The 144,179-nt window shown below is 36.0% G+C and overlaps 3 protein-coding genes across 4 annotated transcripts; 2 read left to right on the top strand and 1 right to left on the bottom strand.

Moving 5' to 3' along the window:
* Nucleotides 1-8,700: 8,700 nt before the first annotated feature.
* Nucleotides 8,701-15,615, top strand: LOC126968447 (uncharacterized). The gene is made up of 2 exons (XM_050813470.1): nt 8,701-8,962; nt 12,538-15,615. The coding sequence occupies exons 1-2, from the start codon at nt 8,910-8,912 to the stop codon at nt 14,093-14,095; spliced, it is 1,611 nt and encodes a 536-aa protein (XP_050669427.1). The 5' UTR covers nt 8,701-8,909; the 3' UTR covers nt 14,096-15,615.
* Nucleotides 15,616-43,739: 28,124 nt separating this feature from the next.
* On the bottom strand, nt 43,740-67,239 carry LOC126968499 (AP-3 complex subunit sigma-2). Its single transcript, XM_050813576.1, has 6 exons — nt 67,004-67,239; nt 58,598-58,689; nt 50,853-50,964; nt 50,130-50,309; nt 46,831-46,938; nt 43,740-46,133 (listed from the first exon to the last, which is right to left on the bottom strand). The coding sequence occupies exons 1-6, from the start codon at nt 67,070-67,072 to the stop codon at nt 46,119-46,121; spliced, it is 576 nt and encodes a 191-aa protein (XP_050669533.1). The 5' UTR covers nt 67,073-67,239; the 3' UTR covers nt 43,740-46,118.
* A 4,023-nt stretch (nt 67,240-71,262) lies between these two features.
* LOC126968462 (zinc transporter foi) lies at nt 71,263-120,708 on the top strand. Of its 2 annotated transcripts, none has more exons than XM_050813512.1 (7): nt 71,263-71,464; nt 109,289-109,720; nt 110,175-111,244; nt 111,755-111,891; nt 112,255-112,335; nt 117,001-117,188; nt 117,649-120,708. In XM_050813512.1, exons 2-7 carry the CDS (start codon nt 109,334-109,336, stop codon nt 117,787-117,789), a joined length of 2,004 nt encoding a protein of 667 aa, XP_050669469.1. In that variant the 5' UTR covers nt 71,263-71,464; nt 109,289-109,333; the 3' UTR covers nt 117,790-120,708. The 2 variants fall into 2 exon arrangements, with proteins under 2 accessions (XP_050669469.1, XP_050669468.1); XM_050813511.1 differs by lacking the exon at nt 71,263-71,464 and adding an exon at nt 87,696-87,874.
* The last annotated feature ends 23,471 nt before the right edge of the window (nt 120,709-144,179 follow it).

The following is a 144,179-nucleotide window of genomic DNA, read 5'->3' as shown; positions in this document are numbered from 1 at the left end:
TAAACATAAATACAAAAGACTTAACAAGAAACTCAACTCAGCATGTTTGCATATATCCGTTGTGATTGCAGTTATCAGATTTATAAGCCAACCTTGCTAGGGTACCGAAAATAGCCGATTAAATCACTACTTTTAAAAAGCTGCTTCGTATTTTAGAGACTGTGCGTTTGGAGATTAAATAAAACAACTGCTTGACTGAAATATGTGGAAGATGATATATTTTACTTCAGTTACATGATATATATACAAAATCCTTAAAACTAGTTAACCAATTACAATTGTTACTTAAAAATATTTACAAGTTCATAAAATACTCACCAATACTAAAGCTTACATTTTGACCAATAGTAAAACGTTTCATTCAATAAGAATTGAGAATAATATTATGTGTTCTATCTCGCTCTAATGAAATGAAATGATTTATTTGTATGTAAAACGAATGCTATCGCAGAAAACCGGCCAGCGAGCGCGTGCTTGTGTAAACTCGCGTTGAACCTCGATCATCCGATGTCAATGAGCATTTAGCACCCACTCTGTCGCTCATTGATTAAAATTGAATGAATAGTGATCGACGCCGCGACGCTTCAGTCGAGTACGCTCGGCCTTGCTGTGACGTTGTGTAACGCGGAGCATATGACTGATCACGTGAGTATATCTGCGGTCTTCGAGAGAACGTGACGATGCTTGTACTTCGATGAGATGACTACTGGTGATCTGCATGATTCTATGACTTGATGTACAGCATTATAAAATGGTTCTTATAAGAGCTAATATTACGGTATATAAAATAAAATGTTCTTTTCACAACGAATCTTTCGGCATACGCTTATTACAGTTAAAATGCACGATTTATATTTCTACGATCTATAATGCTACGAGTAATACCTTCGTTTTGCAAGGTTGCAAGTTAGATATTAGACATTTGTATTAATTGATATTATTGGTTGTAGGTACAGCTACAGTATGATGCTCTGAATTAAATTGTTATTTAACATTGTTTTATTAACATAAGGTAGTTATTTATTTGTATTATTTACAGGTAAGCTATGTTTTGTTTTTCCATTGTAACTGGACTAACCATGTAATCCTGTTTCACTTTTTTGAATTTTAGATGGGCATGTTATATAGCTGTATCTAGTTATGATTTAGATAATATATTGAATCCTCTTTTCTATTTCTTACTTTAATGTGTTGGAATTTTAAATTAATGTATAAGTTAAAATTGTTAAACATCATATTACATTAAATTATAGATACGTGTATTTATTTATTTATTGCACCAACAAAGTATACACTAATTCATGCAAAAAATATATATATATAATAATATGTCATTTATTTCAGGTATTTTAAACCCATTACAGTAAATTGAATAAGATGTACTTAAAAATAAAATTGTATACATCACAGTACTTAATAATTAAATAACTTAAAACTAAGATTGCCCCAAAGGGGGGTTCGTACAAAAAGTAATGAACTGATAATACTATTTCCGGTTAATGTCAAAGCCAGTAATGGAGTATAGGATTCTCTGGGTGCTCAGAGCATACACTGAGAATTTCGTTTTCGGATTCGCGAATGCGAGACCAAAAAGCAGCAACTCGTGATCTTATCACTGCGAAATAATCGGGGACTCTGGCGTCGGCAAACATGCCCGACGCACTGCAATATTTGGGCAGTCTCATCAGAATACGGTATGCATTATTATACTGCACTCTGATGCTGCTTCGTGCAGTTGACCCAAAGCATTGACAATATGCTCTAAATAGTGTCAGCTTCGCCTCAGGACTGCACCGTGCAAACCGGCGTGCGAGCATATTGCATCGAACAGCCAGAGCCCTCCGCTCGCGTTCTATATCTTCGCTATCACACAAATTCTCAGTTAGGATATGCCCCAAGTACCTGAATCGGTCCACTCTATCTATGGAAACACCGTCTAAAAAGACCATCGGAATTCTCTCCAGACCTTTCTTAGCCGGAAACACCATCATTTGTGTTTTTTTTACATTATATTTTAGGCCATGCTGCCCTGCATATTTTTCACAGATAGCCAGCAGTTTCCTGAGGCCTCTGATTGAGGGACTTAAAAGCACCATATCGTCAGCGTAGCTGAAGTTATTCACGCACGTTTTCCCTATATGACAGCCAACTCCGGCATTCCTAAGTTCCACAATCAGATCATTGACATAAAGGCTAAAGAGGTCCGGAGAGGTTAACCCTCCTTGACGCACGCCGCACTCTAATCTAAAGTCATTAGAGATGGCGTCGCCCCATTTTACATAATTTGTTTAGTTTTCGTACCAGTATCTCAACAGATCTACAGTTTTTTGCGGTACATTCGACCAGGTGAGTTTTTGCCATAGTAATTGGTAGTTTACCAGATCAAAAGCTCGGCTCAGATCTAAGAAGCATGCGTATACAGCGGTGTCCCTACGTGTGTAGCTACTACACTGTCGATTTGAGAGCAAATATAGCAGAATCCGTTGAGAGACCGGGACGAAAACCAAACTGCGCATCATCAATCCTTAAATTACGGTTTACATCCGGGTAAATTAATCTCTCCAGTATTTTTCCTATAATTGTACCTAACGAAATTGGCCTATAGTTTTTGAGACTGGAGAGATCGCCAGTTTTAATTTTAGGGATAGGAACCACCACAGTTCTCATGAGGTTTTTGGCAAGTAACCTGTATTTATGCAAATGGTAAAGAGCTCCGCCAATTTACTATAAATTTTATCACCTGCATAAAGTATATGTTCCAGGCTCAATCCATCAAAACCTGGAGCCTTTCCCCTTTTCATTTTAGTTGTAACACTGGCTATATGGTCCGATGAATAACGAAGAGGTTTACATTCAGTACTACTATCATTACCAGGCGATGAGGCATATTCTGCTTTACGAGTAGACAATGGGTCCACTTTGAATTGGTGCGAAAATAAGTCGGCAATGAGTTCTGGTTCATGCTCTTTATCAACGCTCGCAGGTAAATTTGATCTATAGTTCAGACGTTTCGTGGCCGTCCAGAATTTTACGAAGTTTTTATCTGCCTGATGCGAGGCTAGAATATCCATCTTTATCTGGTCCTCGTTATTTTGGCACCACTTCAATTTATTTTTAAAAATCTTACGACCGTCCGCCATTTTATCGAAAATCGCACCAGTTTGCGGTTTACCACAGCATAGCCAGTATTTGAAATAATATCTCGCTTTTTGGTGACTCTCACGAACGTGGTAGTTCCATCCCAAAACTTTCTTATGTCTTACGGGTGCATCGTGACACACACTCTTTTTGGCAGCGTCTTATAAAACCTTAACAATACTGTCATAATAGCGGTCTAATAAAAATAAATGGGCATAAAATACATGGGCAGCTTAAAAAATTACTAGATAAATTAATATCACTCAGGTTATCACAACAATGGATATTATACCTATTGGTTTCGTTCACGTCTCTGTTACCCCAGTGAACTCCAGATAGTGTCTTATTTTCTATAGATATTGTTATTTTTTGAGGAAGTATATCCATTTCAGACTTAATAAAAAGGGGAAAATGGTCAGACCAGTACACTCCAAGATCCACAAAAATGGAAATTACTGTTTCACGCGCTGCAGCCGTCACCACGCAGTGATCTATCATTAATATGTGTAAACGTGTCCGTAGCCAGAACCTCAGTGTCAACGCACACGAGTGAATAGTCTGTGCAGAAAGGAAGCAGCTCGTTACCGAATCTAGTACCACAATGTGCGTTGAAGTCACCGAGCACATAGATAGCTTCAATATCACTGTCACTGATCACGGCTTCAATACTTCCCAAACAAGCTATGAAGTCTGCCAGACAATCTTCATTACCATCATCAAATGGTAGATAGACAGTCATTACAAGGATATGGCGTCCGCCCAAATCAATTTGCACGGCCGCCAATCTGTCACTGGTACAGTCTATGATAGATACACTCGGAAACAGTGACTTACGCCACATCAGTGCAAGTCCCCCATACGGTCGGCCCTTAAGAATTCCTGTAGAGGTATCCACAGCTGATTTAGCAATACAACTGAAGTGCTGACTGAGTCCGTTCACAAATCCTAAATCATGTGGGAGGAGCCAAGTCTCCTGCAAGGCCAGAATGTCAACGTTCTCTGATAGCTTCTTTATTTGTTCTGCAGATCTTTTTATAGAACGGCAGTTAAACGTAGCTAATGTTATATTGGTTGGCTTACTATTCATATTATTTATTATTACTTAAAGCAGTATATAACTGTCGTTCCTTATAACGTCCAAAAATGTATTAATCTTACTTGCATGTATCTTAACTTTAAATGGGTTGAAAGAGGTCTCCCTATTTTGAGTAAGACGTTCAACACTAATACACTCCTCCCCCATATCGTTAATGTGTTCCTTGATGTCAGTTTCGGAAACAGTTTTTAATGCGCGGGAGATATATATGCAGCATACTGGATCTACGACCTGAATTTTACACTGAGCCACAGATGTTCCCCTCATATTTGCAATTTTAGATTTACGTTTCTTGTATTCAACAATTTTAAATGAAGTATCGTTTGCGGGTGACTCATTAGATTTCGTCGCCGCGTCGCTTACAAGCGTGCAGTCCGCCGCTACGCCGATTACGCCCGAACTAGTATTACGCGTACGGGTCCTTTTTGCTTGGCGCGAGCCTTCCTTGTTGTACACGATGTCTCGGTAGGTCGGTGCATACGAGCTCCGCGTGATTACTTCGTGTACACCTGTAGGTTGCGGTGCAGTCACAAGCGGTAGCGGATTCGGAGATGTTAAATATTTCGCCTTTTCTGGGGTCGTCATTATCGGAGGTGTATTGACACCTCGCTCTTTATGCGAGTCTAAAGAAATCCGTAAATTCGCAAGCTCATGGCTGAACTTTGTCTTAAAATCTGTCATTTCAGCTTTCATTAAGGACATGTCCTTAAGTAAGCGAGTTACGTCTACATGATCGAACGACACTGGTGGCAGGCGACTTAGATTCCTCGCGACAAAAGTTGGTTGAGCATCGGGGTCAACTTCCTTTAAAAGTTTTATAACATCTTTTATGTTTTTCTTTTTTCTATCTTCGCCTTTCCGTTAAATATTTCTGACGCCGTCACCACATGCGTTATATAGTGCACTTTTACCACTCTCTACTTCAGAATCCGTGAAATTTGTAGCACAGATCTGAACGATGCTTAACTCATCTAAAACATCTATCTTGTTTTGCACAAACGTCAAAAACTCGTTAATAATAACACCCGCCATGTTCTTTTTACTTAGACCACACACCACATATTTTGTTTTAACTTTTAACGCATAGTGCGCGAAACACGTCCGTCCGCTACGGCGATGCGAGCGATTGTCTATGATATATATATAGACCAAAATACAAATTGAGTGCTACCTCAATTATAGGCACAAATAACATTCTTATATAAAAAGCAAGTACATTACAAAATAAAAATTTCTGTTTTAAAAATTAAATCACGATTATGTCTTAGATTAAAAATTAAATCACTATTAAATTAAATTATAATACATACATAATTAAATTATTAATTTTATAGTAATAATATAATAATTAAATGAATCTACAGTTTTTACTTATAACAGGTTACAAAAAAAAACTATTTACTAACAATAGAATAAATAAAATTAAGCTCATTACATTTATTATAGCAAATAATAATTCAAATTAATACAACAAACAAAAACAAATAATTATTAAAAATTAAATAATTCTATTAAATTCATATTTTACATATTTCAATTAACTACCTACTAACTAAGATGATTTTTTATAGTCTCATCCGCCAATTTCTTAAATTGTGTTATAGAATTTGAGAAAATGTCTATCTCTAAGCTTTCCTTAGTTCTGCCTTTCTTGGTTGCTATACCAACAGGGACTATGTTATGAATCGAATTGTAACTTTTCATGCATCGGTATAGTGGAGCGCTTTGTCCCAAATTCGATTTAGTTCCGTTTATATTGAAAGGAGGTTTCTTTAATCTTTGTAATTTCCTAGGAATATTAATAGTTATTTTAGATAAAAGATCGGGGCTATCTTTATAGATAGCCCCTTAGATAACTTATTAATGGAATTATTTCCATTAATAAGTTTGTACAGAAACATGGTGTCAAGCATTTCTCTACGATGTCGAAGTGATTTGAGACGAAAATGTAGCAGACGATCTTTATAATGTAATGATCTGTATGATGTACACAGAACACTTTTACTCTAACGAGTTACGAGAACGAGATGATGATGTCATATTATTATATCCATAGTAAATATTATTTATTTTTTTGGTTAGTTACACTTGAGCAGAGATTATATTAATTAATACTATTAACACTAATAGTTATATTAATTTGCTTAATATTAGTAGAGTCGGTAGAAAACCTCACATTTCATTAAGAAATTGCAATAAATTAAACAAAGAGAATTTAAACACTACGTTCAAGAGACGGGAGTCCGGAGTACCATACAAAATATTGAGAAATGTCGCTTGCAGGGGTGGGACAGACGCCTTAAAGTGACGTTTTCAGAAGACTGTAGTGTCATCTGTTAGTCGGCCCGAAAATGAAAGCTTTGTCAGATGTCACTCGCTTTGAAACCTTTCAACTTTTCTTTAGTTGTGTCACTGCCCACTGGTCATAATCATAAAATGGCGCTTCTTCTAGCGTTTGCGCATGTTCTCTCGTGTTCCATTTTGCATATTTGCACTACTAAATCCAGCCTTTATGTTCTATGTTGTGACAAAATTAAATATCTAACTCTACGCGCAATTTCAACATGTTAAAAAATTGCAATACCTACATTAAAAAGTAGAGTTAGTTAATTGCGTCACAACATTAAAAATGAATTTTATAATTTGGAGCTTATTTATAGTTATTTTCGGGGCCTATCTCCAGATGGCACTAGTTTTCAAATAGACAGCTCATAATGCGTACAGAGGGCTCTCTTTTCCCTATATATTATTTTACTCTTTGGTCAATTGTTTTGGTATTGCACTAAATCTTGATATCAACATAATCAACTAATGACGTTATATCAGAGCTGCCAATATAATAAATATATAGGGTTAGAATCAATCCATAATTTTTATCGATAATTAACTAATAATATAAATATTTATATATATAAATTAATATAAATAATGTATAATTTAAGGTTCTCTTTTGTTTGTTGTAATATGGAACTAAGCTTTTAGTTTTCTCAAAGAAAAAAACAATTAACATAATTAATATTTTATGAATAGTTTTGTTTTGCGTTGTAGTTTCAGTTAAGACAGTCCTTGGTATTCCTTTTTCAGATGTTGCAATAAAGTCGTAGGCGTGGGTCCTGAATCTGAAATTATAACAGAATACATATTAACAGAACCCAAATTTTTAGGCTTTAAATATTTTTTTCACATCATGACCACAATATTATATAATGAAAAGGATTTTAAAGGTTAATAAACTTATAAACTATTTTAAGATCAATAAACTTATTTATCAAAAATATAGATACCATAAAAATGAAATAAATAAAAATAAATTTAATAATAGTTTAAAATAAAATATCGACAATCGATGAAAAAGTGTCAAACGCTACAGATAGATTATAATATTATAATTTTTACTCTAGATGAATTATACCAATACTCTATCACTTTTAATCACTTTAAGCATTCTTTATTGGCTTATTATTTGTTCATACGTGCTTACATTTATGAATTTAGCCATGAAAATTCTCTTACTCCCATTTGACCAGCCAGATTTTAAACCACATATTTTACACAATTTTTATTACATGGTATAGCTTAGAAAGTGATACACATTTATTATATAAATAATTAAGCACATTACCCTGAATAATATACGAATAAAGTAAAAGAAAACGAAAATTCGTAACAAAAATTGTTAACAGTCACTCATATTTTGAATGAATGACATGTCACATGACACTCAAACCAAAACAAACAAAAGAGTCGAATATATGTTAGAGCGAGACAGCGTTTGCCGCTATTATTTTTAGTGCAGTGCCATACATATTCGAGTTTATTAGAGAGTTGCGCCAGGCTGGCATTGAACACAATTATTGTAATCTTTGATTGCTTCATTGTAATGTTTGAATTGCTTGATTTCAACCCACAGAACACTTTTAATCTAACGAGTTTCAACCTGTATTCCACAGAACACTTTTACTCTAACGAGAGTCTATATTCAGTGTTTATATTATCTTTGCTTTAATGATAATTGAACCTACCATTACGTAACAAAGGGGACTGGGCACAGAACTGGGGAGTGGGGAGCCGTCAGTGTCAAGTCCAAGATGGCAAGGCCCAAGTGTAGATATGGTGTAGACTGTAGTGAGCTGTAATAGTATTCTGTGGTAGTGAGTAGTCAGTAGACTGTAGATTCAAGATTACGAGGTTACCAAACTGGAAATACATGAGGGTAAATAATATATATCTAATAAGAATAGTGGTGAAATGATTGTGAAATGAATGTCTTACTCTGAATTTTTTTATATAACACTGCTGCTGTCATTGTCTTCAATTAAAATCTAAGACCTTATTATTGATACTGGTAACCCTCTAAATCAAGAAATGGCAGGCCAATGAGCTTGCATCTCGTGCCATAAAATAAATTAAAAAAAAAAGAATTGGCAGGTAGCAGCCCTACATTTGTAAACAATAAACAAATCGATCCTATATTTCTGCGAGTTGTGATTGTGGTTTTGACTTGTGATTCAGTGATCAGTACAAACTACCCACTGAGTATTCGACTACCTATTCGGATTTCAGTATCCTTCGTGTCGATAGACTAAAATTATTCTTGGCTAGTTGTAAGATACCTACTGTACAATTTAAAGACGAGTTTATATATTTTTAAAACAGCAGTGAAGGTGATCCTACCATGTCCACAAACGTTTTTTCTGAATCATCATCTATCTTTAAAGATAAGGACAGGTAATTAGTTTTGTACTTTTGTTTATATTAAGTAAGAGTAAGTTATCAATCGTCCTCCCGTCGCGTCGGCCGGTCATTGCGATTTATGTCAACTGTCACTTTTCACTTGTCAGAAACTGCTAAACAATCTTGGGATGGGAATAAAGGCTTATAGCCGTAAACTATTTACTTATAGTCATAGATACGGTGCGACTAGTATACTTTAGTTATTTTCATAGTATTATGTCGTATAGTATATTGTTATGAGGCAGTGCAGCCGATATTAATCCCATCTTTGTGCTGCAGAAGAGCTATTTGCGCTATTTATAACCTAGGTCCTAAAAATTCATTAAGAGAATAATTTTAAGAAATATACATTTTGACTGTTGCTTCTCAATATATTCTTGGTTCAATATGTTCATAAGCACATTGAGGGATTTGCTAGAAACTGTGACAATCATAATATTAACACGAAGAACTCGGTAAAGTTGAGTTAGTAAGCCTTTTATTGGCCGATGTATATGCTTTGACAATAAGATCCCAGAAAATGCACAAAACAAATGTGTTACGGAATTCTAAAGAATTGTTAAAAAATAGTTGTGTGGGAAAGGTTATTATAACATAAACGATTTTCTTAATGATACCACAGACTGGGAATGAAGCGGACACCCTCAGGTTCTTAAATTATAAATGTTTCTTGTATTACAATGTAATCAATATGTTTATTAAAAAAATAGCCCGCTGAGTTTCTTGCGCCCGTTCTTCTCAAGTCTGAGGCAGCCTATTTTGAATGGGTTTTGACGTCCAATAAGTGATTTTGAATAAAAATACTTAAATTTTAATAAACAATAGGCTTAAAATTACAAAAAAATAGAACTCTTCCAATATTATTGAGTACCAGTATGAATTCCAATCCTTTGTCATATGTTTTATGATTTGGCAAGGAGTATATTGCGGCGTGAATATCGTCTGTGTCAGGTCAGTATGCATTAACATGAAAAAATTGTCCAATGCAAGGATGATGTACATACTACCAAAAACCTAGGTACCCGAAAATGTTAAGAAAATGAAAAACGGCTTAATGTAGAAAGTTGCCAATACTTGTATTGTTTTTCGAAGTAATCTCCGTCCCTCTCTACACATCGTCGCATTACGGAACCACTGAGAAAAGCAGTGGGCCCTTTCTTCCTTAGGGGTCTCTTCTATGGCGAACGCTTTCACCGCTTCTTCAGGGCTCGTAAAGCGAATACTTCGAATTTTATCTTTAGTTCTTGGGAATAAATAAAAGTCGCAGGGCTTCAGGTCAGGACTGTATGGCGGATGACTCATTATCTCGACACCTGCCATAGTCAAATATTCAACAGTCCGTTTTGCGGAGTGCGCTGAAGCATTGTCGTGGTGAAGGAGGATCCTGCTTCGAGGGTGCTGCTGTTGAATTTTTTCCAAGACAACAGGCAAACAGCGATTGACATACCAGTCTGCAGTAACTGTCCTTCCATCTTCTAGCACACCTGTCGCGAAAAACTTGACCTTTCCGACCAAAGAATGAGGCAATCATCTTCTTTCCTTGACTTCTTCCTTTCTTAACCTTAGTTGGTCGATCCTCGAAAGGAAACACCCACTGAGCTGATTGTCTTTTGGTTTCGGGTTCGTAGCAATATATCCAGCTTTCATTACCTGTGACAATGTTAAATACAGCATTTGAGTCACCGCCGTTGAACTCATCTAACATTTGGCGACACCAGTCCATGCAAAGGTGTTTCTGGTCGTCGGTTTAAGGATGGGGAATCCATGTGGTACAAAGCTTCCTGATGCCTAAATGTTCGTGTAATATTTTTTGAACTTGACTCATACCAATGCCTAGGCTTGCCGTCTGCTGATAGGTCACTCTCTTATCTTCCTCTATCATGCGTCGCACAGCACTGATGCTATCTTCAGTAGTCGCTGTGAAAGGACGTCCCTCACACGGATCATCATTGAGATTGCTACGTCCACGCTTAAACTCGTTAACCAATTGGAAATAGTGGCACAAGATGGGGCTTCATTAAGAAATGCTAATAGCAACCTATCATAGCTTTGTTGATGAGTAAGCCCACAACGAAAGTCATAATAAATCATTGACCGAAAAATTTTCTCGTGTTAGGTTCATTTTCACGTGTGACCAGAGTTTTAGATTTGCCGCCAATTCACAAAAACAAATGAATGCAATATACTACGTAAGGTTACCAAAGAGTTCTAAAATTGAAATTCAAAAAAAGTTCTCATTAGCAATGTTTCTAACTTGCCAGTTCTAAACATTTTCAGAGTAACCCACGGCGGGACTGCCTAAGTAAAAATTGAAATTTAGTTAAGCATGAAACGTGCAGCAAAGTAGTTTGACATTAATTTGATATAATAATAACTACAGCATGGCGAAGTATGATCCGGCTGAGTTAGAAAGCGAACAGTAGCCGTCATCTGTTTATCTATCAATGTCGATCGAGTGAATGGCTTTTTTTAGAGTTTCGCTAGGCTGGTGCAATGATTTTTTTTATGACGTTATGATACACTATGATATGTTTTAATGATGGAGCCTCATCTCGTGCCACTATTTACAACAGGTTTAATGAGTTTAAACGTGGCAGTACGATTCTCAACGTCGATCTGCGTGAGGGATGGCCTCAATATCATCAATAAGATTTGTGCGGCGTGTAATAGACACTGATAAAATATTGACCTATCAGTAGATTCTGACAAGCTTAAGCATTGGTATAAGTATGGTAACCTCCGTGAAAATTTTGTGATCAGAAAGCTTTGTGCCGGGTGGACACATCATAATATGAGTGAGGCCCAATAATTACGACATATTGATTGGTGCCGTGCAATGGTTGAAAAACTTAACAGGGGTGATCCAAATGATGTGTTCGACATGCTTAAGATTGACGAAAGCTGGTGTTATGATTTAGAGCATCCAAAACAGTTACTGTAGAGTGCTACACTAACAATTGTTTGCCACTTGTCTTGGAAAAAGTTCGGGAGAACAACGTCGCAATAGGATCTTTCTTCACCATGACTAGGCCTCGTCGCACTCTGCCAGGCGAACGATAGACTATTTGGCGACGTTACATGTGGAATTACTGGGTCACCTGCCCTATACCCCCATCCTTACCTTACGATCCCACCTTACGATTTCTATTTATTCCCCAAAATAAAAGATAACTGCAAAATGCTTTTATCAGTGGTTCCATCAAATTCAGCGATGTATTGACGTGAATGGACACATATTGAAAATGTATAATAAAACCAATAACTCACTAGTTCTATTTTGTGAAGTTATTACCCCTATTCTAAGTGAAATTACAGCTGAAATTTTGACAGTTTAATTGTGCTAAAAATAAAGATGTTTTCTTCCAAAATTACCATAAAAGTTTAAAAAAAGAAGTTCTTTAAATGTAACGGGCACAGTTTTAAATCATGTACGATTTTATTTTATTGTTTCTAAAATATTACATTATAACAGATAAGCTTTTTTTTTAAATTTAACTGTACGAGCAAGAGGTAAGAGTTAAATACGAGTAGTTGTTGTTTTATGTTCAATAATATTTTTTTCTATAAAGATACGGTAAGGCGTGGAGTGCTTCGTCATCATCGGAAGAATCGGACTCGGATTCTGAGGTTGATCTTGGCGAGTTGAACTACCGGGAACAAGAATGTGCAGAATGGAAGACGTCGGGCACCCTCAATAAGTTTCCTTTTACCAGTGTTGGTCAATTTAATATTGGCAAAGCAGAAAATCCTATAGATTTTTTTGAAATTATGTTTAACCCATTATTTATAACTACTCTCGTGGATAGTATTAATACAAACGCGACGAGTGTTTTGGCAGCCTGCAACCAACCCCACAGCAGAATAAACAGTTGGAAACACACAACAGTAAAAGAAATACGAATTTTTATAGCGTTACTTTTTCATATGGGACATATACGCTTGGACAAACTTAATGATTATTGGAAAACAGATATTTTATTTGATTTACCTTTCAAGAACTTTATGTCCCGTGATCGTTTTCTTATACTCTATCAAAACTTATGTTTCACAGATTCAAATACATATACGTCAGATTACAGTCGATTTACTACACCTGTTATAAACTATTTTAACAGTTTAATGAAAAATTTAGTTGCACCCCCTAAAAATTTAACAATTAGCGAAATTTTAAACAGAAAATTAACTATTAGGGAGAACGGTCACAGATATGGAGTAAAATTATATGTCTTAACGGACACTTATGGTATAACTCACAAAATGTATTTGTATAGTGGCACCCATGACACTGATCTTCGAGGAAAGGGTCATTCTGAAAAAATAGTTTTGTTTCTTATGCAAGATTTATTTAATATGGGACATTCACTATATACAGACAAATATTACAACAGTGTGTCATTAGCTGAAAAACTTTTAGAGAAGCGTACTTATTTGACAGGCACGCTTAAGAATAACAAAGTAAGGAATTCATCAATAGCGCGGGTGAAATTAAATAAAGGTACATTCCTTTCATGGTATAATTCAAGGGGAGTCTGTATCACTAATTATAAAAATGTAAGGAATGTACTAATGATTTCTACCGAGCACCATGCTACTATAATTGAATGTACTAATAAACATGGGGGATTACGAAAAGCACCCAAAGTTTTTGCCGAATACAAGAAAAGCATGATGGGTGGTGATAGAGAGAATCAAATCTTGTCATATTACCCGCCATCTAAAAAAACAGCCTTTAAAAATATTGTCATACACGTAATGCAAACCATGGCATTAAATGCTTTCGAAATGTTCAATGAACAAGCAAAAGCATTTGGTGATAACGGCATATCGTATTTAGATTTCCGTATAGAAGTAATAAAGAATTTACTAAACATAAACGTTAATACATTATCTGTTAGTAATAACATTTCGCCACACCCCACAGAAAGTAGAATTGAAGTCTCAAGCGAAGCAAATATACATTTGCCGGAATGTTTACCCAAAAATGATAAAGGAAAAAGTAAAAGGAAAGATTGCAGAAATTGTTTAAAGAAACGAAATGTCCGTAAGGCCACAATATTTCACTGTCCCCTGTGCATAAAAAAGCCTGGTTTGTGTTTAAAATGCTTTCGGGAATATCATAATTACTAATAATGTCTTTTTCAATTAAAATAGATTACTTAGCGCACTCCTTAAACGCATCGGCTCAAGAAGCGTGATTAGATTTTGCAGAATTCTGCTACTTAACAGAATCTATTGAAAACTTAATAGACTTTAAATTAGTTTAACATCACGCTAAGGTAATTTAGTTTTATAAACTGATTTTTTTTTTTTGAAAAAAAATAACCTTTTTAAATACGAGTAGCTAGTAAAACTAGCTTGTTCTTTTTTATGGAAGAGGAGTACAAACGAGCGTACGGGTCACCTGATGATAAGTGATCGCTCCCGACTGTGATTCCCGAGGAATTACAGGAGCGCTGCCTTATTAAACAATATGGACACAATGTTTTAATATATTTGTGTGCTTCTGTTCAATGGGTTTTATCTCACAATGATGATTTCGGCACAGACATTATAAAGAGTAGCAGACCAAACATACGCTAAAAATGGCGGAGCCAAAATACGCATATAGGGAGTGTTGCCGCTACAGGGCCGCACTAGAACCGCTTATCACTTATTGTATAAAGATCTTAGATAAAGATTGTAGACGTATAAATCTAAGCATAATATCTCCTATAAAATTATAAGGTATATCGTAATATATCTTTCAACTTTAATCCACGGCGGCGCAATGGGTTGTACCAATGTGTTTTCGGTTATCGAATTCATAATAAAAAATAAAGTATGTTCGTAGCTATGAGGTAGGCAACGCCTTTGTGATTCCTCTGGTGTTACAAGAGAGGCTTCGGTGATCATACCATCATCACATATTTGGTTTGATAAATGTTTATTGAGTTTGAGATCAATTAAATATTCTTTTTAGTTCTGCAAAGTTAGAACTCCTTCTATATTGTTTGATTAATATAATATAATCTTACTCTTTTAAAAAACTTTTTTTTTTCTGGTAAAACTAACTTTGTGTTTAAATATTTTGACAGTTTAAATTTATGATTTTATGGTTACCATAGTAAATATTGTTCTTGTAGAAAAAACAAGACGTAGCAGCTTGCCAGATGAAACTGAGGATTTCGACTTTACCAGGAACTTCAAATGTATTGTTGCTTACCATATTATCATGTTTTCTTGCCGAACATCGATTTTCTTTATTTCGATCTGACTCTCCCTGACTCTGATAGACGATCAGCGCAAAGCGAGTGAAGTTGACCCTAACATCGAATCCCTATGTATTTTGATGGTAGGGAAAAAATTCGATCTCTAGCAAGAAAAACGTGATGAATGGTTAAGTTATAATATATTTGAAGCTATTATTATTAATAGTCATAATAGGTATAATAGAAGTTGCATAACTGTAAATATCTTCAAATACAATTGTGAAAAATTGTTAATGAACGGTGTTTTGTTAATTTGTTTTAAGTTATTTTTGAATCGTTACAGTAAAGTGATTTATCTATGTATATGAATATAAAAAGATATTTGGGCTATGAATGTGTTTTTATTTATATAATGTACGGTGGTTGATAGCGTTAAAAAAGTACATGCAAGTGTTTTAAAAGCAAAGGGTAATTACAATCTGTGAATCTACTTTATTATTAGCTAGAGGTTCGGCACTTTATTATTAGCCGAGTTCGAATCCCGGTAGTTGCAATCATTTATATGATGAATATGTATGTTTGTTGTGAATATGTATGTAATTGTCGAGTCATGGATTATATGTATGTTTAAGTAAGTATATTGTATTAAATATATCGTTGTCTTGTACCCATAGTACAGGCTATGCTTAGGGCAAGGTTTTTAAGAATTTGTGTAAAAAGTGTGTCACTATTATTATTATTATTTAGCATATACCTAATACTTTATCGATTATATAAAACTATAATTGCCTCCATATTTACGGGTTGGCTGAAATACTCTGTTCTATACAATATTATTAGGTCAAAAATAATAATAAACTGACATGGACACCGCACGCCTAATTTATTTTCAGTATTTATTTATTATAATGCAATATGCCAATAATAATACGATTCTGTGCTGCACAAGAGGGCGCACTTTTATTATTTTATATTAGCGTTATTTCTAAAGCGGGGTTTTCACTGTATGATATCGGTAACGAGTATACTCGGACAATTTGTTATGTATATAAAATGATAACCCTCATTTCTGGGATTAATTACACAAATAAACAATCCCAGAAGTGAGGGTTATCACATTAAAGACAACAAAATGTTTAGATTTGCAAGAGCGACTTCTCAAGTCAATTTCAAGTAGAGCAGAACCTGTACATGAAGCCACAACCTGAGAGTTGATTTATTTATTTATTAAGATTTTATAAACGTTACGTCACTCGAACGGTTGGCTCAGTGGAAAGAGCGCTCGCACGGAACGCGAGAGGTTCGCGGCTTCGAGTCGCATCGTTCATAAAATTTTGTTTTCAGTTTTATATGTATACCCGGACAATGTATACCCCCCTTAACTTAGATCCTAAAGAAAAAGATTTAGAGAAAAACTTTTAGATTAACACAATATTGACTGTTGCCTCTTAATATATTCTTGACAACGTAATATAGCTACTAAGCTATAACGCACACTAGCATGAATTTTCTAAAAATCGTTACTGTAATGTTAACAGCAGGAATAATTAATAAGAGAAGACGTCTCTCCTTCTTTCTAACACAAGTACTGACCAACTATTGTCAACTCAACGCTAAGCGTTTTGTACTTTGTATTAATAACATGTGTTTTAGATACTGTATTAATAACTCTCAAAACGTTTAGTTAAGGAGTGACGTTACACCACTAAGTCCAACATAATATTATTATACGTGGGGCACACTAAAAGTTTTGCACTTCTAGCGAATCGGAACTAAGTATTTGAATTTCGAATGTTATATATTTTTTGAAACGTTGCAACCTTCTTAGTAATAAAAAAACAACAATTGGCGGGAAAGCATTTGTCAATTGTTTTTAATCACACGAAAAGGTTTAGAATTGAAAAGATTTTAGAGTGATGATTTTTTACGATTTTAAAAGTTCACTCTCTCCGCAAGACTGTGCCGCTCGTCTTCAAAATGCTTTTGGGAGAGAAGGACCTTGGTTGAGCACCGTGAGGCGATGGTTTGCTGAATTTGAGAGAGGTCGGGTTTCTTTACATGACGAGTTTCGTGAAGGGCGGCCTTCAACTGCCGTCAGAGAAAATAATGTGGCTACTGTTAAGCGGCTTATTGAAGAAAACCCGCGGTATCCCTATGAGACAATGCGAGCACTATTGGGGATTGGTATGAGCCAAATTCAGAACATGTTACACGAAGATTTGAAAGTTCGGAAAATTTGTAGTCGTTGGATCCCTCATGAACTGACAGTGGAGCAGAAGCGGGCTCGCGTGGAATGGTGCTCAAAGATGCTAATGAAGTACGGCCACGGACATTCTAATGCTGTTCACCGGAGACGAAACGTGGATTTATTGTTTTGAACCCGAAAAAAAACATCAATCTTGTGGATGGGTGTTTGAAAATGAGAACAGGCCAGCAGGCAGGCAGATTGCATTTTTTGCATCTGCACAATTCCACTTGAAGATCAAAAGAGTGTTAATGCCGAGAGGTATTCTACCATTTGTTTACCGAGGGTGTTAAAAAAATTTCGCGAAAGACGACCAAAAAGCCGCGTTCTCCTACATCATGACATCGCTTCTTCACACACGGCCAACAAAACTAAAACATTTTATGCTTCCGAAAAAGTACAACTCGTCGCCCATCCTGCAAACAGCGCCGACCTAGCACCCTGTGATTTCTGTATTTTAATTCCCAAAATCGAAGATTTTATGAGAGGTTTCACTTTTACCAATTCCGAAGAGGCAGTGGTAGCGTTGAATCAGCAAGTAGAAAACATGTCTTCAGCAGTGCAATTCTCTAAAGTAACCATTCGTGGCTGTACTCGACGGCGATCTCGACGTCGAGCTAGCCTTGAATTCGACGTCGAGCCTAGCGCTGTTGAAATTCGTATTCACAAACGCATGTCATCTCGACGTCGAACTGGAGGCTGTGCCGTTCATCGCTGTTCTCTAAGGCGAGTTAGGGATTGACTAAACTTATTAGAAATTTACAGAAACAGGAGTTTTAAAAAAATGGTCCGATTGCATGAAAAACTGTTTAAAATGTAAAGGAGAGTATTTTGAAAAGCAATAAACATAATATTTTGGTCATATATGTTGTTTTTTTAAGTAACGCAAAACTTGTAGTGTGACCTACGTATTATAATATGTAAAACGCACATACTCGTAATTTGGTGACTCTCAAATGCTTTAAAAAAAGAAGCTTAATAAACCCTTTGGCTAAGATCAACTAATATAATATGTTTACTCCTATTACTTATTGTAAAATTCAAATACTTTGTTTCGTATTGTTATGTATATATTAGATTTATTATTAGCATTAAATAAGACTTACGTTCCAGATCTCATAGAAATGTAAAAAATAAATAAATTGTCTTTATATGAGTTTTTTATTTTGTTTTTTTTTTTTTATAAAGTTTATTACAAATACAAATTTAAGACCTATGTCTTACTTTTACAAAAATTATAATTAATTGCGTATCGGGGCGGGAATCATTGGTAGTTCGTATTAACTCTAAATCATTTTGAGATAATTAATGTCGGATTATCCTATTTCCTGATATTTTTAAGTCAGCGAGCAAAATTATAGCGCTACTTGAGGGAAGGTGTAGTCAATGTTATGTATCCCAGTGAGATGTCCATGTGAGTCGTTCGACTGTCCAGAGAACTTGGCAACGATATCAAGAGGAATTAACAAGGCCACTTCTCGGAATGAAGTTTTCACCAAATTCATTTTGCAATAAATTGATGGTCAAGCCCGTATGGCAAGTTGCCCCTTCTTGTTGGAACCAAATGTCGTCCATGTGCAACTCATTAACTTTTGGAAACAAAAAATCAGTCAGGATGGAACCTTCCTCTTTTCAAAAGAAATAAGGGTCGATGATGCCCCCAGCGTGGACTTTTAATATGATAAAAGTCCGTTAAATTGTGTACAAATTACAACAAAGAAAATAGGATGTTCGCATAAAGAATTAACGAAATAACGGAAAAAGAGCGCGGGGACTTCAGTCTTTATTGCCTGCCGACGTGATAGTGAAGTGCGTAGAATTTCTGTTTTTATTTTTGAAGTTTTACCCAATACTTGGTAAGTAGCGTCAATAGCGTCCTTTCAAATTTAGTTAGGTCTTTGTAGCATCGTTTCCGTTGTTTGTTTTTTATTGTTTATTTATTTTGCAATATATGTTGAAATATGTTTACTTTAGGACTTGAAAAATTATCGTAAAATATATTTGAGTAGTTATTTTGTCCCAATATAAATGTAACATTGCACATTTTACATCATACAGTACAGTCACATTACACAAGCGGTCTCGCACTTCAAGGTCGATCAAGGTCAAGGGATTCTTCTTAGTCTTTCGGAATGCATATCTCGAATTATTATTATGAAAGCATGTATATTTTAGAAAGAACATTAAAGTTGATTATAAGACAATAAACACTAATAAATAAAACCAACTATTTTCATTGAAAATACTCATTTATGCTTAAACTTATCGGTTTTTCAACTTTGTGTCGTGTGTATAAAATAAAACACAATATGAATAGTTTATGCATTTTCTTATAGCTTGTTTCGATAGCTTTCATATATATAGATACATTCACTGAAATTATCTTAACTAGTATTCATTTGCTACAAGTAAAATAATACGCATAGTCTAGATAAACATTCACGCCTCAAAATCGCTTGAATTGAATCTTCGAATCGGATCGCGTAGGGTCCTATTTCATCAGTAGTATCATTATACACGAAAAACTATTATGGATATTATACAATATAATAAAGTATACGAGAATATGTGAGTTACAACTTTATGAGGGGTCGGCATCCCGATTGCGACTCTCAAATTAAAATGTTATAATATCGAATGATGCACATTTCACATAATCCCCTCAGTGCTATTCTGATCGAAACTAAAAATTTACCCTCGATTTTTTAGTGTCGGAGATTTATTTTAAAATTGTAGTATTAAAAAAAACAACTACGGTCACAAATCGATTAGTAATCGATTTCAGACCGTCATCGCAACTCCCTCGCAACATGACATGACTGACATACCCAAGAATAACTAAAAGTACTCTGTGGACCAACCCGAGTACAGTGTCACCAACTTATCTGTAAACTGATGGGGGTCGCCATCGTCGTTTCAGTGTTGCTAATTAATTCCAATGTGCACAAAAGTCGGGGCATATTTATTGATTTACTAATAATCGAACAGCTTTATATACCATTATAATAGACTTACAAATAATTTTACGAATATGCCAATTTAGGATTAAGAATAATAGTTACAAAACTTTAATAGGTATACATCTGTTATTTAATGGTAATATTATTACATAGGTACGTTAATAATAATATTATTTAAGAGGTGTGTGTGTATAGTGTAGGTGAGTGAGGGTGTAGGTGATTGAGTGTTTTCGTGTTTATGTTATACAATTTTATTTTCGTGTGTTTTAAGTATTGAGATTTCGTGTAAAAAGCGTTGCTTAGACGTCGCAAAAATGTCAGTACCTGCGTACTCGGTATTATATAAGTATGTTATACGTTTTAAAATATTGTTCTGGGCATAATTTGTAGTTACTTGGGGGACGTGAAACAAGGAAGTGTGACGGGTTCTGTAGTCCGGTACGCTTAGATATATAGATTCTAATAATTCCGAACAGTCTATAAGGTTATTCCATAACATATGGAGTAACAGTATATCGCTTTTTTTCCGCCGTATAAACAGAGGTTCCATTCTAAAGCGTACACAGACATCGTCATAGGTGTCGAAATGAGAGTAATCCTTGAAGCACAAGAGTCTGACAAACTTCTTCTGTATGGACTCAATTTTGTTTATATGTACTGCATAGTGAGGTGACCAAATGCTTAATAAAAACATGATGCATAATCAAGGATACTCCTTACGTATGTTGAGTACAGAGTTTTTATGCATGTTATATTTGTAAAATATCTACATGTACGTTTGATAAATCCGAGTCGTTATTTAACGCTTAAAATTCAGAAGTATCGCAATAAAACACACGGAACACTCGAAAGTAGTGGACACTGAGAGTCGAATGACATTTCGACATGGCGACCGTAGTTACTATTTTTGCCACTTCACAGATAAGTTGTTATTACTATACCTTAAGTGTTCTGCGCCAGCGCCAGTCTGGTTAGAATATAGTTACAGTTTGTTTGTGTTGTGTCGATCGGGTTTTTACCCTCTACTCAACCTTTTTAATTGTATTACAGTATTAGAGTGAACACGTAGGTACCTTGGTTTGTGCTGAACTACTTACAGTTAAACGTATTTACTTACGAACGGTCTTATTTGCATAATATAGGTAACGGTAAGTTAGGATAGGATGTTTTATTTTAATTTAGTTTGTGTAGTTTTGCTCTGTACTATACCAAAGAATAAGTATGTAATAGACACTATCATATTTTAGTGTAAATACGATGAATAAAATCAAATGTTCAAATTCTTAGCTTTACTTACTACCTGGGTAACCCAAAACATTTTTTGTCCTAAAAAACGCGTTTTTATTCATGTGGGTACTTAGATCTATTTGCACATAAAAATGTATTTGATTTAAAATAATATTATTATTTTTATTACCTCTATGTTTTATTCCACGGTGTTATAGTTAATTTGTATTTACACGAGGAAAGTCTAATAAGTACCTAGGTACATATTATGTAATTAGGCCGTCTTCCGTTTGGTAGCTCCAGTAGGTAAGTGCTTATCGAAATGTACATTATAATTTAATGAAAATCTTTTAATATTTTATAGGATCAGTTATGTCACCATAATATCATTGTACATAAACTAGTAATTACCTGGAATTCATACGAATCGCTTTGATTTTGATGTTATGTTATATGTTATCAAATAAAAGACATAAAAGGCATTTATTTTCTCAAAATATATAAAATAATCAAAACCGGGTTTTGATTTAAAAATCAAACCGTCCAAAAGAACTCCGATTTTGACGCAATTCTAGGCGGCAGTCCATACACTCCTTTATAATTGAAAATTTTTATTTCAATCCATAGAACAGTCCCAGAGACGGAGTCCACGGCTCACGTTCGTACACGATGACACGAGATTTTTTATATATATGTTGCGGACAAACAATAGACTTGGTCGAAAAATGTGGCAGACCATTTCATGCTATTAAAAACACCAGCATATTTCAAGATTTTTTTAATTGAGTAGGTATGTAATCTGTTGGCCCGGTTTTCTGTTGTAATGGTCAGTTTTAGCTGGCCATGTCATGAAATACAACCACATCATGAAGTGATCAATTCCAAGGTCTGTCCACGACATATGTATATAGACATGTATTGAGGTTTACCTTACGCTTACTTCTTCAGTTACAGCATAAACTTCCTCTCACGACGTCATAAACAACATAATCCGACCATCGTTTTGTCGTGTGGCAATTAACGCACTCGTCAAAACGATAGCCCGGTCATTTTGTTTTGCTGATCCGAATCTTCTGTAGCACACAGTGGAGCGTCGATAAAAGCGTGGCGTAGCCTGTATCTAAGACTGCCATCTTGTCAAACGTCACTTCTGGTAGTTTTGATAAATCGTGATACATATCCGGGGCACTAGACCATTACAAAATTATGTATTTTATTTTACCTATATATAATAATAAATCTAACATCACTATATTATCTAGGTTTACGCATGCGTATCACGGAAAAGCACATAATTTATATCGTAGTGTTCCTTCCTTTGGCGCGTTTGGAAAAAATGATTAAGGTGAATTTTTTCTTTACACACGCACATCGACATCTTAAAATAACAGGATGAAGTTGGTTTCTAAATATCCTGAAGTCTTAAATTATACAAATATTTATGAATCTCATTTTAAAAACGGGTTGTATATTAATGGAGATAATAAATAAAATCATAAGTAATTAAACACGTAAGTATTTGTGTTTTTTCTATTATAATTGGACGTGAAAGATATTATGGTATTATGAATGTTCGTGATAAAGTGATTCACCTGTTATAAACTTTCGTTTTTATTTTTTAAATTTAAAGTGTATTTACATATTTGAGTAATTGTCGGTTATTACTATTTTTCTTTGCTTAAATCATACATTTTATTCGGAACTTGTTTATTACTGACTGATTCTTATAATTTTTGATATTTCTTTTTACCTACTGTATAAAAATAAAATATATTCTTCGGTGGGTTTATCGTTTATACCACTTTAAATGTATTTTTTACTTATATCCAAATAACACGTATACGTATATAAGTATACACACAGTTATTTTTTTACTGTGTAACTAAATAGTATCATGAATTGCATCTGGCTGCTCTCGAAGAACCGAACTTTGAGCGTTCCCGAACACGTCGTAGTCCTGTTTGTGAATGTTCTGGTATTTGTCGTTTTGCGGGTAGATCGATGTAAATATGTTGGTTGCTATGGTAACTGGCGTGGCAGAATACGCCTGCTGCATTGGTCAGAATTCCAGATCATGCATAGAATGATAGGGAAGGAATGAGCAATCAGGTTTGAGTATTCAACTAAAAGCAAGCAGCATTTATGAAAGTGAAAGATGTCACAGTATGTTGTATGTATGTAATGTTAACTGTATATGGCATGTAAATAGCTGGCCTTATTATGAAGTGATCAATTCCAAGGTGTGTCCACGACATAAATATAGATATGTATTGAGTGGCAACTTACGCTTACTTCTTCAGACACAGCATAATCTTCCTTAAACGACGTCATAAACAACGTAGTCCGACCATCGTTTTGTCGTGTGGCAATTAACGCACTCGTCAAAATGATAGCCCGGCCATATTGTTTTGCTCATCCGAATCTTTGGTAGAGTTGTAGCAAACAGCCTGCAGAGCGTCGATAAAAGCGTGGCGGAATTCATAACTAAGGCCGCCATCTTGTCAGATGTCACTTATGGTAGTGTTGATAAATCGTGTTAAATTTTGCTGTGACACTGGACCATTTAATTGATGTACTTAGGTAACTAAAAAGTTAATCAATCTAATATACAACTAAAAAAAAGTAAAAATACATTATGTAAAGTCATAAATTCCAAGGTGTGTCCACGACATAAATATAGATATGTATTGAGTGACAACTTACGCTTACTTCTTCAGACACAGCACAATCTTCCTTAAACGACGTCATAAACAACATAATCCGACCATCGTTTTGTCGTGTGGCAATTAACGCACTCGTCAAAACGATAGCCCGGTCATTTTGTTTTGCTGATCCGAATCTTCTGTAGCACACAGTGGAGCGTCGATAAAAGCGTGGCGTAGCCTCTATCTAAGGCTGCCATCTTGTCAAACGTCACTTCTAGTAGTTTTGATAAATCGTGTTACATATCCGGGGCACCAGATCATTACAAAATTATGTACTTTATTTTACCTATATATGATAATAAATCTAACATCACTATATTATCTAGGTTTATGCATGCGTATCACGGAAAAGCATATAATTTATATCGTAGTGTTCCTTCCTTTAGCGCGGTTGGAAAAAATGATTAGTGTGAATTTTTTCTTTACACACGCACATCGACATCTTAAAATAACAGGATGAAGTTGGTTTCTAAATATCCTGAAGTCTTAAATTATACAAATACTTATGAATCTCTTTTTAAAAACGGGTTGTATATTAATGGAGATAATAAATAAAATCATAAGTAATTAAACACGTAAGTATTTGTGTTTTTTCTATTATAATTGGACGTGAAAGATATTATGGTATTATGAATGTTCGTGATAAAGTGATTCATCTGTTATAAACTTTCGTTTTAATTTTTTAAATTTAAAGTGTATTTACATATTTGAGTAATTGTCGGTAATTACTATTTTTATTTGCTTAAATCATACATTTTATTCGGAACTTGTTTATTACTGACTGATTCTTATAATTTTTTATATTTCTTTTTACCTACTGTATAAAAATAAAAAATATTCTTCGGTGAGTTTATCGTTAATGCCACTTTAAATGTTTGGATATAATAATTTTTCTTATTATATCCAATACCTAAAAGAAGTATAACTTCGGACGCGTGTACATATTAAGTATTAACACGTATACGTATATAAGTCTACACACAATCATTTTTTACTATGTAATTAAATAGGATCATGAATTGCATCTGGCTGCTCTAGAAAAACCGAACTTTGAGCGTTCCAGATCCGAACACCTCGTAGTCCTGTTTGTGAATGTTCTGGTATTTGTCGTTTTGCGGGTAGATCGATGTAAATATGTTGGTTGCTATGGTAACTGGCGTGACAGAATACGCCTGCTGCATTGGTCAGAATTCCAGATCATGCATAGAATGATAGGGAAGGAATGAGCAATCAGGTTTGAGTATTCAACTAAAAGCAAGCAGCATTTATGAAAGTGAAAGATGTCACAGTATGTTGTATGTATGTAATGTTAACTGTATATGGCATGTAAATAGCTGGCCTTATTATGAAGTGATCAATTCCAAGGTGTGTCCACGACATAAATATAGATATGTATTGAGTGGCAACTTACGCTTACTTCTTCAGACACAGCATAATCTTCCTTAAACGACGTCATAAACAACGTAGTCCGACCATCGTTTTGTCGTGTGGCAATTAACGCACTCGTCAAAATGATAGCCCGGCCATATTGTTTTGCTCATCCGAATCTTTGGTAGAGTTGTAGCAAACAGCCTGCAGAGCGTCGATAAAAGCGTGGCGGAATTCATAACTAAGGCCGCCATCTTGTCAGATGTCACTTATGGTAGTGTTGATAAATCGTGTTAAATTTTGCTGTGACACTGGACCATTTAATTGATGTACTTAGGTAACTAAAAAGTTAATCAATCTAATATACAACTAAAAAAAAGTAAAAATACATTATGTAAAGTCATAAATTCCAAGGTGTGTCCACGACATAAATATAGATATGTATTGAGTGACAACTTACGCTTACTTCTTCAGACACAGCACAATCTTCCTTAAACGACGTCATAAACAACATAATCCGACTATCGTTTTGTCGTGTGGCAATTAACGCACTCGTCAAAACGATAGCCCGGTCATTTTGTTTTGCTGATCCGAATCTTCTGTAGCACACAGTGGAGCGTCGATAAAAGCGTGGCGTAGCCTCTATCTAAGGCTGCCATCTTGTCAAACGTCACTTCTAGTAGTTTTGATAAATCGTGTTACATATCCGGGGCACCAGATCATTACAAAATTATGTACTTTATTTTACCTATATATGATAATAAATCTAACATCACTATATTATCTAGGTTTATGCATGCGTATCACGGAAAAGCATATAATTTATATCGTAGTGTTCCTTCCTTTAGCGCGGTTGGAAAAAATGATTAGTGTGAATTTTTTCTTTACACACGCACATCGACATCTTAAAATAACAGGATGAAGTTGGTTTCTAAATATCCTGAAGTCTTAAATTATACAAATACTTATGAATCTCTTTTTAAAAACGGGTTGTATATTAATGGAGATAATAAATAAAATCATAAGTAATTAAACACGTAAGTATTTGTGTTTTTTCTATTATAATTGGACGTGAAAGATATTATGGTATTATGAATGTTCGTGATAAAGTGATTCATCTGTTATAAACTTTCGTTTTAATTTTTTAAATTTAAAGTGTATTTACATATTTGAGTAATTGTCGGTAATTACTATTTTTATTTGCTTAAATCATACATTTTATTCGGAACTTGTTTATTACTGACTGATTCTTATAATTTTTTATATTTCTTTTTACCTACTGTATAAAAATAAAAAATATTCTTCGGTGAGTTTATCGTTAATGCCACTTTAAATGTTTGGATATAATAATTTTTCTTATTATATCCAATACCTAAAAGAAGTATAACTTCGGACGCGTGTACATATTAAGTATTAACACGTATACGTATATAAGTCTACACACAATCATTTTTTACTATGTAATTAGATAGGATCATGAATTGCATCTGGCTGCTCTAGAAAAACCGAACTTTGAGCGTTCCAGATCCGAACACCTCGTAGTCCTGTTTGTGAATGTTCTGGTATTTGTCGTTTTGCGGGTAGATCGATGTAAATATGTTGGTTGCTATGGTAACTGGCGTGGCAGAATACGCCTGCTGCATTGGTCAGAATTCCAGATCATGCATAGAATGATAGGGAAGGAATGAGCAATCAGGTTTGAGTATTCAACTAAAAGCAAGCAGCATTTATGAAAGTGAAAGATGTCACAGTATGTTGTATGTATGTAATGTTAACTGTATATGGCATGTAAATAGCTGGCCTTATTATGAAGTGATCAATTCCAAGGTGTGTCCACGACATAAATATAGATATGTATTGAGTGGCAACTTACGCTTACTTCTTCAGACACAGCATAATCTTCCTTAAACGACGTCATAAACAACGTAGTCCGACCATCGTTTTGTCGTGTGGCAATTAACGCACTCGTCAAAATGATAGCCCGGCCATATTGTTTTGCTCATCCGAATCTTTGGTAGAGTTGTAGCAAACAGCCTGCAGAGCGTCGATAAAAGCGTGGCGGAATTCATAACTAAGGCCGCCATCTTGTCAGATGTCACTTATGGTAGTGTTGATAAATCGTGTTAAATTTTGCTGTGACACTGGACCATTTAATTGATGTACTTAGGTAACTAAAAAGTTAATCAATCTAATATACAACTAAAAAAAAGTAAAAATACATTATGTAAAGTCATAAATTCCAAGGTGTGTCCACGACATAAATATAGATATGTATTGAGTGACAACTTACGCTTACTTCTTCAGACACAGCACAATCTTCCTTAAACGACGTCATAAACAACATAATCCGACCATCGTTTTGTCGTGTGGCAATTAACGCACTCGTCAAAACGATAGCCCGGTCATTTTGTTTTGCTGATCCGAATCTTCTGTAGCACACAGTGGAGCGTCGATAAAAGCGTGGCGTAGCCTCTATCTAAGGCTGCCATCTTGTCAAACGTCACTTCTAGTAGTTTTGATAAATCGTGTTACATATCCGGGGCACCAGATCATTACAAAATTATGTACTTTATTTTACCTATATATGATAATAAATCTAACATCACTATATTATCTAGGTTTATGCATGCGTATCACGGAAAAGCACATAATTTATATCGTAGTGTTCCTTCCTTTAGCGCGGTTGGAAAAAATGATTAGTGTGAATTTTTTCTTTACACACGCACATCGACATCTTAAAATAACAGGATGAAGTTGGTTTCTAAATATCCTGAAGTCTTAAATTATACAAATACTTATGAATCTCTTTTTAAAAACGGGTTGTATATTAATGGAGATAATAAATAAAATCATAAGTAATTAAACACGTAAGTATTTGTGTTTTTTCTATTATAATTGGACGTGAAAGATATTATGGTATTATGAATGTTCGTGATAAAGTGATTCATCTGTTATAAACTTTCGTTTTAATTTTTTAAATTTAAAGTGTATTTACATATTTGAGTAATTGTCGGTTATTACTATTTTTATTTGCTTAAATCATACATTTTATTCGGAACTTGTTTATTACTGTCTGATTCTTATAATTTTTTATATTTCTTTTTACCTACTGTATAAAAATAAAATATATTCTTCGGTGGGTTTATCGTTTATACCACTTTAAATGTATTTTTTACTTATATCCAAATAACACGTATACGTATATAAGTATACACACAGTTATTTTTTACTATGTAACTAAATAGGATCATGAATTGCATCTGGCTGCTCTCGAAGAACCGAACTTTGAGCGTGGCAGAATACGCCTGCTGTATTGGTCAGAATTCCAGGTCGTGCGAATGATAGGGAAGGAGTGAGAAATCAGGTTTGAGTATTCAACCAAAAGCAAGCGGCATTTGTTATGAAAGTGAAAGATGTCACAGTATGTTGTATGTATGTAATGTAAACTGTATATGGTATGTAAATAGCTGGCCTTATTATGAAGTGATCAATTCCAAGGTGTGTCCACGACATAAATATATATATGTATTGAGTGGCAACTTACGCTTACTTCTTCAGACACAGCATAATCTTCCTTAAACGACGTCATAAACAACGTAGTCCGACCATCGTTTTGTCGTGTGGCAATTAACGCACTCGTCAAAATGATAGCCCGGCCATATTGTTTTGCTCATCCGAATCTTTGGTAGAGTTGTAGCAAACAGCCTGCAGAGCGTCGATAAAAGCGTGGCGGAATTCATAACTAAGGCCGCCATCTTGTCAGATGTCACTTATGGTAGTGTTGATAAATCGTGTTAAATTTTGCTGTGACACTGGACCATTTAATTGATGTACTTAGGTAACTAAAAAGTTAATCAATCTAATATACAACTAAAAAAAGTAAAAATACATTATGTAAAGTCACAAATTCCAAGGTGTGTCCACGACATAAATATAGATATGTATTGAGTGACAACTTACGCTTACTTCTTCAGTTACAGCATAAACTTCCTCTCACGACGTCATAAACAACATAATCCGACCATCGTTTTGTCGTGTGGCAATTAACGCACTCGTCAAAACGATAGCGCGGTCATTTTGTTTTGCTGATCCGAATCTTCTGTAGCACACAGTGGAGCGTCGATAAAAGCGTGGCGTAGCCTCTAAGTCTGCCATCTTGTCAAACGTCACTTCTAGTAGTTTTGATGAATCGTGTTACATTTCCGGGGCACTAGATCATTACAAAATTATGTACTTTATTTTACCTATATATGATAATAAATCTAACATCACGATATTATTACCTAGGTTTACGCATGCGTATCACAGAAAAGCACATAATTTATACCGTAGTTATTCCTTCCTTTGGCGCGTTTGGAAAAAAATGATTATGGTGATTTTTTTCTTTACACACGCACATCGACATCTTAAAATAACAGGATGAAGTTGGTTTCTAAATATCCTGAAGTCTTAAATTATGCAAAATATTAATGAATCGCTTTTTAATAAGGGGTTGTATATTAAACACGTAAGTATTTGTTTTTTCTATTATAATTAAAGATATTATGATATTATGAATGTTCGTGATAAAGTGATTCATCTGTTATAAACTTTTGTTTTTATTTTTTAAATTTAAAGTGTATTTACATATTTGAGTAATTGTCGGTTATTACTATTTTTATTTGCTTAAATGATACATTTTATTCGGAACTTGTTTATTACAGATTGATTCTTATAATTTTTTATATTTCTTTTTACCTACTGTATAAAAATAAAATATATTCTTCGGTGGGTTTATCGTTTATACCACTTTAAATGTATTTTTTACTTATATCCAAATAACACGTATACGTATATAAGTATACACACAGTTATTTTTTTACTATGTAACTAAATAGGATCATGAATTGCATCTGGCTGCTCTCGAAAAACCGAACTTTGAGCGTTCCAGATCCGAACACCTCGTAGTCCTGTTTGTGAATGTTCTGGTATTTGTCGTTTTGCGGGTAGATCGATGTAAATATGTTCGTTTCTTTGGTAACCGGCGTGGCAGAATACGCCTGCTGCATTGGTCAGAATTCCAGGTCATGCAAATGATAGGGAAGGAGTGAGCAATCAGGTTTGAGTATTCAACCAAAAGCAAGCGGCATTTGTTATGAAAGTGAAAGATGTCACAGTATGTCGTATGTATGTAATGTAAACTGTATATGGTATGTAAATAGCTGGCCTTATTATGAAGTGATCAATTCCAAGGTGTGTCCACGACATAAATATCGATATGTATTGAGTGGCAACTTACGCTTACTTCTTCAGACAAAGCACAATCTTCCTTAAACGACGTCATAAACAACATAATCCGACCATCGTTTTGTCGTGTGGCAATTAACGCACTCGTCAAAACGATAGCCCGGTCATTTTGTTTTGCTGATCCGAATCTTCTGTAGCACACAGTGGAGCGTCGATAAAAGCGTGGCGTAGCCTGTATCTAAGACTGCCATCTTGTCAAACGTCACTTCTGGTAGTTTTGATAAATCGTGATACATATCCGGGGCACTAGACCATTAAAAAATTATGTATTTTATTTTACCTATATATAATAATAAATCTAACATCACTATATTATCTAGGTTTACGCATGCGTATCACGGAAAAGCACATAATTTATATCGTAGTGTTCCTTCCTTTGGCGCGTTTGGAAAAAATGATAAAGGTGAATTTTTTCTTTACACACGCACATCGACATCTTAAAATAAAAGGATGAAGTTTGTTTCTTAATATCCTGAAGTCATAAATTATACAAATATTTATGAATCTCTTCTTAAAAACGGGTATTAATGGAGATAATAAATAAAATCATGCGTAATTAAACACGTAAGTATTTGTGTTTTTACTATTATAATTGGACGTGAAAGATAATGTGAATGTTCGTGATAAAGTGATTCATCTGTTATAAACTCTCTTTTTTATTTTTTTAATTTATAGTGTATTTACATATTTGAGTAATTGTCGGTAATTACTATTTTTATTTGCTTAAATCATACATTTTATTCGGAACTTGTTTATTACTGACTGATTCTCATAATTTTTTATATTTCTTTTTACCTACTGTATAAAAATAAAATATATTCTTCGGTGAGTTTATCGTTTATGCCACTATAAATGTATTTTTCTACTTATATCCAATACCTAAAAGTAAATTTAATAACTTCCGACGCTTGTACATATTAAGTATTAACACGTATACGTATATAAGTCTACACACAATTATTTTTTACTATGTAATTAAATAGGATCATGAATTGCATCTGGCTGCTCTAGAAAAACCGAACTTTGAGCGTTCCAGAACCGAACACCTCGTAGTCCTGTTTGTGAATGTTCTGGTATTTGTCGTTTTGCGGGTAGATCGATGTAAATATGTTCGTTGCTATGGTAACCGGCGTGGCAGAATACGCCTGCTGTATTGGTCAGAATTCCAGGTCATGCGAATGATAGGGAAGGAGTGAGAAATCAGGTTTGAGTATTCAACCAAAAGCAAGCGGCATTTGTTATGAAAGTGAAAGATGTCACAGTATGTTGTATGTATGTAATGTAAACTGTATATGGTATGTAAATAGCTGGCCTTATTATGAAGTGATCAATTCCAAGGTGTGTCCACGACATAAATATAGATATGTATTGAGTGACAACTTACGCTTACTTCTTCAGACACAGCACAATCTTCCTTAAACGACGTCATAAACAACATAATCCGACCATCGTTTTGTCGTGTGGCAATTAACGCACTCGTCAAAACGATAGCCCGGTCATTTTGTTTTGCTGATCCGAATCTTCTGTAGCACACAGTGGAGCGTCGATAAAAGCGTGGCGTAGCCTCTATCTAAGGCTGCCATCTTGTCAAACGTCACTTCTAGTAGTTTTGATAAATCGTGTTACATATCCGGGGCACCAGATCATTACAAAATTATGTACTTTATTTTACCTATATATGATAATAAATCTAACATCACTATATTATCTAGGTTTATGCATGCGTATCACGGAAAAGCATATAATTTATATCGTAGTGTTCCTTCCTTTAGCGCGGTTGGAAAAAATGATTAGTGTGAATTTTTTCTTTACACACGCACATCGACATCTTAAAATAACAGGATGAAGTTGGTTTCTAAATATCCTGAAGTCTTAAATTATACAAATACTTATGAATCTCTTTTTAAAAACGGGTTGTATATTAATGGAGATAATAAATAAAATCATAAGTAATTAAACACGTAAGTATTTGTGTTTTTTCTATTATAATTGGACGTGAAAGATATTATGGTATTATGAATGTTCGTGATAAAGTGATTCATCTGTTATAAACTTTCGTTTTAATTTTTTAAATTTAAAGTGTATTTACATATTTGAGTAATTGTCGGTAATTACTATTTTTATTTGCTTAAATCATACATTTTATTCGGAACTTGTTTATTACTGACTGATTCTCATAATTTTTTATATTTCTTTTTACCTACTGTATAAAAATAAAATATATTCTTCGGTGAGTTTATCGTTTATGCCACTATAAATGTATTTTTCTACTTATATCCAATACCTAAAAGTAAATTTAATAACTTCCGACGCTTGTACATATTAAGTATTAACACGTATACGTATATAAGTCTACACACAATTATTTTTTACTATGTAATTAAATAGGATCATGAATTGCATCTGGCTGCTCTAGAAAAACCGAACTTTGAGCGTTCCAGAACCGAACACCTCGTAGTCCTGTTTGTGAATGTTCTGGTATTTGTCGTTTTGCGGGTAGATCGATGTAAATATGTTCGTTGCTATGGTAACCGGCGTGGCAGAATACGCCTGCTGTATTGGTCAGAATTCCAGGTCATGCGAATGATAGGGAAGGAGTGAGAAATCAGGTTTGAGTATTCAACCAAAAGCAAGCGGCATTTGTTATGAAAGTGAAAGATGTCACAGTATGTTGTATGTATGTAATGTAAACTGTATATGGTATGTAAATAGCTGGCCTTATTATGAAGTGATCAATTCCAAGGTGTGTCCACGACATAAATATAGATATGTATTGAGTGGCAACTTACGCTTACTTCTTCAGTCACAGCATAAACTTCTTCTCACGACGTCATAAACAATATAATCCGACCATCGTTTTGTCGTGTGGCAATTAACGCACTCGTCAAAATGATAGCCCGGCCCTATTTTTTGCTCATCCGAATCTTTTGTAGAGCTGTAGCAAACAGCCTGTAGAGCGTCGATAAAAGCGTGGCGGAATTCGTAACTAAGGCCGCCATCTTGTCAGATGTCACTTATGTTAATGTTGATAAATCGTGTTAAATTTTGCTGTGACACTGGACCATTTAATTGATGTACTTAGGTAACTAAAAAGTTAATCAATCTGATATAAACTAAAACTAACTGAAAAAAAGTAAAGATACATTATGTATAGTCATAAAGTAATTAAATACATAACATCACCATATTTCGTGTAATTACACATGACGTGACATGTGTAACACAGAGACGCACAAAAATAATTCTCTCTTGAATTTATATTTTTTTAACAGCTATGTTCAGGATTCAGCTATGTATAAACTGGTAATTAAATCTCTTTCGCTGTACTATTTACATCTTGCTGGTTGACAATGACACTTCTTGCTCGATGACAGGAAAACGACTACATGTCAAAGAAAGAAACGAATTAGTAAAATGTTGTTTCCAGCCATTCTTAAAATTGTTTATTTTTTGTCAATATGGATGAATACAATTAAGAAATTATCTTAATTTGTTAATAAAATAAATGACATAATACTCTGAAAATATCTATAACAGTAAATATCATTTGACATAAATTTAAAAAAAAATGTTTAACAATACAAATTATATTTGTTAAAACTTATTTAATATAGCTTTGTAAGATGGCGCTAATCCAGTAATTACAAGCACGGACTAGTAAAAAAAAAAAAGGCCTCCGCGCCGTGATATTAGCAAGTGAAGCACCTTTATGCTAGTGTGTGTGCGGTTACGGGGTATACCAGTTACACAATTTTTTCTCCCTTAAATAATCATATATTCACAAATACTTTTATATTATTGTTTTTACATTTTTTCACAACGCTCAACGGCATTTTTAAAATATTTTATTGCGACGCAAACTGATCTGTCACAGACGATGGCTAATCTTATAATGGCGGCCGATCGGCTTGTATTATTGCAAGTGTATGCGTGGGGCTATGTATTTACACGTTTCCCGGCTTGTTTTGGTGCCTCACTGTTATGTAAGGTGACACGGAGTTCTTAGTTTTTTACTCGTCCGTGATAACAAGCGGGGTTTTTACTATCCCAGTACACTTAGACCAAGTGCAATCGTACGAGTTAGAAGTAGTCATCCGAATGCCTTCACGTGTTTACACTAAAGAAGAAGCGTCTGAGTGTACTCGGACAGTGAATGTGAAAAAGTAGTTTAATAAATAACATACTTGCACTTTTAGATATAATAAAAATGGTCTATATTATCATTTTCTTTAATTATTTTTGATAGATGTTGGAGAATGTCACCGTAACCTTGCTTCTTATCTTAGAAATATTAAGGTCTTGCGGAGGTCTACGTCTAACCTTTACGTCTAACCGTTAGGGCTATGGGCAAAAAATATTCTTGATGTAGAACAAGAATTTTTGGTTGCCCATAAACCGAGCGGAGGTTTTTCTTGTAAATAGTCGTAATAATTTAAAAACGGTCCTTGTTAACAATGTTCTAAATAAATAAAACTTACTAAAACCAAACGCTTGTTCTTTACAAACTAAAAAAATCTTTATTTGGCCCGTCCGTTCACTCTTTCTTTTGTATTGTGTATTACATTATAAAATCTGTTTTATAGTTAAAAGAAACTAAAACCCGTGCTAAACGAAAGTATTTAATCATTTTATTTATTAATTTTTAACGTTGCGGGTTTGGTTACATTTATGTCGTATTCATTTTAATAGAATAACAAAAATTCGATTTATTTGAGCAAAGATGTCATGATAAATTATTCCTAGCCAATCCCAGTAAAATTGTCAGATATGTTTGATTGGTACAAGTTACTGGTACCCTTTGGTCACGCTCGTACCGTTTATGCTAGAAATCATACTAGAGCAGCATGGCAGGAAGTTGCAACTATTTTTAATAGTGAGGGCAATGGCTGCATTAAGCACGCGCTGCACCACTACCAGTACGACGCCTAGCTATATTTTGCTGACTGACCTTTTTTTGAGGGCAGATTTTTATCTTTCCACTGAAATTAAGTGCTCGGAAATATATCTTTAGCTACCATGTATAAAATACCTTTAAAATCTCAACTGACTTTAGCCCATTGCTGCCAAGTCTAAAAGCCTAAACACATGATCGGAATTAGCACGGCCGAAAGTTCATGAAATATAACCACATCATGAAGTGGTCGTTGCCAAGGTCTATCCACGACATATACAGACATGAATTGAGTTCTTAGAATAACCCAATAGAAGGTAAGTACGCACCCGAAAACTGGGGCAAGTAAAACTGCGCTTGATAAAGCTCAAGGAAAACAGCTTGTGCAAATTTGTCAAAAATGACTAATTGTAGTGTCAAATATTGCTACCACGAAACAGCAAAATGTAAAAGATCATAAAATCCGCAATTTTTTTAAAAATCTCATTTCAGTGCCCAGTGACAATTTCGTCATCAATACAAATCTAATGACATATGAGTTATCAAAATCGATTAAGCAGGTTACAGGTCAAAGACATTATCCTTCTTTGGGTTTCGCTGACATACATACATACAGGTCAAAGACATTATCCTTCTTTGGGCTTCGCTGCAGTCGGAAACTAACGTGGTGCATTAATTTTATTTTATTACGTCTGCATATTTTTACTGCCATCTACTTAAATATGTTTAAATAAAATTATTATTACCATGATCATTATTTATACTGTTTTGTCCAAACTATCAATACTTATCACTAAAATACATGCGGATGAAGTCGCGTGTATCATCTAGTATTCCCATGTTTGTCTTAATTTGATCGAATAGCAAAGCATTCGTTTTTCCATATTCTGTGGTTAAACTCCGGGTAATGGTATCACTCAAATCAATATGTATGGGTGTGTAGCGAGAGTAGGTACATGCAGCTCAAACTAAGAAAATGACGTCACCATACTTTTACGCTCGCGTTTTTTGCTAGAGTTTACCCGGCTGATTGAGTTATACCTTACGCTTACTCCTTCAGCCACAGCACAAACTTCTACTCACGACGTCACAAACAACACAACCCGACCATCGTTTTGTCGTGTGGCAATTAAACGCACTCGTCAAAATGATAGCCCGGCCATTTTGTTTTGCTGATCCGAATCTTCTATAGCACACAGCAGAGCGTCGATATAAGCGTGTCCGAATTTGTAACTAATAATAATGAATGCTATGATGCGGATATTTCGCAGCGTATGAATTATTTAACTAATATTCTTATATTAATATGTTTTTTTTAATTAATTTATTCTAGTAGCCTTTACAAATTTGATAAGTACAGTCTGCCAAACTACGTAAGTAGTTTGTCGGCAGCAGCTCTCGTGGAAAGACAATACTACTTACAATAAAACTATATCTACAGCATTAACCTAAAACTACTATTAAACCTAATGTACAGCATTAAACTTATTTCGTATTTATAAATTAACACGGCATATTAAAGTTAAAATTATAATGTCACCAACTTAGCGGCTTTTACAGATCATATATTATGTGCAATGAACGACAACTGTCAGGTAGACACCATATACACAGATTTTGAAAATGCCTTCGATTGTGTTGACCACCAAATCTTACTTATAAAGTTAGAATCTTTTGGCATACACGGTGACCTTCTCCGATGGTTCAGCTCATATATATCCAATAGAAATCAAGCTGTGGTTCTGAATGGATTAAGATCAAATTTTGTTGCGATACCTTCTGGGGTACCACAAAGATCCTTGCTTGCACCTTTATAACATGTTGCATATATCTATGACATTGCGGACTGCTTTCAAAATGCAATGTTTCTACTTTATGTTGACGATAAAAAAATCTATATGACAATCAAGACAGTTGAGGATTGCAGATTGCTGCAGGATGACCTATATATACTTGCAAAATATTACAGGGATAATAGAATTACTATTTACATAACAAAATGCAACCAAACCACATTTTCGAGAAAATACAATACAATTAAATATAACTATAAGCTTAACAACTCTGTTTTTCACAGGGCAGACACTATTAAAGATCTAGGGATACTCCTTGATACTAAACTGGCATACATATAACACATAAATGCTTCAGTCAACAAGGCGTATAAGAGTCTTGGTTTTGTCATCCGTACAAGACAGCCATTTTCAGATATAGCATGCATCAAACTATTATATAACGCATATGTTCGCAGTCACCATGAGTACTGTTGTTCAATTTGGAACCCGCATTTTGTAGTATACCGGAAAAATGTCGAACGAATACAAGAAAAATTCATATATCACCTTGAATATTGCTCGCAGTATAAAGGTAAAGACTACTCAAGCTCGTGTAGGCATTTCAAACTATCAACTCTTAAAGATAGAAGGATAATATCAGACATGTCCTTACTATCCGATATCTGTCACGGCACCATAGATAGTCCTGAACTATTAAATATTATCCTCAAACTAAGAGCGCCAACACGGCGCACCCGCCGTACGCCGATGTTTTTTGTACCACACTGTCACTCGAGATACTCTCAAAAATCTAACGAGCCGCATTCCCTACGTCATTCCCAGGCTTAGATATTTTCTACCTTAACAAAAATAAATTTATTTTGAATGTTAAAAATATATTATTAAACAAAGATAACATCAGTCAAATCACCATAAATTATTAAAAAAAAACACTCATAATAACAACACACTCACCCAAACACATACACACAGAAAACATGATATTATGCGTACATTTTTTTCCTTTCTCGCTTTGCTATATTTATTTTATCTCGAGTAGATTATTTATGAATTTATGGTTATTTTTTAGTGTTTTGCCTACATAATATAAAATCACTGATGGCCAATGATCAGTACTTTATTACCTAGCTATGCCTAGCTTATAAGAGATGTATGTAGTAGTAGTAGTGTAGATTTTATGAAATAAATAAATGAATTGTATATTAAATATTTAATCCATTTCATGGGCATAGTGAGAGATAATGTTTTGTGAGAATGTGCTTAAGGTGATTTTTACAGGAAACATCTTTTAGCAAATCCTGTGGCAGTTCGTTTATGACACTATCAAGCGTTTTTCCCTTTTCCTATAGTTGTTTTTAATTATGGGTGGGTGTGTCCGGTGATTTGACGGATTTAGTGATATTCTTTATTGTAATGTGATTCGCTGATAATTACAGATCTTCAGCGGTCACAGTAGCCCGTGTCACGTTTACAGCACGGTCATCGTATGTCACGATCAAATAAGATGGCAAGATGGCAGTCAATCAAGCGTCCCAAACAAAATGTAAAAATTATCATTCTATAGAATACTTGCTGTGTACACATTATACCAAATCCAAAAAAGTACTTAATTTATCTGCCCAGAACCATACTTGGTTTCTACTTCTGTTACTCCATAAAACAAGTTATATTTCTGTTACTTCCTTCGTCCTTTAAAATCGGACCAGCTGCTATCTAAATCATTAGAACTAAATTGCAAATCATACTTTTAAAAAGTTATTTAATAGCTAAGGTAAGCTCGACTGAAGCGCGGATGCATCTATTCGGGATTGACAAAACTGGAAAAACATATCAAGTACATATAAGTTAATACGGATTAACATGACTTTTTTTATATAATATTCAAGAAAGACAACTTTGATGGGTAAAAAATATAGTTTAATGTTAAGTGGCATCATCTAATTACGTGAACTTATCCCTAAAGACATATCTGAAAAAGACTCACCTTGATTGCCTGTGGAAGGTCGGGCAGCTGCATATCCTTCAGTTGCTGCGGCAAGTCGGTGCTCATCACTGTTGACACAGCACGAGCAGGTGCGGCGCTCCTCTCATTGGCTTAGCTCGAGTCATCACTTTGTGTGGTTAACGCTTGTGTCGAAGACGCGTAATGTCGCCATTTGTGCACAAATCAAAGAATCCAAGCCAGTGATTTGCTTTGCTATAATAATCCACAGCTCGAGAGTTGAACAAACATACCACTAAGTGATCCAAGCGCTGGGGTTTATCCAGAGAGGCGTGGGTTCGAATACCGCATTATCCAAAAATTTTGCTATGTAAATTAAAATTATACATTTATTTAGTCGTGAAAACGCTGAGCCATTGTGAACTATGAGTAAAAGGACCCATAAGCGGGGTGAGCGCGTTCACCGAGGGCGTTGTTGTTATACGTTAAGTTGTGATTAGAATATAGTTTTGTAAATGAATAACCCTTTTAGTATATAAGTACAATTTTATTGCATGTTCATAATATTTTAAAAAATGGCGCCAATTTTTGATGGTACTTGGCGAATTCAAGATGTTTTAAAAATGTTGAATTCATAGTTCGGCAAAAAGTGTTAATTCTAAGAAAATTTAGGGAAATGGTATTATTATTTTTTATTGTGATTAAAGATTATGGTGACATGTTTGAAATGGACAAAAATAAAAAACATCAACCATAATAACCAAAAAATGGAAGAAATCTGTTTTTTTTGTTTAGTGCCCATAATTTAAAAGGATCGTCGGATGGATTTTTTCTGATGATGTTTACGATCTAGCCTATCATCCTGTTTCCGCTTGGCGTTGAACTTTGGGCACCCTGCATATGTTGCGGACAAACAATAGAGTTGGTCGACAAATGATGTGACAGACCATTTCATAATAAGAAAGTATGTGGTCTGGCCCGAATGAAAAATTACCGTTTGACGTCATGTCGTAGAAATGCACTGATATCGTTTTTGTAGTGGTGGCGAAAAAATATTGCGCCAATTTAATACTAATTCCGTTACAACACAAAGGCTACCTACTACATAAAGTTTATTACATGAAAGTCAATCATTAATCAGCGAAATGTATGACCGATTGAAATAAATCAATAATAAATTTTAATTAGCCGAGCTAGCTGCGGTACCTATATGGCCAGTTGTAGCTGGCCATATCATGAAATACAACCACATCATGAAGTGATCAATTCCAAGGTCTGTCCACGACATAATATATAGAGATGAATTGAGTTGTACCTTACGCTTACTTCTTTAGTCACGCCACAAACTTCTTCTCACGACGTCATAAACAACACAACCCGACCATCGTTTTGTCGTGTGGCAATTAACGCACTCGTCAAAATGATGGCCCGGTCATTTTGTTTTGCTGATCCGAATCTTCTGTAGCACACAGCAGAGCGTCGATAAAAGCGTGGCAAACGTCACTTTTGGTAGTTTTGATAAATCATGTTACTAACCGTGGCACTGGACCGTCACAAATTGACGTACTTTAATATAGGTACCGAAAAAGTTATAAATCTAATATAAAATATCTAGCTGACCCAGCAAAGGTCGTATTGCCATATAATATATTTAAAAATATCAATTATTAAAATTTTGATGCAACCGATTCTCAGAGCTACCAAATATATCGTACTACAATTATTGTATTCGATTGCCATCTTGCAACCCTATATCGGTTTGGTGGATCGAACAGAAAAATATAAAAATTGTGATACAAAAATAGTTGTAGATCGTAGAAGGGCGAAAATTTAAATTTGTATGTATTTTTAACGCAGTATCATAAAAAAATAAAAACAAAAATTACTTCCAAAAAATAAAAATGGGGGGGGGGACCACCCTTAACATTTAGGGGGATGAAAAATAGATAGTAGGAGATTCCCAGACCTACTGAATATGCATATAAAATTTGGTAAATCAGTTAAGCCGTTTCGGGGGAGTAAGGTAACTAACATTGTGACACGATATTATAGATAGGTATATAATCGTTATATTACCTTGTTTGTAATAAAATACATGTCCCGTTTTTGTTCAGAGTGTGGTTTTTTTTGCGGTCTCTAAACAAAACCAAACTGCGATGCCCTATGAAACATTAAATTAAGAAGTCTAAAAAAGCTAAATCAATAATTTGAAACACCTGCGTTTTTGTTAAATTAAATATCAAAGTTTTTTTTATAACAGCAACATTACAAAGCAAAAATATTACAGGCCAATGGACCTGCATCCCGAGCCACTCAATAATTGAAAAAAAAAATATTATGTTAATACTAGCCGTCAACATGGTATTTATGTTATCTGCCTTTAACTGTCAACGCCAAAATGATAGCAAAACCCGTAGATAAAAGAGTGTTCATCTCTTTCTACGGTTCACATTTTTGACTGACACTTGCAAGATACAGCTTTAGAAATAAAAAATAAAAGTCTGTGACTGTCTTGCTCGCATGTACCACAGATTACTTTTAGTTATACTGCATGTACAAATGCGTTCCAAATACAATACAAATACACAAATGATGATGTTCAATTATTTTAAAATGAAAAAAAAACATTAACATAAATGGTAAATCATACCAGTTAATGTTATTTTTTCAATTAAATAATAAATTCTTCGAATACCGTACGTACATAAATAATCATAAAATAACTTAGAGTTTAAATGTCAGTGATAGTGATTAACAAATTCATTTTGTGAACACCAGGTTAAAAATTATTTAAATCATCAAATAAAGCAAGATTGGATTGAACATTAACGTTGTGCATTTTGAATATTTTGGAATGGTTAGGGAATAATTTCGCACGAATTGCTCTATTTATCAGTATAAAGGTTCTCGCATTTATGTGGTTAAATACAATATTCCTTTATTCCACTATAAAACACAAAAATGACAATCAAAATTATTTACATAAATTTAGCACACCAGAACTATTACAATTATTTTACATTAATAAGGTGTAAACCGTCATCATGTATTATCCAGCTATTTTTCAATTGTTTTCTTTTTGTTAAGATGAGCAAATATTATGTAGAAATTATCAGGCTTTCATCTTAAATTGATAATAACATTTGCAAGTTCTGATGTGCTAATATTTACTTCTGATATATTATTCTAGATGTAATTCTGACACAAATAAGCCATCACTCTTTTTTTAGGAGCTTAAATGTTTTAAAACTTTCTAGTAGTCTACAAGACTAGTCTAGAGTCTAGAAGTAGTTTAGTAATAGGTACCTAGAGCCCCAACAGAAACTCAAAATTTGTTTGTTATTTCATTAAATTCAGAACATAACATTCCCTGAAATAGCTTCCATTTGATTCAAATATAAGAAACTGAGTTCAAATTCAAACTCAAATATTTGAAACAAAAATATTTGAGTTTGAAAATGTCAAAATCTACTTCGATAATATTTACCACAGATCTGAGAACAATGGGGGCTCTGATTAATTATAATAAAATAATATAAATTTAAAAAAAAATATTTATTTTTAGCTTGAGGGTGGGCGCACCATTCCCAATCTGTGGTATCATTAAGAAAATACTTAAATAAGTTAAAAGAACTTTTAAAAGATAAACATCTATAAACAATTCTTTTGAATTTCATAACACATTATCTTTTCTGCATTATCTGGTATCATATTGTTTAAGCATATGCTCTGCTGACTAACCAAGTAGTAGGCATATCAACATTATGTTTGTTCCTAGTGCTAACATTATGATTATAAGTTTCTAGAAAATTCCTTATCATCAAAATTATATTGAGATGCAACAGTTAATATATTCATTTCTTTTAATGATTCTTTAGGGTCTCGATTATCAATAGAGTGAACACTCTTCTGCAGCACAAAGATTTATTTTGGGCTGCATTGCCCCATACCAATTTATAATACGACGTTATATTATTTAAAAAAAAGGAATTGAGTGGTTTTATGAAAGTTTTTCTCACAACATAACCAGAGAAAAAAAAAACAAATTTATATATTATGCTTTACATATTCAAAAATAAAAATATAATGTAATATAAAAGCCTTTGTCGGGTGTGGGGTTCGCATGCGTTAGATGGGCGAAATAATTAAAAATAAAACAAATATTCAACAATACAAATTATATTTCTTAAAACATAAGAGAATAATATACATACTAATATGAATTATTACATATTATACAATAAAACATCAATCACTCTCGAACTTATGATGGAGCTGCTTTTACTGTCATTTAAGTTTAGAATTCGCTTATTATTCGATACTCTCCATAGTTTTGCAATATAAGCTTTTTAGAGGTGTTTACTGTCCCAGTACACTACGGCTGAGAGCGAACATTGACTCGATCAGACTTAGAGAGTTGAGTGCGCGCTAAGCACTTAGCTTCCATTAACCGCCGTTCCCAATGTTCAGTCTATCTCTTACTTGAGGTTTTAATCGTAACTGTCGTTGACTTTTCTGTCCCAATAAACTTATCGACGGTGACTCACCTTATCCATAGACGCTGTCTGTCAATGGGCCAACAATAGAAGTTTGTATGGGAATTGCGATTCACGGGTCCCAATATAAAGCGATAAGAATGACTTATCGGGTATATTGGTACAGCTTCAGATTATTGACAGCTAATTACTGACAGTAGAAGGTAATAATTTATCTCTATCTCTAGATAGATTGGGAACGGCCGTTCACCATAACGACGACTTATGAAAAACGACTGTAAGCCGAACGAAAAGGAGTTCAACAATTCCTTCTATCGTCACAACAGCTGTCGTTCGACGTTTTAAAATTCCAACACTGTCTGCTGTCACCCATAGATGTCACGCATCTCAAAATGCGTTCCGTTTCTCATAACAAAGAAGTTATCAAGTCCGCATTTCGCATAAATCAATTTTTGTTTTTTTTTTTTAAATACTGCTATAATTTAGTTCTTTACTTTTTATAGCAGTATGTATTTTCTTACTTTCTATTTTAAGAGTTTGTTTAATAATATTCCATCTAATAGGCTCCGTTAAATTGCTTAATCTTTTAAAGTGGATTGTGTTAAATTTTATAATAAACTCTCAAATGATATTAAAATATTACCTTTTAAATAATTTAAATGTATCGTAAAAAATAAATTAACATCTATGGCCTATTAAGTATTATGTGAAAGATTATTTGAATGATAAAGATAGTTGGAATTAATGTTCTAAATTTTGTTAATGAATATTATACCTATTTGAATGCTATTGTAACATTTGTACTTCATCCTGACTTGCACTAAATAACTTATAAAGATTTACAGTGAATAAAGATTTTTTGACTTTGACTTAATAATCTACAATTTTGTTTATCGACAGTGTACTGTGTATAATCGGATGCTTGATCTTTCTATTGGGCTATTTTAGCTTACGTTCAGCATAATCTCAGATGTCAAATGACTTAGATGAGACTTTACTTACGTAAAACACAACTACGCACTATAGACAAGTGCACTCAGCCTAAGACCGAGTGCACTTGTATGAGTCCGAGTCATCCGAATGCCTTCACGTGTTTACCTACACGAGCGACTAAGTGTACTCGGACAGTGAATACCCCATTTTACCTATACGCAATTTACGATACTATTCTACGTTATATTTGTCATTATTCCGCCATTTTTACCTATACTGCATACCAATGTTGCATTTCTTAAAGATAATAAATATTAATATTCTAATAATAATAATCATGCTTTGAGCTTGTTACACATTTTATTTAAATCTTAACAAAAATATCAAACTTAAAAACATAATTATTATATATTATCTTAAAAAACTGATACTGCCACAGAGCCATGCAAGGGCGCATAAAGGTGTCTACCCACTGCATAGCATCATATTATGATCGTGCTAGGATGATATGGGGAAAAAATATACTTACTTTACATTGAAAAGATACATGAGACAGCTTAATTTATTACAGCTTAATTAGATAGCTGTATAGTGTGTGTGTGTTTCAAGCCGTGACATATTCAAATAAATGTTCTTATATTGATAAGTATTCAGTGATATTCTCTATTGAAATATAAATTGCTTGTATTACAAATTTACAGTGAATTCAGTAGACCGTGTCTTGTTTTTATCCGTACCTGTTACGTTCATAGCACGGTCATGGTATGGCACGATGTAGTGGACAGACTCCTTTATATTAACAACATCCAATAGTTCGACCAATTAACGCTTACTCTTTTTCTTCTTCCGTTTCACGCGACCACTCGCAACCGTTCCACTCAAGTCCTGATAGCCCTGGGCACTACTGCTCTCATAATTCGGGAAGTTGACGCCGTCCGTTTGCTGATAGTTCTCAGAAAAGCTCTCGGAGAACCGAGCGCTGAGCGTCTCAGATCCGAACAGCTTGAAGTCCTGTTTGTGAATGTTCTGGTATTTGTCGTTTTGCGGATAGATCGATGTAAATAGGTTCGTTGCTATGGCAACCGGCGTGGCAGAATACGCCTGCTGCATTGGTCAGAATTTCAGGTCCTGCGAACCATTGGGAAGGAGTAAGAATTGAACCAAACAAAAACAGCATAGGTTTAAAACAAGATTATAAAACAAAAAACTGTCAAAAAAAATCAAATATTGCAAAATTAGCATTTAACTGACTTTCTATTGTTTGCCCCGTGATCATGATTGGAAAGTCAATGAAACGTCTAACTAATTAACTAATCATACAAATGCAGTATATACACTGTGTTAAAAAAGCCCTGTGCGACATTTGACACGGGTATGCAATAAAATGCGGACACACCACAATAAAATTAAAAATCAAATCCTTTAGATTAAGTGCTGCAGCAAAAAGAAAGTTTCCTATTAAATGTTTTCAAAAATCTTGTGAACCCCTGACTATTGCGGATAGCTAACATCAGCTGAGCGACGACTCAAACTTTTAACTAGTTAGGCATCCGGATAGCCCACAGACCTAACACCGCTATTTCACGTGGGTTGTAAGTGGGATATTGGTATTTCTCCGGGCATTCCGACCTAATTCGATTATGTCCCTCAAAACGCAACATGGCACACAAATCAATCGAAATGCGCAAGTACCTATTGGGATACTAATTATAACAAAACTGAAGATATTCAAGACTACTAGGTGGTGATGGGTAAATGATATAGCGCAGTTGGCATCTCATTGGGTGAATTTATGCCTAAAAATAAATGTCTAGAAAAGACTCACCTTGATGGCCTGCGGGATGTCGGGCAGTTTCATGTCTCTCAGTTGCTGCGGCAGGTTGATACTCTTCACTGCTGACACGGCACGAGCAGGTGCGGCCGAAAGCCCCGCCTGACACCATGTATAAATTAAAAGCACGCTTCTCACATTTGCCGAGCGCAAATCATCGCATGGCTATCAGTTTGTGATAATGTCGCCATTTGTGCACACATCAAATAATTCAGGCCAGTAATTTTATTCGCTCTGCTACAATTATCCACAACTCAACAGATGAACAAACAAACAAAGAATGTGTCATTCAGACGGTTCGCAAAGTGGTCGAAGCGCCTGGGGCTTGTGCTGCGTATAATAAAGATTGATTTAAGAGTGACCAATGAGCAGATTCGGACAAGGATAGGCTAAGGTGTCAAGTGCACAAAAACTCCTCCATGAACATTTAGCGGTCAGGAAGCTTTGATACCTCAGAATTTGACCGAGGCCCAAAAAGTCGTCGAACAAACTTCGTTTTGATTGGTGCCGTGAAATGGTTGAAAGATTTAAAGGGTGACCAAAGTTGGATTGACTGTTATGGTCCCGAAGTGAAAAGACAGTCTGCTCCGTGTGTGTTTTCTTTTCCTTCAAGTAGTTAACCAACTAAAGTGAAGAAAGGTGAACCGAAACGAACGAACCATGGGAAAAAAGATTGTGGCACGTTCTTTCGAAGGATAATTTATTACGCGACGACTGTTTTAGAGGATCGAAAAAAATTAACTGCAGAGTGGCAAACTATCAATTGTTTGTCTAGTAAAAATCCTTGAAAAAACTTGGAAAAATTCAGGACAAACCACATCGAATCCTTCTTCACCACGATAACGCGTCGTTGCACACCGAACACAGCCGAACGATCAACTATTTGGCGATGTCACACGTGAAATTACTTGGTAACCCGCCGTATAGCTCTGACCTCGCACCTTCGATTTTTATCCCCTTCGAAAACTTCGAGGATCAATGTACAATCAGCGTTTGGCATCATAGTTTCATCCCACCGTTGGTGACAATGATATTATTTTGTATTTTTGATTGCGCCGGACAAATTAATGGCCCCAATTGAAGAAAAATATCGTTACAATAAAAAGGTTATCTACTGCCTAAAGTACAATTCATGAAAGTAAGTCAAAAATCAGCGAAAATGCAATGCAAAACGCCTTTTTGTTCGGAATGTGTTACACAGGTTTGAATAACTCAATAATAAATGTATGTATATATATATCATAGATATGTTTTACCTTACGCTTACTTCTTCAGTACAATCTTCTTTTAATGACGTCACAAACAAAACAACCGGACCATCGTTTTGTCGTGTGACAACTAACGCACACGTCAAAATGATAGCCCGGCCGATTTTGTTTTGCTGATCCGAATCTTCTGTAGCAAACTGCAGAGCGTCGATAAAACCGCGGCGGAGTTTGTCACTTAGAACCTTTTCTGGCTTGTCGGCGCAGCAGCGGTAAGAATAAGCATGCTGGGATGCCGAAAACATGTCGCACCGCCAGCACCTATGCACATGTCGGTAAAAAATTATGCGGTCGCGAAGGATTCGAGTTCGAGTGGAGATTCTCTAGCTTATTACATTTATGTATAATCGTTGAAATGAAAAAAGAAACATATCGACAGCTTGAATAGTATTGCCCCAGCAATAACACAACAAAACACAAGGTTAAGGGATTGTGAAGGTCCCGCTCGGTAAAATGTAGAGCGGCCACTGGACGAGCATGCCGAGACGCGGTAAGCCCGATCTGTGCCGCTACGCCGCCGCGCCTGCAGAGCCAATCAGGAACGCTCCATTGAAAAAGGCGCTCGGTAAGCTTACAGTACCGCGTATACCGAGCGTTCAGATGTCTTACCGCTGCTGCACTGATAAGCCAGAAAAGGGCCTAAGGCTGCCATTTTGTCCAAACGTCACTTTTGATAGTTTTGATATATCGTGTTACATATCCGTGCACCATTACAAAATTATGTAAATACTTTAATATACCTAAATTAGTTAATGAATATAACATAAAACTAAAATCGCAATTTTTTATTATTATATATTATTTGTACTATGTAGCCTAACAGGATCATAAAATAATAAGTGCGGGGAAAAGTGCGTTTCTAGAAAATATAAGTATACCAAAAGAAATCAAATAAAAATCACTTTATTCATGTAGGTCACGGAAATGACACTTATGAATGTCAAAAAAATATTTTTTCTTATTGAATCTACCGCTACTTGGTAAAGGGTTGAGCTAATGAGAAGAAGAGGAGAGAAGAAGAAACTCATTGCCACTCTTTTATATCAAGATTTACATTTCCATCGATTTACAAATCATTTCAATTACAATATAATATGTAAAATGATGCAACAAACATACTCAAACGTCAAATAGTCAATGCCTAACACGAGTAAGTCTAAAAAGTAAATATAAGTTATTACAAAAGTTATTGAGTACAGTAGCTGCATCATCCACACAGACCGTAAATAAATAAAGGTATTTAAGCATTTTATATGCGATTATCTATATATTTAAAAATGAATTGCTGTTCGTTAGTCTCGCTAAAACTCGAGAACGGCTGGACCGATTTGGCTAATTTTGGTCTTGAATTATTTGTGGAAATCCAGAGAAGGTTGAAAATAAAAGGTGAATAAATAGGAAAATATGCTGCTAAATTAAATAAAAACAACAAATTTGTTTTTCCTTTGATGTGTCCATACATCATTTCTATGAGAGAATTTATTGACGCACGGTTTGACAGTTCTGCTGTGAAATAATTTCATTACGACAGGCAGGGTGCATATTTTACGAAGTAATTTTTGATGTTATGATATATTATTGACAAATTCATATAAAGACATTATTTTATTTATTATATACAGAACAACGTCTGTCGGGTCAGCTAGTAAAAAATAAAAAATATATATATAATAACTTTTAAGAATCTGAAACCGAGTTTCCGGCAACAAGATCATCCTGCCACCACAAGCAGCGCCCGTTCACGAGCATGACGCATGAGCCGGCCATCGCCTCCCTCAACCATATTTTAGGGAAGGGGACGACCCGTTCTATGTCGCAGCCACAAGCAGTGACATTTAAGCGACTTATATTAACTTTTAGAAATGTTTGTAATCCAAAATTAAATCAAGCTAATATCAGACTTCAAATAATAAGATCGCCGGCAAATTACTAATATTTGGCGTTAAAAGTATGGAATGAAAAGGAAAAATTTAAACAGTAATATTGAAATAGGCAATGTTTTTGATACTAATAAATAAACACACATACCTCAGCTTTCTGCATCTTATTCTGCTCCTGAAGCCTGCTGAGTATATCTGTCATATTGGTCTGCAGCACCATGCCACCCATCACCAGTTCATCGAGGACCTGATGAGCGGCGTCCGCGTGGAAGATCAGGTCGAGCTCGCAAACGTTTTCGAAGCATTTGTCCAATGTTTCAACGAACACCTTAGGATTGGAAATAATTTAATGAAATAAAAATTTATTTGTTTATACCATAACTTATTGCAACAACACTTGGCAAATGTCATGAAGATACATCAGTTCGTAAAGTAGCATTGAAATGGGGAGAAAAACTAAAAAGAAATTCCCATCTTTTAAATCTTTAAACAACTCATGCTATTATATATAATATAATACAATTTTAGGTGGCATAGGCAGAACCATACATCATTATCCTCTATATAATCTCCTATGCTTTCTGTCTCAATGAGTCATACTATAATGATATTTAAATAAACGTTATTTTAATAAATCATGCGGTATAATAATATGTTCAGTTCATTCATATAATATATTTATAATATTGTTTTCTGCACGAGGAATAAAGTTATTCAGGGATTTTTGTTTCGTTACGCAAAAGAAGTATAACTTGTGTACGTATATATTAGGACACTTTTTTCATATTATAGCGGGATGTAAACTATCGAATAAAAATATATATAATATATATACATATTTCGTATTAAAGATCAAATACATTGCACGTACCTGGATTAAATCAAGAATTCCCAGCTCACTTTCAGATGAGTCGACGCAAAACACGAAATATAATGTTGCGTAGTGGCGATATATCAACTTGTAGTCAGATCCACCGATGAGACTGAAAAAAGGAGTATTAAATGTTACACAGACACTAGCTGCTGTCCGCGAGACGCTATAAGTAGCAATACAAAGTACAGTTAGCGCGCGAGTTGAATGCAGTCAGGGTCTGGGGTAAAGAGCGCGACCATCTCCCCCGGCTGCAGTGTTGCTAGATGCGAAAGTTGAAAATGCGGTAGCGGTACTTTAAAAATGCGGATTTTCAACAAATAAAGCGGAACTTCTTGTTTAAACATTATATATTAACATGAACAATCGATAATGTACCTAACATTATCGATTGTTCTTTCTCCATAAGCTTTATTCTTTTATATGTTTATTCAAACTAGGAAAAGAGATTTTATAAATTAAAGGGAATATGTCAGTGATCATAAAAAAATCTAAGTGTTTAAAAGGAATTTTATTCTTATTCCTTATTCGATGGAAAACACATCCTCCGCATTGTCTCCCGACTCTTCGACCTCTGCTTTAATCTGTTTGACAGTCATCTTTGCCAATATGTTTGGAGAAGCTTTGAAATTTTTGGAAAAGGCCCTCATTTTTTCTTACAGCCTAGTCCGCCAAATGAACACCATTGACTGTTTGTGTAATTAGACAATTTCGCTTGTCAGTTTTTATATTATTTATTTATGAAAATTTCCTCTCATAATCTGCATTTTAAATAAGAACTGACAGAGCTGTGAGCGCGAAGTTAGGAAGATTTGAAGCGAAGGCGGTGTAAAAGGCGGAAAAGCGGTACATCTGGCAACGCTGCCCGGCTGTCTGCTCGCCTCGGCTCGCGCGCCTGCAGTGTAGTGATGTGCCGTGCTTGTCAGTTATCGCACGCTCGCTTTCCGTGGTATCGCGTTAATACAGAAGTTGCGATCCCCTGCTATTTTTTTTATTTTAAAAAAGACTGATCCGAGTCCATCAGCTTCCGTTCCAAAAGTAACGAGTTTTTATTCATGAACGATAAATGGTGAAAAATGTTTAAGACAGGCAGAATAAAAATTTGAGATTAAACTATTGCATTGTTTAAATTTATGAATACACTCATGATTCATGATCATCAATAATTATAATTAGGTTTTTTTTATGGAATAGGAGGACAAACAAGCGTACGGGTCACCTGGTGTTAAGTGATCACCACCGCCCACATTCTTTTGCAACGCCAGAGGAATCACAAGAGCGTTGTCGGCCTTTAAGGAAGGTGTACGCGCTTTTTTTGAAGGTACCCATGTCGTATCGTCCCGGAAACACCGCACAAGGAAGCTCATTCCACAGCTTTGTAGTACGAGGGAGAAAGCTTCTTGAAAACCGCACTGTGGAGGACCGCCACACATCCAGATGGTGGGGATGATATCCTAACTTGTGGCGTGTCGTGCGATGGTGAAATTCGGCGGCAGGAATCAGGTTAAACAGCTCTTCGGAACACTCCCCGTGATAAATGCGGTAGAAGACACACAATGAAGCGACGTCTCTACGCAACGCCAAGTGATCCAGTCGTTCACAGAGCACTGAGTCCCCGACAATTCGAGCTGCTCTACGTTGCACGCGGTCAAATGGATCGAGCAGATACTGGGGTGCACCAGACCAGAGATGACAGCAATACTCCATGTGTGGCTGGACCTGCGCTTTGTAGAGCGCTAGTATGTGGGCCAGCTTGAAGTATTGCCGTATCAATAATTATAATTAGGTTCTATAACTATCGCATTCCTGAACTCTGCATTCAACTCACGCGTAATCTGTGCCTACATGCCAGACTGCATCTGGCGTGATAATATGTAACCTAAATGCTCGTTCACAAAATATCAAACAGACAGCATAATAATATGCAAGTGTTCATGTACAAAATACAAGTGTACCGAAAGTAGCGGGCAAACTGGCGACTGACCCGTGCGACGCGTTCGCGGTTATATCACGGCGAGAGCTTCTGTGGATACACACTCTCAAGGTTCTTAATACAGATGTCACGCTCGATGACGATGGACGCAGAAGTAACTGATGCCACAAGCTTATTTTTGAAGTGAAACTTCTTTAGAATCGTTGTGATTTCAAACCGGATACAACGGAAAAAACATAAGTATGGTGTTAGTGATGTCTTTCATAGCGGTTGAATGTGTCATCCTAGCAACATGTACCAGGACTTCATATGCAGTTTAGAGGTTCATGCACAATGCAGGTTTCACTTCTGACATGTCTACTTTGTACACACGCAATTTTTTTTTGTTTTTTTAAATTCATCAATGGGTAATTCCATCAAGGTACAATACATTTCAACGCATCGAGGATTTTTAGTTAACTTTTATAATCTTTCAAACTTATATCCACAAAATCGGTTCTGCTTGAAAATATTCTAAGAATGTTCTTGGTTGGTAGTCCAGATTCAACTCATACCTATTGAAAGTTCAGTGCAGAAAATACAACGCAGAACTGTTATAATCGACAAGTCGCTCGCTACCGACATTTAGAAAGATGCGATTGTAGTGTCAATGCAAAGTCTCGTCTCTGTTCTTAGCCCTTTAATCTCGCACCAAGAAATCGAAGAACAAAGCGAGTGTTTTTTCGCTTTCTTGCGAGATTCTGGCGTGAATATGGAGCGGGACAAACTTTTAATGCTGTTTGTGTGTGTTCATGTCGAACTAGCGGCGGAGCGCACGATTCAATCGCAACGTCAGGTGCAGGAACCAGTTTGAACTAGTCGCTAGAAACGATAGCGCGATTTTATATATCATCTCAATTATTTGATCACGTCCGTTTCCATCCATGTCAGTATATTGAAATATAGAAGAGTTCATCAGTGCTGCTGATGGACTTTTCGGCGGATGATAGAAGCGATGAATATCAGCCACCACGTCGTATCAAAAATCTTAATTTGTCTACGTCTTCTAATTTAGAACTAATTAAAAGGCATAAAAGGCATTTATTTTCTCAAAATTTATTCCTTTAGAATTCTTTTTGATGTCATTTTCTTATACTACTAGATACTACTACCGCTTCGGAAACAAATGGCGCTCTGAGAGAGAAGAAGCGGCGCAAGAAACTCTCCCAGCATTCTTTTTTTGCGCTCTTTTCAATAAAAATATACAATATTGTACAGTCATTTCTATCGCTATTAAATAATCACAATCTAGTCCCAGGCTGTCCGATCATTTAGATATTCAGGGAGTAATAGGATTTACGACAGAGCCATTTTTTATAAAACATTTAAATTTATTTGATAATGCCTGAACAGTGGCTGGGACTTTATTATAGAAGTGTATACATTTACCCTTAAAGCTATTATGTATCTTAATAAGACATTTCCAACAAATATGGGTAAAAAACGTATATTAACGACCTATAGAAATGTGAGAAGAATGTGTCAAGATGACTAAACAAATCTGGATTCTTAAGATCATTAGCAGAGAGAACAGAAGAAAGTTACCAAATTGAAAATATGAGCTGATATCATTTATAAATCAAGTGAAAAGAAGGGGACCAAGAATTGAACACTGTGAAACTCCGGAGCTTATCAGATCTGTGTCGGACTCATATCCATAAATGACAACCCAACCCTTGAGAGCGTTTGGTTATGTAAGCATTAAACCAATGACAAAGATTTTCATGATGTTCCGTAAAAAATCGTAACATCGATATTTAGTTTTATAGTTAGATGGGTGAAGCAAGGAGTTTCTTCTTGCTATGTAGTGCATACGAGTGTTTATGAACTCTTAAATAAACCTTTTTGATCAGCGGTAGATTATGTCTTAACACGTCCCGCAAAAAAAAAACAATGTTGTGTGTGTTTAAGGAATTACGTATGTCATTGAGAAAAAACCGTAATTTCATGCAGATAAATATACCACATGGTAACATAATACCCATGGTTTTAATAAAATATATTAAATATGCGCTTTTAGAACGTTTCGTGATTTTCTATTTGGATAAATAGAAATCTTTATTACTAAAATGAAGTGAACACATTTTAGATGTCTTTTTGGGTATCCAATTAAAATCAAATTTTCCTGTCTCTCATTGAACAGATTTATGGATAAAGTATAATTCTTCACCAATTCTGTCCGTGGGAATCAATACGAGAAAGACACTAGCACGTAAACATTTTTGTTAATTAAGTAGGAAGAGTTGAAAAGATTCGGAAAAAAGTGAATATTACCGCAAAACAGAAAAACTACCGCAGAATATATCCTATCCCACAATAAGCAATTTTAAAAACCAAAAAATATTTGTAACTAAATAAATATTTTAGTTTTATACTAAAAAAAAAATAAAAATGTGCTTCTACAGTATGCATAATGCCATCCCTGAAATAAAATATATTTTTTGCATTTTTAAAGTAAATAGTTTACGTACACGTGAAAATATATTCAAATACCCTTGGGACGTCGATACTTATGATATTGCACGACTTTATAACACATGGATTAATGTTATGTGTTTTATAATCCCGTCCGATCAGGGGACCTACTCCTAAAATCGATATTCGATAAATCGTCGCATTAGTCGTGTCGAATCCTAGTCTTAGCTACATCGTATTCAATGTCGAAACGATGATTGAACGAACGAAACATTATTCGATATTATCGGTCCTAACCCTACTCTTAGTTGAAAATGTCAGAGACGAATATTCGAATTTCACAAATAATCAAACGTCACTTTTACGATAATCTCAACGACACCTTCGAGGCTGTCGATGCTATTATCTTTTCAAGTTGTATAGATATATGTATATACAATATACATACTTAATAAATATTATTGAAATAATTTTATGTGATTTACTATTTCAACAGGATTTTTTACTACTAAGTCATTTAAGTCATTTTGTTGATCGTTTGTGCGTAGAAATAATGCAAATGGCCTCTTGAGAAATTGGAAGTCGACGAGAAGGGTTGAGTTACTTTACTTTTACATTTTATTATCCGCAAGTTTTGTATTATTTATTTAATTTTAAATGGTCATAATATATTCATGACATATTTTTTTTAACATTTCCATTATGCGTAAATGATCCCAAATCGGTGGTGCAGAGTCTGGCATGGTCCTTAGCGACTAAACTATGTTTTGACTTTTGACACTTAACAGCGACACAGCACAGATAATGTTTACATTTGAACATATTTCATTCACACTAACTGTTAAAAACTGAAAATATTAGTCTATGGTAACGATAAACGATAAGGAATTCGAACATTTGTTAGAGTAGGATAGTTGCGATATATTCGGAGTATTATCGTATCGTTCCGAATGTATCGTTGTCGATTTTGCGAGTAGACCTCCAGAATTGGATCATACTCACTCGCCTAACCGAACTAATCCGGGAGCTGGTATAATTTGTAAGCCCTGCCAAATACGGGATACTTTAAGTTGTGCTATTTTTAGTTTTATATGCGTTCACTGACGAAACAAATACGATATTCTCGTATACAAGATGTTATGTAGATGGAATTTCGAATATGGATAATCAAACATAGTTTACTATTTTCGGTTACGGATGTGAAATTATTTCAGATTATCCGATTGGTGCCGATAGTTTTCCGGTTTGTCGGTTACGAAAATAATATGTACCCATATTGATTTTATTGATAAAATGAAATGCGCCATCTTGGATCTCGAAATAGATGTTAATATTCATTGACAACACGAAAACTTCGAAATTGAAAATAATAGAATGATATCAAATAACAAAAAAAAATATTTCAAAGAGAAAAAATATATATTTCCAACAAAAACATACGATAAAATTTTGTTTGATAAAATATTAAAAAAAAATACCACTTAAATTATTACAAAACAAATATTTAAAAAAAAAACATATTTCAAAGAGATTAATTTCAAAAACCATCTTCCAAAAATGTGTTTCAAAAAAGTATTTATTTAAATATACATATTTCAAAAACTTATATTAACAAAACACATCACAGGTAGTAATGAACCGTTTCAATTGCTTACAAATTAAAACAAACATGCGATAGCCCCTAAAATCTTGTCCCGAGTTGTTAACTAATAGGTCCTCAAGAATGCGTGAATGCAACTCGGGCTCGCCTAACCGCGTCTCACCCCCTTACGATTGCCCTGTCTAGACGGCTTCGTCGGACGACTATTTATATATCTCACACCGTGGTAATACTAAAACTACATAATACGAGTATTAACTAATACTAAATTGTTATTTAATATGTACGAGAAACGAATTATAAACGAGATCAACTTAAAAGCCCGAAATTTTATCGAAATGTCAGGCCTTTTGTCAGGAGTTTTCAAAATACTTAATAATAATCCATTTATGAGGCGTGCAATAACTATATAAAGTATTAAATTCACCATGCCGTTCTTTCTTTATTAATTTCGTGCACACAAATTAAAATTTTTGACATTTTAGGGTATGAATTTTCGAAAAAAAATATAAGATTGTCGTCGTCCATATTTTCGCGCCCGCACCTACGCGTACTATGGGAACAAGCGCTAAATGTTGTTCCGAGAATAGACTTAGAAAGCTAGAATATACTAGAATCTCTGAACCTAGCTGGAACGTGAAGTCCCCTCCCATTCCCCTTTCACCCCCTCGCGCTCGTCCTGTTGCGTCAGTACGATTTGCAGTTTCATTACCGTTAGATACATGTCGTTATATTTACGTGCTATCACTGCATTGTTTTTGAGGTTTTCATTGTTATGTTTTGACTTTTGTTTTTAATAGTTCTGTAGTTTCAGTTGTCCTGTATCGCTATCATAGTTCTACCACAAAAATAAAATTTTATTTACCTTACCCAGACTCATTCATTGATATTTCATCATTATTTTAAAATCATCAGCATGATAACACAACACCTTTACATGAATCTATAGTACTGACAAAATAAATCGTTGTTTATTTATTAATAATAATATCCTACCTAGTGATGCTTGTTTTGCACACCGAAAGAAAGCGACGATGTGACGTCGTAGCATACGCACTTAACTTATACAGATAACATTAAAAAAGTTCATTCAAATTAACTCTTTATTTCGTGGCAGTAATATTCAAAGTCTATTGTATACGTTCATTAGAAGCTCGGACGCGAACACGAGGCAAGAACATTTTGTTATAACAATTGATATGTATTTATTTAGCAAAATGATTAAAAACCTCAAGTTACACAAATTAGTAAATTAAAAGGGGCAATTACCTCAACTATGACACTACATCTTCTTATGTTTGGATATTCTGTTAATTGGACATTTTTTCAGTGGTACATTTTGTCATTGCGTGGCGTTGTATTAAAAGCGCGGTATAAAACACAAGTACACGAAAAGTCTTGGTCGCACATTCTTGGGACAAGTGTTAAAGCTGTTTCATGTAGGTATATTGTTTACAAGTTTAGTGCGAGCCACGGAAACATAAAACTACCTTCAAATTGTGTTTTTTTTTTATTATTATGCTTATGATTAGTTTATTTAGGTATTTTATGTTTTTGTTAACTATGCTAGCATTCTTATCCCTTGGAAAAGCGGTCTTCCTTTACACAAATTCTGCGATCTTAAAAGGGAAGTCCATCAAATTCTATTTACTAAAATGCTAAATAAATAAGTTTATGATTTTTTATAATTTGGGTTTTTTTTTTTTAAATGGAACACGGCAAACCAAGTGAAACAATATAACTTAATGAGGCACTCACCTGCCCCCTTCAAGGAAGTTGCAGACATTGTCGTCGCGCTTAGAGACCAATTGAAAGGTCTCTTTTATTATCTGTTGCTGCATATCTTCATTCTGGAACAGGACAAATAATTAATACTCATGCACTTATTACGTACCTAATTAGACTGAAGAGTATGGGTTTCTAATATGGAAATTTTTAAACACTTCCTTAACAACATTGTTAAAATATTTAGGTTTGTATTGGAAGTGTAAACACGTTGTTTACAAAACAAGTTGTTTATTATTTCTTGTAAATACCTACACTGTTCGACATATTCGCAAACAATCCTTACCAGTATGTATAAAGTCACATTTCAATAGGTTATTCAGTGACTGAGCGATAATGTGAACATTCTGTGAGATACCCATTATGAGAAGCGCTACAACTAGGTATAAGATTGGGTATAAATGTATAATTGGTTATCAGCAATAGTGTGTAACGAGTTACTGGTCACTTTACACTTAGAAGCTTAGATAGTTTTTAAGTCTAGATAGACGGATAGATTCATTATATTGGGTTAACTCGTGTAATACGTATCTTATCACGCACACTAAAGAAATAAACCTGGCTTGTTTTGATGCGTTGCCTATCAGCAAAAGGCCCAATCTACACGTTATCTTACTCTCATCATTATTCATTTTCAATGACGGCTTAACAGGTGTATCGTCATAGTTCTGCATGCTGTTGTGAATTTATTTTAACGATATCCCCAAAGGGGACGTCAATTGGTGGGAAATGTATATAATATAGTATATAATAGTATAGATAACCCTTTTAATAGTAGTAGAACTATTTCAGATTTGTTAGAACAGTATTGGTAACGTCAAGCGAGCTTGTCGTTCAAATGTCGATGACGCCCGGCTCTGATCCAGTTATGATTCAGTTAACGTCCCAGGGAAATAATAGAAGAATACCAATCTAGAGGAAAACCTGGATAGAATAATAATAATAGTACCGATGTAATCAAATAATGTCACAGCAGACCTGACAAACTGTGCGTCAAAGGTTTATCCCGCCGAATTATTGATACGGAAAAAAAAATTTGTAAATAATAATTAATGATCCTTAATATTTTATTAAGGATCACGAATCAAAATAAAAACTATTGCATTTCTCAAGTTATTTTAACACGTAATATTTGTATATAAAAATATAAAAGAGTAACGGACTAAGCGTAAACACCTGAGGGAATATTTTTCAATCTATACCTACTACCTACCTATATATAGTCGGAAATATAATACGAGATCAAAAATGTAAACATTGGTGTTGCCAATTACAAATAATAAACTTTTTCAGTGTGCGTGTTGAAATATACTAGAATATCATTTTGAAATTATAAGTGTAGTCTATATAAATATAATTAAATATTGCACTGTAACGTTTTGTCAAAGTCAAAAAATCTTTATTCACTGTAAATCTTTATAAGTTATTTAGTGCAAGTCAGGATGAAGTACAAAAATTACAATAGCAATCAAATAAGTATAACAATATTCATTAACAAAATTTAGAATATTAATTCCAACTATCTTTATCATTCAAATAATCTTTCACATTATAATAGGCCTTAGATGTTTATTTATTTTTTACGATACATTTAAATTTTTTAATAGGTTATATTTTAATTTGATTTGGGAGTTTATTATAAAATAAAACACAATCCACTTTAAAAGATTTTGCAATTTTACGGAGCCTAGTAGATGGAATTGCGAGTTTATGTTTGTTTCGAGTATAGACACTGTGTACATCACTATTCTTTTTAAATTGGCTAATATTTTTATGTGCGTATAAGAGGTTCTCGTATATCTACTGGCAGTGTACTGTCATAATATTTATTTCACTAAACTTTTCTCTCAATGAATCCCTTGAACGCATTTTATAGACTGCTCGAATTGCTCTTTTCTGCAGCACAAATATGTTTTCAATATCTGCAGCCCTACCCCACAGTATAATTCCGTAAGACATGACACTATGAAAGTAGCTGAAATATACAAGTCTAGCCGTTTCAACATCTGTTAGCTGCCTAATTTTTTTTACTGCAAATACTCTCAAAAATAATCTTAATCTAGCAAATAATCTCTAATATAGCATAAAAATATATATCCAAATATTTAAATGTAAATTTATTGTGCAAACTTTGTTTTGACACTATAAGATAAAAGCTCAAAACATTTGGCTGGTCTACAAAAGAAATACGTAAATGATGTTACAAAAAATCATGGTCGTAGTCACAGGTATCACTGGTCGCCATATTGTTTTGTTCATTCAGTTTCTGACGCTCATCGTCATTGAAAGTGCTCTTCTTGCTTTTCGTTTATATATTAAACTATATTTTAAATGTTTATTTAATAAACTTGGGTCAATGAAGATGTGTATTAATAAGATATAACTATACTTTATATATTGTATCTTATATTTGGAAAAAAGTGGCAACTGAATACTTTGCTTTTACACAATATGAAGATTTTATGATTACAGCTAATAATAGTAAATACTTTTACAGGTCACGCAACATCGAAAATATGATTTGATACTCAAATTAAAACTCCTAAATAACTGAAACGCCTTCTTAGACTGCCATACCACAGGCTTTAAAGCTCGAACCAGAAAAGGAAGGCGATATTAGGTATATCCCTTACAGGCAGCGAGGACGGTTTTGTAGATTTTAGAAGAAAAACACTGAAAATTCGTCCATTATGAAAAGTGGTTAAAGGGCATACTGCCATAGCTAAAAACCAATTGGGTATTTGTTTTAATGTCTCTTACCACTCCCGAAGGTTAGAATCGAACCCCACAACTGCCCGACGGAAAGCGCAAATTATTGAATAGCTCATATCAAAAAAATATAAATTATGAAGAAAATATGATAAAAGCTCAGTTCAGTTAATCGTAAAAAGAGAAATATTTAACTATCAAACTTTCGCTGTGGTGATCCCAAGCCAACAACGGGTTTCGCCATGGTCGGTCGGCAGGTGATCTTCTGGTATACCTAACACATAGATGGGCAGCGGCTATTGAAAGCAAGGGGGAAGGCCTGGCAGTTAGCCTGGATATAGCGAAGGCCTTTGATCGTGTATGGCACAAGGCGCTCCTCTCCAAACTTCCATCATTTGGGCTTCCCGAGAGCTTGTGCAAGTGGACCTCCAGCTTCCTCACTGGGCGCAGCATACAGGTCGTTGTCGACGGATATTGCTCGAACCCGAAGCCCGTGAATGCTGGAGTGCCCCAAGGCTGTGTGCTGTCTCCCACGCTGTTTCTTCTGCATATCAATGATATGTTGGACACCTCCAACATTCATTGCTATGCAGACGATAGCACTGATGATGCCGTATACACTGGCCATGCAGGTCTCTCTCGGGAAATCGTCGACCAGTGCCGGGAGAAACTTTTGTCTTCTATCAAGTCCTCTCTTGAGAAGGTCGCGGAATGGGGTAAATTGAACCTTGTCCAATTTAACCCCCAGAAGACTCAAGTTTGCGCGTTTACCACTAAAAAAACCCCATTTGTCGTATCACCGCTCTTCGAGAACACTTCTCTTAAAGCAGCGCCTAGTATCGGAATACTGGGTCTCGAAATCTCGAGCGATTGCCAATTTCGTGGTCATCTGGAAGGCAAAGCCAAATTGGCTTCTAAGAAACTGGGCGTCATTAATAGAGCACGGCAATACTTCAAGCCGGCCCACATACTAGCGCTCTACAAAGCGCAGGTCCGGCCACACATGGAGTATTGCTGTCATCTCTGGTCTGGCGCACCCCAGTATCAGCTCGATCCATTTGACCGCGTGCAACGCAGAGCAGCTCGAATTGTCGGGGACCCAGTGCTCTGTGAACGGCTGGATCACTTGGCGTTGCGTAGAGACGTCGCTTCTTTGTGTGTCTTCTACCGCATTTATCACGGGGAGTGTTCCGAAGAGCTGTTTAACCTGATTCCTGCCGCCGAATTCCACCTTCGCACGACACGCCACAAGTTAGGATATCATCCTCACCATCTGGATGTGTGGCGGTCCTCCACAGAGCGGTTTTCAAGGAGCTTTCTTCCACGTACTACAAAGCTGTGGAATGAGCTTCCTTGTGCGGTGTTTCAGGGACGATACGACATGGGTACCTTCAAAAAAAGCGCGTACACCTTCCTTAAAGGCCGGCAACGCTCCTGTGATTCCTCCGGTGTTGCAAGAGATTGTGGGCGGCGGTGATCACTTAACAACAGGTGACCCGTACGCTCGTTTGTCCTCCTATTCCATAAAAAAAAAAAAAAAACAACAACAACAAGTTATGCTGGCTGCGGAAAATAAAATTTATTATAAAAGTAACCAATTCCGATTCGTCAAAATCAAGCTCTTCAGACCCCGAATCAGAGATCGAATATTAATATGGAAATTATTTATTTTAGTGTTTGGTGACCATTATCAAATAAAAACATTTGTAATTAATTCATATATATATATATATACACATATATGTGTTATTTTTTTATGGAATAGGAGGACAAACGAGCGTACGGGTCACCCGCTGTTAAGTGATCACCGCCACCCATAATCTCTTGCAACACCAGAGGAATCACAGGAGCGTTGCCACTGGCGAGCATAGAGAGGACTAATTTTGACGTATAATATAAATAGCTACGAAGGAACGTAAAATACCCAGAAGTATTTTTGCATTTTGATTTATTTCGTTTAAGTTCGTTTTCCGTGTTATTTATACTTCAAGAATCAACTTAATAAAATACACATTTTTTTCTTAATAGTTTCCTATCGATGTTTGCTGAGGTTGTCATCACTAGTTTTAGTACCGCAGACTTGGCCAACAGCGCCAAAATGGCGAATATCAAGAGGTCAGTGATGCCAATCAATGTATAATATGATTTCTGATTTTTTTTTCTGTCTATATGTAGTGACCTGTTTGCATGTTTATCCTACTCTTCCATAAAAAAAAAACAGATTAAAATTGAAATGAAACCATGATACGGATTAGACAAAAACTTAGAATATGCATAACTAGCTTATAGACAATCTGAAAGCCATGCGTGACCAATTTTGATTTGTCATTGTGTGCATTAGCTAGTGGTTTATTGTTAAAAATCTAAGGAGCTAATGCCTAATGGCTCAATCAAAATCGGTTACAGTAACAATTGATTTATCTTATCTTTTCTATCTTGCTGTATCTCCGTTAGAGACGTTCTTTTCTCTCGCAAGCTTTATCTATACTATAATATCTTACAGTATACTAGATACTGTATGTCTATGGGTTTAGACATGGCGTGACACTGTACTGCGCCGCGGAGTAGCTGCAAATCGATACACTACGCCGACTGGGTTGACGGATCGCGCGCCACGCAATCGCTTCGCTCAAAACACCTGCGCGCATGTCGCTGGTCGGCGCATTGCGCCGTGGTCCATGGTTTTTTGCTGGAGGGTGTTTTTTTAATACGAATAAAGAATATGTAATTTAAATTAATACATTTTATTTATACAATTATTTCTTTTATCAGGCTTTATCTTTTTCGATTTAATCACTCTCAAGCAAGAATCGGCAGCGCAAGTAGATGTTGGATGCACAGATTTAACAAAGGCTTTTGACTTACGGCCGTTCCCAATATACTATCTACAGATAGAGATAAATTACTAAGATAGTACTACTTTACTATTACTGTCAGTAATTAAACCTGATAGTAAATTCGTAAGACAGTCATTGAAATTATGGATGAGAGATAATTTTAATAGTATCATTAAATATTGACTTTTGTGCTAGCGTTGAGAAATGTTATATCCAAGTAATAAATTTTCTCAGTTAAGAAACTTTTGTACTGCATTCATTATAGTACTTTGTTCATTGATTTATTACTAGTACAATCTGAGTATCCAACATCCAACTGCCCGTCTCTTTCCGAGAGTAAGAAAATCGAAAAGATCCTCATAATACAAATAATAATATGAAGTATAAATAAAATGTAATAATTAATCATCTTACATTCGTCTTAACCCGCGTCATGTTGTCGTCTAGGATTGGACGCGTGTTTTCGAGAAACTTCTTCGCTCGCACAGCCATTTTGTGGAATCAATTGCGGGCTGCAGTTTGGCGCATACTCCTTCCTACCTTAACGACTGCAACGCTTCTCTTGAACCCTAGTTTTGCGGTTGCCAAATCACTTCCCACCACTTGAGTCTTTTGGCCATTTGCCCACTCATAAAAAACACACACGCACACGCTCAAGCAATAAAAACTTCTGCTTGAAGAACGGAGTACGGCGAAGTGCACCCACCTGTGACATGCGCGCAGTGTTGAGCGAAGCCGCGCAGTGCTCCCTGCACCGCGGTGCGCCATGCGTCAACTTGGTCGGCGTGATTTATCGATTTGCAGCTATTGCAACCTGTACTATTATATATTCGTTGCTATTGCGCGGTGCAGCACAGTGCCACGCCCATATACTAAAACTGAGACCTAGATCGTACTAGAGACTTTACTTAAGTAAAAATTAGCTGTGTTAGCTTAGCATAATCTTTGATATCGTTTTTACAGTAATTTAACAGCTGAAATTATACTGAGCTTAAGCTAAGTGTTTTATCACACTCAGTTATGTTAGTTTCACGAAAGTAAAGTATATGAACAGTCTATATAGATCTCAGTATATTAGCGTACAGACCATTGGACAGTTCCCTAAAGGACCAATTTTGATTAGTCAATGTGTCCATTAGCTATTGGTTTCATATTCAAAATACTAGGAAGCTAATGCCAAGCAAGACTGATTCTTTACGACTAGTCAATCAAAACCATTTACATTTACAATGGATCTGTTGTGTAGTGTAGCTTCTAATAGAATTTTAATCTATGCTTCTTTATGGAAGAGAAGGATGAACAAAAAACAGTTCATCTTATGGAAGGTCTCCACCACTACCCACACCGACTCGCAATATCAGAGCTATCTTAGAAGTATTGCCAACTTTTAGTTAAGTTTAGGAGCACTGAGTGCTTTGCTTTGTGGGTATTAAATGAAATTGAAACATGAAGCCCAGCTATGTAACACTTATTGGGGTAGTTGTCGTGAGTAGACTACCCCAGTCGGTTGTTGCGGTTGCAGATATTTTGACATCCGCGGATATGGATGCAGATTATTAGATTTCACGATGATATTGCCGATGCTGATGAGGATTTCAGGACTTTAAAAGACATTTAAATTTTAAGTCCATGAATAAATGAAAATCATTAAAATTTTTTTGTTTTTATTACATACTAACAAATAAAACTAAAACAATTTATGATCGTATTTTATAGTTATAGCCAAGAAAACATATAAAAACTCATATATATTTATATATATATATATATATATATATATATATGACTTTTATTTGAAAAGCATAAAGAAGAAAAAAGAATTTTTCAGTAATTATTTCTAACAAATATTTCGCATTCAAATTTCTCTATATCATTTTTCTCCAATGTAAAATATGTCCAAATACTACTTTTTATGGTGGTGGTATTTTTATCTTTTTCACCTAATATAGATACACCCAACAAACACGATTAACAAACACTGTACTAAATTGATTCGCAATGCGAGTCATGCTGGTAACTCAAACAAAACAAACATAACCTGCAGGATCTTGTATGTCTTTCTAATGGTCAACAGACGAAGATATCTAGAACTAGCAACCACCCGCGAGGCACATACCACTGTAGCCCCACCCACTTTCTTTGCAGGTCTTTACTTGTTGTAGATCCGAATCCGTAATAGATCCGTATCAAGTGATGCGGATGCAGATATGATTGTCTGAATTAATAAGAATGTTCCACATATGCGGATGCGAATATCCGCAACACTCCTGGTACAAATATAAACTTGGGAATGAACTTCCTCATTACATTGGTACCATCAAAAATGGTACCACTGGTGATTCATCTAATATAGCAAGTGAGCATTGGTGACTGTCATATTCCATAAAAAATACAATTGTAAAAGGAATTGAAATAAGAGGTTTACCTGTTAAGATGAAAGGTTTTCAGCCCACTATCAGCAATTAGGTTTCTGCGATGAATGTTGAGACTAACACAAAGGGATTGAAGAAAATGGAAGATGTTACAAGTAGACTGGTTGTATAAGTAATAAATCATTATTGTCATGTATCAACTGTATCACTGTTTATAGTTTATGATGAAATTGTAATAGTTTTAAATTTTACTAGAGTTGAGCTCCACTGTAATGAACAAGCCAGGCAAGAATGACGCTTTCGACGGAAGCTCCGCGCACACCACACCTTTTTCTTAAACAAGAAAAATCAATAAATTGGCGCAAGCCGGCCTTTATTGATTTCCACTCCCAGACATGCTTATATTTTACATAGAGATGAATAAAAAATAACCATATAACAAAAACAGCAAAAATACTCACAAAATATTGATAGAACTTCGACAGTCTTGGTTTTCCATGGTTATTAAACACTAAAATAGCTTTTATCATTATTTTGCTTATTATATACACTGAGTCTATAAAATGTTGTACACAAATACAGTTTTGGTCATTCAATTAGATAATTTTTAGAATATCTAATAGGTGATAATAATCTGATTATAAAATGAATAAAATTTTGTATTCTAATTTGACAGTTGTATTTATGAAAGTTTATTTTGTTTTGTGAATGATTTAAACCCGAAAATGGCTTTATTTTGACAGAAAACGTCTGATGGAATTTGGTGACGTGACAATACAAATAACAGATTGTGACAGTTGTGACTTGTGTCTGATGTCAACCTTAAAATATTGACACTAGAAGTTTTTTTCTTCTTCTTCTTCATTTCGCAATAGCGTTTACTTATTGCCAAGACGTAAATTATTAGGTGATCAATGATCAAGACTTATTAGGTGTACAAGATGGTTTATTTGCCTACGCAATTATGAACGAGTGAAGTCCAATACACATTTCGATCCGTTACGATTCAAGGCCACCAATATTCGACGTCATAGCTTTACGGACATAGCATTTTTGTGTTCACTTGTTCCCGGGCGGCGCAGCGAGCGGTCGTTATCAAGACTGCACGAAGATTGTTCTTTGTGGAGATTTTGGCTTTATTTTATAATCAACATATAATGTTCATTACAGAAACATAAAAGGAAATAAATAAAACAAGTAATTAACATTGAAAATCAACAATTATTTTAAAATAAACCTATTTTTACACTTATTGTCGAATGAAAAGTCTGTGTGAAATAAAATAAAAACACAATATGAATCATTTATACATGGTCTTATAGCTTGTTTCAATAGCTTTCAGTGACAGTCATTCAAATCACCATAGTTATAAGCATTTTATTATTACACGTAAAATAATACGCACGGGGAAAACGCTGCGATCGCCGACCACTTGCCGATCTAAGGCGTTCAGAGGTGTAAGGAGAGCGCCGATGCGGAAAGGTTAAAAGATAGGATAGTAAAAAAATCATAAATATACATGTAATATGTTAGATGATACTGTAGTAAATAACGCACAACTTGATTTATCTAAAAATATAAATATTTATTGTTATTATACAATTAAAACACTCAAAAATATTTACACATTGTGAATCTACTAACCTAAAAATAGAAAAATCGACAATTAAAGGTTTTTTACTTCCAATATTTTGGTAGATTGACACTGAATTACTTTACTTGAGTTAAGCTAGTTATTTTGTGAAAATTATTTCTTTTCATTACTTGTATACAATTAGATATATACCTATCCCTCCACATGCAGGCTTAAATTCTCTCTCTCCGGTGTGCTCCTGTCAATTTCATTCTTCATGTGTAACGTCATACTTGATAGGTGGCGTACACATACTCGTACATTAAGCTATGTACACAACATACAGTGTAAAAAGCTAACATACATATATACACTTACACATCAAATATTTTAACTTTAATGTGGTTCTGAAGGATGAAAGATGATAATATTTTAGAAAATTTACATGGATACATAATTATACCGGATATACAGGAAGGAAAAGGAATATTATGAGATATTAGATCATCCAGTAATGAGGAACGTTCGTATAGAAGATATGAAAAGAAAATGTGATCTAGATTACATTTATCGGATTCACATTCACACATGGCAGTAGATACAATGCCTAATCCATTAAAATGAATAGGAGTACAAACATGACCCAAACGCATTCTTATGATAGAATAACATACTACTTTATTGCATTTGGCATGGAAAAACTATGCTTTGAATGAAATAAGTGGCTGAAGGTTAAAATATCTCCTGCCTTTTAATTGTTTCAGTCCAAAGTCTATTCCAGCAATCCTGAAGGTGAACAACAGGAAGAGCACCTAGATCCTGGCAATAAACTTTATAAGGGAAAATATCGCCATCGTCCACGGCTTCAGTAGCTAGTTGGTCTGCTTTTATATTACCAGGAATGTCCCTATGGCTAGGGATCCATAGAAACAACACAGAAAGACCAAAGTGATTGCATTTATTTAATAGATTTCTTATTTCAATGACAACAGAAGAAATATTTTTTGATTAAAATGGGAACCTATTGAGAGGCTGTAAGGCACTTTTTGAATCAGAGAAAATTATTGTTTTTGGAAGTTTAAATAGAATAATAAATTCAATAGACTTGAAAATACCGTAACATACCCCAGTAAACACCGATGTTTCCGGAGGAGGTTTCATTTTCTATAATAATTTAAATTGAGCGTGATAGACACCTACACCAAGAGGATCAGAGGAGGAGTGTTTAGACGCGTCTGTGTAAATATGATGGTAATGAACCCAAATAGTATTTTTAAGAAGATTAAATGAAAAGTACAAATGTCGTGCTTATTTAAATCTGTGTTAAAATGAATTTCTGGATATACGAGTCTACAGTTATAAGAGCAGTGTAGTACATATAAACTCGTCTAGGCAAAAACTGTCCATCAAAAGTAAACATTACATAATCAGTACATTTAAGATGGTTTTGTCCATGAATCATCATCTTCCGTTTGAATCTCCTAATTTTTATGATTGGGCCGCAGGTACAGAAACATTAACTTTTATTTCCTCTTCGGACCATTCAGCTGGTACTCCTCTGGCTATTCCTATTCTGCTTAAAGAAAATGATGGAATAAAAGCCTTATATTTTTCACTTTTAAAATTTTTGTTTTCAACAAAGTCATTTGCATCTTGGTGCTTAGAAAAAGAAATGGTTAACCTATTCCGGCCTATCCTTTTTTAAACTTCCATTCACAATATTTTTAACAGAATTTCTTTTGAGAAAGCGTCCAATTGTAACTGGATATAAAGTAGCATTATCGTTGGGAGATGAAAACTGTTTTTGAACGTGTACAACATAAGGAGCAGCATCGAATGAGTTATATAACAGCCTTGCAACAGGGGGCTGTGGCTGTGGTGGAGTGTCATTTTTAGTTTGGTCTCTACTACTATACAAGAATTATTGGAGGAATCGATTTTGGAAAGAATTTGTTTATCACTAATTTCTACACATTGGCAATAACTTTCCTTAATATCCTTCTTATCGCCACGGTGTTTTCGTCTTTTATTACAGTGCCTGCAGATTCTGGGCCGAGCTGACACTCTTTTACGGCCACTAGATGTCTGAGAAATAGAACCATCTGTATCCATTGTACTACTATCGTCAATATTCGTGATTGTCACTACATGACCTTTATCGGGGCCTGTCCCCCCCGTATGTATGATATACATACTGGGACCCCCTGGGTGATACTGTATATCATGTCATGAAAGAAAAGTGTAGAAAAGAAGACTTAACAATAGGATTAAATTTATACAAAATAAACAAAATTTAAACTTTATACAAACTAGCTACTAAAATATATACAAACTACAACTTATCTGATCCAAATATATAAAAATTTACATGAAATTCAAAATAAAATGAAAAATTATCAAAAAGTACATGCGACCGATTTATGTTTCCCGCCCTTTCGACACTAGTCTCCGCACGTAGTGCTTAAAATCTCTTTGGTCTCCGCGTGCCCCTTTTAGAAACTAGCCAAGAGAAGTTTATTCTTTGGATACTAGTTATCAATAGTTTTGACAGGAGTAGTCATAGGTGTTGTCATATTATAGCTAAAATTACTCCTAACGGAACAACGTTAACAAATTAAACACAATAAGGAAAAGCATGTACTGTTAATTATATATTTATTAAAGGACCTTAATATAACAAAAGATAAGTAATATCACAAAAGTAATTTAATATCCTATAAAGGATTAAATTTTTGGTTTCGTTGTCTGAGCACTGCCACTGAGCTGAACGTAGCATGGTTAATCTATGATTTTATTTACATATGGTTAAATTATCTTTGCAATGAGCAAAGAGGATGTAAGTACTACGTATTTATTTTTTATTTATTTAGTGGCACGGGGTGGAAGACCGTAGAACCATTCTACGTAATAAGAAACGAGATTGCCTATGTAAAAATAATAATTGAAATTTAGTCTATTATGAAATGTGCAGTGATTTGACATAAGTTTGAAAAAGTAATTACAGTATAGGCAATGGAGTATAATCCGTCTAAGTTTGGAAGCGAACAGTTGCAGACGTAGTGAAATTCGGTTTTTACAGGATTATAGCCGTCATCTGTCAATCTATCAGTGACTGCACGTTTCATACAATCGCTTTTTTCTTATAGAGTTGTGCTTGGCTGCTGAGGAGATTGTGAGTTGAGGACTCAGGCTTTAGAGTTCTATATTGTCATAAAAGTTCGCAAAAACTGTGTACCTGTATTCACAAATTGTGTGCTAAAAGCGGTGTTTATTATCATTTATTGTGTACAATACAAACACTGAATGGAGAATCATTGATTAGAGTGTAAAACAAGATTCTACAAGACAGGTTAGTAAATCTTTATAATAGCATCAAAAAATGTCTTTATTTGGACACCGGTTTTAATATCGCTTTTCTCTGTTTACTACTTTTATGACTTAAATGTTACGAGTTAAATAATATTTCGCTTAGATGCGACCGGCAAAGCGGAATTCCAAATTTTTGTGTATCAGTCCCATGCCAAATAAATTATTGTGAGAACTATTGGCTGTGGCGAACTATTTATATTGTTTCAACAATAGGCTCTGAATCTAGGAAGTGTTTTTACAGCGGAAGATAGTTAAATAATATAGGCAGTCTTCTAATAATTAAGCTGCTGTTTCATTCAATATTGTTGAATGTGATTTTATTATTTCAATAACATCTCTCCTAATTTTTTCACGGATTTCATTGTTGGTAATAGTTTCTTAGTAACTGGTTCTTTACTTTCTTGTTGACGTTTTTTTTGCCTACCTAAATTTTTGGTTGTGTTATTGTTGACATAACAATGGGCTGTGATGAATGACAAAAAATAATAAAAATGTAATTCTAATGAATGAAGATGTATTGACAACCTCTAATGAAATAAAAGTTTATCAAATAGAAGCCAGGTGCTTCTTTATATACACAACAAAACTGTTATGTTTGTTGAAGAGATAGAGGTCCATACATCAAATAATCATAAAAAAAAGGCCAAAGGTACCCTTTGGCCTTTTTTTCGTGTGGAAGTGAAAATGTAAGTAGCATGTTAACATGCTAGAAAGATTAACTGCTCTCTTTATTTATATACAGCTGTAATACAGAGTTAAATGTAAACAAGTAAGGGTCACTTATGAGCATCCAAAAGTTGAAAATCAACTTAAATTACAACACTTCACACTTAAGTCTAGGTATAACATTTATAAGATTCAAAAGTTATAAACTAGATTATATTAAATAGAATCCTATTTAGGATCCAGCCCTAAATTACAATTAGCCAAAATTATTTTAGCTGATTGTATGTCAGAGCAGAATAGGTCAATATTTTCCATATGCCCTAATTTAGTGAAAATATTTGAATAGCTGCGGACAAATACTGGGATACTGAGAAGGTTCCTTTTTTAAGAGTGCTGGTATGGTTACATTTAACCTTACATTGGAAAGGAGATATGGAGAATTTGTTTTAGATTGAGCTATGTTTACCAATAATGAAACATTAGCAATGTTTCTATGTTGTAGGAGTTAATAGATGTAAGCGGCTATAACGGTTTTCATAACATGTGTTGCATATTTTAAACGCTCAGCAGAAGAATTTGGTAAATTTACATTGAATATTTTCTAGCCTATTTTTGTATTTATTATAGTTATGGTTGACTTGATACAATATTTAACTACTGAAACGTCCGGGCAACTAGAGCGGCTTTTTTCTTTAGACAGTCAAACGTCCAGGCAACCAGAGTGGCCCAGTCGACTTGCGTATTTATTTTGTGTTATAATCTGTAGTATGAGTGAATTAGCTTGTCAAATACGATTTTTAAGACTCTATGGTAAGTAATTGTAATAGGCTTATCTTTAAATATCAAGTATCCGAGCAAAAATTAAAAGAAATAATTAAGTGAAAATCGCTTTGCGGGGGGAATTGTCATTTGTTTATTTTTGTAGTGTCAAGTGTTTTGTTATTGTTTTGTTTATCATGTAAGTGTAATATTTTAATTACGTATTATATTTGTTTTATATATGAAATTAATCCTCATGATATCTAGTTTCCGATTTTATCTACAAATTACATATAAAATTCTTCTTACGACATTAAATCGACAAGTTATAACAGTATGATCGATACTACTTTATCGATTTGGTTTAAATATCAAATTTTTATTGTAATCCAATAAATTAACAGTAAATCATTGCTTGTAATAGGGACAAAATATCATAAATATAATGTTTATAATATTCAATAATCTGGATGTATTGAGACAACCAAGTATTTCACGTTTTACTTGTGCATTCCGCAGATAAATTGTAGGTATATACTAAGAATGGGTGCTTTATTTTAGTTTAATGCAACAATCCCGTAAGTCGAAGTAATGACATATTAATATCAAAAAATAGGTTATATAGTCTATTTCAATAATAATCAAGTTTTATTAATGTGTGCGCTAATATTTTACATAAAAACTTAATATAATGAAAATGTTATCACATTTCTACCTATAATCTCGAGCTTTAACCTTTTATTTATATATAACTTGTGTTCAAAAACATAATTTATGATTTTACACGTTGATTTTCTATACTTTTAACTACTTGAATGTATTTTTTATATAGCCATAGGTGGAGTCGTTAGGTAATTATATCGCTTTTAATAATGATGAATCTCGCGCTCGCCGTCGGATAATCTTAATCGCGTCATCGGACGTTCCGCTACCTGCCAGCTGTCATTAATCGGACGTTGCAGTAGTTAAAGTGATCCAATCAAGCCAAAGTAGAAGTAGTAAAGAATTTTTAATGTTTTCATTTTAATAAAACACTTTGAATTTCTTAAAATAAAACCAAGAGGTTGGGATGTTTTTTTGACAATATGATTGATGTGACATTCAAAAGTAAATTTACTGTCTATGATAATATTGATATATGAAACCTGCGGCACAATAGGTGAGCTCGATTTCTATTGATCTGTTTGAAGTAAGTTTTGGTGGAGTTACATTACTACTACATACAATAAAGTGCTAATTGGCTTGTCAGGTGATGACAATCAATGGTTTCATCTTAGATAATTTTAAATACATCTAGATAGACAGTACACACACTCTATTTAAGTGACTTTTGTATCACCATTGTAAGACATACATTGACATGCACACTAAAGTAATAAACCTGACCTTTTGTCATGCATTGCATAATAGCAAGAGACTCCTTAATAATAATAATAAGGGTTTCATTTACAAATGTCTTACAGCTACTCTACACTTTCATGAAAGTTGGTACTGAAGTGTGTAACTATGTTTCAATATTTTTACTCAAACAAAAATATTAGTAAGCAAAGCAACATATGGGTAACAGGTAGGGTATTTATGTGTTACAATATTAAACTTATTGAAAGTTTCATTAGAAAAATGCAAAATTTTTCAGTTATTTTTATTACTAATACTTTAATGGGATTAGGTAAATAAATAAAATAATACCCTTTATTTTATTGATGCATTATAGCTGATATTTTAGACAGTTATAAGTATCATGTAATAAACAATTTTTCCATTTTTAAAATGAAATCAGTCATTGATTAAAAAACTTTTTAGAAAGTAGAGATTAATATTTATATCCTCCTTTCCTTTATTAATATGAGTTCCACTGGTTTATTATTGTTAAAAAAATTCTCAGTGGAATCTATATAGCTACAAACTCCCCATACTTAAAAATTATTTTCTAATTTTCAAGGTGTGTTTCTTTTTTGAAGGTGTACCAATGTCACATTATGCTAGAAGTAAGTTCATTGCAAAGTTAGATAAGTTAATAAGAGTGGATCTCTTTGATTTCTTGGCTATTTCACAAATCCTTTTTAGAAATAAAAACCAGTATTATTACCATGTACAAAGTACTTGTGCACAGCCTAAAGTAGAACATTAGCTTAGTAGGCCCTGAGTAAGTACACCACTTCACTGACATCAATATATCATCATACATCTATAAGATATACGGGCTACACAATGGAAAACAATAAAAGTTAAAAATAAACAAACAGAGACAGATTAGTCAAATTTCAAATAATTATTATGAGTTAACCTAAAAAAGTGCCAGCCCTGATTGCTCACACTGGCACACATGTATAGACAGCCAGCAAGAATCTTCCGCCCTTACCACACCAACTCTCTTCACTCAAGCCTACTTATCGCAAAGATGTTCTTAAATTTCCAACGCCGTCTTTGTGCTTTATGTACTTTAGCATCGAAAATATTGATGAAGGGTGTGATTTTACGAAATTTTCGAAAATGTCTAAAAACTCGAAAACCGTGAAACATAGTCCTTCATCGTTTTCCAGCTGCGTTTCGATCGACAGAACTTGCTCAGTCGAATATATATGCGATCGCTCCGGTAGCCAAACCGCGTTGCACTGCACGGCGTGCACGCAGCTCATAGATCCTACAGCACGACCGGCTTCTCCCCGACCGGACCGCAGAACCGCAACCGTAACTCGGTTGACCGTTTAGATCGGCTTCATACATCGTCATAGATATAGCCAACCGGACCGGCTAATTGCTACGGTCAACCGCATAGCACTATCACCGGCCTAAATTGTGTTAATCTAATCTGTCATGCCTTCCTCCTGGCCGTAGGTAGGTTATCCATTCTTTATAGATGCGTTACTCTGGTAATTTCAAAATCGATAAACGATAAACGAGATGATTTTTTTAAAGTCCAGACTTTTTTTGAAATGTATCCCTAATCGCGCGTGAGTTCATGTTGCGTAAATGTTCATGTTATACATAATTCATCTAAAAGGACTGTCGGCCCTTGGAGTATTGGTCACGGATACTATGTTCGTTGTATTGAATAGTAATAATTGTGACCATGAACAGGAGGTCTATCGTACAATATTGTACCCTAAAAGCCTTAAAAATAAACTTGGTATTACGTTATACCTGAGAATAAACCAATAATATGCAAAATATTGATTATATCGCTGACAACACTGTCAATACAATGATAATTCTGTAGTTTCCGAATGTCAGGCAGCCTTGCAAATAAAGGCGGGAATTGTTATACGTTCGAATAAACCATTCATAAGCAAAATGTCTATTTGTTAACGTTTTTATTGTAATCCTATATAATAATATATATAAAGAGTTATTATAAATGCGAAAGTTTGTAAGAATGTATGGATGTAGGTTTGTTACTCTTTCACGCAAAAACTACTGAATGGATTTTAATGAAACTCAACAATAATATTGCTTACACATCAGAATAACACAAAGGCATAATTTATAACGATATAGTTTGAATTATACAAAATATAACAAAAAATGTCGATGCGATATTATGGCGCGGTCCGGTGGCGGGTAAATGGGACGGGCGATCGGACGACTAAGGGCGGGGGGAAGTTGCATTTTCAATGATTATATATTATATATCAACAAATCGTAAATAATGGAATGAAAAAAAGGTGTGATTCCTCTGGTGTTGCAGAATGTGGGCGGTGGGCATTTAACATCCGTTGGCGCAAACGTTCGTTTGTACTCCTCTTCGATAAAAAAATCCTGTAAAATATCTTGAAAGGCTAAGTTCTATAGAGTCTAACAATAACCTTGTCGAGCAGCTGGTTCGCTTCGAGTTTCACATGTTGATAAAGTCTATTCTCGTGACCTTTTGGATTTTTGTTGAATATATTCAAAATCTCTAGACACCTGTGGTTGCGGATGTCCATGAGCGGTTGCCTCACCCTTCCCCATTCCGATAGCCTCTTGCCCACTTGTCCCCTCTTATATAAAAAAATCTTCATTTATTGTAGGATTTGAGATAGGTCTCCTACTTTTTTGGTGACAATACAATCTAATTTCGTTTTAAATTCAGAATGAATCAGAATCTTAAGAGAAATTACTTCAAAATAGTTACGAGTTTATACGAGCATTTTGTCAATTTATAAAGTTATTTATATGTTTAAACTTTATATTACAAGCAAGCAGAACTCGAAAAGAAAAAGAAGAGATAAACAGGATCGACCAGGTAACACAAGCGGCACCCGTTCACGAACTCTACGCAAGGATCAGCCATCGCTTCCCTCGCCGTATCTCCGGAAAGGAAGCGACCCGCCCCACGACGCCGCCACGAGCAATGTCATTTTAACTCATCATGGATGGTATATCCATGGTTGAAGTGGGCTCCCAGCAATGGATTGATTCACAAACTGATGCTGTTTCTATGCAAAACTGTGATGAGCAAATGTTGCATAATATTGTAACGAAAACGAGCGTTTACATTGCGCGGCGTGGGTGTGTCTATTTCGTGTGTATAGGTCAGTGGGCCAGCGATGTAACGTCACTATTATTTATAACTCGCAACGTCACTCAATGGTACCTACCGAATCCCAGTAGTGGATATCAATGAAATTAGTTTCTTCATCCCAAAATGATGGCCGTATTTTTGAAGTGAGAACTTCTTTAGCCGCGTTGGGTACTTTTTGGTAGGTGAAAATCTTATGGGTTCGCGCCACCGACATGCTGATGGCCGGCGCACGCGATTTAATTAATTGAATTAAATTAAATAATTTAAATTAAGTTCGACAATTTTTGGGTTGGTTGAAATCTCGTCATTTCGCGTCACCGAATTGCTCATACCAGTATTATATCTGTAACTATGTAGCTGACGTATTGTGCTGTGTATATAAAGTGCAATGCTTATACCTACTGTGCATTGTTGAAATAAGGTTTTTGGTTGATTAATATATTATGGAAAAGAACTTTAAAAAATAAATTGCAATTAAAAATTTAATTGTTTTTAAACATAGTTACTGAAGTTTCAAATTTTAATACAAAAAGTTCTAAGTTTTCACTTCTATGGATCGTGGCTGGCTTTTTAGGAAGGTGAACGCGCTTTTTTTAATGTACCCATGTCGTTCCTCTTCTTCCTGGATACACTGCATAAAAAACTCAGTTCTATAGTGGCTGAAAGTTGAAAACCACACTATGAAAGAATGCCACATGTCCTGGTGGTGAGGCTCATAGCCAAGTTTGTTACGTGTCGTGTGAAGGTGAAATTCGGCGTCAGGTAGATAGGTCGGAAAACTCCCCGTGATTATTGCGGTAGAAGACACACCGCGAAGTGATCAGGATTTTCACCGATTACTGGATTTCCATTTATTTAAATGAAATGGTTTGAGGTGGTACCGGTTATCACCTGACTAGAGATGAGAGCAATACTCTATGTTTGGCTAAACCTGCTCCTCGTAGAACCTAAGAATGTGGGACGGTTTGAAGAACATCATCGCTCTGTTGATGACCCATAATATCTTCAAAGGCATAGTGGCTTTGCCTTCCACATGACCGCTTAACTGGCATTCGCACATCGCATGCTACGAGGGAGCCTTTGCCTTTACATCGTGAAAACGGCTGCGAGACAACGTGCACTTTTTCATGTCGACGATCAGATCCCTCGCGAGATCGTTGTCGTAGTGTATTGCTCGAACCCGAAACCCGTGGGCTTTGCGTTCCAGTTATCCGCTTAACTGGCAGCGCTCTAGATTTCGAGACCCACTTTTCACATACTACGTGGACCTTTATATTTGTGTTCCGGGTACCATCGCGCAGCATATACCTTTACATCGAGAAAACGGCTGCTTGACAAAACGCACTTTTTCGTAAGTGGACCATATTTATGATACACTATTTTACTTTATGTATAGGAAATCAAAACTTTATTACAAACTTAAAGGGTTAGGTCACCATCTATCACTTGACGGCCCCTGCCGTCTCTTCCTGTCTAGTCCCCAAGGCTTACTGTTGTTCTATCTCCTACACTATTCTTACGCGTGCTAATGATATCGCCTCTAACATGCATTGTTATGTAGATGGCAGTACAGGAGATACCGTATAGGCCGACCATGCAGGTCTCTCTGGAGAAACCATCGACCAGATCCGAAAGAAACTACTACATCTTCCATAGGGTTCCTGCCTCTCGGGAAGTATGCGAAATTCAATGAAATGTTCAATTGAATCCCCTGAAGACTCAAGTTTGCGCGTTAACCACGAAAAAAGTCTAGTTGTTGCTTCCACTCTTCGACAACAATTAATGCCTCGGCTAGTATCCTAATACTGGACGTCGATCCCGAGCGACCAGTTTGCTCTGGTCTGGTGCACCCCAGTATCAGCTCAAAACATTGGGTCGCAATGGTCGTGTTTGTACGACTCGGGGCTGACGAATACATGTGGGAAGACCATTTTACTTTCAGTCTGACACTAATTGTGGACGACAGTAAAATGCCCACAATTTCATAAAGATATTTCGCGTTCGCAGTCATTTTGCCTTGACAAAATCAGCTTATAAATTAACAAAAGTAACGAACGAGTTGACGGAGAGTTTTACCATTTACTACCACTTCGGATATGTTGAGCTTTATTGAGCAAAAGTTGCAAGAAACTCATTTCCAAAAGAAATTAAGTACAATCTATGTAAATTTTAAAATAATCTCAGGAAAAATTGAGTACTGCAGAGGATCATCATCGACGATCAAGTCATCTCTGATCCGCTTGATTCTGTGGCGTTGCGTAGAGATGTGGGTTCTCTCTGCATTTTCTACCGCATTTATCACGGGGAGTCCTCAGAGTTGTTCGGGTTGATGCTAAATAACACCCGCGTCACGTTGACTTCTAGCATTCCACAACCGCGCGGGGTTTTAAATTATCTTGCCTCGACTTAGGGACCTTCAAGAAAAGAGCGTACCTTAAAGGCCGGAAACGCACCTCTTGATCCCTGGTTTTGTGAATGTCCATGGGGGGTTGCCTCACCAATCCCCTGCACGTGAGTCACTTGCCCGTCTTTCCCTTTTTTACATTAAAAACTCAAGAGTTAGTGATTAGATGATGGATAAATTCACACAATACGTAATAGTATGCGAATGTTTAAAATATATTTTGTAGTATTGAAAGAAAATATATATTTAAATTTAACAACAGAAGCAGAATTCTCGATGCCAAGATCATTCAGTTACGTAGCGCCCGTTCCCGAGCATGATGCATGGGTCAACCATAGCTTGCCTCAACTATGTTTGTTACTTTTCAATCTAGGTGTGCTCACCTGAGGTAATCTGTTGGAAATGAAAGCGACAGGCGAGATTCCAACAAACTCACGGATTAATACACCGAAATCTATTCTGGGCGACAGTCGCGTTTCGAGATAAAATACTTTGGCAGATTCTTCCAGCGATAGGTTGACGAAATTAAACTTACTGAACTGATAGTGAGCAATTCATTTGGCACAATACGTTACGTGAACTGGGACTGAATAGATTTTGTGACAGTAGGGTTTTAATTTATATAATATTCTCCAACACTTGCGTGGCTTCGGTGCCTAGGAATTTGTTACGAGATAAATGTGACGATCATTCTGAACATAAATAAGACCACACGTTTAATCGAAGACAATAAAGAATGAATGTATCAGAGAAATTTTGGCAACAATTTTTTAAATCTATGGTCAACAGGTTCTCAACCTCGAGGTTGCTTATCCTCCTATTCCAGAAAATATGTAATAAAGTATCCATTCCATCTAAATAGTAAGGCAGACGCTGTGTCTCGAAACGTCCTGACAAAACTGACGCAATAAACTGCGTGGCAAAATGCCAATTCACATTGGAATGCAGGTGTGACCTGGTCATCCTATATTGCCATAATTTATACGACAAAGCTTAGCCAAATGAATGTTATTGATCTGCGCGTACATACCACCAAGTAAACACCTCTACCGAATAGGCGTAACGAGTTGCCCCAGTGCAGAGGAAGTCTGGTTAAACACGAGACGATCATGAGTCTATTCATACAACGGGCACAAGTGATCAAAAATACAAGGTCGTTCCGAGAATTCTGTTAACATCCTAGGAATATGATGGCCAATTCTGCACGCAAAATGAACCCAATAAAGGAGTTTAATTTCGGTAACAGAAGACCTATTATACCATACACGGCCTTAATTGGAGCAACGAATAGTGACTTTAATCATTGATGGATCACTTTACGTACAGATTGAGATGTTAGGACTCCCTACGTTTAACTGCATACATCATGGGGAAATTGTTTGTTTGGCGGTGCTTTATTTCTGGACGATTTCGGCAATTTCGGTGTACATCACGATATCTGCTGTTCGTTTTCCACAACCACTTTGTAGTGTTAGCTGTAGTTTCCCAAACCGATACGACCTGGAGAAATTCAAGCCAAAAGAATACTGTTTGTTGCCAATTTGCCAAAGAGGCATTTTTTTTTAAATCGCAGAATTAGTAGACGTTCAGCGAGTGCTTTTTGAATGCAAATATTTGAATTTGTCTTGATAATCTCGTGTGCATGTAAATAAATACCGAATTTTGAAATCTACCGCACTAATTACTAATAAGGTACTAAAGTACCTTTATATTGTTAAACAGACATAGACAAAAAAGACAAAAGCAGACTGACCGAAAAAAAACAATCCAACAAAGGCGCTAATAAATTTGCCTAATGGAGCGTTTGAATTTGGAACTGTAAAAACACATCTTTCCTGCTTCCGTATTGGTCGGTCTTCCCGCGCTTTTCGATATAAACGACTAGCCTTGTTCTTGACGACAGTTGATCGATGTGGAGCGTTGATTGTGGTTCTAGTGTTAATTGGGATTACTTGCCGATGCGATGGTAAGTGTTGATCTCCTATTTTGTACAATTCCTCGACTCGTCAAGAGTACGTTTCGGACTACTAATACTTGCGAGCAAAGTTTCAGTAACTCAAATAATCACGCGGTTAGTTGAAAACTATTATAGTGCAGATATGAATTAAGTGAAATTAATTTATCATTGGACCATTTGAATTTGGAACGCAATTTTCGTTTGTCCATATAAGTCACTTTCGCAGCACTTTTTCAAAGTATTTAATTGTTTAATATTGTTAATCATTACTTAATTAATCTTTTTAAATGTTTTTTGATGATGCCACTCAATCGACTATGATTAGAATAGCAGCTATCGATTTTAGTATTTCAATAAAAGTACTTTTAAAATAAAAATAAAAACTCGGGATAGGAAGTACTTCGTGTTTAGTCCCAAACTGAATGTAAAATTTTATCATAAATTATAAAATAAATTATTGTCTGAGCAACGAATTTGAACTGTCTTCAACAATTCGCAGATGTTTGCATTATCTTGGTATCGGTTTACTGCAGCAATCTGCTTATATTCCGTTACGTAACGATGTAACTATATGCCGGTGTAGTGTATCGTACTTGACTACGCGTGTGTCAAATCGCAGATTATTTTCCGTTAAAATCATAACTAATGGAACGTCTTTTCATAATAAGTAGGATTATAGACTTACTGCCTTATTCATAATAAAACGCTTTTCGAAGGTATAAAGCTATATTAGTTAAAACGTGTTTTAAGACTATTGAACGTTTGATAATCTAGCATTAATGATTTAGTTCTAGAGGATAAAACTGATATTAGAGACTTAGGGGTTTTTTTCGATAACAAATTAACGTTTCTGCCTCATATTGATAATGTTATTAATAAATCTTCAAAAATGCTAGGCTTCATTATAAGTAACTGTAAAAAATTCCGCAATCCAACAACTAAAATAACCCTGTATAATGCTTATGTGCGCAGTAATCTAGAATACTGTAGCATCGTTTGGTCTCCTCAATACAACATTCATCAATTAAGAGTTGAACGCATTCAAAAACGGTTCTGGCACCTTGCTTTTTCTTGTGGGTTACATAAGCAATTGCCATCGTACTGCGATAAGTTGAGACACTTTAACTTGAAAAGTCTTTCTGTTCGACGACAAATGCTAGATCTAATATTTTTATACAAAATAATTAGAAATCAGCTCGACAGTCCATCACTCGTGCACTCCATCAGCTTACGAGTTCCCCGCCGAGTACCAAGGCCTTGCGCAGGTCGGAGCTGGCCTGTTCCATCAGCCATTTGCCAAAACTAACCTTAAGCAATTTTCTCCCATACCACGTCTATCAAGAACTTATAACTCCATCTGTGGTGAAGTAGATATTTTTAAAGATTCTTTACCTGCTTTTAAAAAAAATATTACGAGATTGTTAGGCGGCAAAATATGATTAATATTCTTCTTCTTCTTTTTTTTCTTCTTTTCAAATTCGTATCTTGATTTTATAATTTTTGCTTTATTTTTATATAATTGTTTTCTTGGTGTCACGGAAGCAAAGACTGTGCATGTTGTGACACCTTAATTTGTTGTACATTCAACTCATTATTTGTTAATATTTGATATATTTTAAGCGTATTAGAATGTAACAACTACTGGTTGTCCTATAAATAAATAAATAATATTTCTTATTCATAATCGTTTGATAAGCCTCCGATAACTAATTCGTCCTCTAATAGTAGGTACGCAATGTTGCCATTTCGTGGTTTTAAATGATTTAACGAAGAACTGTCTATGGAAACAGACATCTTTTCAATGTCAATGGTTTGTCAGTTGTCTAAAATCAATGTCGAAATAAGTTCAAACTTCAAAAATCATAATTTTGAGAAGCGAGCCTAGTCTGTAGAATGATAACTAACAACAGCTATGAACTGACTGACATCGAACGAAAACAAACGTCAAATAAGAGACAGCTGATCGATATTGGTCATGTTTTTTTGCTATCGAGGGCTTAAAATAGGTTCCTAGAAGGGTTCTAGCTACTGTTAGTCACGTCAGCTTTATCGAATAGATAATGTGCGTTATAGGTCTCATATGCGATTGTGAATACTATCTTTAACAAGCATTTATTAGCAATGTTATAAAGCTCTAATAAGTCATTACGAATAAAACCGTTAGAATATACTAGTGTACCTATACAGGGTGTAATAGCTAAGTGTGACCAGGCGATTAATTCCGTAACTACTACAGATATCAAAAAACTTTAATCTGATATCGAAATTACATTACATTCTTAGTAAAATTACATCAATAACTTTTTAAAAATCAATCGAGAAGTATCCAATAATTTGATATCAAACACTCCACGGACTAGTAAAAAAATAAGAACTCTGTGTCACCTTACAGTTATGTAAGGTGACACAGAGTTCTTATTTTTATTCTTCTTTTATTGTTCTTATTTTATTATCGGCTTGTTTTGGTGCTACACTGTTAAGTGTAGCACCAAAACAAGCCGATTAACGTGTAAATACATAGCTCCACGCACACACTTACACTACTACAGGCCGATAGGCGGCCATTATGAGAATTGTCATCGTCTGCGACAGATCAGTTTGCGTCTCAATAAAATATTTTAAAAATTTCATTGTGCGTTGTGAAAAAGTGTAAAAACGATACTATAATATAATAACTAATACTAATGTATTTGTGGCCATATATGATTATTTAAGAGAGAAAAAATTGTCCACTAGCATAACGGTGCTTCACTTGCTAATATCACGGCGCGGAGTCCTTCTTTTTTTACTCGTCCGTGCAAACACTCCCAAACAACTCTTGAGATTAGTAGAAAAGTTTAGGTAAAAGGTAAAGGAAACTGTTTATTAACCCAACAAAGTAATAAAACTATATTTTTATTGAATAATATTTATTAATTTGTGAGTACAAAATTTTATATCCTTCTACTTTATAGTGACGTCCTTCCTGTGTGATTACAATGTTTAATATCAAAATTTTAAATACCTCTCGTTTGATTTTTAAAAAGTTATGTTATTTTACTGAGTAGGTAACGTACTTTCGATATCAGTACTTCTTCAAATACCTTTTTAGAGTTCCGTAGCCAAATGGCAAAAAACGGAACCCTTATATCACAGCCACTTTTTTCCGAAACTATAAGAACTATACTGTTGCAACTTGGTAAGTAGATGTATTCTACGCTTATGTATGTATTTGTACACTTCCAAAGTGGCAAAATGTGCCCCCCCCCCCCGTAACTTCTAAAATAAGAGATAGATAAAATTAAATAATATATGATGTAATTTACCATGCAAGCTTCCACCGAAAATCGGATTGAACGAGATGTAGTAAGTCGTTTGTTTTTTTTAATACGTCAAAAATCGTATTATCAATAACTTAATTGAAAAAAATACACTATTATCAAAACGTCAATCAAATTTACAAGAACTTTTATTTTGCTACGGAACCCTTCATGGGGAGTCCGACTCGCACTTGGCCGCTTTTTTGATATTTGTTATAGTTACGGAATAATAACTTCGCGTCACACTTAACGATTACACCCTGTATAGGTGCCGTAATAGTCCGATAACGTGTGACCAATTTTGATTTGTCAATGCATGCGTTAGCTTAGTGGTTTAGTATTATAAATACTAATGAGATGTCAAGCGTGGCTGACTGTTTACGACTTGTCAATCAAAATCGGTTACAGTAACAATATTTTCGCTTTCCTTTTCTATCTTGCTGTATCTCCGTTCACAAATTGCACTTCAAATATTGTTTATGAGAAATAGGCTGCTGACAGACAGATAGATAGTGGAGTCTAATTAGTCGAAGAAAAAGCACCTTGGTAATATACGAATAGTATAACTATTAGTTGTAATATAAAAATCAGTACAAAACTTTCATGATATTATTTCCATCAAAATGCGTTAGTCCGACCCGCTTGTTTTAAACAATTTGCGAGTGTAATAAGTACAGAGCAGTGCAAAAGCAGGTAGTAAACAGATTATATAACGAGTGTAATGTATGTCTAGACTAAAATAAAATAAACAGATATGGCATGCTTTTGGGTGTACATTAATCTGTACTCTCTATTTTTCGGTGATAAACTCTCGGGTTCGGTCCGACCGCACCTTATAACCTGCTCAACCCAGGTTCGAGTCACGCATCGTTCATAAATTTTGGTTACAAATTTAGTTTAATTAATTCCAGAAGTGAGGGATATCACTTTTAAAATAACAAATAACTTTTCATATAAGTTGACTTAACTAAAGGGAATTGACGAAAAAGACTACGAAATGTACACTTTACAGTGTATGTTAGTGTATAAAATTAGACCCTTTTAGACTGTTTTATGAAAAATGATGCTCATGAAAAATAACTTTTAACAATTAAAAAAATAGTTGATTTAAAGTGATATATTATGATACCACAGTATTCGTCCGGGTGGTACCTCTCGTCTTCTCGACATGAATGTGTGTAGAGCTGGAATATAGAGGTAGACTACGCCGTAAATTTGCCGTTGTTTGGTTAGTCACTAAGTCAGAACATATTGTCAGCATTACCGGTAGTAAAAAAAAATCATTGAGTTTTAGGGGTGTAGGCGATACTGGAAAACGGCTGCAGAAAATTGTCGGGCCATTTTACGTGTTTCTCTTACGACATTCCAATATTCTTACAGTTATCTTTCTGTATTGAATATGTGACGAAACCGGTCGTAAGCGTCGTCGTGTTGAGAATCTGGAGTAAATTTAGAAATACACTTGTATCAAAATAGATTTAATCTTACTTTCTATAATGATTTATGAGGGTATATTTAGAAATGCATTTGTATAATAATAGATGTGGTCTGATACTATTTATTTTAAACTGACATGAATCATTGACTCCGATTGCGAAACGTGCAAATGTTATCTGCTGTTATACACCTTGGACCATGGCCAATATTTTCGTGACATGGATGAAGGTTTTATTTTTAATAATATGAGTACCATGTTTGAAGATTCTGTTTCATCTTGAATGCTCCTTAGAGCTCTCAATATTGACAATGAAAATTTAATGTACTATATTATCTTATATATTATCGTGTGTAATTCTTGTACTTAATATGTAAGTATCAATATTTTGCTTCTCTCGGAATCAGCAAAAAACCGATCTAGCTAGGACCAATATGTGAAAAAACCCTTTGTTCCGAAATTCTTTACCCAATTCTGCTAGTAATATATGTATAGCAATTCTCGTTCATATTTTTGTATCTTTACTTTGCGTATTTTGTAATCTATTCGAACGATTTCGATGAAAATAACTATAAAAGTTGTCAGAGATTGTAAAACATACACACCTAGCAAAGTTCAACCTCTGGGAAAACGTGTTTTTCGAGTTTTTCACTAGGCAGTGCTGGTCAACTGGTGCTTTTGAAGTACAAAAGTTTTTAGGCATGTTGGGCTTTATTTTGTGGGTATGAAATGATAATAATGCTGTCACGTTCGTGTGAAGTAGGCTCGACTCAACTAAGAGAGCGCGATGAGGTTGAGCAAAATTTACCAAAGTCATATATTTATTTTTATAAATATAAAACAAAAAAATAGTTTTATTTGCTATTATTACCCTAGTCTTGATGAATGTTGTACATCTATGATCTTTTTACTTCAATACTTCCGTGAAAAAGCCAAGTCAACCCTAACTCAACCTGCAAAGTATATTTTTTAAATTTTCAAATTAACATAATTTACATTTATTTATGCATTTACACATTTCATTTATTATACTTTTTTAAATAAATGGAGCGGAAAATGTACACAGTTACATAATTTCGGCGTGACAATGTCGTCATCATTTACGTGGCCGAGAGGAAGCACGGTCTCAAGGTCGCTGTGTAGCATCTACGTAATTACTCTTTGACAAATAACGCTAGCGGCCAGACGTCGTTAGCAGTAACGGACGCTTATCGCTGCGCAGCGATAGGTTATCGTGCTGTTCGTTGCGCTCGCGCGACTCGCGTTCCAATTTTAAATTTGAAACTTTGAATTCTTGTGGAATATTCGGTTTTTGAATCCGGTGTTAGTTTGTGGTGTTTGTTTTTTGAATACAGTGATGTTTTGTGTAAGTAGGTTTTAATGTGTTTTATACATTACACGTGCCTTATTCTCTTATTACTCGTAACATTCTAATGTACTATGTATCGTGTATTAAATGCAAGATGGTGTTCTATTTAATTACGGCTTCATTTGTTTTGTAGATTATTCTATATCTTAGTTGTGTATTTAACCTTGTGCTGTAGAGAATAATTTCAATACTTTACGATCGAACATATTCAAGACACGAATATATTACTTATTGTAAATTGAACGTTTTCTTTTCAATTCTAGTTATTATTTTTTAATGAGCACGTTCATCCGTCGCCAAAGGCTTGCAAACCGTAATCCAAACCGGTTAATGTTTTTGAGCGCAAAAAAAAAATGCTGGGAGAGTTTCTTGTGCGGCTTCTTCTCTCTCAGAGCGCCATTTGTTTCCGAAGCGGTAGTAGTGTCTAGAAATGACATCAAAAAGAATTCTAAAGGAATCAATTTTGAGCAAATTAAATACCTTTTATGCACATAGTGAACCCTTACCAAAATTAAACGGTTTTTTTAAGTTCATTATTTGACGACGTATATAGCCAAGTGGTAAGTGACCCTGCCTACTGAGCTAAACATCTCAGATTCGAATCCCGCTAGGTGCAAACATTTAAATGATGAATATAGTTATGTTTCCGAGTCATGGATGTTTACATGTTCTTATGTATATATATCATATTGAATATATCGTTCTCATGCATCCACAGCATATGCCTTCTTTGGGGCAAGATAATTTATGTAGAAGTATGTCAATATTATTTTTATTAAGTTTTATCTATGACGAAATGTGACAATACTTGCAAATGCATATCTAGGGTTACCAACAATACTGTTATAAAAATTATACTTTTTTTTCGCTCGTTCATAATACCTTTAACTGTTCTATAAATAAACTGTACAAAATAATGTTTTTTGTCGTATTGTCCGTATACAAAATAGAATAAGCATGTGATAAAAAGTCTTTTAGTCTGGTATTCCAACGAAACTCTATAATGTATGTTTTTAGCACGTCAAAAAATTACTGTTTTCCTTTGGTAAAATACTGTTCATTTTATTTCTCTGATCTTAATATTATATTCTTTATTTGTTCTGCAAAAAATTGACAACCCTACGCTTACCCGATGGTCGAACCTAAAATTCTGAGCGGCTTCGCAACTGCGCCTGTCACTTTGAGACAAGAACGGTGCTGTTCTTGTAATTTCCGATCCTATCCATGTTTTGCTTTAGATTGGTATTCGAATTGCGCGTCACTTCTAAAATATTTCTATTTACTACAATTAAAAGGGTTATCTATGCTCTATCATATAAAAAGGCATAAATTTCCTCAAAATTGATTACTTTAGAATTCTTTTTAATGTAACATCTAACACTACCGCCGCTTCGGAAACAAAGGGCACTGTGAGAGAGAAAAGCGGCGCAAGAAACTCTCCAAGCATTATTTTTTGCGCTATTTTAAATAGAATATACAAGACATACACTTATAAGATGTTGTAAGTCAACCAAAACGTAAATTTTTTGCTGAATACGAATCTCCCAACAATTGACGTTCGATCTTGTTATGAGAATACGCATCTTAATACGATTTCCCTAAATCGGAACGTAACTTCATAACGATCTAAACTGAACCGTCGATTTGTGTTAACAGAATTCGAAATTTACTGTTTGACATAAGGTTGCTTCGAATCTATTCTTGTTTTGCTATGAGAATAGGGCTAAAGATGTTATAAGTCTCATTTGCCCAGTAATTTCTCTAGCTACGGCGCCATTCAGACCGAAACACAATAATTCTTGAACATATTTACGTCTCTAGGGCAGATTAAGGCGCTTGTGGTCATAGCATACCATCAGTCCGGATTAATCCGGACATGTCCGGACTTTTAGACTCTAGTCCGTATTCTGTCCGCCTTCTTACTCTTCACCGATTGTATTTTTAATTATATGGAACATAATAATAAAACTACATATTATTAACTAATATCAAATAAGTCTTCAATCTTTACGAGAAACAAAATCTAAACGAGATCAACTAAAATGTCCGGACTATTAATATTGAAATGTCAGACTTTTTGTCAGGAATTTCCAAATTACTAAATAAAATAAATGGAGAGAGTTAAAAACGGCACAAGAAGGTCTCCCACCATTATTTGCTGTGCTCTTTTTAATAAAATATACAAATATTACTAAAGTTATTGCTAAAAATAATCAACATCTAGTCCCAGGCTGTCCGCTTAGATATTCAGCTGTGGAGTAGTGTGACTTACGACAGAGACATATTTTAATAAAACATTTAAATTTTTAACCTTAAAACTTTTATGTATCTTATGGTTATCCTAGTCATTGCTGACATCCTTTGCAAAGACGTGGCTAACTAGTAAAATAAACATAGTCAGAGTACAGTTTCAATTTAAGTGATATTTATCTAAAACGTTAGTACCTATCTTGACTTTTTTCGACTCTCCTTTATTGCTCCCAATACATAGTAAGTATAATTAAAATAGCATAGCAATATATTATTTGGTTTTTTGATTAACCCAAGTGTTACATTTTAAATAAAATACTTTTTATGGATGCATGCTTTGCAAAGGTCACGAAATGTGGGGTTATTCATATTTGAAAATACGATATGATATATATTAATTCATTCACTTATTGAAAATTTCCTACTAAATGTAAAGGAGGGCTTAATATCATTTTTGTTTTTATTTTAGCCTCAAACAGTCACAAAATTACAATTTTAATGCTATATTATTACTAAAGAGAAACTTATAGCGCCGAAAATTTCGAACACGTCTCGTTTGATTTTTACAAAGTTATTGATGTTATTTTATTGATTAAGTAAATTATTTATTATTATTAGTTTTACTTTCGATATCAGTTTAAGATTTTTTGATATCTGTAATAGTTACGGAATAATCGCCTGGTCACACGTAACGATTACATATGTATATATGACATACACACACAAAAGAGAAGAAAAAAAATAGGAATCTCATTAAAATAATAAGATTAAGTTCATATTTAAATGATATAGATTATAAATGAATATTTTTACTACTTATTTGCAGGATATGCAAATTGATACATTTACTTCATGTCATTACTTGGTGTTTTTTTTGAGTAGTTTTGGTGTATCACGCCTGTTACTTACATTGTGTATAAGAATAAACAACCCTAAAAAAACCGACTTCAAAAACTCAACAGTATAAAAGAACTTATTAGAGATTTAATTTAATACACTTCTTATGCAAAAAATCTTTAATAGAAAACCTTTAATATTAATAAAATACTTTTATTCGTATGTGCTACCTATTGATAGGGTTTAAGTCGGTGCTTGCCCGCTTGTTTGGTTCTAGACGGAGCTATCCCACTCAAAGTCACGCGTGGCGAGTGTACTTGGCACCGACTTCAAACATTCTTAAGAATTCGAATCTTAAGGCTAATGGCCATGAAACTATAGACAAAAGTTCCGCATCAAATCCCGCAGCGAAAGGCGTGTAATGTCGATTACACGACAATGTGATAACATACGTGTTGTTCTAAATTGCTGTTTTGTCAATTCGATACTGAGCGCCACTCAACTCGATTAATTACGATTAATCGATTTATTCTCTGATTAACGTATCGCTTTTACGTTTTTGGACTTGCACGCCTCAATCTCCCAATGCCAGCATAAGTTAAGTACTCGCACTCGGTTCATCATTAAGGTCGACGCCGCCGCGGTGAGTGAACGGTATTACCGATGCGGAGTTCTCGCTCGCACCATCTTATCCTGTCATCTGTAAGTATAGATTTAGTCCTTTCTTTAAGACTACTGATTATTTTAATATCAATACCCACTATTGAAGGAATTGATGGATCAAATTCAAATTATTCATGTATACTCAAAACTAGCTGTTACCCGCAACTTCGTCCGCGTACACAAATGACTAAGCACGTAGTGCGTATAAAAATATTTTTCTTTTCTGATAAGGGCCAAGTGTTTAAGATATAAAATTGAGAAGACTTAATTGGAATATATTCAGATTCTTTTCCGTTATGCGTGCACAAATAAATACCTCTATCGTTTTTTTTGTTTAGATAAGACTATTTCTTAGTATTTATAAGTCAAAAAAATTTAGATTCTGAGTAAGTAATCACTAAAAAATACTCCAAGCTCTTTAAAATAATTTGTCATGAAGCGAAAACACGTTTAATTGCAGATAAAATTAAAAACAGTAATAATAAAGTAAAAGCGACTTGGAGTGTAATTAACAATGAAACTGGTAGATCGAATTACCGTAACACCTCTATCTGTTTAAATATTAATAATCGCGTTATAAATTCGCAAATAGAAATTGCAAATGAATTTGATAAATACTTCTCCGAAATCCCGATTGTCACGACCAAATACCTTAACTCTTCGCCAAAAGCAGCATATGATATGCTTAAATTACACGTACCAGTATCTTCTACTGACTTGAAATTTAAGTATGTTACAGGTAGCGATATAATAAAAATCTTCAAATTAATTAACCTAAAAAATACAAAAGACCTATGGGGCCATTCGACTAATATTGTTAAATACATACTTGACATTATAGCACCTGAATTAGCAATAATATTTAATGAATGCATAGATGAGGGTGTGTTCCCTGACCTCATGAAATACAGCAAAGTTATACCTTTGTTTAAATCGGGCAGTTCTTTTGACCCTGCTAATTTCAGACCTATTTCAGTGCTGCCTGTTTTTAGTAAAATTTTTGAAAAACTTTTGCTTCAACAGCTACAAATGCATTTTTGTAAATTAATGAACAAAAATCAGTTTGGTTTCACTAGGGGCTTATCAACAATTAATGCGGGTACTAGACTCATTGAGCACATCTTTGACGCCTGGGAAGAGTCACAGGATGCATTGGGCATTTTTTGTGATTTGTCAAGAGCATTTGACTGCGTCCACCATGAAACTTTACTCCTAAAACTAAAGTATTATGGAGTGAAAAATAGAGCCCTAAATCTGTTAAAATCATATTTAAGCGAAAGAGTTCAGATAGTCGATGTAAATGGCAAACGGTCTTCGGGTAAACCTGTGGGAATAGGTGTTCCACAGGGTTCTATTCTCGGTCCTTTCTTGTTTCTTATATATATTAACGATCTACCGTTTGTGGTAGATGATAGCCATGAGATTGTATTGTTTGCTGATGATACTTCACTTATTTTTAAAGTGAAGCGACGTGCAGATATTGATGACGAGGTAAGCAATGCACTCTCAAAGATAGTGCGTTGGTTTGAGACGAATAATCTGCACCTAAACAGTAAAAAAACAAAGTGTTTACGGTTCATTACACCAAGCACAGCGGAGGTACAAACCAACGTACTTATAAATGACCAGAGATTGGAACTTGTGGACACTACGGTCTTCTTGGGTATCACGTTAGATAAAAAGCTTCAGTGGGGTCCACATATTACCCATCTAGCAGATAGACTCAGCTCTGCGGCATATGCAGTTAGAAAGATTAGAGAGTACACGAATGTTGCGACCGCTAGATTAGTGTACTTTAGTTATTTTCACAGCATCATGACGTACGGTATATTACTATGGGGTCATGCTGCTGACATTGATATAGTGTTTACACTGCAAAAGAGAGCTGTTCGTGCTATATATCAGCTTGGTTATAGACAGTCTCTCAAAGAAAAATTTAAAGAAATAAATATTATGACTGTTTATTGTCAGTACATTTATGAAAATTTAATATATGTTCACAAAAATCGTCACCTTTTTGCTCTTAATAGTGATTTTCATTATTATAACACTAGAAATAAGGGATTGCTTGTAACTAATTCTAGTAGGCTTCATAAGATACATAATAGCTTTAAGGGTAAATGTATACACTTCTACAATAAAGTCCCAGCCACTGTTCAGGCATTATCTATAAATAAATTTAAATGTTTTATAAAAAAATGGCTCTGTCGTAAATCCTATTACTCCACTGCTGAATATCTAAATGATCGGACAGCCTGGGACTAGATTGTGATTATTTTATAGCGACTGTACAATATTGTATATTTTTATTGAAAAGAGCGCAAAAAAAAGAATGCTGGGAGAGTTTCTTGCGCCGCTTCTTCTCTCTCAGAGCGCCATTTGTTTCCGAAGCGGTAGTAGTATCTAGTAGTATAAGAAATGACATCAAAAAGAATTCTAAAGGAATCAATTTTGAGAAAATAAATGCCTTTTATGCCTTTTATGCCTTTTAACAAACATATACTAAACTTTCTCTGAAACACGCTGCATCTTATGGTAGGTATAAGTATTATTCCGATCGAATTAGTAGTTTTCGCAGTATAACCGAAAGAAAAAACAGCCCTCCATTTATTAATCCCCATTAATAATAAACATTTCTCATTAATTGTTCTGCAGACAGATCTACCAGTGGGAGGCTCCTTTGCACAAGATGCCGGCTAGATCATGGGTATCACAACGGTGCATTTTTCTGCCGCGAAGCAGTAATGTGTAAACATTATTGTGTTTCGGTCTGATGGGCGCCGTAGCTAGTAAATTACTGGGTAAATGAGACTTAACATCTTATGTCTCAAGGTGACGAGCGCAATATTAAAGTGCCACTTAGAATTTTTGGGTCTTTCAAGAATCCTGAGCGGCACTGCATTGTAATGGACAGGGTGTATCAAATACCATCACCTGAACGTCCTGCTCATTTCGTCCTTTATTGTCATAAAAAAATTATTCAATATACTTTAAATTCTGTTAAATTCTATACATTTACTGAATCTACCAAATGTTCGAAAAAAGTAGAGCTCGTAAGAAGATCATATGCTAAACTCAACGGCCACTCTTTTAAATCAAATAAAATATATGAATTGTGTTCAAAGTTCAAAAGCGTTGTAAATATTAAATATTTTTGAAAAAGCAATAAAAATAAACTGTATGAATATAAATTATATATTGGATGCAACAACCTTTAGAGCTTGAATCCATTTTTTGTGAATCGCATCACACAAATACAAGGATTTATTAACTAAAGGTCCGCCAGTGTCGGACGGCGCTTGGAGCTTCTTTTGAGTCCTCTCTTGAGAACGTTCTGGAATGGGGTAAAATAAAACTCTCAGAAGGCTCAACTTTTCCATTGACCATTAAAAAAAATTTCGTGTATCACTGCTTCGACAACAATCCCCTTATGCCTTACTTAGTATCGGAATACTGGAAATCTCGAGGAATTGCCAATGCCGCGGTTATCTGGAAGGTCAAGAAATATTGGCTTCAAAGAAACTAACCGATAAAAACAGGTCAGTAATATTAGTTTAGTGTGCGTCTTACACTCCAAACTCAAAACCTATACGTACTCACCAGGACGCTAAGGCCCAGAACACACGTTGAAACGCAAATGCAACAAAACCCTTTTGAAATTATTGATTTGAAACTACTTTCAACCATTTTCCACACACGCTGCAACCACAATCATTTCGGTTTTCGTTAAGAAATACGTGTGCATAATGAGTTCTTCAAGTGACGAAGAAATTGTGGTTATGTATTTGTATCTTAGACTAAAAAGAAGGCGCAAAAAGAGAACTATGTGGATACATCCTTAAATTGAGAAGAATATCAACTGTCGTATGTTTGTGGCTGCCAAAGAATCACAAGAAACTGATAGAATGCTTTATCAGTCTCAGTCTTGCGAGAGTAGCTTCATAGTGTGCAATAGCACATGTATAATAATACAAGCAAGGATATTTTTGCACTTCTAACACAAGTTTAATGTTGTTTTGTTCGTCGTCGGCCATTTTGTAAAAAAGGACGCCAAGACAAAAAATGAATGAAACGCAACGCGAGTTTCCTGAACGCCGGTTTCAATGCGACTGATTTACAACGCGTTTCAAGCTGGTTTCAAACTGGTCGCGTCATGTGTGGTCTCTCAACGGAATCTATGGCAGAAACTTAAATGCAACTCAAAAGTAACTAGTAGTTGCAGTTTCGTTGCATTTGCGTTTCACCGTGTGTTCTGGGCCTAACTGGGCTCTGTCGCCTAAATAAGTACCTCAGTGTTGTCGGAATAAATACGATAAAACTTATAGACTTTGCCTTGAGGCCGATGAAAGGCCGCGTCTCTGCGATTGCGGCCGACTAATGCATTACCGGAGGGAGGCTCCTTTGCACAGGAAGCCGGCTAGATTATGGGTACCACAACGGTGCCTATTTCTTCCGTGAAGCAGTAATATGTTAACATACTGTCTTTCGGTCTGAAGGGCGCCGTAGCTAGTGATATTATTGGGCAAATTAGAATTAACATCGTATGTCTCAAGGTGACGCGCGCAGTTGTAGTGCCACTCAGAATTGCATTGTAATGGGTAGGGCGTTATCAATTCCCATCAGCTGAACGTCCTGCTCGTCTCGTCCCTTATTTTCATTAAAAAATATATCCATACTTAGCGACTACACCCTGATGCTGTTTGTAATACTCGCGTCAAGAAGATACTGTGGTTCGTAAAGGCGGCAGGACTTGACGACGAGCTATAAGTATGAGTGGCGAACACAATAGTTGATTTCTGGACCCGGGCTTACAAGGACACATTAGGACTAGACAAATAGCCACCCTCACCAAATAATAATAATAATGTTTTATTAGGTTGGCCACGCTCTTGTGATTCCTCTGATGTTATAAGAGTATGGAACACCATGATCACAGTAACCCGTATGTATACTCGTTTGCGCCTCTCTTCCATAAAAAAAAGCGGACAACGCCGGGCTATCGAGTATTTGTTCTCAGAAGTATTTGTCTCTATGCGAAATCAAATAAAATGAATCGTTGTGCGAACCAATTCTCCGAAATTAATAAGGTGGCATGCAAAAATTAATCAGTATTGCATTCGTATATAGTACAAGCTGAAGTGGCTCTTATTACTGAGTGCTTTGTGTGGTATTTCCACGTGGACGGAGTCACGGTACAAAGGTTGTTGTACCGAGTTCGTTGCTCTGTCCAAGGGCAAAACTTTTTGTGGCTGAATACTACTTTAAACTCGAACGTTCTTTATGTGGGTAGTTTTAAATAATTTTTGATTAGAAGTTTGTTAGCGCGGTGTCACTCATGTCTCTCTGTCTGTTCCGGCTAATCAGCTACACAGTTGAACCTATTTTTACGTGGGGACTAAGGGCATTTACCAGTGGGAGGCTTTGCACAGGATGCCGGCTAGATTATGAGTATCACAACGGTGCCTTTTTCTGCGGTGAATCAGTAATGTATAAGCATTATTGTGTTTCGGTCTGAAGGCCGCCGTAGCTAACGAAATTACTGGGCAAATGAGACTTAACGTCTTGTGTCTAAAGGTGACGGGCGCAATTGTAGTGCTCAGAATTTTCGAGTTTGTTCAAGAATATTGAGCGGCACTGTTACGGCAGGGCGTATCACGGTATCAGGGCGCGCCGCGCCGGATACCTTTATTTCAGAAAATAAATTTGGGTTACTTGAAACAAAAAGTGATACATAATTATTAGCCACGGAGATAGATAGATTAGTAGTAGTAACATGTATACTATAATCCTGGTAAATGATCCCAGAAAATGTTCAAAACAAATGTATTATTAAATTTAAAATAATTGCTAAAGGAATTTGCGCGAATCATAACTTAGCTAACCTTAGTACATAAAAATTACAAACGAATTGAGGACTTGCTCCTTTTTGAAGTCGGTTAATTAAGGCGATGGGTAAGCAGAAAACACGAAAACAAGTTTTTTTTTAGACAAGTTTAATGGTGAAAATATATAATTTGGAGCTATGAACACCACTTTATCATAATATTATACATACCCTTAAGTCTTATTTTTAGGTTGCTAAGGTTTGCTGTTGATTATAGTTAACACTCCAGAGCAATTTTGAACTACCACCTTTCATTGCAGTTAAACAAGTTTTTTCTCGGCATGACGCATTTGTTTAGTACTAATCTTAGAAAAGATATTCTTGAAGCTTGTACTTTTTTTGTGTAGGTATATTTATTCAGATTAATAATGAAGAATGAGAATTGTAAGCATATAAACTGTTTGCGCCTGTTAAAATATTAGGTTTTCCATGCAAGAATTTTGAAAATATTGGCTTTGTTACATAGATGGTGGGCCGGCAGCTGTGAACACATATCGCCCAAGGTCGCTGGTATGTAGTGTCGCCTTAAGTCCCTATGCGCGCGTATCAGATAGATTCATTCTCTACATTTGGCTAACGTGTGTATAATGTGTGGATAAGGAGTTCAAAAAACATATTTTTAGCGGTCAGAACCATTAACTTACAATATACTTACGTGTAGACCAACACAGCGTGCCAGAGAGAAGCCAGACATTGACATTAGTCACGTATTATCCAAATCTATGGTTGGAACGCATTATAACAAATACACGAATTCGGAAAGCTACATCGCTACGGGCAGAACGATATTGTTGATTAACAATACAATAACGACGGCTCGTCTACGCCCCAGGTTTTCCTTGAAATTGACATAGCGACGAGCAGTTCAAGGCGAACTGTGCCGTATTGCAACCAGTCACGACGAATAATTCGAGAGCACGCCGTATTGCGTCATCGTTATTTTCGTATAACGAATAACGAGTAACGGCGTAACGTGATGGATTCGTTTGGCCGTCTCGAGGGCGCCGCGGGGTTCTTTCGTCGTAATCGAATGTTTTTTGCATGTCTGCCTTTTTTATTTCGTCAAATATTTGCTGCAATTATTGATTTTTTTTCTGTATTTATTTATAATGAGTGGGTTTTGATTTCGTTCGCGTATTAATTCTTTTAAAGCCCGTGGTAGGCCTAGTTAAGGTCGTTTCAATGTCATTTAGCTTGGAGTGGGGTGGGTCATCGGTTCCTTATAATATAGCGAGAAATTATTATTTTATTAGTCGATATATTATTTTATTCAAAAAGGCTTTCTAACTAAATACAATTTATGCACTACGAATTTAACAAAATAAGAATATAATTTAAATGAACTTAAATTATAGGTAGACACAATATACACATGTGATATTTTTTAATCTAAAATCTACGATGTTTGGAGAACAATATTGGAGACGAAAACAGGCCAGATTTAATTATGTGTGCGTGACAAGCTACGTGTTACACTCTCGTGTATGTCACTTGTTATGTGTTAGTGTGCGTGCTTTGTTCAAAATAGAGGTTAACAGTTGACCTTAATTTTTTATGTCGTTTTCACAGCTGCCACAGTCTATCTAGATTCTAGACTTTATATATTTCTAGATTACCTACAGAGTTTAAGCCATAATTGGAATTTAATGTGCATGATATATAATGTACAAATAATACGTACGTAGCTGTTTTTTTTTATTTTTATAATATAGTGTGATAACTACCTACTGACATAGTTTTCTATATAAAGTTTTAAGAGATAAATGGATGATAACGACACTTGAAAATCTTATCAGCGTTATAACGACTCGTTGTTTATTGTTATAACGGTGTGTTGATAACGAAAGGGTACTTAGGTGAGACAAACATGGCAAAAACAAAACTAAATTAATATGTTTATTTCATTCATTTTACTGAAGTAGGCGTCACCTTGCGGAAATCCATAATTATCCAAATGGTTTGAGGTTTCTTTAGTGTAAATTCCTCCAATATTTGTCTTTAAACAATTCGACACGTGTTTCGCCTCTACACGAGGCATCCTCAGGACGTGTTGACTCGCAAAAATCTGGCACGAGACTGATTCAAGCGTATGTAAGCGTACGTGTCAAATTGTTAAGAAGAGAAGAATTGGCGGAATTAACACTAAAGAAAACTCAAATCATTTGGATATTTATTTCATTCATAAAAATTTAAATAACAATTTACACTTAACGTTTACATCCTGTATATACAAACATTAAATACCTACGTACGCTTGCAACGCCTCGGATATTATGGGACTTATGCACCGATGACGAATTACGGAAATATAAAAATTAAGAATCTCATATTAAAAAATGATCGCCATATATTTTATTTAAATAAAACATAATATTTTTTTATTAAAGACAACCTGACAGGCCGATAATGCGTGATCAATTATATTTGTCAATGTGTGCGTAAGTTAGTTGTTTAATATTCAAAATAGTAAGGAGAATGCCAAGGCGCGTGGTTGACTGTTTACAACCTGGCAATCAAAATCGGTTACAGTAACAATTAACGATTCGCTTACCTTCTCTGTGTCACCGCTGTGTTTGTCTATACTCTATACGCTAGTATATTAAAAGTATATATAGATATAGATAACCTACTCAACTCTGTTCGATGAAAATGTATAAGTTAATTTTAGCATAATCACTTCGCAATATTACCATTATTAGGTACTTATACCGACGACTTTTGGCTAATGTTCCAATTAGCGTGATAAGTCGTTCGTGACCGCTCCAATTAATAATAATTACACGGGTTTTTACTCTTGATCTTTTACGCTGAGGCCTTATTAAGGTAGGGGGCCGTCCAATAATCAAGAAACGCTCTATAGGGGGTGGTGGAGGCTGAAGGATGTGCGATAAAAATCACGTAATATCACAAGGGGGGAAGGAGGGTTAAAAATAATATATTTTCAAAAGTACAAATTTGTAACCCATTTTCAGTGACAATTCGTAAACTGACAGCCAGGAAGGTATACGCGCTCTTTTTTAAGGTAGCCATGTCGTATCGTCTTGGAAACACCGCGCAAGGAAGCGCATTCCACAGCTCTGTTGTGCGTGGAAGAAAATTTCTTAAAAACCGCACTGTGTAGGAACGCGACAAACCCAGATGGTGGGTATGATATGCTAATTTGTGTCGTGCGAAGGTGTAATTCGGCGGCAATAAGCAGTTGAAACAGCTCTTCGGAACACTCGCCGTGATAAATGCGGTAGAAGATACACAATGAAGCGACTTCTCTACGCAACGCCAAGTGATCCAGCCGTTCACAGAGCACTGGGTCTACGACGACAATCCGAGCAGTTCAGTGTTGCACTCGGTCAAATGGTTCGAGCTGATACTGTGGTGCGCAAGACCATAGATGACCGCAATACTCCATGCGGCCGGACCTGCGCTTTGTAGATCGCTATTTTGTGTTTTTTTACCTTCAGAAGTTTTTGCGCCTCAAAAAAGTACTTATCATTTTATACATTCTTCATAAAATTGCCTTAAGGGTACGCTAGACGACGGATGGTTCGAACTCGTTGCTGGGCGCGGCTAAATTGCATGCTATCTCATCCAATATCATGTGCGAAGTTTTACTTCACGCTGTAAAGAGCAGTAAGAAGCTAGTGGCGCTCAGACACACACACTCCGGTATAATAAATAACGATTTATAACGACAACGAGCGAGTAAATTTTTATAAACAGGCCATTGGGCGTATTTTGAAGAAAAAAATAAACTACTAAATGTACCTATAAATAAAATTATTTTAATATTTAAGTAATCTATTCCTGTGTCGTTAGAGTTTTGCCATTTCCAAACTCCATAAGTTGTTCTTTACGTTCAAAGATGCCTTAATGGAAGTTTCGATGACTATATAACTTTCAACACATAATGTTATTGCTATCATACAAGACTAGATAATATTATGACATGATGAATATTACTTTTATTTTAATCGTACACCGTCAATCAGGGAAGTAATCGCCATGCTACGTTTGTATGGAAGAATGATCGACTAGTGCAACCTTAATGATAAAGTGAAGATCTTAAGTATTAAGATAGCATACTTAATTACTTCATAATATAAAGATGTGAAATTATATTTCACTAACTCACCCGACAGACGCTGTTCTAAACATGATGTAAGTATTTGGAAATAGTGTTTTATCAAAATTAATTTGTTAAAAATGAAACAAAAACATATTTCTGAATGATTTTTTAATTTTTAACGTAGTAATAAGATGATAGGTAATATCGTATTTGTGTTTAACATCTTTTACATTACCGCTTTATATTTGCCAATTTTTTAAAGTATTAAAATGTATATAGTATGTTATCCTTAACAAATAGACAAACGCCATCGCGGACTTTACTGGAGACCTGTATTAGATACACAATTCCACGATACATTATTTTGTTATAATAAATGTAAGGGTTTAGACAGCGTTCTCGAAAGCTCCCGGATGGCTTATTCTTTTCTGGCACCTCCAACAAATATCGTTAACACTTAACAAATGATATACAACTTAACAGTTAAAAACCTTCCTCGAAAATCACGCTACGCATTGGTGAAAACAGCGTTAATATCGGTACATTAGTTTTTGAGTCTATCGCGGACAAACAGACAGACGCGGCGGAGGACCTTGTTGTATATTTTTTTTATGAAAATAAGGGACGAAACTAGCAGGACGTTCAGCTGATGGTAATTGATACGCCCTGCCCAGTACAATGCAGTGGCGCTGAGGATTATTAAAACACCTAAAAATTCTAATCGGTACTACACCTGCACTCGTCACCTTGAGACATAGGATGTCAAGTCCCATTTGCCCAGTAATTTCACTAGCTACGGCGCCCTGAAGGGGGGAATGAGGTCTGAAGACCACAACACAGTAATGATTACACATTACTGCTTCACGGCAGAAATAGGCGCCGTTGTGGTAAACATAATCTAGCCGACATCCTGTGCAAAGAAGCCTGTAAATATAATATGAAGTGATAATGTGGACACACCCGAACGTGTTTACAAGTATGTATAACGGCGTTACGAAGGCTCTCATCAGATAACGCCGTTGCGCTTATCAGCCGTTATCATCGTCGCTAGATAACAATCACCTTCTTTATAAAAGACGCATTGTTTCCGCATAAATATATATTCAGCATTTTTGTCGGTAACTGGTACGGCGTATATCGGTAAGTTATTTGAATATTATTATTTTTCCTTTACCTTTTTTGTATTAATATGTTACCGGCAATGTGCCCTATTATTTTTTTGCCCTCTGCTTCCCCAGGGCACAAAAAGGAAACGGAAGTCCACCCAAGTGTGGTAAGAGGAGACTAAAGGCATTTATCAGTGGTAGGAGTATTAACACAGGATGCCGGCTAGATTATGGGAACTACAACGGTGCTTTTTAACAAGCACAAGCAGTAATGTGTAAGCATTTCTGTGTTTCGGTGTGAAGGACGCCGTGGTTAGTCAAATTACTGGGCAAATGAGACTTAACATCTTATGTCTCAAGGTGACGAGCGCAATAATTGAAGTGTCGCTCAGAGTTTTTAGGTTTTTCAACAACCCTGAGCGGCACTGCATTGTAATGGGCAGGGTGTATCAAGCAATGTATACAATGCCTAAAACGTTGAGGCAATGCACATAATGTCATTAGTTATTGTCATTAGTTAATATTGTGCCTAGGTTTCAATACCTAATACGCAGCCAGTTATGTGTATAATATACTTAAAAATACTTAAAAAAATCTCTTTAACACGCTTCTATTAGGTTGGCAGATACCAAGGTAACAGAACCTTTAAACGTGGTGTTCACCCACTTTGAAACGTTGGATTAATTTGATACTCTGCGCACTAATTGTCAAGCACCGAAGAAAGTCCGATAGTTTAAATAGCCTTTCTTACTTTTATTAGCTCGCTATTTATGTCTTTTTGAATATTGTAAGGAATCTTTCAACGTGATTTATCAACATTGGATTAATTTGATACTTTGCAAACTAATCAAGGACCGATGACAATACAGTATTGTTTTTTTATTTTATATTATACATTTTTACGGTTAGCGATTTATGTATGTCCCATACCCTGATGTGTCTTTGCCAAAAACTAAGGCGCTTGCTACATGCGCACACCAAAATGTCGATTATTCAATTCTTCGAAATTATCATTATATTAAGACGCAAACAACAGAATTAATAGATGTTAAAAAACTAAATAGAAACCCCTAATAAAGAGTAAGCATAAAATAGTTTTCAATAAGTTTAAACTAGGAATAATGGACTAATAAAAAGCTGCATGAAAAAACAGTTTTATTATATGATAGTGATTATAAACACCATAATCATCAAAGTCGATCGTAACAGAGAGGTGTGACGATTTTTTTTTAAATTTTGCTATACGTCGGTATTGTAGATTCACTTTAAATGGGCATAGGTATTTAATAAAATTTAAATGACAGAGTTGTCAGTCAGTACTGTGGCACTTATAACAAAAACAACATGGCGCGTAACCGAAAATCGTGACGATTTGTTATAAAATTTCTCGCATTCGTCGATAAATATGTTTCACTTAATAAAAATATTTTATTGTTAAAGATCTAATCTATACGGTAATATTTTAATCTAAGCTATAACAAAAATAATAACTAAGATGGCGAATTCCAAAATGTCCGCCATGCAAATTATAAGAACAATATTTCTTTTGTGTATTTTAAAGTATGCTATAGGTATCTCATATTGTATTAATTGGTACGGACTGCGAATCTCTTCGTGTGTGACTTCGACTCGCACTTAATTCATTTTTAAATGATTAAAATACGTGTTATTTAAAACAAAATTAAATGTTATTGCATAATAATCTTTTTCTGAATGTTTTCTAAATTTTGAGCCTTAGATAATTTATACGTCTAGATAGAGTCTATTGCTGTTAGACAACCGATGAAAACAGGCCAGAATTATTAGTTTAGTGTGCGTGACAAGACACTTTGTGTAGGTTTGCATTGTGTGGACAGCATAAATCGCGAGTGTAAGCCGTAGCTTGTCACGCACACTAAAGTAATAAACCTGGCCTGTTTTCATTGGTTATCTTGCAGCGTATAAATTATCTAAGTTTTGAGCATCGTTTTTAGAGGTGTCTATGACAGTCACTCAAGTATTTTATTTTTCCATTGCGCTGACGTGATGAACATTGGTGGTACACTTATCGTGGTATCTTTGCATAACAGCACCACTCGAGAGACATTCGCTCGTCGAAGAATTTAAGTCACAAACATAATTTCGTACAAGGATTTATTGTATAAAATTATAAATATTTTTGACACCCTGTATATAAATCGAAGATAACTTACGTAACGGTTGTTATGTATAAATAAACAGTGGGTCACTGACATTTTAAGTACCTACCTAGGTGCTGCCGTGAAAATAGCCACCGGAAGTAATCGGTAAATAATATTTGCAATGTGATAAGGTATCGGGTGTCGCGTACACTGGTAATAGTAAAGTGCTGTTTTTCACAGGCAAGTGATATTTATACAGGATGTATGTTTTGTGACGACATTTTTATTTATAATAATTATTTATTTAGCTGCAAAATTCACACACTAATTTATACAAAACTGGTGGGAGTGATTTTTATCTCTTGAATAGATATGGAATTTTTTGGAACAGCATTGGAACACCCTGGTAAATGCAGGTAGGGCTCGCTTCCTATTCGAATTTAGACTATGTTATGTGTAGTTAATATTTATTCTGTTCTTAGTTTTCCAATGAATAAGTAAATATTATAACTACACTTGTGAACAACTTAACCTTAGTATACCGCAAACGAATATAGAACAGCTGTTATAAAGAACGGTAGTGTTAACCTTTACCGGCGATGTCTGTACCACTTCCATTTTGAGCGATGCTTCACAAGGTTAAGGCCGCGACTAAACAATACGTTATACGTTGGGCGCATTAAAATGATTTCTATGCACTATAAATGAAGATTGTTATATTTTTAAATTGAAATAAAAACTTTGTTCTTTGAAGTATATAATAAAAAAAAATTATGAATACTAGATAATATTGACTAAACACTGAGACGGGATTTTCTAATATACAATATTATATCATGGCGAAAAATAATACTGAATGTGACAATTTAATTTTTATGTTAAGCTATGTCTAAACTGAATAATTATATTGGAATAAAATGTACGTCATTGTATAGCGAATTTAATTTTCTAGACACTAAAGGAGCATTATTTGATAAAAACAAATTTTAATAATTTATAAACAAACAAAAGCTATTTAATTTAATTTAATATTATAACTGACTAACGAAATTACATTTTTGTTTTGTCATGTTATAAAAAAGGGCCTCCTTCAGAGATCTCCACGACGATGGGTCCTGCGCTGCCCTCATCTAACGTACCTATTCCGGCGATCTTGACCAGAGCGTCGGACAATCTTGTGGGGGGCCTACCAACACTGCGTTTTCCGGTACGTGGTCGCCATTCGAGGACTTTACACAGATACAAGAACCATGCAAAAGTTACGATTAAGTGTCCGAATCAACATGATAAACATCTATTTATGTAAATTATACCTTACCGCCTTAACGTAATTCAATTGACCAAGTTATCCAAAATGAGTTACTAAAAATAAAATAGTATACAGTATGAAAGGATACGAGAACGACTTCGCGGTCTTCATTACAAATTAATACCAAAATTACCTCAATAACTATTCACAATCACAATGTAGTGACAAAAAAAGATTAGCATAAATTTTTTGACTCGTATTGAAAAATCATGAAAATAGATTATTTGTGGTTGAGTCAAAGAATATAATATAAAAGTACAGTTGAGTCTGAAGTGTAATGAAATAGCAGGCGAATCGTTGCGGTCTCATTGTGAGGGTAGACATACAAAAAGCTACGTAGAATAAGATGTCAAGTGGCGGCAAATTGATTGGTCACGCTGTCAATTGGCTCGTTCCAATTAACGTTCGGTTGTTGCTCAGTGAAATGTACGCTTTATACAATTAATGTCGCAATTCTTTTTTTTTAATGTCGATGCCCTACCTCACTACCTAGACATTCGAAAGAGTTGATTCCTGCACACTCGCCCAAACTGACACGTCGACTTAACAACCTAAACAGATATGATATCCGAATCATGGTGGGTCGGGTCACACATCACTAACCAAGCACCTTTTCACAATCGGCGTAACGGACAATCCTAAATGCAGTTATCTTGTCGAGAACGAAACGGTCACTCATGTAATGTTGGAATGTACAGGGGTGGCGAACCATCGGTAAAAACCTTAGTGAACACGCCGCTCTGAGAAGCCAGTGGGAGGCTCCTTTGCACCGGATGTCGGCTAGATTATGGGTACCACAACGGCGCCTATTTCTGCCGTGAAGCAGTAATGTGTAAACATTACTGTGTTTCGGTCTAAAGGGCGCCGTAGCAAGTGAAATTACTGGGCAAATGAGACTTGAATAGCTTATGTCTGAACTTGACTTGATCTTATGTCTCAAGGTGACGATCGCAGTTGTAGTGCCGCTCGGAATTTTTGTTTTTTTCAATAATATTGAGCGGCATTGCATTGTAATGGGCAGGGCATATCAATTACCATCGGCTGAACGTCCTGCTCGTCTCGTCCCTTATTTTCATTAAAAAAAAAGTCTGGGAACACCCCAGGAGTGTTCTAAACTTCTTGAAGGAGCTGGGCTAGTTGGAATGACTGGCCAACACTGCACGCAAAATAGACTCAAGTTTTTTAGTGGAATTTTGCGGAAACAGGAGCACCTCTACCATACCGATATCCTACCTTTCCAATCTACGATTCGCCAACTTTGTAACGGAAGAGAATCGGGCTCAAAAATAAAAATTTAAATAATAGTTTTACTAAATGCATTGAATACATCTTTGCACTGGACGTCATATGTGAGGAAGACAAAATTAAAATTTTGATCGAGCTTGACGGTACTTTCACAGGCGTCTAATATTATAAAGATTTACTCAGGCTACTTTTACTATAGAAAATGATTAAGATTTAAAAAAAAAAACATAAAAGTATAAACTTTCGCCAGCATGTGGCTCTGCGCTTTATATGTATATATACTACTCGGGCGAATCAACATGACGCCGGGCTCAAATGTCGTTTGTGCAACAAAAAAGTTTTCTATTTCACTTTCTCGCACGAAAACCAATAATATTTTCGTTTTTTAAACGTCTTATGCATCTATATTATTAAATTACATAGATGTATTGGTTCTAGGTAGTAACTTGTAGTAGTCATTCGATTTATATGGAAATAAAACAAAAAATAATAGTTAGGTATTCGTATTTTTGTATTACGTTTATTTACTTAATATAATATATAGTTAAAAAGTTTTATTTATGCAATAACTCTGAATCGTCACTTCATCAATTTCTATTATTTGGCACTGCGTTGTAGTGGCAGGACGTATCGTCATCAGGTGAAAAATATACACATACCCGCTGGCAGAACCCTTGTATTCTTGTAGTAAGTTGTATAGGCCCGATGCGCAGAAAGTGCTACTATTAGTATACTTACAACAAGGCCTAAGTGGCACTCATCAGGCTTCGCTCCGCAAACGGTCAATCAAGGTTGAGTCAACTTGATTCAGACACGGCGCTTGCATTGCAATCACTACTATTTTATGCGAGCATATTATGTCATGATGGCGAGCCCCAAATGGCGGATATACCATCCGTCCGGACTTTTAAGACTCCAGTAGTAGAAATTGTGTGTAATATGGATACTGAAGTTTGCTACTTAGAACTATTCTCGTATAAATAATAGACACTTTAAGAGAATATAAAAAATTGAAAGGAAAAATAAATTACGGGCGATCTGAGGTCCGAAGTGGAAAAGAAGGGAGGGGGGGGGGGGCGATTAAGGAAAAAAAACGGTTTATCGCGATTTCCGGCAAAACTGCAAGTCCCATGGAAATAAGTCAAATGGCAAAGTTGTAGGTAATAAAAAGATCTACAACTTTTGTTTTTACAATTTTTGTACCTCATAATTTATGTGAAAAATTAATAAAATCCTTTTCCAAAATCAATTTTTTTTCACGAAATTTGGTGAAAATTTTCGTTTTTATGCTCCAAATACACTGTAATTTATAAGAACTGAATATTTTTTTTTTTCACCTTATTTTGACTCAAATTTCGAAAAAGAACCCTTATTTTCAATCGAAAATTCACCCGTCAAATCAATTTTTTTCAAAAAATTGGTCTGTTTTCTGTTCGTCAAAATCTCTACTTTCCGATAGTGTAAAAAAATATAAATTACACAGTGGTAAATGTTCGGAAAAATTAAGCCCATTAAATGGCGTTTCATAGAGAATTCATACATGTTATTTCGTAGCAGCAATAATATGGATTACAATTAATCAATAACAATGAAAAAAAATTAATAGCATAACACTAAATTTTTATCCTTTTCACCTTTATAAATAGATTTGAGCAAGAGGAGCAATTTTTTATCGGTTTCCAAGCCTTGCTTTCATCTATCCGATGTGTACAGCACCACACGGCATGTGCAACTTAAAAAAACACCACTTAAAAGGCGGTCACGGTCTTGTGACTCTCTCGCTCTGGTGATACACATTAGGTTACGTACGCTCGTTAGCTATCAAAATCTTGAATCATCCTGACTATATTATTGCGTTTAGACTTTATCAGTATTAGTTGTAATTTTAAGAATATATGCAACACAAAACTTAAAAGCAAATTTTTTGTCTACAGATAAGATATGACAGCACGTTCGTGACACCCAGCTATCTCAACAAAATGGCGCGCACTTTTGTCACAGTGTGTCTTTTCTGCTTACTCTGTGCTGCGCATACATGCGCCTCACACGTTGACCTACAGAAAGACTTACATACCTACCAACCGAACGCACAAACGCAGCACGCCACCTTTGATCTGGAGAAGAGAAGAATAGAGACAAGATTAAAAACTCCGCCCAGACAGAAAAGAGATGTGGGCAATGTCAATCCAAGCTTCTATGCGGAGCAGATATTCAGGCTATACGGTGACGCTGGTACTATGACCATGAACTTGACTGGGTTCAAGCAAATGCTTCATATTCTAGACCTGGATACGTTGTTGGATGGTGGTGTGCAGAGGATAGAGAAGAAGGAATATATCCATGGCGCTAAGGATGACGAAGTTAATGTAAGTGTTTTATGTCTTAATAGTCTATGGAGACATAACGAGGAATGGCTCACCTATTTAATGGAAAGTTAATGACGTATCATCTGCCAAAATCAATATATTATGTATGTATGGTTCATTGTTCCTTCCATTTCGACCATCACTCGTAGTAGATTTACTATATGCCTGTAACTTTATCGGAGACCATACCTTTTAGCCGCATCTTTTAGTGCAGCTAAAATAAGTGCGGTGATAGTAGTGCCTCAGATTGTTCTACTGCCCTTTTTGAACAGAGCAGCAGAACTATTTTCCTTATTTACCTTGAGGGATTCACACTCTGTTACTATCATGTCGACCTGAAAATAGGTAAGAAATTTTGCTCCATACTTCCTTTCTTCTGAGAGCCGTAGCCCGTAGCCATCTGGGTAAACTCATGCATACACAATCAATTGATATAAATAATTTTCTTTTTCAGTGTTTAAGCAGCGCTGAACTTATCAAAACTGTAAATACTAGGCTAAGACCACAGAGTCATGATCACGGAGCCCACAGCCTCGCCGATCATGAATCCGAGAATCTCATAACTGAAGACACCCTACAGGCAATTTGCCCTATTCTATTATATCAGAAAGTAGCCAATACGTCAATGGAAAGGTTCGGGTGTGTCAAAGAAACTGACATGATGAGGATAAATCAAAATATAGATGGTATTAAACATTCTGAACGAGAGAACGCGTATTCGAAAAATATGTTCTCTGTATGGCTTTATTCTAGCTTAAGTATAACGGCTATAAGTGCCTGTGGCCTACTTGGCGTTGCTGTGATACCAATTATGCATAAGACGTATTATAATCATTTGCTGCAGTTTCTCGTTGCGCTTGCTGTTGGGACTCTTTGTGGTGATGCCTTGTTGCATCTGATGCCTCATGCCATGAGCCCCATGGAACACGCTCATGGCGAAAACGCGTTAGAAGTTAGAGTATCCCATGATGATGGTATGTGGAAAGGACTTGCAGCGATGCTTGGCGTGGTCTTCTTTTACTTTACAGAAAAAGGGCTGACTGTTGTTGTGGAATGGCGCAAGCGTCGCCAAAAGCTGGAAGAAGATAAACTCCCTTCAAGAGTAAGAGTTTTGAAGGATGAAACTGTTGGTTGCTCCAGTAGCGCTAAAACAGTTACAGATACTTCGAATACGCTGATGAAAATTTTCAAACGGGACGATAAAGGTGATTCTATGACGAAAACTTGTAAGCATAAGTATTCGGAGTACCCGTATTGCTACGATGAGATTGATACAGACACTCATGATGAGCATCACATGAGAGATGGAGTTCCTCCAAGTCCAAAGGCAAATAATAAACATAACAACAGCGTTAGTGTGGTTTCATCTAACGCTTTGAACACTGAGGGGAAAGATAATGAACCGACTGCTAAAGACTGGCTGCTAAAAGGGGAGAGTGCTGTTGTGGAAATGAATAATATTAAACACAAAGAAGATGGCGCTAAGGAGATGAAGGATGGAGACAGCTATACGGTTATACTGCGGTGAGTTTTTTATTATGCTGAATTTTGTTTGCATATTGGATTATTATTTGTCGATTACGAAAAACCTTCAAAAAAAGCGCGTACACCTTCCTTAAAGGCCGGCAACGCTCCTGTGATTCCTCTGGTGTTGCAAGAGATAGTGGGCGGCGGTGATCACTTAACAACAGGTGACCCGTACACTCGTTTGTCCTCCTATTCCATAAAAAAAATGTAACTTCTTAGTATTCTACTAAAAATCGTGTGTCAGTTGTAAAATGAAATTGCAATTCAATAAAACTTATCCTTTAATAGTGTAGTATCCCAAGGGGTGGTTATTTTGTTATTTATCATTAATGCTATAGAAGTCATATTTATGCTATAATAACCAACAACGTTTTCAACAATTCTTTTTTTCGTAATACATTTTCTGGGAGCTGTTGTAAAAGCATACAGCCCGCTTTGCATTGGGTCACTCCACTTAACTGAGTAGTAAGCATAACCAAGTACCTTAAAAGTGTTTGCGTGTTTCAGGGAGCACTCACGTGCTCATCACGGTCATTCACACGCCCACGGTCACGTTCACGCCCCACCCTCATCCATGTCATCTGTCGCTTGGATGGTTATCATGGGTGATGGTCTTCACAACTTCACCGACGGAATGGCCATCGGTAAGCAAATAATCTTCATAATTACATCCAACTTCCACCTAAATGAATAGAGACAGACATTATCGCTCCCGGATACCTGCAGTAGTACTGAAAAAGCTGCTAGCTATCTGGGATGGCAGTTCGCAGGTTGATTGGTTTCGATCATACTAAACAGAGCTATTATGGCCTCACGTTTATTATGTGGCTATTTTTCTCTTACCGTTTTAAACGCCGTTACTTTTAAATCTAGTACATATTTCATCGAACGATGCAGCGTTTGTCCGTAAGATAGCGCTTTCTCTCATATGTTCCGGGGAAAGCGACAACCTCAATTTGATCCTCAGTAATTACAAAGAAAATGATGCCATTTTTATGTTATTTCAGGAGCAGCTTTCGCATCGAACATAGCCGGCGGTTTCTCAACAGCCATTGCAGTATTATGCCATGAATTGCCACATGAATTAGGTAAGCTTGTGTGGTCTAAATTAAATTATGTATCTGGATGTATTAATTTTCTCCACAGGAATTTTCAACGTACAATCAAACTATGAAATGATGTTTCTCGCACCGTGTTTCCAGCATGAGTACCTACCTTCACAAAGGTGCATACAGTATACACCTAAAAGGCAAGAACTAAAACTTATGCCCGCCTTTAAGAAATGAAATTAGTAGTTAAGGCGAGGTTTTCCCAACACTTTAGGCACAAAACACTCGAACGTATTTATCTATAGCTCTAGATATATACGTTCGACACGGGAATGGCTGAGACACTAGCCGAGCGAAGCGGGTCAACGACCCCACCCCGGAAGGACCGCGTAATATTTTATAAAAATGGTTGCGCAAGAGTACGAAATGTTGTGATATTTTTATGCATTTTGAAGTGAAACTTCTTTAGGCGCATGAGGGTATTTTTTTTACAAATGAAACGGAAAAGAACGTCACAGAAATATGAGACGTTTTTGTTCAAGGGAGAGAGCGATTGACACCGATTGAGGAAGAGTATTTCTTACTCTCGAGCTTCCCTACTAGCCTTGTATCGTGCAGGTTTAGCGCGCGGCCGCTAGTAAGTAGAACATCTTCCTTACTAGCCGTGAATCGTGCAGGCTACGTTTTTAATTCCAAGATCGCCGCCGCGCAAAATTATGATTACAACATTATGGGGATCGTATCCTTATAATATATAATATCCGGTTCTGGAGGGTGCAGAGAACGATTTTGGGATAATTTTTGAAATCAAAGATGGCCGACGCTCAAAATTATGATGACAACATTATGGGTATCGTATCCCAGGTTCTCGAGGGTGCAGAGAAGGATTTTGTGATCATTTTTGAAATCCAAGATCGCCGCCGCTCAAAATTATGATGACAACATTATGGGTATTGTATCCGAGGTTCTGGAGGGTGCAGAGAACGATTTTGTGATCATTTTTGAAATCCAAGATGACCGCCGCTCAAAATTCTGATAACAACATTATGGGTATCGTATCAGAGGTTCTCGAGGGTGCAGAGAACGATTTTGTGATCATTTTTGAAATCCAAGATGGCTGCCGCGCAAAATTATGATTACAGCATTATGGGTATCGAATCCGAGGTTTTCGAGGGTGCAGAGAACGATTCTGTGATCATTTTTTTTTATGGAAAATTAAGTGATCACCGCGGCCCACAATCTCTTGCAACACCAGAAGAATCACAGGAGCATTGCCGGCCTTTAAGGAAGGTGTACGCGCTTTTTTTGAAGGTACCCATGTCGTATCGTCCCTGAAACACCGCACAAGAAAGCTCATTCCACAGCTTTGTAGTACGTGGAAGAAAGCTCCTTGAAAACCGCACTGTGGAGGACCGCCACACATCCAGATGGTGAGGATGATATCCTGACTTGTGGCGTGTCGTGCGAAGGTGGAATTCGGCGGCAGGAATCAGGTTACCCAGCTCTTCGGAACACTCCCCGTGATAAATGCGGTAGAAAACACACAATGAAGCGACGTCTCTACGCAACGCCAAGTGATCCAGCCGTTCACAGAGCACTGGGTCCCCGACAATTTGAGCTGCTCTGCGTTGCACGCGGTCAAATGGATCGAGCTGATACTGGGGTGCGCCAGACCAGAGATGACAGCAATACTCCATGTGTGGCCGGACCTGCGCTTTGTAGAGCGCTAGTATGTGGGCCGGCTTGAAGTATTGCCGTGCTGTATTAATGACGCCCAGTTTCTTTGAAACCAATTTGGCTGTGCCTTCCAGATGACCACGAAATTGGCAATCGCTCGAGATTTCGAGACCCAGTATTCCGATACTAGGCGAGGCTTTGAGGGAAGTGTTGTCAAAGAGCGGTGACACGACAAATGGGGTTTTTTTAGTGGTAAACGCGCAAACTTGGGTCTTCTGGGGGTTAAATTTGACAAGGTTCAATTTTCCCCATTCCGCGACCTTCTCAAGAGAGGACTCGATAGAAGACATAAGTTAAGACATAGTAAGAGAAACCTGCATGGCCCGTGTATACAGCATCACCAGTGCTGTCATCCGCATAGCAATGAATGTTGGAGGTGTCCAACATATCATTGATATGCAGAAGAAACAGCGTGGGAGACAGCACACAGCCTTGGGGCACTCCAGCATTCACGGACTTCGGGTTCGAGCAATATCCGTCGACAACGACCTGTATGCTGCGCCCAGTGAGGAAGCTGGAGGTCCACTTGCACAAGCTCTCGGGAAGCCCAAATGATGGAAGTTTGGAGAGGAGCGCCTTGTGCCATACACGATCAAAGGCCTTCGCTATATCCAGGCTAACTGCCAGGCCTTCCCCCTTGCTTTCAATAGCCGCAGCCCATCTATGTGTTAGATATACCAGAAGATCACCTGCCGACCGGCCATGGCGAAACCCGTATTGTCGGTCGTTGATCAACCCGTGACCCTCTAGGTATACCAAGAGCTGACTGCTAATTATGCTCTCCATGATTTTGGAGAGCAGGGAGGTAATAGCAATAGGCCTGTAGTTTGCCGGATCCGAACTGTCTCCTTTTTTTTGGATCGGATGGACAAGGGCTGACTTCCATGAGTCAGGGACTACGCCTTTAGAATAAGAGTGCCGGAATAAACGCGTTAGCACCGGCGGCAACTCATCATTTTTGAAATCCAAGATGGCCGCCGCACAAAATTATGATTTCAGCAATATGGATATCGTGTCCGAGGTTCTCGAGGGTGCAGAGAACGATTCTGTGATTATTTTTGAAATCCAAGATGGCCGTCGCTCATAATTATGATTTCAGCAATATGGAAATCGTGTCCGAGGTTCTCGAGGATGCAGAGAACGATTCTGGGATCATTTTTGAAATCCAAGTTGGCCGCCGCTCATAATTATGATTTCAGCAATATAGATATCGTATCCGAAGTCCTCGAGGATGCAGAAAACGATTTTGGGATCATATTTTAAATCAAAGATGGCCGCCGCGCAAAAGTATAATTTCAGCAATATGGATATCGTGTCCGAGGTACTCGAGGGTGCAGAGAACGATTTTGTGATCAGTTTTGAAATCCAAGATGGCCGCCGCTCATAATAATGATTTCAGCAATATGATTATCGTGTCCGAGGTTCTCGAGGGTGCAGAGAACGATTCTGTGATCATTTTTGAAATCCAAAATGGCCGCCGCTCATAATTATGATTTCAGCAATATGGATATCGTGTCCGAGGTTCTCGAGGGTGCAGAGAACGATTCTGGGATCATTTTTGAAATCCAAGTTGGCCGCCGCTCATAATTATGATTTCAGCAATATAGATATCGTGTCTGAGGTCCTCGAGGATGCAGAAAACGATTTTGGGATCATAGTTTAAATCCAAGATGGCCGCCGCGCAAAATTATGATTTCAGCAATATGGATATCGTGTCCGAGGTACTCGAGGGTGCAGAGAACGATTTTGTGATCAGTTTTGAAATCCAAGATGGCCGCCGCTCATAATTATGATTTCAGCAATATGGATATCGTGTCCGAGGTTCTCGAGGGTGCAGAGAACGAATTTGGGATAATTTTTGGAATCGAAGCCTATAGCCTTCCTCGATAAATGAACTACCCAACACTGAAAGAATCATTCAAATCGGACCAGTAGTACCAGAGATTAGCGCGTTCAAACAAACAAACACTGCAGCTTTATAATATTAGTATAGATAAAACAAACAATATCAACTAAACATTACGCCTATATAGACTACTAATTCTGATCAATCTAAAACAATTGGTGGTGAGAATATTATTGATCGTTTTATAAGACAACGACGATGCATCTTTCAATCAATTCATATTAATCATTTCTTTTGTTTTATGAAAATAAGTTACGAGACAAGTATGACTTTACAATTTAGTGACGCCCTGGCGTTTTAAGCTGGGGTCCCACGTAGCATTAGCCACGCACAGCCGACGAGCACGGACGGCGACGCACCGCAGGCAGGGCCGTTCCAACGGTGCGTGTCGGTCTGTGTAGATCATTTCAAGCTGCATTTCAAAATGCAAAGTGAAAGAGAACATATCGTCGCTGCAGCTGCCACTGTGATTATATTCATCAGTAAATGAACGAGTTCTGACCTGCCGTCTGTGCGGACGGGATGCGCTCGGATCATCGCAGACGTAGACGCACCGCACTTGACCGCACCTTTGAAGTTACCGACTCGCAATAGATACCGGCGCACCGCCACAGACGTGTCTGTGCTATCACGGACGAGGCCGGTTCCACAGTGCGTCCTGCGAACTGGTCTGCGTGCGTCCGCGATTTTTCAGACCATGGTACCCAAGCTTTAGGACGCAAAATTTCGAGCGGCACCGCGTTTGTGCTTTTTACCTCATGACAATTACCATTAACTTCTATTACACTTACATTACTTACTATTTAGCGATAGCTACCTATATAGCCACAAACATGCGCAAAGATTACCCCAGAGGCTTTTAACCAGTGCAAAAAGAGCTCGATCCGAAACATTAATTTAATCTTCCGGTCAGTTATCTGGGTATCTAAACACAAATATGCCTGCTCACTGTTTAGCGATAGATACTTATACAGCCGCAAGGATGTGCAAAGAAGGAGACTTTTTACCAGTGCAAAAAGAGCTAGGTTAGATCCGTAACATTGATTTAATCTTCCTTTCAGGTGACTTCGCCGTACTACTGAAAGCCGGCATGTCGGTTAAGCGCGCCGTGTGCTACAACATACTGTCATCCGCGCTGTGTCTGGGGGGCATGATCTGTGGTGTGCTGGCGGGACACGCCCCCTCGGCCACCAGGTGGCTGTTCGCAGCCGCGGCAGGAATGTTCCTCTACATTGCCCTCGTCGATATGGTGAGTAATAGTGGTATACCACTAGATTACTTACCACTATATATAGTGTGCTACAACCTACTGTCATCCGTGCTGTGCCTGGGGGCATGGTGTGTAATGTGCTGGCGGGAGACGCCCCCTCAGGCACCAGATGGCTGTTCGCAGCAGCGGTGGGAATTTTCCTTTAAATTGCTCTCGTCCATATCATGTGAGCTCTAGTTGTATGATACCAAGGTTCCGCTGACTATCAGATTTGCTTCCTAAGAGCCTCTGTGGTACTCTGTATCCTATCATTCGGGCAACATGTCCCTACGAGCGCCACCCTGACATAGTTTTCATGACATCGGGTTTACCAAAAAGCTGGTATACATCTAGTTGCATCGTTGTCTCGTCATCGTTGTAAGTCGCGAGAACATTCATATCCATTATATTGTTTCTATCAAGAAAAAATTTGTGCTTAACTCTTGTGCTTTTCTTTCAGATGCCGGAACTCAGCACATCTCACAGTAAAGAGGGTACTCTATGCCAGTGCCTTTTGCAGCTGATGGGCTTGGCTACTGGCATCGGTATAATGCTGGTGATTGCACTGTATGAAGAAGACCTCAAAACATTGTTCAGTTGAAGTAGAAGTGACATAATGTGAATTATTAAGTGAAAGTGAATTTAAATATCCGTATACATAATATATAATATTTAACTCAGTGAAAGTGAACCGAAGTGTTTCTCGAATAGCCTACTACTAGTATGATTCGATATAACAAGTAAGTTTAGTTATAAAAAAAGTTACTTAATAGAAATAAGCCTGTATGAGTTGAATATGTTGCGTCTGATGATTGAATTATGATGATGCCGTTAAAATATCAGTTTTAATTTCAATGTATTATATAAGGCAATTATATATTGTGAGTACTTAAAGATCATCAATTTCAACCGTACCAGACACCAGACAGAAGTCTTTGACCGCTACAAGTCAAATGTAGGTATTATTAAATTTGACCCCTATTCATACTTTATAACAATTGAGTAACAATTTAGCTATTACTATTAGCGTTACTTGCTTTAACTTGTATAGAATGTCTTCTGACTGTATATTTTTCTACTATTTTCTACTATTGGTAGATATGTTTTGTCATTGGATTGTGTGAATTTAGATGATGATACAAGCATTTATATTTCAATTTTGAATGGCTTACTACCATAAGAAAAAAATTGTATAAGGATCTATACCTAGATGATGAAGTTGTAGAATTGATATCAGTGTGACTGTAGCATACCAAATTTATTGCCAAGAAAACCTACACAGCGGAAAATATCAAAAATGTTTTCAGTGTATAACTGAAATAACATCAAATTTGTTCAATGAAACAGCTATTTTAGTATAGATTATTGATATGATTGAATGAATTGAATGACAAAGACATCTGTGATTTGTCGTAAAATATCATTGAAACAAGCGGCTTTTTTCGATTCTTTTGTGCTTATTTATAATTATTTTAGTACTATTTATGATTCGTATTCATCATGAATTTGTAATTACTAATTATTATTAATAGTTTGTTGAATCATGACATATTTTATTGAATAATCAAGAACAGTATTAAGTAATTTTAATAGTTTTGTTCATCTAATTTCAGGATAGTTTCCTTAATATATTTAGTAGATGTGCTGTGATTAACTATTTATTCAAATGGGTAGTTCTATTTCAGGTTGCCATCTACAAGTGAATGAGCAGCTATTGTTAAACTTTAATAATTCAATTTTAAATACAAAAGACTTCCGAATAACTGCCACAGACAAGGTTTGACAATATAATAGTATAGAATAGATAACTATTCCAGTGACATTATTTGTGTATAATTAAATCTTGACTGACATTAATTGTACTTGACTGACATAATTGATAAATCATTAGTTAATTTTTATTAATTTACTAAAAAAAATAGTTGAGTTACAATTATTTTGTTAATACTTGCATAGAAGCACAGTTGCATCTTTAAATAGTATGTGATGTGAAAGTTCACATCTATTTAATAATAAAAACGAGCATGGTGGCAATGTTGAAAAAAAAACATGAATAATATAAATGTCTAAAACAGCAGTCAGCCATTTTAACTGTAACAAATGATGTCACGGCTCAATAGCCATCACAGTATTCTTTGCAGTTTCGGTTGTTATATTACGCGTTACCATTGAATTCTGAAGTGTTACTTCATAATGGACCATCATGACACTTTTCAATCACTACTATACACAGATATATGGGCCCGATATATTAGTCACAGACTCGGGAACATTGTAGAACAAAGCAACCTATAAATGGCCACTTAAAAAAAATCATCGTCAAAATATTATTGTTGATACAAGCAATTTATAATGGAGATGCATATTATACATCTACAGCCTTACAAATAAACTTGGTATAAAGTTATACTTGAGAACAAACCAAAAATATGCAAAAAGTTTACAAATAAGCATTTTGCTTGTGATATTTTGGACCTATAAGATTTCCCGCGTTTTTGCAAGGGTGCTTGACACTCGGAAAACTTCAGAATTATCATTATATTGACAGTGTTGTCAGCAATATAGTCAACATTTTTCATATTCTTGGTTTATTGTTATTACTCTAAAGTCTATACCAAGTTGATTTGTTAGGCCGATAAAGTTTTGCTATTGTACTTAAGCAACCAAGTCTATCCTACTTGCATCATTTAATTATTACTATGAAGTATCTTGTTAATGAAATTTAATTAATTAAAAGTACCTACCAGTGATTGGGCTCAAACTCACTTATTAATCATTAAATTTATTTCTGTATTCATGCATTTAATAATGATGATTTTAGACAATTGTGAAACAACAAACTATTTATTGTGTGCAAAATGGTGCTTTGTGGTAAGGAAACAGTTCCAATTACTTAATTATAAGTTACTTGATTATAAGTTGTTTAATTATAAGTTACTTAATTTTAGTAAGATAACCAATGTTTGCTGTTATTGTATTCTCACATTTATGTTGACGTACGAATTATGTGAGACATAATAATATTAAATTAATATGATGAATTTCTTCAAAAATTATACAGGCGAGAGATTTCTGGTAATTTTTGTTAATGTCTCTGCGTAAACATAAAATGTGCCAAAATGCAGCAGAAAAATTCGAATCGAAAAATTCTGTAGCTAAGCATGATAGATATGAACATACAAAGATATTCTTCTACTTTTCTTTTACTAGACTATTTAAAATCATGGCTGTATGGCGTCACACCCTTGCCTGCTGAGGTTATTAGCAGGATATAATACATATCTATGCTTAGTACTTAGTGTCATTATTGTGTTTTGACAATTACAGCAACTGTCAATTTGTTTCCTAAACTTCTCCTATTAATTAGTAAATAATAATACGTGATTATTGTGTAATGAGATAGTTTTAAGGTTTATCTTTTAGTATTCATGAAATTTTTGGTGTGCTGGGATGTTTTACTGCTGGTCTTTTGGATGATTTTATGAAGTTATCTGTGAAATTAAAAGTAAAATATATTGTACTCATATTTGTTTTTATTTATCCTCAATAAGCGCTACTACTACTATTCACATAAGCTTAATTTCGAATACAAAAGCCTATTAATTTATAAGGTTTTACGAATTCATATACAGTTGATACATTTTTAAAGCCGATAATTTTCATTTACGTACTTATAGTCAAAAGTCAAAGTCAAAAAAATCTTTGTTCACTGTAAAACTTTATAAGTTATTTAGTGCAAGTCAGGATGAAGTACAAAAGTTACAATAGCATTCAAATGAGTATAACAATATTCATTAACAAAATTTAGAACATTAATTCCAACTATCTTTATAATTCAAATAATCTTTCACATTATAATAGGCCTTAGATGTTAATTTATTTTTTACGATACATTTAAATTTTTTAATAGGTAACATTTTAATTTCATTAGGGAGTTTATTATAAAATATAACACAATCCACTTTAAAAGATTTAGCAATTTTACGGAGCCTAGTAGATGGAATTGCGAGTTTATGTTTGTTTCGAGTATTGACACTGTGTACATCACTATTCTTTTTAAATTGGCTAATATTTTTATGGGCATATAGGAGGTTCTCGTATATGTACTGGCCACTGCCACTACAGTACACTACTGTCATAATATTTATTTCACTAAACTTTTCTCTCAATGAATCCCTTGAACGCATTTTATAGACAGCTCGAATTGCTCTTTTCTACAGCACAAATATGTTTTCAATATCTGCAGCCCTACCCCACAATATAATTCCGTAAGACATGACACTGAAAGTAGCTGAAATATACAAGTCTAGCCGTTACAACATCTGTCAGCTGCCTAATTTTTTTATCGCAAATACTGCAGAGCTAAGTCGATTACATAAGTTTTTTTATGTGAGCACCCCATTGTAGCTTAACATCAAGTGACAATGACAACATTATTAATTTTTATAGGTGTTGGTTGGTGCTTTATATTTGGAAGTGTAAAGCTTACACATTTTGTTTTCCTTTCGTTTAAAAGTAAGTTATTAACATTAAACCAATTTACTACTTCAGCAATGTCGTCGTCAACCTGACAGAAAGTTTTTTGCTGGCGTTTTATTTTAAATAACAAAGATGTATCGTCAGCAAACAGTATAATATCATGTTTATTTTGAATAAGGTATGGTAAATCATTGACGTAAACCTGGAACAAAAAAGGTCCCAAGATAGAGCCCTGCGGTACACTCATCGATATGATAGAGCCAGTTGATCTTTTTCCATTAACGTCTACTCTTTGAATCCTATTACACAAGTATGATTTTATTAAATCTAGTGAAACATCCCTAACCCCATAGTGGTGAAATTTTTGAAGTAAGGTTTCATGATGGACGCAGTCGTATATTATGTAAAGTCCGGCTACATTATGGACTATTGCCTCATCTCCAGGCTGGTGTATCCCAATTCAATTATTTTTATTTAAAAAAAAATAGGCGGTCAATGTTCATCGCTTCCGTTGGAGTCTCCATCTTTATAAAGAAACACCGTACACGCGTCTGGGCTTCATCGGTTGGACCACGAGGAAGAAAACCTCAATAAAAAATTACCCCAATCCCAAGGTGAAGACTGCGCCGAGGGCATGAGTGGCTGAGGGGAATTCAGTTTCTAGCACCCAATTTGATGCGACAGGCTGGCATCATCGTATTGCGCCTTCTTGCAGGAATGGGCGTCACGCTGCGACCGTACATTTAGACCCTACTCGTGGGAACAATAATAGAAATGTCTGAACCTAAATTGCAAAAAAACACACCCGAGAAAACATTTACCCAACAAGTGTTTCACCCGGCCTTATTGGCAAGACCGCGCTCGGCCTCTGAGTGATGTTACCAACTTTCAGGAACCTGAACAGAGCGAAACCACTACAACTGACATGAAGGGTAACATTATTAGTCATGATGATCCAAAGTATCCTAACTCGTGGCATAGAATTCCATCATCAACGCAGACAGAGGGTCTTTCTGACCGATAGTCCATCCCCAGGTGCAGTTGAGATATCAAATAGATTTAGTGGTCTACCAGTAAATGAGACTGAACAAATCCCATTGGCCATCTATAATGCTATAAGTACCTCACATTAATAATTTGACTAATCTTCTAGAAACAGTGGCTCAAAGAAGTGACTTCAGTTACAAAATTATTAATAAAAACCAGCTCCGAATAAGCAATGCCAATGTAGAAATATACAATAAACTTTATAACTTGTCCGTGAACATGGCCTAATAAGCCATACCTTCAACACTAAAGAGTGCAGGAGCTGCAGGATTGTAATAAAAAATCTAGACCACACAACCAAACACAACGAATTAAAAAACAGTTCGAATTAACATCTTATAACGATATATTAAATTTCATTAATATAACGTCAGCAGAAAGTCGTTGCTAGATGTACGATTAAGTATTTCTATTCAAAATTTTAAATCACAAATTACACTGTCCAAATATTGTAGCCAAGGTTAAATGTTCAGTGCCACGCGAAGGTGCACGTTTCACTAACTTCAAACAATGATATTATAGTATTAGAAGAGGTAGATATGTCACTAGCGCGCCGAAAATCAATCGCCTAAATGGAGTCAATTGGTTCCTTTGGACGTAGTCGCTCTCTTGATACGAAAACGGTACGCACGCGTTTGTTGTTGACAGAATTGTTTACAATTTGATATAGGTACACGATTAAAATGCTGTCTTGTGTTAAAGAAAGTAAAAAGAAATCATAGATTTACATACCACAGTAAAGAAATCATGAATAATAACATTTTATTTGATTTCATTAATTCTCTAACAAAATAAATATGACGCCAAGCCGAATGCCGCAACGTGACTCGAGTCTCGAGCGCGGACATAGATTAACGTACAGAAATGGCGAAATATTGATGCTGTCTGTTTCGGGATGATCGAGGTAGTATAATTTAGGAAATTATGTAAAAAAAAGCGTTGTTCCAGTTAATGTAATACGAAATGTAATAATAAACAAGTGAGTATAGGTAGCTGAACTATCAAACTACCAAAACAAGTTTTGGGTAGGTAGCGGACGTAGACAGTGAGTGCTATTTGCTTACATGTAGGAGTTTGTTTCAGTAACACAGTCCCTTTCAGTATATCTCTTGCTAACTGCAGAAGAATCAATGGATCATTTTAATCTTCTCCTATTATCTTATTGTAATAAGCCCTCAACAAAAAGACATTCATCAATAATATAATAACTTAAAACTTTTTGGGAGCCGTCGTTAGTAAAATTGTACCCTTACTGTAAATAAATTTCTAGTATCATTTATAAACACCGAATGTTGTCTAGGTAACCTATCTAAATATCATTGACTTCAAACAGCTTATTAGAAAATTCTATAGAACTAAACTCGGTGCTAATAGTGTTTTATAGGATCTGCCGGGAGCTCAATATGCTTTTCAAAACCACTGTTGACACCCACTCCTCCTCGCCTCAAAATAAAAAAATATATTGCATCAATTTACTAGCGTAGAATTCACATGAGTTATCCTTTATTTTGTTTTTATTTGCTAAATATAATTTTTACTTTTTCACTTTTACATTACATTAGTACAATTTAATGCATTCTTTTTCATTGTAAACTTGCAACCCCACACTTGTGCAACTCAGAAATGCATGCCGGTTTGCCTGTACCTAATTGGGTTAACACCATAAATAATACTTATTTTGTTATTCGTCTATTTTACTTTTTTATTACTCCATTTGCCGCGTTTACAAAGTATATTGAGTTGTACCTGTATCTATTCGAATCTTTTTTATTAATGTTATGTACCTACCTACCGATGTACCGAATAGATCTGCGAATAAATAAATCTTAGCGGCGAAAATAAGAATTGCGTCACATTTTTTTAATCTGTGAATAGTGGAAACGCGAATGAATTCATCGCGAATACATTAAAACACAGTTTCACGAATACATCATATTTTGCTTTTACTTAAGCACCTAACCTTTTCTTGTATTCCAGTGAATATACTCCATATAATATACGGCTTCCATATATTATACCTTACATAAAGCACTAAACACCTTTTCATTTAGGGAAAAAGGGTAATTCCATTACTCGATAGTAATAATATGATCTAAAACAGTTCCGTGCCTACAAATTAGACCCTTGGCCTCGTTATGTTGGTTTTGTTGGCTAGAAGGTACTTTCGAAATGCCTGTTGTTGATGCACAAAAACGGCCAGGTCGGCCATCCAAGTCATTCGAAGACTTAAGTGAGAGGAGCAAAAGGCGAAAGACTGAAGAACTTCGTTCTAATTTTGAAAAGGATATCATAATCCATGCTGCAACAGTGGAATTGGGAAAATCTGCAAAAAAAGATGCATCAAATTTCTGAAAAGATATCACCAGTACTCCGACACGAGCAACTAAATATAAATAGGCATTTTACTGTACGAAATCAAGTTAAAATCAAGCCTCCTCCTTAACACCAATTAACGAAATTATAAGAAAGACCAATAAAAAGTTTTTTCCGTGCTATAGCCGCTTACTTTTTAAGCCAAGCAGACAATTTACCCACCTCAAGAATCGATGACGGCGACAAGTACTAGTGCCGAAGCTCAACTGCAGCCTCTAATGGATGTTACCATTAGGCGCTTATCGGAGTACCTAGAAGAGCTATTGGAGACTTCAAAGGAGCAAGAGCGTGAATGCCTAACTCTCTCTAAATAAGTAAATGGGGTTGCGATGGGTCCCAGCAATCACAGTTTAAGCAAAAACTACAAAATGATACCGATTCGGATTCAAATATATTTCAAAGCTGCTTTGTACCTGTCCAATTAGTTTGTGGAGATAATAAAGTTTTATGGAACAATCCAACGCCCTCTTCACCGCGATTTTGTCGACCAATAAGATTCCGTTTTGTGATGGAAACAACAGATGTTACTGAAGAGGAAATAAGACATGTTAAAAGCGCTATTAGCTCTTTAGTCCCAACAGAGGTCAATATAGTGGAGAAAAAATTCTTAATAAAGCACACATTTGTACTGACCATGGTAGACGGAAAGGTCTGCAATGCTACTACAGGTACAAAGTCCACAAGTAGGTGCTATATATGTGGAGCAATCTCGAAAGATTTCAATAAATTGGACTACACAAGAGAAGTGAATTTTGCAGCCCTTGAATTCGGCATATCAGTGTTGTACGCCAAAATTAGAATATTTGAATGTATCCTACATTTAGACTATAAAATGCCAGTGCAAAAATATAGGGAATGGAAATCGAAGGAGGAGAAAGACTTAGAAGACCAAACCAAGAAAGAGATACAAAGAAGGTTTCGCAATGAAACCGGTCTGATAATAGATATGCCTAAATCCAATTTCGGCAATACCAATGATGGCAATACCAGCAGCAAGTTCTTTAAGGACCCTAAATTACCTGCAGCAATAACTGACATCAGTTATGAGCTAATTTACAGACCAAAAGCATTAGAAGATATTGGCAGCAATTTCAAGCGGATTCAAAATTGTTCCCGTAAAGTATGAAAAATTTGCTTCAGAAACTGCTCGCGTTTATGTGGACCTATATGATTGGCACCCTATGACGCCAACAATCCACAAGCTTTGAGTCCATGGCGCAGTCATCATCAAAAAGGCTTTATTACCAAACGGACAGCTTTCCGAGGAAGCAGCTGAGGCTCGCAACAAACATTTTAGATGTTACCGCCAAGATTATGCAAAAAATTTCAAGGGAAAGCTGTAATCAGGATATCTTTAATCGCCTTCTACTTACTTCTGATCCTATGCTAAGGACTGTAAAAAAAAGGAAATCTGGAACATTTTTACCTGAAACTTTGGCCATGTTTGCACCTGCAGACCACAACATATCAGAAAGTTCATCGGAGAGTGAAGAAGAATACCAATAAACTAGCATTTCTACGTTATTTTCCTTTGTACAGACCGAAAATTGTATTATTTTGCTTTTTTGTAAATACATAATGTATATACACTTAAATATATTTATATTTATTATGAAAAAATGTTTTTTTATTTATTTACATTGTTTAGATACCAATTACATATAAAAATATTTTTGGCAGCGTAGATCGTGCAAATACGACTCTGTGCCTCGTTATGAAATTGCTAACTTACTCGCATGTTGAACAATTATTATTGTTATGTTTTTTTTATGACAATAAGGGACGACACGAGAAGGACGTTCAGCTGATGGTAATACGCCCTGCCCATTACAATGAAGTGCCGCTTGAACATAAGATGCTAAGTCTCTTTTGCCCAGTAATTTCACTAGGTACGGCGCCCTTCAGACCGAACACAGTAATGGTAAGGTATGTTTCAAGAAACACCTTCATCACATTCCTCAATCATCCTGCTGGCTTGTGATGATATCTGCGTACCTACTGATGATGAAGCATTAATTCACGCTCACACGAAAGATTCAGAGACATAATAGTCTACCCATTCCGCCATTTTCGTAACTACGCAACAACTGTATACAATTATGTATATATATATATATATATATATATATATATATATATATATATATATATAAGATATAAGAGATTTCCACGTATATAGTCACTCATCACGATATCTCTGGAACCATAAGGCGTAGAGACTTGAATTTTGGTAGGAATATTCCTTTCGCCGAGTCCACTCGACGCCGAGACCTCCAGGTCATAGAGGAATTTACGAAATTCTACCCGCAAGAGTTATTTTATTATAAACTGATCAACGTTTGTCGGGGCAGTTTGTATTAATATAATGTACTCAGGCGTACAGCTGCGGGCATACTTGACTACCTATGTTGACTATATTATAGAATGGATGTGTATTTCTTCTGCCTCCATGCAGGCGTTGCACATTGGACTGTCGGTGACACCTATATTAAACAGATGCTTGTTAAAAGGGGCGTTTTTTTTATATGAGAGGGGGCAAACGGGCAAGAGGCTCATGGGATGGGGAGAGGTGAGGCAACCCATGGACATCCACAACAACAGGTGTGTCAAGAAATGCGTTGCCGGCCTTTAAGGTGGGAGTATGCTTTTTTCTTGAAGGTCCCTAAGTCGTATCTGTTCGGGAAGACCGCTGCCGGTAGTTGATTCCACAAAGTGGCTGTGCGAGGCAAGAAATTTCGAACAAAACGCGCGGTTGTGGAATTCCAGACGTCTACGTGATGCGGATGGTACTTCGCACTTAATGTCCGGTGGTGGAATTCGGCCGCTGGAATCAACCCGAACAGCTCCTCTGAGCACTCCCCGTGGTAAATGCGGTAGAAGATGCAGAGAGAACCCACACCTCTACGCAATGCTAAAGAATCAAGCCGATCGGAGATGACTTGATCGTCGATGATTCGAGCTGCTCTTCGTTGTATGCGGTCAAATGGAAGAAGCTGGTACTGGGGAGCCGGCCAGAGGTGAGAACAGTACTCCATGTGAGGCCGAATGTGCGCCTTATAAAGTTGCAGGCGGTGGCTTTTAGTGAAGTACTGTCTCGCCTTACTGAGTACACCAAGCTTTTTTGAGGCCAGTTTGGCCTTTTCTTCCAAGTGACCACGGAACTGAATGTTGCTCGATATATCGACGCCAAGTATGCCAATACAGGCTGTGGCAGTTAGAGGAGTGATCTCGAATCGAGGGGATACGACAAAGGGAGACTTTTTAGTGGTGAACGCACAAACTTGTGTCTTCAAGAAGACACAAGTTTGTGAAGACACAAGGGGTTGAATTGGACTAAATTTTGTCGGCTCCATTCCGAGACTTTGCAAAGCATAGTCTCGATTTCAGATACAAGTTTGTTCCGGTTCTCGTTGACGCTATCCCGGGACATGTTGGCACGGTCGGTGTAGGAAGCATACCCTGTGTTGTCGTCTGCATAGCAATGAATATTGCTGATTTGCAGCATATCATTGATATGCAGAAGAAACAGCGGCCTTGCGGGACACCAGCGTTTATGGGTTTTAAGTCGGAGCATGCACCGTTGATAACAACCTTGATGCTCCGATCAGCCAAAAATCTAGTGACCCATTTGCACAACTTCTCGGGAAGCCCATACGATGGCAGTTTCGCTATAAGCGCTTTATGCCACACCCGATCGAAGGCCTTCGCTATGTCCAAACTCACCGCCAACGCCTCTCCCTTCGACTCAACCGCTTGCGCCCATTTATGGGTGAGGTATGCAAGAAGATCACCAGCTGAGCGACCCTGACGGAAACCGTACTGGCAGTCGCTGATCAGCTGGTGCCCCTCCAGGTATCCCAAGAGCTGGCGGTTGATGATGTACTCCATTACTTTGGAGAAAATGGAGGTAATGGCAATGGGGAGGTAGTTGGACGGATCTGAGCGTACACCTTTCTTAGGGATCGGGTGCACTAAAGCCGCCTTCCATAATTTCGGGACTACGCCTGATGAGTAGGAGAGCCGGAAAAGACGAGTAAGGACCGGCGCCAGTTCCGGAGCACATGTCCGTAGCACTATCGGGGGAATGCCATCGGGCCCGCTCGATTTGTGAATGTCCAAGGTGAGAAGCGCCTTAAGCACGGCGCCATGCCTGATTTTCACCTCCGGCATGTATGACTCGCACCGCGGAATATGCGGTGGTGGTGGACCTTGGTCATCCAGAGTTGAGTTGGACGCGAAGAGGGAGCCCAGGAATGAGGCCGTGACCCGTTACGTTACGACTATGATGACTACTGATGGAAATTCAGCATTCACCATCCGCCAGCTTTAAATCGGCGATGACAGTATGGACGGAGCTGGAAGGTAAACTTGTTAGTGTTGCTACCAGGGAGAGCTGAAAATAAGTAGTAGGTCATTAGAAAGTGTTAGTAGAGGCTTGGCCGCTTTGTTCCTGTTTCGCCACGAATTTTCATGTTACATTCCTAAACATTCCTGTTTCGTCACTCATTATATTTTTTAATTCCTGTTTCGTGTCATTTCATAAATAGTTAATTTAGTAGAGTCAGAATAAAAATGTAAATTATATTATTATTCTAAATACATATTATTGTAAGAGCGAAATCTTACCCGAGACCAAACGATGAAATTAAAGGTGGTCACAAACCTGATGACAGCATATGTTCCTGCATATTGCGGCACAGCTATCTCAGGTTGTCTCAAATGTAAACCTAAGAAATTGATGTTAATTTAACAATATATTTGCTTAACAGCGCCACATGAATTTTCTCCCGTGTACTGCCGATGTCTCAATAAAATGACGTATAACAGTTTTAATGGTTTTGTGAAACATTTGGAAGTACCGTCCCCTAGATAATGTTTTGAACAATGTTAGCGATTTCCTTATCAGTAAGTCCCAAAATTCTCTAATTTTTGCTGCCTAAACAATATAATAAAAATTCTAAAACTATGGTATTTGCACTTTAGATCCTTATATTATCCAAATGAATGTAGCCTAAATTATATTTAGGCTGTATGCATAGTAATAATAAACGTAAGTAAGTAAAGTAATAGTAATAAGCAACTAGAACTAATAAGCCTCGTAAGTATACTAAAATACATCACTCAAGACTCAAAAGTATTTCTGGTATTAAGTACTAGATTGTTGGGTTCATTCCTAATAGGTTCCTAAAAATAAGATTAGTCAAAATATTTGTAAGCTGTCCATACAAAGCATGTTGCAAAAAACATAAATTACTCACTACCTGAGGCAAATAAAGAATAAAAAGTGGAACTAAATAAGAATAAAAAAATAAATTATTGGTTTATATTATTTTCGAGACGACATAGGAAGGTAGGTCGAAAAAATATTTTTCTATGCGAGACGATACACTGCGAGGTGAATGAGGAACAAATCTTTTGGCCGCACTCATTTAGATGGTGCTAGTAATTACTTAGTCCGCCCTGACAATATTTGTTTGAAGTATTATAAATTCATACTAGGCGCATTAAAGATAATCGTATTACAGAGCAATACAGATCACTTCACACAATATAAAATTCAATATATATATTAATATAACTATGCTGTTTATTATTGGGTATTAAGTATCTACTATTTGAAAATTGTAGCGCGTTTTAAGGCCCTTCACTGAGTTAATAATCTTGAGCATACGTTCCCTCTATAGCACAAATACTTCGTAAAACGCTTCTAGAGCGTCATTTGGAAGTAAAACTCAAAGACCTTAGAATTCGCAGATAAGGCATTTACTATAAAAAAATATTTATTTCTAAGAAAGAAAGAAACGTGTATTGCTGCGCATAAATAATTTTGGGTCATGAATTCAGTGATTCTACTTACGTCCATGAATACTTTCAACGTTTATTCAGGTACACACGCCTACATATCAAGCAAGCTAATAATAATACTTTAATACTAATAATACTTTGAGAGGGTTCTTGAAACCTGAAAGGCAAGAAATAACAAATATTATTCAGGCTTCAGTCAACGGAATATCGGATCAGTTAAACTCAATTACATCACAATGCTCCGATTTTCAAGAATCCCTGACTTTCGTCAGTGAGCAAAATTCTGAGCTAAAATAAGAAATCACGGAATTGAAAAAGCTACTTGGCGTTAAATGAGCTGAAATTAAAAGTATCGAGGACGAAAACAAAAAACTGAGAGAAGACTTAAACTCATATGTTACTAGAGTAAGATTACTTGAAGAGGATTGCATAAAACAGCAACAATGGGTGCGAATGCAGAATTTGGAGTTTGTTGGCATACCGGAATCTAAAGAGGAAATAACTACGGTAAAAATTCTTAAGATTATTAATCACATCGGAGTATCAATACAGGCTTCAGACATCGAGTTCGCCCACCGAGTGCAACCACGCCGCCCAGCCAGTTCCGCCCGAGGTCGCGTAATTATCGTTCGTCTTAAGCAGCGCCCTCATAAAGATCAGATTTTTGCTTCGGCTCGAAAATACCGCAATTTAACTGCCAAGGATGTAGATATTGGAGGCGAGGAATGTAGAATCTACGTTAATAAGCACTTAACTAAAGATAATAAAATGTTACTCAGCTCCTGCAAAACAAAAGCCAAAGAGGCTAATTATAAGTATGTCTGGACAAAAAACTGCCGTATTTTTGTGCGCAGGGACGACATTTCGCCTCCTATACCTATATCATGTATTTTTTTATTTTGGGCGGAGGAGAGGCATTGTTCTGACATCACGCACACCAAGACGTGTAACAATGTCTCTCATCTATTTTGCTCCTCTATCCCAAGGAGCAATCTGGCAAATGGTCCTGGGTGGAGTACAAGTTGCAAAGATACTCATGGCAAGTCTACTTAGTTCCCTTCCCGTGGTTGCCGCCTGTTATTGATCTGGTTCCCTATGAAACAGATATAACAAAAACTGAGTAGACGCACTTGACCCTTCTCTCCACAACAATCTCTCCCGTCTCCAATCATTCTTCCCATCCCTCCTCTCGGCCGATCTCAAGGCCAGCGGCGCCCCCAGTTTTTGTAGGTTGGGGCTGGGAGACTATCAACGACCTACCTACCTGCGTTTTTGGCCTACGCAGTCGATTGCCGTAAGCTGGGACGAAGGAATCCTGGAGGATTGAGCTGTAGATGAGCAACACGCCCTCTTTGGTCTGGACTTCCATGCAAAACGGTAGCCCCCCGCCTAGCCAGCGTGGGGAAATGGTCTTCGGTAGCCTGCCTTCTGCAGATACCTGGCGAGGGGCGGCGGGACTGGTGGCGGACATGCTAAGGGGGTAAGGATTTCGTGGACAAACTTGTGGTTTGTGGTGGGGTGTTTTGGGAACCTATGCTCCCAGCCACGCTCTTCCAAGCTCCTGATGTCGCACCTTAACCACCAACTCGCTGTACCGACATCCTTTGTGGTAGTCTTAGTGTACCGAATGGGCACTCCCTATTGCGGGCTCTGGGGAGGGTGGGAAACCACGAAGGATGAAACTTTTAAAACTTTAACATGGATAATTTAAAGGTCTCAAATACAAAAAACACACCCGAGGGGCAACCCGAGGGAAAGCCTGAAGGGAAAGCCGTACTGGCCATCCCTTCAACATCTAAAGCAACAGTTGCTACTTCTGCTATGGAGGTGGCGCAAACAGGATCTATGGAACCCTCCCAAACACACAACACAAGTAACTTCGAGCTCAAATGGGCCCAGGTGAACGCGCCAAAAAACAGGGCTGCTAAAACCACTCCCAAAGTGGCTCAGCGGCCTAGTGGCTTGGCGAGTGAACCCGGGCTCTCGCAGAAACACAAAAAGTTACTGAAAAAGAAGGAGAAGAGGCGAGCAAAACGTGAGTCACAAACTCAATCACTCACCTCTCCCCCCAAAACACAAACAGCCCAAGACACGAGATCGACGACTTATGCCGAGGCAACATCTGCAGACAAACCCAAGGCTGAGCTCGTCATCACATCGGCAACGGGCTATATTACTAAAGAGACTGCTGTCATAGTTGAAAAACACCTGGACGATGCGTTCATCGCGACAGCCAGAAGACAAATAATGACCGTTGAGGGCCCCATCTTCATGCGGAGGCCGACCTACTATGACAGCTCGCTTCGCCTCTACTGTGAAAATCAGGAGGCGGTGGAGTGGACCGTCGGGGTGTGTTCGGAGCTGGATCTGCCAGGGGTGGGCAAACTCACGGTCACAGACGCAAAAGATATACCGAAGATGGTACGCTGCGGCATCCGTCTACCACATGAACACGATGGGGACCAAGTGCTCATTGGTATGTGCCCATGGGCACAAGTGGAGCGATGGCGTGTCCACACCATTATACTACAGGATAAGGTGACATTTGTGGTGGTGAGTATCTAATAGCGGGTTGGCATGTCTCATCAGAGGCATCATGCTCTGATCACAGGGGGATTCGATACGATTTAAAAATTACCAGTAACCCCGAACAACCTACAAGGTACCCGAGGAAGACTGACAAGAGGCTCTATAGATCTCTAGTAGAACTAAAGCTGGGAAAACAGCCGCCTACCACGAGGTTAGACAGCATAGAAACAATTGATCAACAGGTAAGTAACTTAAACAGCACCTAAATAAACTGCTTCCATAAAGCCTGTCCTCTGGTAACACCGGTTACTGGGGTCATATCCAATGGCTGGTGGGGCACAGAACTTAAAAAGCTGCGAACAAAAGTAAGGAAAGCCTTCAATAGAGCAATGAATACAGGCGCTGATGTAGACTGGGATGCCTACAAGGAGAACAAAAGTCTATATAAAAAACGCATTAGATTTTGGAAGTCTCACTCATGGAGAAAATTCTGTGAAGACATTAATTCCACTCCACAAGCAAACCGCATTAGGAAGGTACTGGCCAAACAGGGTCCTTGCGTTGTCGGAAATTTGAGGAAAGCCGATGGCACAATGACCCTGAGCCAGGAGGAGACTAACACGGTACTGCTACAAACACACTTTCCAGACTGTAAAATAACACAAGAACCAATTTGGACGATACCTAACAGCTTGGTTACAGAAAACTGCTGGCAAACCGCCTATGAGATCGTCACCTACAACAAGGTGAAATGGGCGGTGGACAGCTTCCAGCCTTTCAAGTCAGCGGGCACCGATGGCGTCTTTCCTGCACTGCTACAGTGGGGAGGAGATAAGTTGATGTACATACTGACATATATCTATCAGGCCTGTCTGGCCTTCAAATACACTCCCCTTGCCTGGCGGGAAGTTAGGGTCATCTTCATACCCAAGCAAGGTAAGAGTAATTACACTAATCCTAAATTGTTTAGACCTATCAGTCTGTCGTCTTTTCTCCTTAAGACTTTAGAGAGAATATGTGACAGACACCTGAGAGATAATGCGTCACACCCATACACAGGCATCAGCATGCCTACTGCCAAGGCAGATCAACGGAATCCGCTCTTCACCAGGTAGTAGGAAAAATTGAAAATGCCTTACAAAATAAATTAGTCTGTCTAGATTGCTTCATAGATATAGAGGGAGCCTTTGACAAGACCAACTTCACCAGTATCAACATAGCACTTCGCAGACACGGAGTACAGACCCTGCTTATTGACTGGATAACTAATATATTAAGCAATAGAATTATAAGGGTAACAGGGGAAGACACGAAAGGCGCCCTTGTAGCCCGCGGCTGTCCGCAGGGAGGTGTTCTCTCTCCGCTTCAGTGGAACTTAGTAGTGAACGACCTGATCTCCAAACTGAACAACCAATACTTTTACACAATAGGGTATGCCGATGACATCACCATTTTAAACACAGGCAATAATGCCAGCATGGTATGTGATAGGTTACAAGCAGCTCTTCGACTTGTCGAGGAATGGTGTAAAGACCATGAGCTCTCTGTAAACCCACAGAAAACACAGGTAGTACTCTTCTCTAACAAAAGATTGGTAGGGAACCACAAACTGCCCACTATCTTCAATACAAGACTTCAGTTATCAAAAGAGGTCAAATACCTAGGTGTGATTCTAGACAGCAAACTGAACTGGAGCAGCCACCTTGAATACAAAATCAACTCCGCGAGTATCACCTTATGGCAATGCCGCAAGATGATTGGCAAGAGATGGGGTCTCCAACCAAAGCTCACCTTATGGCTTTACACAGCAGTGGTGAGACCAATGCTCACTTATGGCTGTGTAGTGTGGTGGACCAGGACCAGACTTACAACTTGCATCGCCAAATTATAAAAATTTCAAAGGCAAGCATGCTGTGCGGTGACGGGATGCATGAGAACAACTCCTACCGCCGCCTTAGAAATAGCCCTGAGCATCCCTCCGCTACACTTATTCATATATCAAGAAGCGGCAATGGCTGCGCTAAGATTAAAACATCTGAAAACACAGAGAATTGATAATGTATGACATCTTAGCATACTTTCAGAAGCATGGTCAGCTATGCCACTTGTGGAAGCAGCTAGTAATAAAATAGAGCGGACTTTCATTTTTGACAAAAAATACAGAATAGAGCTCGAGGAAAGGGACGACAGTGTCCTTACACATTATGAGCTCGACCTCTACACAGATGGTTCGAAGACGTATTCAGGCACAGGTACTGAGGAGTACCACAGGAGTCTTCTCGGAAGATCTAAATATCAGCATATCCGAGCCCTTGGGTAAGCTTAACACTGTATACCAGACTGAATGCATGGGGATTTTGCTAGCTGCCAACGCTATCTTGGCCAGAGAGGTTCAAGATCACTCCATTAGAATACTCTGTGATAGCAAATCGGTATTACAATCCTTTCAAGGTAAGATATTCAATTCCAGCCTATTACTTGAATGCCACTCAGCATTAAATAAGGTGGCTGGTAAAAACAACAACCTAACACTTCAGTGGATCAAAGGTCACAGTGGGGTCAGGGGCAACGAGGCGGCAGACCAACTAGCTAGAAAGGGTTCTGAGACCCAACCGGTTGGACCAGAGCCTTTCCTGTCTCTGCCACATAGTTGGTTCAGGAACAAGTTAAATCAAAAGATAAAAGCACTACATCAACAATACTGGGATAGCCTTGAGGAGTGCAGGCAAGCCAAAGCAGCTTTACCTTGCGCCGACTTGCGTTTTACCAGGGAAATCTTACAACTTAATCGGTGTCGACTAAGATTAATATTATGTGCGGCCACAGGTCACGGCAATTTTAACAGGCATCTCTTTAATTTAGGTGTCACGGACAGCCCTCTATGCAGAAGTTGCCTGGGGGCAGAGGAAACAGCCGCTCACGTTCTGCTGGAATGCAGTGAGGTGGCAAACTACAGGGCGAAGCACCTGGGGTCACCAGGCGCTCTTCGGGAAGTCTTCCGCGACGTTAAGAGGTTGGGTGACTTCTTGGAGGAGCTTGGCTGGTTGGAGTAGCCTCTACCACCCTCGCACACAAAATAGGCGCATATGGACGTCGAGTTGCGGAAAGCGCCCGTATGAAGTCTTCTTCATACGGGCGCTTTCAGCAACTTTCTTAGAAGATCATGTATTTCCGATCTGTCAAAGATGGCATAACCGTGTTACTTAGGACTTGTTATATTTCTTTACCTTTTTACATACTTCTTGTAACAATTTCAAAATAATAAAATACATTTGTACATTTAAAACAAACTACACTATACATAAACATAACCTAAATCAACTCAATCACACAAATAAACTGCATTACAGACATAACAAATACATTCAGATTTATGGAAACAAAACCTTATTACACACACATCTCATTTTCCAATTTACATTAATACAGTATTTAATTTCACATAAGTATCAACCGATTAGTCATCAGAATATTACCTATTTAAATAATAAATTATATATTAATAACATAAATAAAAATGGATAGCAATAGTAAAGCATTAAAAATTTATTATCAAAACGCCAGAGGCCTAAGAACAAAGACAAAGCTATTTTATGATAATTTGTTACTACAGAACTATGATATTATACCTATTCTATTATATATATTATAGTTCTATGTCTATCTAGCATACAAGCACGTGCGCGGCCGGAATTTCATGTAGATAATTTAGAATGCATATGGATTACCATAACCGCTAAATATGTAGGGTCTCTATACAACATTCATATAGTTTTGACTTATATGCCCTCAGATCTGCCATCAAAAATACACACCGTACTTAAAATAGCCTCAGACGTTCAGAATACTCACCCTAACGACAACTTGCTGATAGCGGGTGCTTTTAATTTATCATGTGTTGATTGGAGTCTGAATACTCACCCTAAAATATTAAAAAAGGGTTCGGTCGAGGTACAAAAGGCTGCACACAACCTAATTACTGATCTATCTTTATTTGGTCTTTCTCAAGATAACACACTTACTAACAGCTGCAATAACACATTAGATCTTATATTCTCAACTTTCCCTTTAATAATACAGAAAGCTAATTATCCCCTTGTAAAAGAAGACGTTTTCCATCCCGCATCAAGTATTACAGCCCCTGACATGTCCCTCCATTTATACCTAAATCTAAAATTTAATTTCAATATAGAAAAGCAGATTATTTAAAAATTAATAATTATTTAATGCAAACCGATTGGTCTTTTGTGGTTGAGGATATCGATTTGCAAAATGTCATTACAAAGTTCTATAAAATTATCAACGATACTATAGAAACATATGTGCCAAAAACTCGCTCTAGTATTAATACTTATCCAATATGGTATTCTAAAACACTTATAAATTTAAATAAAGAGAAAAATAAAATACACGCCAATTGGATAAAGCACCGAAATCCGAATCAAATCAATGATTACGCAGACTTTTCCGAGCTGAGGAAAAGGCAAAAAAGTCTACAAGATAAATGTTATAAAACATATATCAACTTTGCACAAAATACGATTAAAACCAACTCTAAGATGTTTTGGAGCTATGTAAAGTCCAAACGATGTGTTAAGTGTTTCTTCCTATCCTCAACAAATGACCCTTGGTACTTCCCAAATCATTAACCCGGTTGATATATGTACAGCATTTAATAATTTCTTTACCAAAAATCTTAATCAACCATTACCAAGCTATATATTTGATAATAGTATTGATAACTGTCCGCAATCAAGTATTATTCCATCAATAGTTGTTACAGAGAAAGAAATAAGAAAAATCATTCTTCATCTCGATAAAAATAAGGGCGCTGGTACTGATAACATACATCCAATTTATTTTACTCACACGGTCAACAGCCTTACATTATTATCACATTGCTGTTTAATAGATGCCTACATGAGGGATATTTTCCGAACATCTGGAAAACTGCTCATATTGTAACAGTTCACAAAAAAGGGTCAAGGGTATCTATAGAGAATTACCGTCCCATATCGATACTTAATGTTCTCAATAAGTTAATGGAAAGAATTGTTCATACGCATATTTATCCTGCTCTGAGTACACTAATTCCTGAAGAGCAACATGGTTTTATGAAGGGGCGATCTACAACTACTAATTTAGGCTGTTTTATGGACTATGTCAAGTATGGATGGTGGGTCTCAGATTGATGTGATCTACACAGACTTTGAGAAGGCATTCGATGGAGTAGACCATGTTATTCTCTTGCATAACCTTTATAAATTGGGTATTCGGGGTAACCTTTTGAGATGGATGGAATCGTACTTACAAAATCGTTCCCAAGCTGCAGTGGTAGGAGGCTACTGCTCAAACTTTGAAATCATACCATCGGGTGTCCCTCAAGGCTCAATTCTGGGTCCCCTCTTATTTGCTTGCTATCTTTATGATATAAGTAAATGTTTTCAATAAGCAAAGTTCCTGATGTACGCCGATGATACTAAATTCTTTATGACAATCAAAGATAATTTGGACTGTTCCAAACTGCAAGCCAATTTAGATAGACTTACTTGCTATTATAATTGTAACCGCATAGGTGTCAACCATGAAAAATGCATCTATGTCTCTTTCACGAGAAGAAGGTTTCCAACAGAATTTAGTTACCAAATTAATCATCACCAAATTGATAAAAAACAAGTAGTCAAAGATTTAGGAGTACTTCTGGATGAAAAGCTAATATTTGGAGAACAAATAGATACCATTGTATGTAAGTCATAAAAAAGTTTAGGCTTCATCTTGCGCGTAAGTAGCCCCTTTTCTGACTTGGATTGCATCAAGGTTTTGTATAACTCATATATTAGAAGCATTCTTGAATATTGTCGTGTTATATGGAACCCACAATATTCTGTCTATATTAAGAAATTAGAAAGCATTCAGAGAAAATATGTGAAACACCTTAACTTTAGGACTCACAGTTATAATAAAGGTTATGAAGAATCTTGTATGCACCATCAACTCATTAGTCTTGAAAACAGACGTATCCTTCTTGAATTATCTCTTTTACATGGGCTTTGTCACGGTTATGTAGACTGTCAGGAACTTACCACTAAAACATTAAATTTTTGTACTCCAAAAAGACGCTCTAGGCACACATACTTATTTCCTATTCCTCTGGTGTCCTCAAATTACGCACAACATTCTATTATAACTCGATTACATAAAACCTATAATAATAAGTTTAGTTCGGTTGATATTTTCCACCTCAATAAACTCAAATTCAAAAATGAGATATTAAGAATATTAGTTGAAACATAATTTTATTAAGATAGTTCATTTCATGTTAGTTATGTATATTTTCATAGTTTAAATCCTGTGTTTTTATCACTTTAAAACGAATACACACACAAACACACACACACACATACACATACACCCACACACATGCGCACATGTATATATAATTATATACTGACTAGCAAATATCCGAATACATTCATGGTGTTTTACTGTGTCGATTGCTTAAAATTAAGGCCTTTAAAATGTTAATCCCTTTTGGTTGTCAGATCATATTTACATGTATTAATTAAATATTTTTAAGAGCTGTGGATTATGTATAAATAAATAAAAAAAAAATAAAAAAAAATGATGTTCCATTATAAGATGATCCATGATCTCGCATTGTATAGGATTTCCGAACAATAAGAGGTAAGCTTATAATGGTTTGTATAGTTTGATATGTTAGCCGTGTACAAGTATTCATGGTGATCTATAATAAACACTGTGCGGTGTTTACTTTTTAGAATGTAGGTGAGTTCCCTGTTTTGCAGACAGTGAAAAAGTAGAAAAATAAAATATAAACAACAAAGTCAATTTTATTATAATTTATTATTTTACAATGCAGGTATCTAATCTTCTTAGGGTAAAATTAAATTAGCTAGCGAAACTCCGCAGAAGTGATGGGGATCGATATCTAAAGTTGTGTGTGGTCAATTTGGTCAAAATGAAAAGCACAGATAGCGGCTGTAAAAATTTTCAAATTTTTCATAATAACCGCTTCTTAAATAAATTTTGGGCGGTACCAAAAGTTTTGACATTTTACGTCATGGGTATCGTTTTTAATGGTTTTCGAGAATGTTAAGGCCGACAGTGACGTTAAAATGTGAATTCATGATGGCGGCTGCGGACATTTTCTTTTTGTTTTTAAATTATAGGAGGAGGAACTTCGTTCCTTACATTTCTGGATTACATATTCCCAAAATCTAAATAACGAGTATATGTCGGTGTAGGCATATTTACGTCAGAAGGTTGGTCACCTTCACTTCTATGATCTGTATCTGCTGTCAACTCAAACTATTTTTCATTTATTCGAGGTTCAATATTTTCTTTAATTTTTTGTTTGTTCTTCATTGCGTCTTCTAATGTATGAAGTATTTCTTATGTTCATACCTCGAGTTAAGCAGGGGTCAACCAATTCTGGCAACAAACAATCTATATAAAACGACGTAAGCTATTCTTTCATCTTCTCCTTCCAGAATTCATCATCTCTATCGATGTACTCCGTTTTTAGCGGAGAGTTCTCATTTGACCAAACTGCAAATAAGCACTTTAGTCGTTCAGTAACGTGTAGTTGCCCCTGCACTTGATAGTGCCATTGGTGGTTTTTATTTATTTCGAGCCCTTTTTTTTGGTTTTTCAAAAGGGACTTTCCTTTTTTTTATGGCTTCTTCTAAACCTAATTTGAACGCCGTTATCAGGCATTTTATTTATTTTATAGTGTCGTCGCTACATAAGTCATCCGGAGTGGCTCCTAAAAATGGCAACTCTTCGTCAATAAAAAGACTACAAGGTTCAATTTTAATTTTTTCTTGCCTTTCTAATTGCTTGATGGCAATGTTTTCGTTGTCTTTGCCATGTTTAATTGACGATCCCGTGAGCCTCTTGACCGTTTGCCCCCTATTGGTTTTGTACAATAAGTCTCTTACAACCGCCGCGTGACAACTTTTCCAAAGTTGGATGCGTTTAATAACGACCTATGCAACTCTAGCCACTCGCTGCATTCACTTTGTAAAACGGTTGCCCTTTCGATTAAACTTCTTTCCTCGTCAGTTTTCTTTAGATTTACCATAAAATTTTCTTTAATTTTATTAAGAACATCGATTGGCATGTCAGGTTTTATGCGGTCTTGTTTCGATTTCTTTATGAATAAGGCTCGTTTTTTTGGTTTCCTATTAATCTTGTTTTTCGCATTTTTGTTTATTCTTTTGCTTTCTAGCCGTTTTATTTTGCCTCGAGGGCTGTCTCCTTTACTAATTGCTTTGTATGGCAGAGAAATTGTTTTTTTTTTATCAAAAGCTACGGCAGCGGATTGACATCTAGTTACATACGAGTTTTTTTTTTAACAAAAATTCACCCTTTTGCCACCAAACATTTTAGCCACCACGCTATAAAACCCTTCAACCCTATCAACGTCATATAATAGACACAGAGCATGTCCTGCAATATTTTGAATGATAAAATATATTTTTTGCCACAAAGGGCTTTAAATGAAATCATTTGGCAGGTCCGTTTGGCCGATATTATTACAGAAGTATGATAGGCACTTAATGTGATCCGCGAAGCCATGGAGGTGACTAGTTAATAAGTCGTCAAACAGAAGTTGAACATCAGAGTTACACTTATGTTTTTAATTAATTTGCAAATAGTAGATCTTGTTCGTAGTACAGATCTTTTTGTTATGAGTTTTCGGTATTTTATGTTATATTTAGTGTCTGTAGCAAGTGCTTGTAATTTAATTCAAAATTCCTTAAGATGTGGTTCCGGCACTTAATTTTTCCAACATTTAGGTCAGGATAAGGGCGAACCTGTAATATTTGGGAGTAGGCGCTAGCATCACCATCGAATATGAGTTTTCCGTAAATCAAATTGACATTCTTATAGATTATTTAAATCCTTCTACAATTATTTCACTCTCCATGTTTGTGGATAGACCGATTTTTGAAACATTTGTGTTCTGACGGATCGACATTTTTCTTTTCTGCACGAGCGCAGATGAAGCAGTATTTTTTTTGATGCCTAAAAACAGAAAATCTCCTGTATGTTTGTCAATTATGGCAGCTACACTCGAAAGAGCATTATAATAATTTTATAACTACGTTTGGACCAGCAACCATCAGCAATGACATGTATTATGGGACTTCCATCTTTGTTCACCCTGCCGTTAGAAATTGTGAATTGTTTTTCTCTTTCTACAGCCTGATTCGTAGATTCTAATAAAACATCTTATTATTTCCTACTAATGAGTTCATAGTACTCTGAATACGTCTTTTCAGATTACAACGTTGATTGCTGACATAAGTTCATCCAGCTGTGAATGCCCCCCACCTACTGCAATAGTACCTGCGACAGCGCACGTATTAATATTTAAAGTTCTAGGTATGTTCTGTGAAGCTGCATCCAAGTGGTCCATGGTTTGAAATACGTTTTAATTCGGAAAGGAAGTGGCTGACATCAATAATTCTTCTGTGTATTATTTTTTCGTTCATTTCTGCTTTCTTTTCATACGAAATTTGGAACTAAAATAAAAAAAAACCTGCATGATGCCCGCGCACGAGTAACAGTAGTGAATACGTCCAAATTTTAGAATAAAATCTTAAAAAAATAAAAAATTTTAAGATTTTATTCTAAAATTTGTTGTTGATTATTAAATTGTCTATCCATTAGTGTTAGTAGCAAAATAAAATTATGTTTACTTAACGAGGAGATGCACGTTATTAATCATTAATTCTCATTTCTCGGGTTACGTTGTAAGGAGATTAATTAAAAAAGTACTTCTTTAAAAATGAACATAAAACTACCATTATGGAATCAAGATTGCGTAAAAATTTAATGTATTTTTTATTAGTTGATATTTCTTTTAAATAGAGTAGACTAACGCGCAAATGAATTATTGAAGTAAAATTTAATAATAATTAAACATATTTAATATTACAATAAATACGATTTAAAACTTAATTTCTTTATTCGCAGATATTATAATCGGTATATCGGTACTAAAAAAGTAAAATAGACATTATTATATTAATATTTTATTTTATTTATTTATTTAATATAATATATTATTATTAATAGCTTATTAAAGGAGCTTTAAAAATTGCCTAGAAAGAAAAAAATACAACATTCTTTAAACCATTACGTTTACCTGAACATATGAATTAATTTTTTTTTCATATTCTTTTATATTTCGTCACCTAGGAATGTATCTATACTTATAATAAATCTGTAGAGTACAAATTTCTGTACAAAGAAAAAAAATCACAAAACCGAGTCAATAAGTCCCGATTTTTTTGGAATGTCTGAAACTATTGGACCGATTTAATTGAAATTTTGCATGATGATACCTTACGTCCCCGGTCAACATCTTATCTACTTTTCATCCCGGAAAATAAAGAATTCCCGTGTGACAGCAAAAAACCCATAGTCACTTATATAGCGTATAGTACACTACAACTTATGCACATAATTTAATAAAATCTGGAATTTTGATACCTTATATTGCCGGTGAACATCTTAGATACCTTTTATCCCGAAAAATTAAAGAGTTCACGTGGGACAGTTAAGAACCTATACTTACATATGTAAGCTAAATAAATAGCGTAGTACACAACAACTTTTGCACATAATTTTATAGAATTTGGTATATTCATACCTTATATTGCCGGTCAACATCTTAGATACTTTACATCCCAGAAAATTAAGGAGTTCCCGTGGGACAGTTGAAAA

This window comes from Leptidea sinapis, chromosome 15, assembly GCF_905404315.1.
Source record: "Leptidea sinapis chromosome 15, ilLepSina1.1, whole genome shotgun sequence".
In the NCBI taxonomy this organism is placed as follows: Eukaryota; Metazoa; Arthropoda; class Insecta; order Lepidoptera; family Pieridae; genus Leptidea; species Leptidea sinapis.
The sequence above is the reverse complement of the archived record's forward strand: the minus strand, read 5'-3'. Positions and strand labels throughout refer to the sequence as shown.

Bases quoted from the DNA above. Each gene is read 5' to 3' on its own strand.
- LOC126968499 (XM_050813576.1), bottom strand. From the start codon at position 67,072: ATGATAAAAGCTATTTTAGTGTTTAATAACCATGGAAAACCAAGACTG. The intron at 58,690-67,003 runs GTGAGTATTTTT...GTCCTGTTCCAG, and splicing joins CGAAGTTCTATCAATATTTT to AATGAAGATATGCAGCAACA. The intron at 50,310-50,852 runs GTACGTGCAATG...TCCAATCCTAAG, and splicing joins GAATTCTTGATTTAATCCAG to GTGTTCGTTGAAACATTGGA.
- LOC126968462 (XM_050813511.1), top strand. The intron at 111,245-111,754 runs GTGAGTTTTTTA...TGCGTGTTTCAG, and splicing joins AGCTATACGGTTATACTGCG to GGAGCACTCACGTGCTCATC. The intron at 117,189-117,648 runs GTGAGTAATAGT...CTTTTCTTTCAG, and splicing joins ACATTGCCCTCGTCGATATG to ATGCCGGAACTCAGCACATC.
- LOC126968447 (XM_050813470.1), top strand. From the start codon at position 8,910: ATGTCCACAAACGTTTTTTCTGAATCATCATCTATCTTTAAAGATAAG. The intron at 8,963-12,537 runs GTAATTAGTTTT...TTTTCTATAAAG, and splicing joins ATCTTTAAAGATAAGGACAG to ATACGGTAAGGCGTGGAGTG.